The following is a 126,263-nucleotide window of genomic DNA, read 5'->3' as shown; positions in this document are numbered from 1 at the left end:
TTCACCCCAGCCTTGAAGACCATTGGACCACGTGGCCATCTGCCCCCCAGCCCCAGCTGCTGTTCCCCTAGGTAGGGCAGTAAACCAGACCCTGACCACCAGGAAGGACAGACAGGGCAGGGCCCAGAGCTGAGGCCAAGGTCATGGCCTGGGCCGCGGTGGAAGAAAGGCTGGGAGGCCTGAGAGTGGCCTGTTGGAAGCCGGACAGAGCAGGACGGGGGCTGCAGGGGTTGGGAGGGGATAGGCTGGGGCCCAGGTTACCCGCAGAGCACTACTACATGGAGCTCAGCCCCAACAGCCTGCAGAATGTGCCGGTGCTGCCACCTGGTGGATGCCTGCCTGAACCGCTCCCTGAGCCAGGAGAGGAGTCCGCTGCCAAGCAACTGACACAGCAGGTTGGCCACCAGGCTCCGGGCAGTCGAGTGACCCGCAGAAGGGGTGGGAGCCAGAGGCCCTGGAGCCTCAGCTTCCTCATCTGTCAGATGGACTCCCCGTAGGTGTGGACAGTTGCAGAGTCAGGCCCCTAGCGATGGCAGTTGGCCCCTCTCTAAGGCATTCCCAGGGGTGCGTGGCCGCCCTCACTTCCACTGGAGGGGGTGCCCCTCAGGGAGCACAGGCTGGGGAGGATGTTATGCTGGGTCTGTGGGAGCCAAGAACAGCCACATCTGGAGCAGCCCAAAGCTCTCCTCTGGGTGATCCCTTATTGCTTCAGTTCTAACAGGCTGCAAAACTGACACTGCTTTTCAGGAAATACACAAAACATGACACAGCAAATGATGCTCCGGGGGTAAGAGGCATCTGGATTTCAGATCTATCAATAATGTGACTCTTAGAAACCAAAAAATACAGCAATGCCTTTCCAATATCCTCAAATTTTGAGCAAAGCATTACTGAAAGTAACCAAGGGATGGAAATTGTCAGGCAGAGGCAGCATCTCCCAGACAGCCAGGCTGAGGCGCATGAGCTGCTTCTCCCAGCAGGGCCCCCTCTGACAATGTAGGCCTGCCTCAGGGCCAGTTCTTACCTTTTTTGTGGTAGAGATAGGGTCTTGCTATGTTGCTCAGGCCAGTCTTGAACTCCTGGCCTCAAGTGATCTACCTGCCTTGGCCTCCCAAAGCACTGGGATTACAAGGTGTGAGCCACCACACCTGGCCCCTTAGGGATAGTTCTACAGGCCAGAGAGAGAGAGGCTTCAAAGTCATTGGCATTAGTACAGACATGACCCTGTGTTATGTCCCCGTTACAAGTGGCTGAGGACCTAACAAAATGAATGCAGAAATGGAGACCCTCTGAGAATTTCCTGACCCTCCTAGCTGCCCCAGACAGAACCATCTACAGCAGGAGGCAGCATCCCAGGGGTGGGTGTCAATGAGGGGTGAGATGTGCACGGAGATGCACATCTCAGAGAGGAAACTCCAGGAGGTGCAGGTGCCCCTGCAAGGGGCAGTCCAGTCCTGGCCAGCAAGGCCAGAGCAGGTGGAGATGGGCAGGACCCTGAAGCCTCACCAGGGCCTGCCGAACAGCGAGGGCTGTCTGAAGAGGTTATAACAGGAATATGCCAACCAAGAGGAAGCTCTCCTTCCTGTGTCGGAGGTACCCCGAAGGAAATAATGCATAAAGTGTCCATTTCCAAGACAAAGTGCCTTAAATCAGCTTAGGTCCGCAAACTACAGCAGCAACAGGATATACTAGGCCCCTGCTTGGATAGCCAATGCCTGTTTGTCACCCCCATCCCCCGCCCCTTAGTTGCCCTCACCTGAACCAAAGTTTAGTCTAAAATGAAAGCTTACTAGCCTTCAAAATAGCTCGCTTGGTCTGTTCTTACCAGCCCACCCAGCTACTTAGGTCATAAGTCAAATATCTGAAGAGCCCCTGAGTTAACTAGAATTGCAATGCATTGTGGGCTGCAACAAAATGCAACAAGACAACCCTAAAGAAAACACCTAAAGCCCCTACCCAACAACCAATAGGTGACGTCCAGGAAGGGTTGTGACCTCATAGTACTCAGCCTATGAGGAACCGGGGGCGGGACCTGCGCACAGGGGATAAATTGCTTGTTGAAACTGTGCTGGGTGTGCCAGCCCATTAGACACCCAATCTTGCAAGACCATCATTGAAAGTCTCACTTTGGCTGTTCCCCGGGTCTCTGAGTACATTCTTTGGGTGTGGATGGGTGAGTTTGTTTCTCACATACGCACATCATGCTCTTTCCAGCACAAGGCTGGCCTGGAAGGGAGGAAGATAATAAAAGTGACTTTAGCACTTAGACCTCCCACGTTTCAGCAGGTGTGGGTAACTGAAGGCTCTGCAGGTCCCTGGGTCTGGGGGCCTCAGTGTTGTAGATGAGGTCCCAGGAGCTGAGAGCGCTACTGCGGCATGTCAGGATAAGGCCTAAGCCTGCCTTCCCAGAAGATGTCACTTCCAGTGAATGTCCGCTCAAAGGCTGAATTTATCACACAACAGATAATTATTTCATCCTTTTGCTTCTAGCAAGTCTGGGACAGAGCCACAGAAGGGGCTGACAGCATGTAGGTTTTTTTTGTTGTTATTTAAAAAAAAATCTAACAATCGTTGCCCTTTAATTAAGGTGTCTAGACCATTTACATTTAATGCAACTATTGATATGGTTGAGCTTAAATATACTATCTTGCTCTTTTTCTATACGTCCCATTTGTTCTTTGTTCACTCTTTATTGTCTTTTTTGGATTAAATAAGTATTGTCGGTTGTCTCATTTTATCTCCTTTATTGGCTTATTTTTTGGATTTTACCAGTTTTCCCACTGATGTTCTTTTTCTATTCTAGTATACACATACAATCCAGGATACTGCGTTGCATTTAGAATAAATATATTTTGAATAAACGAATGAATGTGGCTCCCCAGCCCTCTGGGGATTTCATGTAAGTGAGATTATGCAGTGTTTGTCTTTTTGTGTCTGGCTTATTTCACTCAGCCATAGTATCTTTAAGGTTCGTTTGTGATGTAGCATGTCAGAATTTTATTTCTTTTTAAGGCTGAATACTTTTACTGCATGTATAGACCACATTTTGTTTATCCATTTGTCCCATAATGAACATTTGGGTTGTTTCCATCTTTTAGCTATTGGGGATAATGCTGCTATAAACTTGTGTACAAATACCTGTTCACATCCCTGCTGTCAATTCTTTTGCGTCTATACCCAGAAGTGGAATTGCTGGATCAAACAGTAATTCTATGTTTAGTTTTTATTTTCCTTTTATTTTATTTTTTTGAGACAGAGTCTCACTATGTTGCCCAGGCTGGTCTCGAACTCCTGGGCTCAAGTGATCCTCCCGTCTCAGCCTTCCAAACCACTAGGATTGCAGGCATTAGCCACTGTGCCAGGCTTATGTTTAGTGTTTTGAGGAACTGCCTGCTGTTTTCTGCACTGGCTGCACCATTTCACATTCCCACCAGCAGTGCACAAATGTTCCAATTTCTCCATATCCTCCCCAACACTTGTTTTGTTTTCAAATAATAGCTATCCTGATGGGTGTGAGGTGGTATCTCATTGTGGTTTTGATTTGCATTTCCCTCATAATCAGTGACGTTGAGCATCTTTTCATGTGCGTGCTGTTTTTACATATTCTTTGGACAAATGTTTACTCAAGTCCTTTGCCCATTTTTGAATTTTTTTTAATTGTTCCGTGTTAGGAGTTCTCTATGTACAGATGGTCCCTGACTTACAATGGTTCAACTTACAATTTTTCAACTTTATGATGTTACAAAAGTGATACACATTCAGTATGTTCCTTAACAATATTTCCAACTTGTGATGGGTTTATCTGGATTGTAAGCTGAGGAGCATCTGTAGACACCATTTTAATTTTTTTTTTTCTTTGAGACAGTCTCGTTCTGTCACCCAGGCAGGAGTGCAATGGCGTGATCTAGGCTCACTGCAACCTCTGCCTCCTAGGTTCAAGCGATTCTCCTGCCTCAGCCTCCTGAGTCGCTGGGATTACAGGCGCCCACCACCACGCCCAGCTAATTTTTTTTTTTTAATATATTTTTAGTAGAGACAGGGTTTTCCATGTTGGTCAGGCTGGTCTCAAACTCCTGACCTCAGGTGAGCTGCCAGCATCAGCCTCCCAAAGTGTTGGGATTACAGGCATGAGCCATCATGCCTGGCCTTTTTTTAAATTGACACAGTCTTGCTCTGTTGCCCAGGCTAGAGTGCAATGGCGAGATCTCGGCTCACTGCAACCTCCGCCTCCTGGGTTCAAGTGATTCTCCTGCCTCAGCCTCCTCAGTAGCTGGGATTATAAGTGTGCGCCACCACGCCTGGTTAATTTTTGTATTTTTAGTAGAGATGGGGTTTTTGCCATATTGGCCAGGCTGGTCTTGAACTCCTGACCTTAGGTGATTCGCCTGCCTCAGTCTCCCAAAGTGTTGGGATTACAGGTGTGAGTCACTGCAGCTGGCCTAGGCAATTGTCTTTTAAATAGATTATATATATACATATTTAAAGACAGGGTCTTGCCATGTTGCCCAGGCTGGCCTTGAACCCCTATCAAGTGATTCTCCCAGCTTAATCTCCTGAGTAACTGGGACTACAGGCACTTTTAAAAATCAGAAAAAACCCTGCCTTTTGTGTCCTCCCACACAGTGACCATTTCAGGTGCTTGTCATATCTTTGTGTATATGCACTTTCCATCTGGTGTCATTTTCCTTCTGCCAGAAAAGCTTCTTTTGATAATTTTTGTAATTCTTTCAGCTTTGTATATCTGAAAAGTCTTTATTTCACCTTCACTTTTGAAAGATATTTTCACTGGGTATAGAATTCCAGGTTGACATTCTTTTCTTACAAAACTAAATTTGGATAACTGTTTATTCAAGCCAGGCACGGTGGCTCATGCCTGTAATCTCAGCACTTGTGGGAGGCTGAGGCAGGCAGATCACCTGAGGTCGGGAGTTTGAGACCAGCCTGACCAACATAGAGAAACCCCGTCTCCACTAAAAATACAAAATTAGCTAGGTGTGGTGGCGCACGCCTGAAATCCCAGCTATTCGGGAGGCTGAGGCAGAAGAATTGCTTGAACCCGGGAGGTGGAAGTTGTGGTGAGGCAAGATCGCGCCACCGCACTCCAGCCTGGGCAACAAGAGGGAAACTCTGTCTCAATAAGTAAGTAAGTAAATAAATAAATAAATAAGTTTACTCAAGTTATTTGCCCAACCCACAGGTGTTGTTCACTGTCTGCTTGCAGTTTCTAGTGAGAAGTCTCGCTGCCATTCTTTGTTCCTGTAAACACAAAGTGCCTTTTTTCTCTGGCTGCTTTTAAGATTTTTATTTTTCACTGGTTTGGAGGAATTTCATGATGTGCTTCATGTAATTTTCTCCATGTTTCTATTGGGGTTTATTGAGCTTCCTGGATCTGTGGCTTTATGTTTCCACCAAATTAGAAAATTTTACAGTCATTATTTTAATTATATTTATCTAGAGATGGAGTTTCGCTCTTATTGACCAGGCTGGAGTGCAGTGGCGCGATCTCAGCTCACTGCAACCTCTGCCTCCCAGGTTCAAGTGATTCTCCTGTCTTAGCCTCCCAAGTAGCTGGGATTATAGGCAACTGCCACCACACCTGGCTAATTTTTGTATTTTTAGTAGAGACGGCATTTCACCATGTTGGCCAGGCTGGTCTCCAACTCCTGACCTCAGGTGATCCGCCAGCATCAGCCTCCCACAGTGCTAAGATTACACGCCCAGCCTACCGTTATTTTTTCCAAAAGTTGTCTCCACCCTGCTATGCCCCTCGTCCAGGGTCTCCAGTTACAGGCACAGTGGGCTGCCTGAACTTGTCCCACAACTCAGAGGTGCTCTGCCATTTTCCCCATGTTTTTTCTGTTCCCTTTTGGATCGTTCTTACTGCTATGGCTTCAAGTCCACTAATCTTTTGTTCTGCAATGTCTATTTTGGTTTTAATCTCATCAGTGTATTTTCCATCTCAGACGTTGTATTTTTGTCTCTGGAAATTGTTTGGGCCATTTTTATGTCTTTCATTCCTTTTCTTAACATGCTCCTGTTTTCCTCTATCCTTCTTAATAATGGCCATTCTGATGTCCTTGTCTACCTAGTAGACAGAATTATTCTACCACCCAGTGTCATTTCTGGGTCTGTTTCTACAGACTAACTTTTCTTCTCATTGTGTGGTGTAGTTCCTGCTTCTTTGCAGGTTTATTTTTTTTTTCTTTTTTTTGAGACGGAGTCTCGCTCTGTTGCCCAGGCTAGAGTGCAGTGGTGAGATCTTGGCTTACTGTAACCTCCACCTCCTGGGTTCAAGTGATCCTCCTGCCTCAGCCTCCCGAGTAGCTGGGATTACAGGCACATGCCACCATGCCTGGCTTATTTTTGTATTTTTAGAGATGGGGTTTTGCCATGTTGGCCAGGCTGTTCTCAAACTCCTAGCCTCAAGTGATCCACCCGCCTCAGCCTCCCACAGTGCTTGGATTACAGGCATGAGTTATTGACACCCGGCCTCATGTTTGTTCTAAAAAAAAACAAAATGTTTCCCCCTTACTTTTGAGTTTTGTTGTGGATTCTATTAAAGTACTTGCAACCGTTTGGTCTTTTTGAGGCTTGACTTAAAGTTGTTAGGAAGGCACAGAGCAGTCTCTAGTCTAGGGCTAATCTAGCCTGAATATGGCATCAATATCCTTTTGAGTCCTCTACCCTGTTCTCCATGAATGATGTTTCTCCACACTTAGTGCTGGGAATGTGACTTGCTTCCTGCTTTCTTCCAATGGCTCTTTCCCCAGCCTCAGGCAGTTTCCCAACACACAGGAGCCATCAGTCCTCAGCAGGAGCCTTGTGGGGAACAACACTGAGGCAATTTCTACTCCAGTGTTCCAGCTGCCCTGGGCTCCTGGCATTTGTTCCCTCTCTCAGGCACTGCTATCCTGCACTGGCTGCTGTCTGCTGTCTACAGATCTGTATCTGTATCTACATCTGGTCGTCTATGGGCCAGTTTTATTGCTCCACCACAGCTGGAAGACCAAGATATATTTATAAACATATATGCCAGGTACTGCTCTAGGCAAAATCCCATCCCTCATGGAAGCGACACCTCAGTTAGTAGAGAGAATAAGTACATTTGCATATTTGCTTAAATATGCATTACATCCAGTAGTAAAGTTAGGTAGGGTGGGACGGAGAGTGATGGAGGGGTTGTCCTACACATTAGGGCACTGGGATGCTTCTCTGAGCTGAATCCGGGGGAGCCCTATGGCGGTCCAGAGGAAGAGCTCCCCAGGCAGAGGGAGTGAAGGGGGTGCAGGAGAAACATGCTGAGCATTCTCAGAACAGCAGGAAGGCCGGGCTGGGGCAGAGCAAGCCTTGGGACGGGGGAGAAGGGGTGAAGCCAGAGGCTGTGGGGCCACAGGCTTTTACTTTTAAAGACATGTTTAGCCACTGGAGTGTTGGGACAGGGGAGTGACAGATCTGGCTGCTGTATAAGGACAGACTGCCACGTGCAGGGCAGAAGCAGGGAGCCTGGAGGGCGCTATGTAGTGACCCCACAGGGGAGGGAGGCAGGCTGGCTGGAGCAGTGTGGTCCTGTGGGGCAGGGATGCAGTCAGAGGATATGAAGGGAAAAGCCGACAGGCCTGAGGGGGCAGCGACAGGAGTAACAGAAATGAGGGCTTGGGTGGCAGTCTGTTGTGGACACCTGGAAGGAGTCAGCACATGGCTGACTGTGGCCACTTGCTGCTGGTGCTCGCGGCAGACGGTCAAGGCCGTCGTCCTCAGTGCAGGAAGCCCCCAGCCAGTCCTCTGCAATCTCCTTCTAAGTTGCCCCCTGGAATTTTACCATGCTGACCACCTCTCTGAGGGTCCCCTCTACCCGTGACATGGGAGTGGTATATCCTTGGCCCCAGGGCAGCAAATCCCACTCTGGGCCTGGCTCCAACCCACCACCTGGGCACCACTGACTTTTCTCTAAGAATCAGCATCATCTGCTCCTCCAACAGCTTCCCAGGAACAGCGAAGGCTCTTCTTAACTATCCCCGGCACACGCTCCCACCCACCCTTTGCCCCAACCAACCTTTACTCTAGTCCAGAGCTTCTCCGAGGGGCTGTGGCTCCACTGCTCATTCATCCCTGGAGGGGCTGGGACCCGCCTCAGTGGACCTGTGTGGGGACCAGCACTCAAGCCCTCTTCTGTCCTCCAGGGCACCCCGCCTCCTCTCCTGTCAACTCCTCTTCCTTCAAGGCCCCACACAAGCTACACTGACTGCAGGGGGAGCACTGCTACGGCCATCTCCCTGCTAGAGCAAAGCTCCCAGAGGGCAGGGGCCTATCAATCACACAGGGTCTGACCACACAGGCACCAAAAAAGTAAACTAGACACCAAGATGTGATGGATCAGGTGTGAATGACAGTGGCATCTGGGGATGGTGTGCGAGTATCACCTCTCTCCACGAGGGTCTAGTACACTGGTTGTGTACCCTGGAGCCAGACCTGGGTCCTTTCTCCCCATTACCAGTTGGGCAAGCTGGGGAGGAGCGTGCTCTGGGCTGAGATTTCCCATCTGTAGCAGGAGGCGAGTGAGGGGCCTCACACAATGCACAGTGGGGTCTCTCGGAGCTGGTGGGTAGACAACAGGTGCAGCAGGCCCCGCCCACTGTCTGTTTCTTTGGCCATCCCAGGTGGAGGGTCACAAACTCCACCCTCAGAAGTGCTGACAGACAAGAGTCCTCTTGTGCAAATATAAAGAGGTTTATTCATTCTGTCATTAGGATACAAAATAGAACATGTAAAAGGCCTTCCCACTGACCCCACAGTTCAGTGTGAACACCGAGCGCTCGTCCAGGGAAGGCTGCCATGCATGGTGTGGCTCTCCGTGAAGGCAGCCGGCTTGAGCCAGCCTCAGGTCTCGAACATGGCGCAGCTGGTGCACAGCACTTTCTCGTACATGTCACTGCAGCTGCGACAGCGTCAGGGAGGGGAGAGAAAAGCTGCTGTCAGGGGCTGAATTGTGTCCACCAGTCCCCACCATTCAAACACGTCAAAGTCCTAACCCAGAACACTTCAGGACAAGACCTTATCTGGAGACAGGATGACTGCCGGCAGAATCAGTCTAGATGATGGCACTGATGTAGGGGCCCTAAGGCAACACGACCAGCATCCTAAAAAGACTACCACGTGAAGAGAAGGACACAGAGAAGGAAGACATGAAGCTACAGGGAGCGGGCAGCTGTCTACAGGGAACACCAAAGATAACAGTAGACGCCAGGAGAGGTCAGGACAGGTTTCCCATCACAGCCCCAGAAGGAACCAGCCCTGCCAGCACCTTCCTCTCAGACTTCCGGTCTCCAAAGCCGTGTGGCAGTACCTCCCTGCTGTCTAAGCCACCTGGTCTGCGAACTCAGGTACAGCAGCCCTAGCTGATTCCCACTGCCAACCAATTTACATGGAGCCCAACCTGGGTTTCCAGTAGGATAGAAGCTCTCCAAAGAAACCTCCAGATGACCTGCCAGAATTCACCGAACCACAGTGGTCTACACTGAAGCACATCAAACAGTGCTTTCTTCTGATGTATCAAGACTAAGGGTAGGGCCGGGCATGGTGGCTCACGCCTGTAACCTCAGCACCTTGGGAGGCCAAGGCCGGAGGATCACCTAAGGTCAGGAGTTTGAGACCAGCCTGGCCAACATGGTGAAACCCCATCTCTACTAAGAATACAAAAATTAGCCGGGCGTGCTGGTGCACACCTGTAATCCTAGCTACTTGGGAGGCTGAGACAGGAAAATTGCTTGAACACAGGAGGCAGAGGTTGCAGTGAATCAAGATCACGCCACTGCACTCCAGCCTAGATGACAGAGTGAGACTCTGTCTCAGAAAAAAAAAAAAAAGCTCTAAGGGTAAAGGTGAGAGAAACCAGCAAAACACAGGGAGAAAGTGATGAAGAGAGACGTTGCGAGGAAACAAGACCGGCAATGGCTATCCCAAACACGATAGGACCATGGAGTCAACAAGGCAGCCAGAACTGCTTGCCACCCGGTGTTGCAGAGTTTGCCAATAGTACTGTGGGTGAGCCGGGAAGACAGCCCCTTCCCTGCCACCAGAAGCCAGCTGGAGAGCCCTGCAGAGGATGGGCAGGATGCCCTGCAGATGATTCCTAACCTGGATGGGGTGCGTTACCCCACTCCTGCCCATGTTGAAGCCATGGGAGCCAACCACAGGCACGCGGCGCTTCTCCCTGGTGCTGCCCACCCTCTGCCCAGGCCTCGCCATCTCCAATGAGTCAGGCCTCTGCCCTGACTGAAGAAAGGCTCGAGACAAAGGACTCGAGATGTAACATGTGGTTTCTATTTTAGATGGACAATTTCAGACACTGTTTGGACTAAGCTTGCTTTGGGTCTACAGAGCCAGTTCCACATGTGTCCGGATGAAGTCATCTTTCTCAAGGGGCAGGGCAAACAGGCTCCACACTGTCCACTCCCACCCACCAGCTCAGTGGCCCCTGTGGTGAGAACGCCCCTCCCCACCTTAGGAGTAAGGACAGGATCCAGCCAGCTGCAGCAAACCCACCCACAAATGGGAGACTATGCAAACATTCCACTTCCTGCCTGAGAGGGTCTACAACCAAACAGCACGCATGACTGTGGCGAAGCTGCAGTGTGCACCTGTGTCACCAACCAGGGGCTTCTCAGACAGTGAGGAGGACCGGGAGGGGGGTGCTCAAAGGCCAGAGGAGGAGGAGGTGGGGGCGCTCAAAGACCAGAACAGGAAGCGGCTGAAGACAGGGACCGGAGCTGGATACACAGCAGGTCATCTGTGAGGTTGAGCTTTCCCTTAGAGAGGATTACTACCACTAAAGTTGGGCCAAGCATCTATTGCCACCATGTCCCGTTAGGCAATGCCAGATGGCACTGCATCAGGTGCCACACATGTGGGAGCTCTGGGCCCTTCCCAACATGGGTGACCCACCTGTCCCCCGTCACAGCTTTCTGGGGTTACGGGACCTCAGCAGCTCCAGGGACTGAAGTACTTACTCCACGAGGCCACACAGGGTACAGGCCACAGAGCCACAGCCCCAGCAGGTGCGCACACACCGCCCGCACAGGGCTCGCTCACACTGGCTGCAGACGGCCTTCCCATCTACGGCTCGCACACATGAGGAGCAGGCGATGGACACTATCCCGGATGGGTCTGTGAGGAAGAAACGCCATGCTGTCAGCCTGCAAGGAGACGGGAGTTTCCGGGACTGCTGGGCTACCTGCCTCCATGCACACCTGAGGGCAGAGGGCTCCGACCTGCTTACCCCATCCTCACCCACACTGGGTCCTTCTGACAACCCAGAAGCCTGGCACAGTGCACAGGACCCCGTTTCACTAGCGAGATCCAACGTGAGACATGCCTGCAGGTGACTCCAAGTTCAGTGCTCCTTCCCTCACCAGGTCCCTCTGCTACCTGCTGGAAGGATCATTCTTCCCCTGCTGCTTGTCGAACTCCATGTGTCCCATCTGGGTCTCAAAGTGTGGCCCACTGCCTTACTGGTTAACCAAGAGGTGCCTGAGCTCCTCCCAGACACACCAACCAGCCTTGAGGTAGGGTCGGGGACTGCATTTCTGACCAGCAACACAGGTGATGCTCTGAGACCCACACTCCACACTGCACAGGGATGGGAGCGGCGTGTTTCCAGCCATGTGGGACCATTCCAGGGGGCTGCACGCGGAAAGCAGATGGGATACCCAGGGAGTCTCTGCTGCTTTTCTGGCCCAGTAGTTAGAAACTGTTTAATCACTTCCAGTCTTGAATGTGAGACCTCCTGATAACAGGAGCCTTCTGAGCCAGAAGGCCAAGCTCTAGGTCAGACTCCTGCTTCCCCAGGGAGGAAAAGCCTGAGCTTGCAAATGAAGAAAAGTGCCTGTGCCACCACCTGCTCTCAGTGCCACAGCCACGAAGGGCTGCTGGTGCCACTCACCAGCTTCGGAGGCCTGCCCAAGGCTCCTGATCAGGCGGCCGTCTGGTCCAATCAGCATCTGCCCACGTGCAGCCCTCGGCGCCCCTGTAGGGCCAGGCTTTGGGGACTCTGGCAGGTGAACGACGGCACAGCCTTCATCCCACACATGGTCCAGGTAGGCCTGGGCCCCGAGGAAGAGGAGTCGCTTGGTCTTCTCTGGGGGAAGACAAATCATTCTCACATCCTTCACTGTGTACCAACGAAGCCCCTGCATGGCCACTTAGTCTTTCCAGCCTCACATGAACCCCATCGTCCTCCTGTGTGCCCTCTGTCACCCAGTGACCCCAGCCTGTGTTGTGCCCTGGCGAGCTGGGTCCTGCTCTGCCTCTGAGAATGCTCGTGCCTCCCTTCCTTACCTGGCTTAGTTGTCATCTCCTCCAGGAAGGCTCAGGCCCTGCAGCCCCACCTGTGCCTGATGCAAGGGTTCCCTCTCCTATCACTCTGCTCACTTTCGGCAACTCACGGCCGGCCTTGCCTCACTGAGCTTGTTCCCCTTTCTCCCTTTTCTGCTTCCCCAGCACTCCTCACCTGGAAAGCAGGCTCTGTGGAATGCACAGAGGGAGCTCTGCACTGTGGAGCACTAATTCACAAAGCTTGTCACTGCCAAGGAAGCAGCCAGAAGCTTGGAGCTGGGCCTGCAGCCTCTGGCCAGCGCACACCCCCTTCGCCTGCTACAGAGTTGCTGGCAAGACAAGCATCCCAGAACCTTCCAGATCTCGTTCTAGAATACCCACCCATCCCTGGGAGCAGTGATTTTCCATCAGGCCACAGTTCAGTCACTGGGGGAGGTTCCAAAAATCAGATGCCCAGGACCAGACCCAGAAATGCTTTGTTTTTGCTTTTTTTTTCCCACCTCATTATAACACAGTAAAGGCAGAGATCCCAGAAACTCTATGTGGCTTTACATGAAATGGGCAGCAATAATAGTGGGTAACTCAAATGGAGTAGCTGATGCCAGCCCACAACACCCTGCACCTCTTCCTTCTGGCCCCCCATACCTTCCCCCATCTATAATGGGAAAGGAATGGGACAGACATGTGGTGAGGCTAATCCTTGTCCTTAAGGCCTTGTGGACAATTCGAGGTTAAGAGATCAGGGTGACAGCTGTGGCCTGGAATTTGGAAACTGTCACACAGTTCAAAGTAGGTGTCCTGCATTTACCTACTTTGTAAAGAGTAAAGAGCCAGACTGAGCCAGGCCCCGTTTCCATCTTCCTTTCTTGCCTGCACAGTGTTTGAATTTTTCAACTGTCCTGAGAGGGCAGGCGCCTGCAGTCCAGCCACAGTTCCCATGGCATCATTCCTCTTAACTCCGCATGGCCCGGGATAGCACTCGCTTGCACAGCCCTAGCACACTGGAGACACGGCACACAGGAACCTCGGGAGGAAGCGTCTTTCCTTCATCCCCAAGGCACAAGCGGCACCAGACAAATCACACCCCCCGGGTCATCCTCTAACGGCTCTACAGGTGCAGACCTTGTGCCCCAACCACTAGGCAAGGTAAGCTCCACTTTGCACCTGCCCCAGGGTATTAATCATCCCAGTCAGAGTGATGATCAATAAGACCAACACGCCTGAAATCCAAGGGAGAAAGCCAGAGAAGGCCTGGGAGCTCACTGCCCTCACATCCCACCCAGAACTGGACATTCCAGCCACACGGAGTCCTACTTCGCTCTCCTGCTGCCTGGCTTCTGCCTCGGCCTCTTCCGTCCCTGCCTCTGCCTGATTAACTCGCACTCTCCCCACAGCATTCGGCTCAGACTCTGTTCTTCCGAGAAGCCTTCCATGCCGTCCCTGCAGGTGCGACTGCACAAACCTGTGCCTGCCCGGATCACCTGTGGCGATTCCTTCTCCTGCTGGTCTCCCCAACTAGGTTGCGGAGCTCCCGGGAGACGGGACACATCTGTCTTGCCCGCCTTTGGTCTCCCAGGACAGCCGCAGTGCCTGGCAGGGGCGGCGCGCTCCATGAATACCTCTTGGGTCAGGAGGGGCACTCTTCAGGTTAACTCCATGCAGGACGCCCCGCTCCCCGACCTCTCCCAGGGCATCCTGCACGGGACAGTCCTGAAGAAGCACCAGGCAGCTGCCGCTCACTGAGGGGCGGCGACTAACTGGGATCGTGGAAGAGGGCACGGGGACTAAGGGCAGCGACCCTCTTCTTTCAGGTTGTTGGACAAGGTGGGTGAACGCTGGGGTCCTCACATCCCCCTCACTGACTCCAGCCCTGGGCGTGGCCAGCTTGTGTAACCGCGGCCAGAAAGCAGGGCCCTCGAGCCCCCCGCTCAGGCCTCAGAGGAGACACTGAGGTCCGGCCCGTTCCAGGCCCCGACGCAGTGGACCCTCGGCAGCCCTTCCGGCACTCACCGAAGACCTCCTGCGAGTAGCGCTCGGCACACACGCCGCGGCTCACCTCCCTCTGGCCCACGCGGACCTTGAGCTGTAGCGGGGCCGCGTCCGCGAAAGGGCAGCCCCGCTTGGGCATTGCCTCGGGGCCGGGAGCTACGCAGCCCCCCGGCCGCCAGCCCCTTACCAACGACGCAGTGACGTCACAGCCGCGCGCCCATCCGCGGGCGTGAGCGGGTTTGAGGCAGAGGAAGCGACGCGGCGCGTGATAGGCTGCGGGTGAAGTGGGGGGCGGGGCTCCTGCGCGGAGCGGCGCGGGATAGGCGGAGGACGAGATCGGGGGTGGGACTCATATGCCGGTGTACTGGATTCGACCGCGCGGGAAAGGCCAGGGGCCAGGTTGAGGATCAGGGTGGGCGGGTCTGTGGGAGGGATTTGTGCGCACGCGGCTCAGGATAGGCGGGAGGACAGTCTAGGGGCGGGGTTCCTATGCAGTGCGAAGCGAGGTAGGCTGGGAATCAGGTCAGGGGCGGCATTCGGCTGCGCGGGAAGAGCCAGCGGGTGAAGCCGAGGGTCAGGACGGTGCAGCAAGGGCGGTGCGTTTAAGGGGCGGAGCTTGTGCATCGGGGGCGGGCCTCGTTTGAGGATCGGCGTGGGAAACGCCAGGGCGACGTCGGAGCGGGTCTAGTTTGAGGAACGGCGCGGGATTGGCCAGGGGACGGCCGGGTCGGTGGCGGGATTCCTGTCAGCTTTTGTTTGATGCCTAAACAGTGGACACTGGTTATAGTTCCTCATTTACTTCTCCGAAGTTAAGGGGCAGTCCGCTTTTTCCTAGCTCTTTTTTCCTTTTAGAGACAGGGTCTCGCTCTGTCACCCAGACTGGAGTGCTGTGGTAGTCTCGGCTCACTGCAGCCTCCGCCTTCCGGGCTCAGGCGATCCTCCCTCCTCTGCCTCCCGGGTAGCTGGGACCGCAGGCGCGCGCCTCCGCGCTCCGCTTTTTGGTTTTGGGTAGGAACGGGGTTTCGCTCTGTTGCCTCGGCTGGTCTAGCTCCTCGCTGTGGCGGTCCCCGCCTTCCGGAAGTAAAGGCGTGTGGGGGCTGCGCTCGGAGGGCCGCGTGCGGCTGCCGAGCGCCCCCGGGCGGGGGTGTGTGGAAAATGTTCTTGCACAGCGGGGTCGTCTGACTTGGGGTCCCCAGGCCGCGCGGTGCACCCGCGTCGTCCCTTCTCCGGGGTTCTGCTCACCAGAGGCGGCTCTCCCCTGCCCGGCGGGTGCAGAACCGACGCGTCCTGTGGCGTGGGCTTCACCTTGGACTATGTTCTCCTCGCGGCTCGGTCGGCGCCGCCTCCCGTGTGAGGAGCTGACGCCTGGAACCCTGCAAACCCATCCCGCGTGACACCCGCGTCGCAGCTGCCCGCACCCCCTCGGAGGCAGCGCACTCCTCCCTGGCCACGGGTGGCCGAAGCCCCACCAGCCTCCAGGTCAGATGTCCTTGGTGGGGGGCGGGATCCAGCATTCTCGGCTCTTCCTTGCCACTTCGCCGGCATAATGGAGAATTCCTTCCGCTTTAGGGAAATGACTTGAAAGTTGCTCAGTTGGAGTCACGTGTGACTAAACACACATTTGGTTTATCCCAGAAATAGATGAAATTCTCAGAGAGGAGGATTCTTTTCAATCTCATAGATCGTGGGGATTTCTAAAGATTTCCCTGTGTTCAGACTTCAAACTACCCTAGGGTCGCATCACCATCGTGGACAGATACAGAACCTCGGGCAGGTTGTGGAGCGGGGCTGTCCCCCGGGCCGTATGCCGGTTCCTCAGAGGCTGCTGGGCAGGACTCTGCTGCTTCAACAAACTTGCCTGGCTAACACCACCCGCTCGCCCTTGAATGCCTTCCTGGGCGAAGCCATGAACCCTCCAGGGTTAAGCCCCAATTTGGGGCTCACCTGCCCTGCGTCAGATGGATACTTAACTTGTAAAGAAACTGGTAGCTGTCCAAAGTGCTAGGAAAAAGGAAAATTCATTAAACAAAATCATTGTCATAATTTTCCTCTAATCGGTCTTGAGGTTTCTTCTGGAGAGTGGCTGTAAACTTTGGCCCTGCCCTGACGGGGCTCTGGGGCCGGTGGGCGTGGGGTTAGTGTGCCCTCGTGGGATGCCTCCTGACCCTGGCTGATGGCCTCAGGCCTGCGTATCCAGCCGTGCTGGCATTCCTCTCACCAGCAGCTTGCTTCTAGGCCTTGGCAGGCAGCCTGTGGCTTTTGTCTGAGCCGTGATCAGTTCATTGCTATCATGATGGCCTCTCTGGGAGATCCCTGACCAGGAGGAGAGTGAGGTTTGGGTGCGAGGGTCAGGTGAGAGCTGGAGGAGGCAGCGCAGCAGAACACATGAAACCGCAGAGCGGGTGTGTGACTCACGGGGCTGGAGGGAGGAGGCAGCGTTCCTCACAGGCCAGCGGGAAGGGGGAGCCTTGGGGAACAGGCAGGCCCAGCCAGAGGATGGGTAGCGAGCCAGTGGCCTGTGCACCAAATCTGTATTGGGGTCCAGGGTGTTACCCAAGCGCATTTCCTGTGGGGTGTGGTTTCGAGCCAGCAGGCGTCAGCTTCATGGTATCTTGCTGTGACTGGGTGGTGGTCACTGTGGCATGTCTGCACAGTCCGTGAGGGGTGTGGGGGTCAGGGGCCGAGTCCAGTAGGTTGTATCCAGGTGTCCTATAGGGAGCTGGTCACCAGCAAGCAGGTGTATAAAGCAGAGATCTGGGTGGACCACCCTGGGGAACTGGGAGGAGGTGAGGAGCTAGAAACTGTCAAGAATGACTGAGCTAGGCCGGGCGCGGTGGCTCAAGCCTGTAATCCCAGCTTTGGGAGGTCGAGATGGGCGGATCACGAGGTCAGGAGATCGAGACCATCCTGGCTAACACGGTGAAACCCCATCTCTACTAAAAAAATATAAAAAACTAGCCAGGCGAGGTGGCGGGCGCCTATAGTCCCAGCTACTCAGGAGGCTGAGGCAGGAAAATGGTGTAAACCCGGGAGGCGGAACTTGCAGTGAGCTGAGATCCGGCCACTGCACTCCAGCCTGGGTGACAGAGCGAGACTCCGGCTCAAAAAAAAAAAAAAAAAAAAAAAAAAAAAAAAAAAAAAAAGAATGACTGAGCCCTGCTTCTGTACCAGAAAGTCCAACTTTTCTTCCTAATGGATGCCATTCTGAATAAATCTTATCATAAAACGATAATAATTCACTACAATTATCACTAATTTGTCTTTTACCCATGTATTCAACAGAGACCACTCTGACCCCATCTACACTGGGGCTGTGTTATTGATACAAAGTGGAGAGAGCCCCTTACCATAAGCACTCAGACCCTCCAAACATCTGCTACTGAAAAGAAGGGAGTGGAGACCCGAATGATTGGCCTGGCTGTCTGCACTAACCCACCACTCAGTCGCCAGAGCCTCTTGGCTCTGGTCCACGTGGAAGTGAGTGAGTTGGTGCTGGGGGAGAAGTATTTCCCCTCTGCGTTGGTGTCTTTTTACCCTGTGAAACGCCTGCCGGGATTCCATCCCGAGAGGGAGGAAAACGATGACAATTAGTGTTCTGGTGGAAGATTTAGCACCTACTACAAAACAGAGGTTTGAACACCTATTTTGCAGCTCTCAAATTTCTATTTAAATGACTTGACTTTGACGGCCCGGTGCAGATACCAGGGCCCAGTGGAGAAAGCCCTCAGCCCCCTCTCCCCAGGAGCTTACCCCTGCCTCGAGGCTCCCTTTTTGTCTCTCTTGCTATGTTATGAAAGGAGAGCATCTGGGAACACTCAAAGGCTGACTTATGCCTGTGTGTCCCACCCTATCCCAAGGTGGCTGTGCTGCTGAGGGACTCAGGCCTGAGGAAGCAAGTGCCCGTGGCCTGGGGCAGGGCCATGCAGTTGCATGGCTTTCCTGTCGCTCAGGTCACTGAGGGCTGTTCTTGGCACTGTCTAGAAAAGTTGCTTGAATCCCTGGAGTCACAGTAATCTCATAACCCAGCCTATGCCCCCGGGCCCCTGCCGTGTGAGTAGAGCCTGCTGAACTTCCCGTGCTAGTGAGACCGGCTGACAGCCACAGTGCTCAAAAGTCAGGGTCTAACCCCACCAGCCTGGCCTTTCTGTAGGATTCCCTGTCTTTGAAAGGATACTGGAACGGCAGTTGTTTTTCTAAACTTACTCCGAATTCTGAGCCACCGCACCTGGCCTAAATATGTTTTTTTAAAACTAAACACACTGGTGTGGTGGCTCCCGCCTGTAATCCCAGCACTTTGGGAGGCTGAGGCGGGCGGATCATGAGGTCAGGCGTTCGAGACCAGCCTGGCTAACATGGTGAAACCCCGTCCCTATTAAAAATACAAAAATTAGCTGGGCGTGGTGGCAGGCGCCTATAATCCCAGCTACTCGGGAGGCTGAGGGAGGATAATCGTTTGAACCTGGGAGGCAGAGGTTGTGGTGAGCTGAGATTGTGCCACTGCACTCCAGCCTGGGTGACAGAGCAAGACTGCATCTCAAAACAAAACAAAACAAATAAACAAAAAAACCATATTTAATTCACTTGGTCTCTTATATGGGCTTGTTCTATTTAATTTTCTGAGTAAACACAAGGCTTGGCTTTGTGACCCAAAAAAGATGGGCAGCTCTTAGGAAGCTGCATCGTCCAGACTCCTGTCACAGTGAATTGTTGTCTTTCAGTGTTTAAAAGCAATAAAGACAAAGTCAAATCAAACATGTAATGACTGCTCCCATTCAGTGGCCATTGGAGATGTTTATTATGACACTGCTTCAGCTGGACACGCAACCATGTGACACTAATGTGTCATAGAAGGTCTCTGCTTTGAGCACTTTGGCTCATTTTAAATAGCAGAATTTTTAAAAATATACACAAGGCTGGCTTTCCAATGTTTAAAATCATTGTAGAAACCAACAGGTTGAACAGAAATAGAAAAATACAGAAAACGGCTTTCCTGCTTTGGTGTTGGTTGTGGCTGCCGAGGAACGTGATTGCTGCTGTTTCGCTGCCAGGTCTGTTGGGATCAGCTCAGTCTGTGACTAAAACAGCTGGATCATCGACTCTCTTGACTTGCCAACACCAACCCATTTGACTGAAAAAGCAGAAAAGACTGTTATGATATACACTGGAGGCAGAAAATTCAGAAAAAGTTTTCTTTAGCCTCGTATCTTTCTGTGTGGTTCATCTGGTAAAAAGGGCTATTTTCTCTCCAAATGGAGACAGTTTTAATTTTTAAGTTATAAAGGTAGTGCAAGCCGGGCGCAGTGGCTCACACCTGTAATCCCAGCACTTTGGGAGGCTGAGGCGGGTGGATCATGAGGTCAGGAGATCGAGACCAGCCTGGCTAATATGGTGAAACTCCGTCTCTACTAAAAAAAAAAAAAAAATTAGCTGGGCATGTGACGGGCACCTGTAGTCCCAGCTACTCGAGAGACAGGCATGAGAATCGCTTGAACCTGGGAAGCGGAGGTTGCAGTGAGCCAAGACCGTGCCACTGCACTACAGCCTGGGTGATAGAGCCAGACTCCGTCTCAAAAAGCAAAAAAAAAAGAAAAAATCTATCTATCTATCTATAATTAAAAAAAAATAAAAATAAATAAAAAAAAAGAAGGTTGCGCATGTTGGGGGACTGATCCTCCCGCAGCAGAAAACAGGAGTCTCTTCCCTTCTCCCTTGGAAATGGCAACCTTAGTTACTTAGTGACTCTCCCTGCAGGCCCTTTCTCTGTGGGTGCAAACACCCCTGGGCTATGAGAGTAAACATACGACACAATCATATGGCTGGCATGGGACCCATCTGTTGTTCTGGATGCGGAGAGGCAGGGGCTCCTGGCAAGGTCACACCCACACCCTGGCCACAGGAGCCGCGCTGCCCCAGCTCTGAGTCCTCCTCCCCTCCTGCCCTCCAATATATTCACTTGGTGACCACACTTGGTTTTCTTATTGCTCACCAAGCCCTGCGCTGGGATGTGGGCCCCTTGGGGCATCCAGGGTGCAGGGAGGGTGGCTGGGGATGCAGGGCACCCACCTGCGACTCCCACGTGATTCTCCACAAAACGGATGTAGTTCTGGGCCTGCGGGGGCAGGTCCTCCCACCTCCTGGCGCCTGTGGTGTCTGCTTTCCAGCCAGGCAGCGTTTCATATTCGACTTCGACCTTCTGAAGCATCTCCTGGTTAGCTGGGGGAAGCACACAGGAGATGAGTGGGGCCCACAGACCTCTCTCCTATCACCAAGGAAGCAAATATTTGGTGACACGGCCACCCCCATCCAGGGCCTCCTTGTTCAGGGACTCAGCAATGAGGAAGGCAGCAAGTGGGCATGTGGCCCAGTTTGATTTTCTCAGTGTTGGGTGGTGAGCAGGGGACAGCAGTGGGGCTCAGACACTGACTACATGCCTTCCAGACCAGAGGGACATGACACATATGTGCTACCCACTCTGCTAGAACCTCCACTGTGACATCAGCTGAGGCACTCCAAGCCTTGGCTTGGAAATTCTGAGACTCTAGAATCCTGAAGCACTAAGGGATCCTGAAGCATCTATGTCCTCCCACCCCAAGAACATCAGCTCCCAGAGGGCAGGGACCTCCACTCTGTGCAGGACTCTGTGGCTCATGGTAGAAGACGACCACCCTTACAGATGGAAGATGCTGGAACACAGGTTCTCGCTGCAAATGTGTTTGAGCCTTGGAGCCAGGCAGTGTTTGCATGTCCTCCTGGGACCCTGGACCACCATGAGGAGACCTTGCAGGCCTCAGCAGTGCATCCTCTCAAAGGTCAAGGGTCAGGAGGGTCAGGGACACTGCCTGCAAGGACACACACGGCTCCTGTGGCCAGGTGGCCCTCTGTGGTCTACACAGATCTGCTGAATGGAGACCAGCCAGGGGCAGCTCACCCAGGGCCGCTGGGGAGGAAGCCATTGTGGGGGTCAGAACATGACCCTGGACTGAGGTTGAGGGGGCACGTCCAGAGGCACACGAAACTGTGAAACCCAGGAAAATGGCATCTCCTTCATGCTTTCCAGAAGAAGGGGTACACAGGAGCAGGGATCCCAGTTAGGTCTTCAAAATCTCACCACAAAGCATATTTTCTCAGATGAAATAGTCATCCTGTACATCTGCATAGAGCTTTAGGTTTTCCAGAACCGACTGCATCCACTAACTCCTGTGTGCCTCCCGTGGCTCCCTGCAGGTGGGCCTTTTCCCCAAGGCAGCTGAAGGACCCCCAGGGTCCCAGGCGCGTAGTCTGTCCCCCTTGCCATTCCCATAGCACTGGAAGGCGCCTGCAGCCACCCCTGCCCGGCCAGGCCTCCCGGGGAACATTGTGGGGAGAAACCCATGAGAGGCGAAAGCCATGATGGAGGCTGGTCCCTGGAGACAAGCTGCTTGCCCTGTGTCCTGTGAATGTGGGAACTCTCCCCTCTCTGAGAAGTCACAGGTCCCATCTATTCCAATACCCATGAAACGGCCCAACGGGCAGAACGGCTGCCCCACTTCACATACCTGGGAAATAGGGAATCCTCTTTCCGTTCAGCTTGTACGAGATGCCGACTTTAATCTCACCCAGTACGTCCAGGATGTCCAGCTTCGTCAGGGCCAGCCTGTGGAAAGCCAAGGGGCCAGGCAAACCCACGAAGTGGTCAGCAATGCTGAGGTTTCTTCCATTTGCTTTTCACCTCTCACTTCTGTTATTTATAGCAGGGGTCCCCAGTCCCTGGGCTGCGGACCAGTACTTGGTGGTGGCCTGTTAGGAACTGGGCTGCAGAGCAGATGAGTGGCAGGCAAGCTAGCACCACAGCCTGAGCCCTAGCACACGGTGAGGCTGGCGCCATGAACCCTGCGTTGCACATTAGGAAAGTGAGGGTCAGGGACCCCAGATGCCACACCGTCAGCTACTAGGTTCCTCTGCTTCCTGTTGCCGGGTTGGCTCTACCCACCCAGGAGGGGTCTGGTTAATTCTCGAGGAATTTTGGCTGATGCTGTTAACCCTGGTGGAAGATGTGCGACTCACAGCCTTGGCCTGTCTGACTGAGCTGGAGAGGAAGCCGTGAGCCCAGCCATCACGCAAAGCCTCTTTCTGATCCCTGGGAGACAGCCTGAACAGCCGGGGAGACAGCCTGAACAGCTGGGCAGCCTGGGCCAGTCTGTGAGGAGCAGAGGGGCCTGCAGAGTGGACGCCTCGACAGGCCGGCACCAGTGCTTCTGTCCTCCTAGCAGGATGACGGTGCATCCTTTCGTCCTGGGGACTTCCGGTCTCCACATGAAGCATTTTAACCTTTTACAAGTGCTGGAACGCCCTCATCCTTCACGGCATCAGCCCTGGGGTGGGAGTTTGTGCTCCCAGGGTGGCTGCAACACACCCTGCACAGGCCTCCATACCGCTAACCCCTGGGCCGTGTTTGTGGAAGGGTCGAGATCAGTGGGAAACCTTGTCCAAGGAGACTTGGTGGCCCTCAGCCCCTGCGTTAAGTGCTGCTTGCCTCTGCACGTGTCGGGAGTCAGGGACGGTCCCAGTGGGGATGGCAGCAGCATGGGTTGCTTACGCAGTGAATCCATTGACCATGTGAGCATATCTCAGAATCATCAGGTCGAGCCAGCCACAGCGCCTCTTCCTGCCTGTGGTCACCCCCCACTCGTGGCCGCGGGTCTGCAGCAGGTCTCCAATCTCCTACATGAGAACAGGGCAGATGTCACGTGGACTGTGGTGGGGGCCTTGTGTGGCCTGGCCCTGCTGCTCCCCCCACCTCTCCCTCCCCACACGCAGATCTCAGAATCCCTGAGGCTGCCTCACCTCCGCTGACAGTCCTTACATCCGGCTCCCCTACATCCCCATGTCCATGGTAAGCCTGTCCGGCAGCTGAGGCTCACAACGGGCAGGGCCTGGCGCACAGTGCCGTGTGAGCCGGTGAGCACTCTTCCTGAACACACCAGACCACTAGGATTTGTGAGCTGGGGAAGGCACCGGCAGCCTTGCCGTCTTCCCCTCCTGCCTTGGGCAGCTGGTGGAGGTGGGCCTGGCCCTGCAGCTTGGCTTTGGGGGTCAGGGGTGTGTGTATCTCCTGACACCTATCCCTGCACCCTCTCAAGCCTCTCTGGAGAGCGTCCGCCCCTCCCTGTGTTGGCTCTCCCAGCACCTGCCCTTCTTCCTGCTCAGGTACAAGGGCCATGTCCTTGCCCTACCAAGGGTCACAGGTTGAGGCTGAGAGAGGAAGGCTGGGGCCTCCTGAGGATTCTGGGGCCACAGCAGCTTCCAGAAACCTTCCTGAGGCTGGAGAGCTGGGTGGGGTTGTGGGGGCTGGCTTTCAGCCCCAAGTCTAGCTTGGTTGTGACAGAGGACCGCCCCCAACCTGGGGACAAGGCCGAGGGAAGGTGCTTAGTGTCCTCCCTGAGCCAAGGTGAGTCCACCAGCTACCCCAAATGAGGGTGTCCTGAGGAGCTGCAAGGCGCCCCCACTTGCCTGTGGGCCTCACACTCCAAGGGGAGTGAGGTCATGTGTACATGTGTCCATGTGCACACCCTGTGTGAGCTCATGTGCTGCGGCTGTGGGAATAGGCCCACCCCAGTGCCTCTTACTAAGCCCCACCCTGGCCTGCACAGCAGGAAGGGCCCTGGTGGGAGATGGGGAAATGGTACAGGCAGGGTCCCCACAGCCCCCACCCTGGCACTGCTCACCCCACCCCTGGCACCGCTGCCGGGCCTCCCTGACCTCCCATGGGGTCCTGAGGGCCTGGGGACTCACGTTGATCTGTTCGGTGGGGAAGGCCCCGATGCCCACGCGTGTGGTATAGGCCTTCACCACACCATACACGTCACCTATGTTCTGCGGGGGAATGCCCAGGCCCGTGCACACGCCGCCCACGGTGCAGTTGGATGAAGTCACAAAGGGGTAGGTCCCTGCAAGACAGAGCAGGTTAGGGGGCTACCTGTCATCCCCTGTAGATTACTCCACCCAGCCCAAGAGGCCTTCTCAGTAAAGGGCAGCGGGCAGTTCAGACCATGGGGGGTCCCCTCCGTGGGGGTCGCTAGCCTGGCCTGTCCTGGGGGAGTGGCCGAATGGGTGCTGTGTGCTGGGCTATATGGCTCACATAAGAGTCTGGGGTGAGGGGAGGGAGGAAGTTGCCCACAGCATGGCCTGAGGTGGCCAGGCCGCCTTGGGGGTGAGGGTAAGCTGGTGGGCCTGTGGGGGTGAGGACAGGATATGGCTGTACAGACCGTCAGAAGGGCTGGCTCTGACCCACCTTGCCAGGCTCCCTGGCCCCACCCCTGACCTTGTCACCTTGTCACCCTGTTCTTTCATCTCTAGCCCAGCCCTTTCTCCTCTCCCCTCCCTTGCTGACAATAGGAACACTAAGGACATGAGGATCATTTCCATGGGCATGGATGGCACTGTGGCCTTGGAAAGCGGGTCTGCCCCTCCCTCCCCCATCTGTTCCCACAGCTCTCCGCAGCTGGGTCTTCCCTGGCAGGCACGAAAGGTCGCTGGCACGCACATCCTCCCGGACATACCGAAGTCAATGTCGAGGAGGGCGGCGTTGGCACCCTCCACCAGGATCTTCTTGGGGGGGCCGTGGAGTGCCTCATACATAAAGTAAACACCATCTCGGACCATGGGTCTGATCCGCTCAGCAAAGCCCTGCAAGGAAGGACCAAGCAGCAGCGTGAGCCTGTGACCTGGGGCAGAGGAGTCCTGCGTCCCCAAGAAGGTTGGCCAGCCCATAACAATGCCTAATAACGGGTGTGCCCCAAGGGTGTTCAACGAGCACCAGGTAGGACAGCCAGCCTCCCTGGAGGGGCACTTCACAGCCCCCACACTGCGGCCCCGGCTTCACCTTGAGCCTTTTGAGTTGGCCTTCAATGTCTATTTCCAGGGTGGGGAACATCGACTGGTGCTGGTGGGCCAGGTTCTTGAATCTGCACAAGGGACAGTCATTGTCACCCCGTCACAGTCCACGCTGGTCCTCAGGGCCCTCCCCACTAGCCACAGACCCTTCTGGCAACCTCTCCCCATCCTCTCCCGGGACTGCAGATGGCTCAAGTACCTGGAGGAAAACTCATCGAAATCTGACAGGAGGTCGCAGATGCGGAGGCCCGTCCGGGCAGCTTTGGAAGAGTAGGTGGGTCCGATTCCCTTCTTGGTGGTGCCTATACTGAAAGATGAGGAGGGGGTGCCCATGAGAACCCAGGAGCCCCAAGGAGCTCAGGCATCCCACTGAGGCCATGACCCCCGCCGGCTCATGACTCCAGTGCTCACTATTGCCGCCTGTGTCTGGCTGAGCTGTGAGTGTGTGCAGTGTGGGTGTACGCACTCGCATGGATGTATGTACTGGTACGGTGTGTGCCTGTGTGTGGATGTGTGCACACGGAGTGTGTGCACGTGTGTGAGTGTATGTAGGTGTGGCTGTGTGTACTTTTGTGCATTTGCGTGGGTGTGTGGGCTTGTGCGGTGCGTGCACATGTGCATACCTGTGCGAGCATGCGTGGGCGTGTGGTGTGTATGTGAGAGCACGAGCGTGTGCCCTTGCCTGTGGAGAGTGTGAGTGGGTGTGTGATCACCTCTCTGGGGCAGGACACTCATCTGCTTCACTCCTGTGTCCTTGGCACATCTGAGGTTCTACTAAACTTTTTTAGTGTTCCTCATGTCCTCGCTGGGGCCTGTGTGGAGTCAGGAAAGGTGGTGGGTGTGACAAGCTACGGTAGGGCTTATGCACTCCTGTGGGGGGCTGCGTGGCAGTGACAGCCAGCAAGGACAGTGTGCAACCCCAGAGAGAGACGGGCTGGCTCGTCCGGGGGTTGGGTGATGCACTGTGGAATTCTGACAGGTGCCATTCTCCAGGGGCTTTGAGTGGGTTGAGGTACCCTCCTCGTGCCCAGGACCAGACACACCCCACAGTCTGCCAGCTTGCGGGCCCAGAAGACTCCCTGAGGCTGAGGGTGTCCCGGCAGACTCACTTCTTCCCCTCTTGTGCCTGGCGCTGCACTTCCTGAAGTCCGTCGACAGCCTGGTGAAAATCGAACACTGGCGGGTGGGCCAGGTGAGGGCACCAGGGAACGGGAGAGAAGCAGAGGACAGATGTTTACACATGGAACTCACCTCCTGCCGGCCTGAGTCTCCTGGGAAGGGGGTGGTCGAGATTTCAAAGAGGACAAACTGGGGTGTGACCATGAGTGTCTGGGGCTCAGTTTCCCCATCTGCAAATGGGCTAGGGATCCCTGACCCAGCTCCCACCTTGAAGCTCTTTAAAAAGGATAACGTACAAGCTAACGGAGCCATGTGGAACAAGAAGGCCTTGGGGACTTCCCTGATCTTGGTGGCTGTGGAGGAGCAGGGCCGGCTGGCAATGGTGGGGGCAGGAGGGGCTGTTCCCTGTACCCCAGTGGGAAACGTACCAAGGTGGGCTCTGTCAGAGATGATGAGCCTCTTCTCCCAGTCCTTCAGGCCTGCGGGGACACGGCACGCAGGTGGGTCAGTGTTCACTGCAGCTCACACGTGAGAGGCCAAGGCTGGGCTAGCTCGCCCGGCTCCCATCCGGGTAAGGCATGTGGGGGCCGACAGGGCCACCTCTGTTGCACAGCAAGCAGCAGGCCTGCCCCTCGTTGCCTGCTCCCCAGCTGAGGCTCCCGGACCCTCACTCCACCCCCCGCCGGGATGCCCACTCTCATGCCTGCAGGCTTCACCCCTCCGGGCTGGGGAGCCGGAGCTGGTGTGAGTGCCTGGCCTTCCTCCCTACCTGCAGCCACTCTGAAGGTGACCTGCCCCCTCAGGGCCTCAGTCTGGGTACCCCCTGGTGCCCATGTCCCCAGAATCACATTCTCCTTGCTCTTTTCACACCCATCCTGCCCTTGAGCGTGAGGCTGGAGCTCAGCGTCCTCCCAGACCCACTCAGGCTGCTGTCTGTCCCTACCCACACTAGGTCTGCCTTGCCCACACCCCCAGCTGGTGGGTCTCGCTCACTGCCTGCAGGCCTCTGTGTGCCTGGCCAGATGCTCCTCAGAGCCCCCAGGAGCCACATCCTTCCCTGCAGGCATAATTAGCCCAGCAGTCCCCACTTCCCCCTGGGTGTCTGGTCCAGGTCCCTGGCTCCTTCCCAGACTTCCTGACCTGAGTCTGCAGGTGCTACTTGGCCCTGTGATGCCGAGGCCGCCAGCGTCTGAGGCCTCGGGGTTGCCTGGCTCACTCGTTTTCTGCACAGGTAGAGCCAGTGATGAGCTGAGCCAATTGTGTTGGGAACCCACCCCCGCCAGTCCCCTCTGCGGGAGAAACCCTCAGAGAGGCTCCAGCCAACACAACCTCTCAGGGCACCGTGTCTGGGACAGGGCAAGTCTGCAGGAGCTTGGACTTACCTTTCTTTTCATTCTTCTCTGCTTCCTCAAACAAGCCCGGCAAGTGGATGACCACCCCGTTGCCTGCATGAGAGACAGAGGCATGAGACAAGAGTTGTGTCCCAGACATTGGAAAACGTACATTAAGAACAGCATGAAGTGAATGGGTACAGTGGCTCATGCCTGTAATCCTGGCACTTTGGGAGGCTGAGGCAGGAGGATCCCTTGAGGTCAGGAGTTCAAAACCAGCCTGGCCCACATGGTGAAACCCCGTCTCTACTAAAAATACAAAAAAAAAAAAAAAAAATCTGGGAATGGTAGTGCATGCCTGTAATCCCAGCTACTGGGGAGGCTGAGGCAGGAGAATCACTTGAACCTGGGAGGCAGAGGTTGCAGTGAGCTGAGATCCTGCCACTGAACTCTGGGTGACAGAGTGAGACTGTCTCAAAAAACAAACAAACAAACAAACAAACAAAAACAACCCAGCATGAAATGGGCACACCTATGTTCACAGCAGCATTATTCACAGTAGCCAAGAGCTATCCATTGACAGATGAATGGATAAGCAGAACATCGTCTATCCATATGATGGAAAAGTATTCAGCCTTAAAGTAGGAAGGAAATACTGACACAGGCTGCAACGTGGAGGGGCCTCGAAGACATGATGCTGAGTGAAATAAGGCAGTTACAAACGGACACAAACAGGATGATTCCGCTTATATGAGGCCCCTGGAAGAGTCAAATTCATAGAGATAGAAAGTAGAATGGGAGGCACCAGGGGCTGGGAGAGGGAGACTGGGGAGTTGTTTGATGTTTCAGCATTTCAGTGTGTGAAGATAAGAAAGTTCTGGAGGTGGATGGTGGTGATGGTTGCAAAACAATCACATTCCTTGGTATTTAAGGAGCTGAAAATTGATGTCCCCGCAGAAACCTGCACGTGGATGTTTAGAAGCTCTATTCATAATCGCCGGAACTCGGCAGCAGTCAAGAGGCCCGTCAGTAAACAAAAGGAGAAGTCAGCGGTGGTCCCTCCAGACAGTGGAGTATTATTCAACACTGAAAACAAATGAGCTATCAAGCCGTGAAAAGACGTAGATGAAAGTTAAATGCATATTACTGAGTGGAAGAAGCCAATCTGAAAAGACAACATACTGTACAATTCCAACTCCAAGATTCTGAAAAAGGCAAAACTACAGAGACCGCGTGAGTGGCTGCCGAGGGTTGAGGAGGGAGAGATGAACGGGTTGAGCTCGGAGGTTTTTAGGACAGTGAAAAAAGTCTGTATGATACTCTGGTGGCAGATACACAGCATACATTTGTCCAAACTGGCAGAATGTACAGCACCAAGTGTGAACCCTAAGGTGACTATGGACGCTGGGTGATGGTGATGTGTCAGTGCAGGTCCATTGATTGTAACAAATGCACCACTCTGGTGGGGCATGGCAGCTCTTGCCTATAATCCTAACATTTTGCGATGCTGAGGCAGGAGGATCACTTGAGGCCAGGAGTTGGAGACCAGCCTGGGCAACATAGCAAGACTCCCATTTCTTAAAAAAAAAAAAATGCATATATGTACTAGCTGAGTGTGGTGGCACAAGCCTGTAGTCCTGGCTACTTGGGAGACTGAGGCAGGAGGATCCCTTGGGCCCAGTAGGTTGAGGCTGCAGTGAGCTAGGACTGTGCCATTGCACTCCAGCCTGAGTGACACAGCAAGACCCTGTCTCAAAACAAAAAACAAAACACAAATATACCCCTGAGCTCTAAACCCTTTGCTTGAAGACGAAGCCCTTCAGGACCCCCTGCTGCCTCTCCAAGGAGCCCCTTTCCCTTTGCCAGTTCCCGCTGAGGCTGGCCATGGCACAGGCTCAGCTGAAGGAGACAGGACTTCAGTCCAGACAAGAGTGACCTGGAGTCTACGTAAGCCACGGTGAGCACAAAAGGTCACCCAAATGCCACGGCATCCTAAAATAAACACGTGGCAGAGGCCCGGAGTGTCGCAAGCTGAGGGTGTCTGTGTGAGCCCTGGCACGTCCTGCCACTTGCTAAGCGGTGCCTCCTTGGCCTTGTTTCCCGCCATGTGGGGCCCAGGGCTGGGCAGGACGGGGCTGGCGGCTGGAGAAGGCTTCCTGCAGCACAACCGGGAGCGGCCAGCCAGCGCTACTGCCCAGTCTGCCAGGGCCAGGGGCTCCCGCGACATGGCGGGCAGGCCACCTCACTGCTTAGGGCCTTCCTGCTGTGAACTAGGGACCGTCCCCACACTGTCCTAACTCTACCGCTGGGAGGGCCAGGGACTGGGTCTGCACCCAAGGGGACGGTCTTGGGTGAGTCACTCCAGCTCAGCCCCTGATCACACATGGCCCCTGCGGCAGCCACTTCTGCTCTATCTTCCTCCCGCTGCTCACATTCGACGGGCTCAGGCCTATGCCATCTGCTGGGCACACACCTGAGGCGCCCGAGCCCCCACTTCCTGACAGGCTGAGAAGGGGTCAGATACGTCAGAAGGATGGCCTTGCTGTAGTCTGGAAAGAGCTGGAAGGGAAAGTACAAGAAGGGGCCTGGCTGGCTTGGCCACTGGGATCAGGAAAAGCTTCTCTGAGCAAGGGGGTCTTGGGCTGAGAGCTGAGGCCAGGGTGCACAGTGCAGGCTTCTGACCGAGAGAGGGAGGGAAAGAGAGCCACGGAACCCTGGGGGCAGAGGTGGCTCGCCTCTCGGAGCACTGAGTGGTCACCCGTGGCTGCAGTGAAGTCCACAGGGAGGGGCTGTGTCCGGACCCAAGAGGGGGCAGGCGATGTAGAAGGAGGTCCCTCTGCAGCATGGACTGGGAAGGGGCTGGAACCAGGCCTGCCAGGTGGCCACAGCAGCCCAGGCAAGAGGACGGCCATAAGGCCAGGAAGGGCACGGCCTTGTCCACATAGCCTGGTCGCCGCGCAGCGAGAAGCCAGGCCTGTCGCAAGCACATGCTCACTCACAGGTATGCACATGCAGTCACAGGCACGTGGGCGTGTGGTCTCGCAGAGTGTGTGCACGCGAGGGATCAGGGATCAGGCACTCCCGCTCCTGCGGGTGGATGTGACTCTGCCCTCCTCCCATCAGCCCGGTGTCCTCTCAGCTGTGTTCCCAGACCAGGCCTGGGCTATGCAAGTTTCTATGCACCAGTGCCTGGTGGGGCAGGTGGAGGCCGGGGTCCAGCCTCCTGCTAGAGCCGTCATCACCAGGCTCTGGTACCCTGTACCCCTGCGAGTGGGGATCCTGGGCTGGCTGACACCCCCTTTCCTGCTCACATACAGGTGGGGGCAGGGTACTCACCAATGAAGGACACAGCCTTGGTGTTGATGATGCCGCTGGGCAGTAGGTGGAAGTCATACTCCTTCCCATCCACCACCACCGTGTGGCCAGCGTTGTTGCCCCCCTGGAACAGAAACCTGGCTGAGCTGAAGGCACTTGGGTACTGAGGACCCCCCGGACATGGACTGAGCCACAGGGGCTTCCCCTGTCTCTGCAGGGCACTGCTCTTGGATTTTGGGGTGCCTGGCTCGGTGGCCAGCTCTGCTGCGTCTGTGCAGGACTGGGATGTGAGCATCCTGCACCATGCAAGGAGTGCAGCCGTTTGGTCAGGGTCCTATGTTAGAAGGGTCTGGCCCAGGCTGGTGCCAACACCTCCAGGTGGCTTGGTACAGGTCTCTGCAGCTGCAGGGCCCGCTCTGGAGCTCGCTCCTTTCATGCAGGAGTGAGGGTCCAACCCTTCCGCAGAGCATGAATTCAGCCCCTGCCACAGCCCAACCTGCCCTCACCCTCTTTAGCAGGGACCCTTCCCTTTGAGCAGGCACCTCCCATCTAAAATGAAAAGGCAAAAGCTGTTCTGAGCCAGCCCTGTTCTGGGGAACACCCAGCCACAGGCTCCCCTCTCTGGGGGACTCCTGCTGCCGGTGGGGAGAGGGCCTGGGACTAGGATGTGCAGACTCAATCCCCTCCTGCCAGGAGATAGCCACATGACACAAGCAGACTGTGCCACCGCCCTGGACGCCACTGCCTTAGGCTCCCAAAGGGCCTCTTGTGCCAGTGGAAGCTGGAGATAAAGTAGGGACCCTCTCCAGGTGGGGCAACAACCAAAGCCCTCCTGCCTTTTGCTTGGCTCTGCTTAGCAGGGCACAGGTCCAGTGGGTGTCCGCTGCTGCCCCCACCCTCTGCTCCTGCAGGCCAGGTGGGCTGGTGGCATGACGATTGCAGGGACACTCCAGCCCCAAGGCACAGCTCATAGGGCTCCCCTACATGTAGGCAGGAGTCCCCGCTTCACAGCTGAGGAAGGGGCAGCATCTGTGATGCCCCACGATGGCCCATTGCCCCTGAAGCCAGGCCCCCACCAATGGCAAGGGGTGTCCCTCCAGCACCTTTTGGTCTTCATGCCACCATAAGACACCCGTGTAGGCCAGGTGTGGCAGAGCCTGGAGGGAGCCCCAGAAGCTCTCTGCCCCACGAGAGAAGGCCAGGTCTCCAGCCCCACTTCCGGCCAGCCACGGAATGGCATGGGGGACCCTCCCTGTTGCCCTCTCTCCTTGAGCTCCACCTGGAAGGTGAGCAGGGTTCCGGTGGGGTGCTGGAGGACACACACAGATACCCTGCCCCACAGACTGGTCTGGCCTTTCCTTCACTACTGCCCTTTTGGGGCCCACTCTGTCCCCAGGACTCCAGAGCCCAGATCCAGCCCCACCTTCCTGCCTCACCTCCCAGCAGAAAAGCCCTCAACTTGTCTACCCATGAGGGATCCTCCCAGCCACACTGTACTGCTCTCTGCCCAGCAGAGGGGTCTCAGCTCCCCTCCCACCCTCACATGCCTGGCAGTGGGGTGTCCCGGCAGGCAGGACCCTCAGTGACGGCGGCCCCCTCCCTCTGCACTAGCTCCTCATGATGCACCTGGACAAGATTTACATGGAAAGAGCCCTGGCGGCTGGTGCCAGGGCAACCCTGGGGACAGAGGGAGGGCAGATCCGGAGATGCCAGGCAGGGCGCTCGCCCTCCTGGGACCTAACGTCACACATCGGGAGATTAGGCAGCACTCAGAGCCCTGAGGCCCCTTCCCAGGGCAGGAGTCCTCACCCCCACGCCCCGACTTCTGCCTGCCCTGCCTGGCTGGGCCCAGTCCTTGCAGGAAACCAGTTCAGGACAGTGGCTCTGGGCAGGGCGGTGCTGGGTGAACTGGGTGGGGATCCTGGGAGGTGGAGAGATGCAGGAAGCCTGGTGGCAGGAGGGAGGGTGATCTGAGGGCACCTGGAGGCCCTGGGGGAGCTAATGCTGCCAGGCGCCGAGGCAGGGTGGAGGTGGAAGGTCAGGGCACTTCCACAGCCTGGGCGGATGGGCAGGGCTCTCAGCCTGTGCCGCTCAGCAGACCCTGAGTCAGCCCTGGGCGTGCAGGTTCAGTCCATCGGGACGGGGCAGGCCCTGGCGTGACTGGAACAGACTCTGGGTTTGGGGGTCACCGCACCCTCCTGGAGACCCCCACCCTTACTCTGTCCTTGCCTTGGCACATACGTGGTGTGGTAATTCCTCTCCGCGGGGGTCACAGAGTAGGTTCACGCCCACGATTGCATCTGCTGCCTTTTGGGGGCAGTCAGGGGTGAGGTCTCTGAGGACAGGTAGGGAAACGGAGATAAGGGAAGCCTATCCCTTGTACAAAGCCCCGCCTGGGGTGGGCAGGCCTCGAGGGATGACCTGGCAGTCAGGGCAAGTGCTGCCTGCCACGGCAGAGTGCCCAGAGCCCATGTCAGCAGGCCCAGGGACACCCCGCTGGGCACACCCTGGCTCTGTTTGGGGCAAACACAGGCTCCTAGGAACAGGCGTGGCTTGTCGTGGGCCAATGGGTGTCCGATGACCCCCGGGCCAGTGCCAGGCCACTCCTGGAAGCAGGAGCCAGCTCAGGACACTGAGCCTGAGGCCTGCTGACCCGCAGGCCCTCCCAGTTCTGGGGAGCCCAGGACGATGGCCCCGGAGAGACCCCAGTCTGTCCTCCCCATCACAGTTGAGGTCTCAGGATGTCAGGCTGCACAGGCACGTGGTGAGAGGTTGGGGACAAGAAGTCCTCCTGCCCTTCCTCCAGCTTCAGCCTGGGATTCCCACAGCAAAGGCGTCCGAGGAGGGCTGGACAAAGGGGGACAAAGGGAAGCTGGTACAGTCAGGCCGGGGCTCTGCACAAAGGCAGAGCCTTCAGGTCCAGGCCAGGGTCTGCCTTGCCATGGGAGCCACCAGCCAAGGCTGACCATGAGGCTGGCTGCTGAGGAGGGACCAAACATCAGGGCCAGCCCCGCCCTTCCTGGAGAGGCACTGGGACCTTCCCTTGGGGCTGCCTCGGGCTGCAGGTGGATGCCAGGCCCCTCAGCATGGTGTGCAGGGCAGTCGGGAGACTGCTGCCCTCTCACAGGGCTTCCTCCTCTTGCACAGACGCACCGGTGCCTCCAGCCCCACCGGTCTCCTCCTCTCCTTTCCTGGCCCCTGCTGGCCCAGTAGATGGGTCTATGGATCCTGCCACAGGGGGCCTCTCAGGGTCTGCTTGTCCCAGGCAGCCCGGCCCTGAGCCCTAAGTCCTGTCACCATCCCCCCAGTGCTGAGCCCCCAGGGCAGCCGCGCTCACTCTGTCTTTCCTACCTCATGGAGATAAGTGATGGGCAGAAGAGCCAGGGTTGAGTGTGTGCCACAGGACAGCTCTGCTTAGGCATGGCTCCCACCACAGCCCCTCAGGCCAAGCTCCAGGGTCCTCATGTCCAGCTGGCAGGCCTCTCTCTGCCAGGCACCCCTCGGCTGCCCTGCTCCTCTAAAAGCAGAGCTGAGGCACCTGAGCTCAGGGAAGGCCATGGGCACATCCATCCTTCAGCCACCACTCAGGGTCCTCTAGGGGCTGCAGAGTCCTGCATTTACCTAAGATGCCCACTGCTGCCCCTACAGGTGGAGAGGAAGCCCAGGCCTGTTGCTCCTAGGAAAGGAGCCCCCTGCATGGCCAATGGGCTGAGCCACATGCTGTGAGCTGCCATGGGCGGTCACCCATGTTGCACACTGCACAACTCTGGGGGGTGCTGTCACAGAGCCATGGCATGAATGATGGCCCCTAGAGGTATAGCAGCTGCAGGGACACATCATGCCACCTTTCCACTGTTTGCCAGGTAAGGGACGGTAGATTAAGGTACGCCCCCAACTCTCAGAAGCACAGTGAGGCAAGGGTGCAAGTGAGAGAGAAGATACAAAGATGGACGGTGCAGAACACCTGCCTTGAGTGACCTGTACCCACAGGCTCAGATCAGGCTGGGGGCCCAGAGTTAGGGGTACCCAGGGAGCCTGGTGGCCCCCTGGCACTTTCTACCTGCCTCCAGGTTTCTCCTGGGGTCTTCCCCTCTGTGGTGGAGCCTTGGGTCAGGACACTGGAGTCTCCTCTACCACTCTCTGCCTAGTCTGGCTGGTCACTCAAAGTCCCTAGGGGACATCCCTGCCAGCTGCCTCCCTGGTGGCAGGGAGTTCAGGAAAAGAGGCTGTCTCCATACTGGACGAGGGAAGAGGGGACAAGACCCACTCAGGAACCAGACACAGCTCTGACCCCTGCTTTGTCCCTGTGGGTCTAGCCAACTCACCCCTCTGGGGGCCAGGGAAGGCACGGCCCTGTGACCAGCCCTGTCCCCACTGCCCCACTCAGGACCCTCCCCTCCAGGAGGCTGTGCGCACCCTCAGACCACCCACAGCACATCTCGGGGCCGCTCCTCAGTCCTCCCACCATTGCTGCTCCCTCCAGGCATTTTATATATGTACCTATATTTATAAGTAAATATCTCTCTACATCTTTCTCCATATCATCTGACTATCTATAGTCTGCCAGGGCTGCCAAAACAAAATACACAGCCTGGACAGCTTCAACAATGGATTTTTTTTTTTTTTTGGAGACATGGTCTCACTCTGTCACCCAGGTTGGTGTGCAATGGCGTGATCTTGGCTCATGGCAACCTCTGCCTCCTGGGTTCAAGCTGTTCTCCTACCTCACCCTCCCCAGTAGCTGGGATTACAGGCACCTGCCACCATGCCCAGCTAATTTTTGTATTTTTAGTAGAGACTGGGTTTCACTTGGCCAGGCTGGTCTTGAACTCCTGACCTCAAGTGATCCACCCGCCTCAGCCTCCCAAAGTGCTGGAATTACAGATGTGAGCCACCGCACCCACCCGCTCCCCTCCAGATGTTAAGGACCCGGCTCCTGCAGTCCTCCTGGGTAGGCAGGTGTGGCCTCCTGCATTTGACCTGTGGCTCCTCCAAGCCCTCTCCTCTCCCAGCGTCACCCTGGTTGGGCCTCCACAGGCACTGGGAAGGTGAGGTGTGGGCTGAGCTGGCGTGGAGTGGCCACTCAGTAGCTGGGGACTCCTTGGAGGCAGCCAGGGGAGGGCTGTGCTGTGACCTGGGGCTGGGCTGAGGGGCAGGGCCAGTTCCGGGGGCCTCTGCCCACCTCCTTGCCTCTGGGTTGCCACCCCGCAGCTCCTCCCCACCATGCCGGCGCCACGCTCCTCCCCACCACGCCGGCGCCACGCTCCTCCCCACCATGCCGGCGCCATGCTCCTCCCCACCATGCCGACGCCACGCTGCTGACACCTGCAAGGCCTCTCCACACACAGGCTTTGTCCTTGCTCCTCACCTCCACACTGCCCAGATGGCGCATGCCCTGCCCCTGCACTAAGCTTGTCACCTGCACGTGTCCCAGCCTTGCCCTCCAGCCATCGTCCTGCTCCTGTCCACCCCGTCCCTAAACCCTTGGGATGCCACCTGCCATCTGCCTGGCTTGGGGGCTGTCCATTGACCTTTGACCTGCCAGGGCCCCCTCCACTCCCGGCCCACTTGGCCACTGCCCTGCAGTTCACAGGCCCCTTAATGCCATGGATGACTCCTCTGGCCACAGCGTCTGCTTGGCCCAGTGTTCCCAAGGAGGCCCCTTTCTCTCCTGCGATGCAGCTCCCATCGTCAGCCCTACCTGCAACAGCACCTGGGACGAGGCTTGCTACCTCCCATGCTCCAGAGCCTTCTCCCCACAGCATTAGCGGACTACATCTCTGACGGTGCCATGCCCCAACGCCACTGCACTCTACCCGCTTCCCCCTCAGCCCTAGCTGTGCCAGGCCCATGCTATACCACCTCCTGGTTAAGCTCTCATGCAGGCTTGGGGAGGAGGGGACAGTGGAGTGGTTGTTTGCACCTCTGCCCCTGGAATGGGAGCAACCAGCTCTCCTGCCTCTGTGTCCATCGCCAGCCCTGGCCCAGGGCCTGGCTGTCAGCGAGCTCACGCCAGACAGTGAAGCGAGCAGAGTGGCGAGCGCCGGGGGAGGCCGACGGTGCTTCTCAGAGGCTGTGAGGCTCCTGGGGCCCAACCTCTTGGCACTGGCACCCAATGGCAGTTTGTATGACAACTATGCCCGGCACAGAGCAAGGGGCCCTGGCGCCCAGTGTGCACGCACCTGTGACTACCAGTGTGGTGCGGTGGGTTCAGCCACTTACACTGTTTCACTCCCTTCTGGGCTGTGCTTGCAGGCTCCCACCGTTCACTCATTTCTTCAGCCCAAAGGAATTGTTCTCTGCCCCTTTTGGTAGTGGGGTGAGGCCTGGGACAGAACCGACAGAACCTGGGACAGGCCTGGGACAGAAATGCAGGTCTCGGCTGCCTGGGACTGGTGTTCCCGCAATGAGGCAGGGCTGTGTTTAACTGCAGGGACCCTCTGTCCTGGAGCCATGGCCCAGTGACCAGCACCATCACCAGTGCAGAGGTGGGGTAGGGGAAGACCCCTTTCTAGAAGCAGCCCCAGGCACTCCCCGGCCAAGGCAGCTGCCCCTCCGACTCCCAGAAGGTCTCTGGTGCACCCTGGAGCCTGAGGCAAAGCGTTACCTGATGGCCCCTTGGAGACAGCGCCCAGAGCCACGACAGCCACAGCACAGGGGCCCTCAATGCACAGGATGCCAGCTCCCACCTGGCGCTGCCACACCACAGAAGACACCGTGGGAACAGCCTGTGGTCTCACACCCCTGCATACATGGCCACAGCTTTCCGCCCCTGTCCGCCAGCTGGACACGGGCTCCAGCTAGAGCTGGAGGGCATGGGAGGCTGGGAGTGCACTATGGAGACCCAGGGCAGGCCCCTTCAGCCCATGTATTGGGCATGGCCAGACATAAACAGCCCAGTGCCCTGAGGTCTGCACTGCGACAGAAGGACGGGGATTCTAAACCAGGCCAGGGCTCACCAGAGCCTTGTGGTCCTGGGCAGGGAGCCCAGTTATCCAGAGGAAGTAGCTTGGAGATGGAAGGAGGAACTAGGGGGTAAAGGCCAGGCACTGCCAGCCTGGGAACGGGGGTAGGGGAGGCCCAGCTGTGCCTGTCCTCAGCTGTCCATCTGAGGGGTACGAGCCGGACGTGCAGGCGGGGCACACAGGGGACGGAAACGCCATGGACATGAGGGAGGAAGCACAGGCGGAGGTGCCTGGGGACCCCTCGGAAGTAGGATGGGGTGTCCATGCCCAGAGAGGAGAGAGGGAACACAGGACCCCAGCACAGAGAGGCAGGCGACGTGATGTGGCCGCAGAGCAGGGAGGGCAGACCTGGCTCAGAGGAGACTCAGCCTGGAGGGGAGAGAGGCTCGGGAGCAGCCAGGGTAGCAGGCAAGGAGGAAGATGGCACAGTGGGGCCAGGGGGCATAGTGCAGCCTAACAGAGCCACCCTGGAGTGGAGGAAGGACGGCCCAGGTGTGAAGGTGGGGGTGTGGGCACGAGGTGGCGGATGCACAATATAGGCTCAGCCTGGAGAAGGGAGGCTGTCCAGGAAACAGGTCCTAAAGGTGGACTCAAGGCGAGAGACTGTGGGAGGCGAGGACACTCTCAGGGGCCCCCAGGTGCACTCTGACCACAGGCCCCAAACGACCAGGATGGGAAAAGAATGAGGCGAGCCGTGCAGGGCTTTGGGCAGCCCCAGATCACCTCTGGGCAGGGTGGAAAGTCCATGTCCAGGGTGAGCAAAGCAGCGACTCTTGCCAAGTGCCAGGAACCACCAGGGGGTTTGGGAGCTGGGCTCGAAGTGATGGCTCTGCTGGTGCAGGCGTCAGCAGAGGGCAGAGCCAGAGCCTGGGTGTGCAGAGGCTTGGGCAGCCAGGGAAGGAGCATAGCCAACACTCAGGGTGGCCCCAGGCCCAGGCGACCCTTCGGGGACTGGGGAGCAGAGCAGGCTGGTTGCCAGGGCTGGTAGCTTCAGCCCTCCTGGCAGCCAGCCTGTCTCCCAGATGCGGCCCAGCCCGCTCTGCCTACTGCATGTACTTTTACCACCTGGACCACTCTGCCCTTGCTCTGTCCTCTGCTCAGCCCCTCGAGGGAGAGGGCAAGGTTTGGCCTCCGTGCGCCTGGAAACCCCCATGTCGGGTACCTTCATCTGGCTTCAGGCATCCACACTCCAAGTAAGAAAAGAGGCAGTCTTCCCTGGGGAGATCCAGCCAGATCCTCACTCTGCCAGCCTCTGACGACATGGGGTGGTCAGACATGGTATGCATAAGAACAGGGGAGATGCTGGGAGCCTGGTGGCAGGGGAAAGCCCCCACCGCTAAGAGGAGAGATGGCACTGTGAGGTCGTGGATCACTGAGCATTCGCAGAGAGCCTGGGGCTGGGTCCCCAAAGAAGACAGGTCCCTGACCTTCCCTTTGCAGAGCAGCACCCCGCTGAGATCCAGCTCGGTCCCGCACTCACGGGTGGGGACAAAGGGCCAGGCCCTTGGCTATCATGGTGGGCACGTGGCACCCGTGGGGGCTCCAAGCATGGCAGTGACTCTCATTCCTCCGCACTTGAGCCTCCGTTCCCCTGTGAAGGAGCTCTTCAGGATGCTCCTGCCTCACTGGCTTTTGAGGAGGCTGGAGGGGGACAGCTGTGGGCTCCAGGGACAAACCTCTTTTATTCCCACCGGCTTGGAGAGCCAGGCGCTCTCTCAGGCTGTGGGGTGGCCTGGCGGGGGCGGCCTGGTGGCCCGAGTGTGGGATGGGCTCCAGCCTGCTGCGCCCTCCGTGCTCCTGTCTGCAGCTGCGAGTGAGCAGGGCTGTGGGGGGACAGGGCGGGGGCACAGCAGGGAGGGCCCGGATCCAGAACCACCTCCACAGCTGTGTGGAGCGGGCTGAACGCTTGTAGAGCAGCTGTGGCGGCCCCAGACCGCCCTGCAGAAGTGCACGGCGTCCACCAGAGCCGGCAGCTCATAGGGAGGGGCCTGGGCCTCACGGGAGCAGAGGTCTGAGGAGGGTGGGGAGCCGCGGCTGCCCCACGCTGAGGGTGCCCGGGAGGGTGAAGAGCGGTAGAGCGCTGGACACGCCCCCTGGCGGCCGGGGACGAGGTGGCGGGCAGAGGCAGCGTGGAGGGAGCATGGGAGGCGGACCACCTCTAGGACCTGGGGGATCTCCGGAGCGAGAGACGAGCTTGCCTGCTGCTTAGGACGGAGAGCGAGTCGGGGAGGTCCCCCACCGTTCCAGGAAGAACTTTCTAGGAAGCCACAGTCCCTTCCGGCAGGATGGGCTCAGACACCCCTGAGCCACGCAGGGTGCTGGGCTGACTCCCTTCTCTGACAGGGATCGTCGCAAGCCCCAGCCCTCCTCTCCGGAGCTCAGGAAGGAGGCCACAGAACCCGGAGAAGGGGCTGTGCAGGGGCCCTTGTTCCATTATTGGCAACAGCCCCAGGCGGACTCCAAACCCCAGACGCATGCGTCCCAAAGTAGACCCCTTTGTGCCTGGAGCTGTAAGTCAGCCCATGGGCAGCAGACTTGGCTGCCCTGGCATGGGGCAGGCAGCTCCAGGGTGGCAGCCGAGAGAGTGCCCAGTGTCCAGCTCAGTCAGAACAGACGGGGGCGCTGAGAGCAGCCGCGGGCTGTCAGAGGCCCCGCCCTCGGCCCTGGGGGACAAAGCGGGTCTGGCCTCGGTGGCACTGCCAGCCACCAGGTCACCCTGGCCAGAAGTCTGTGGCCCTCCTTCTCCCATGTCTGGCTAGGATCATCCCAAGCACCCTCCCTCAGGCCCGGCCCCAGCTGCCCCCCAGGACGGCCTGGCCCCCTTCCACCTCTGCCTCTCCTTGGCTGACTCACCGGGGTCAACCCCACCCAGCAGGCAGCTTTCACCCCCTCCACCACCTGCCGACCATGCGGGGAGCCAGCTAAGCCCTGTCCCAGACCCAGACAGGCCCCAGGTGATCACTGCAAATGAGGAAGGGGGGTGTCTCGAGGGTCCTCAAACCACCCTGGGGCTGGGTCCTCCGGTTCCCCCATGGAGGGTCCAGCGTCACGCCGATGGCATGCGCCACCCCCTGAGGATCGGGTGTCCCCAACTCAGCGACTTGTATTTATAGCTGTGCCCTGGCCCGCTGCCCAGATGGTGGAGGAGGGGTGGGTGGAGGGGAAGGCGGTGTGTGTGGGTCGGGGGTTGTGTGAGTGGTGCGTGTGCGTGCATGGGTGGGGTGGCCCTGGGAAAGGTGCTCCCGGAGGGAAGGCATCCAAGCGGGTGAGTGACCGGCCAGGGCATGGGAGGACAGGGGCCGTCTGGGTCCGGGGAGGGGGGCTCGCTGGGCGGTGGGGGAGGGACCCGGCGCCCCAGCCCGCACCTGGCAGCGGCTGATGATGTCGGCGTCCGTGGCCAGCAGGTCCACCACCTTGCCTTTGCCCTCGTCCCCCCACTGCGCGCCCAGCACCACCGTCACGCGGGAGCCGGTCGCCGCCGCCTCCTGCTGCAGCCGCCCCCGCTTGACGCCGCCCGCGCCGGGGGGCCGGTCGTTGGAGGCTCGGGTCCCGGACATGCTGGCTCGGCTCTTCCGCTGCGCTGGCCCGGCCCGGAGCCCGCCGCCGCCGGCGTCCGCGCCATTAAATGGAGCGGGGCCCGGGCAGGGGGCGGGCCGGGGGCGGGCCAGGGCGGGCGCAGTGACGCCCCGTTGACCTCCGGCCGCCAAATCCCCGCCCCTTCGCAGCCGCCCGGGAAGCCCAGTTGAGTCTCGAGCACTTTAGAGGTGAGGGGGCGCGTAGACCGACGGCCAGGCAGGCAGAGGGCCTGGGGCGCCCCACGACTTTGCCAACGGAGGCAGTTTCTCGCTAGGCCGTCGGGGACCAGGGCTTGTGCACCGCGACCTCACCCCGCCAGGCCCCTGCCGGGCCCAGGACTTCGGGGTTCCAGCAACTGCGGAGGTGGTCGTCCCCTCCAGGGAAGGAGTGCGGTTTGCAAAAGGGGATCTGCGTTCTGCGCCCCACCTGGAGGGTCCGCACTCTCGGGGAGCGCACCTGCCCCGCGCGGAACCCCGAGTCCCCTGGGCGCGCGCGCGCGCGCGCCCTCTGGCGGCCGCGAAGAGCCGCGCAGCGCGTGTGTCCCAGCAACTGCCCGCACCTCGGCCCCACGGCAGGGGCCCCGCATCCCGCCCGGGAGCGCTGTGGCTCGGGCCTGGCTGTAGCGAGCAGGCGGGCTCCAGCATGGAGCTCCGGCCCTCAGCACCCAAGTCTGGGGTAAAGGGACCCATGCTGTCAGCGTCACCTGGCTGGCATGGGAGCAACCCCCAGGGATGCACACCAACGTGGGGCCCAGGTTTCCAAGAGGCCCCACCCCAGACCTTCCCGTCCCAGCCTGTGGAGGGACCAGGCCACAGAGGGAGGCGATGGTCTGCGAGGCTCCCGTGTTCCCGGCTGGTTGTCCTGTCTCGCCTATCCCGCCCCACCCCTCCCAAGTGGATGAGGCTTGGAGGAAGCCAGCCCTGGTGGCCAGGAGAAGGGTCCTGGGGCCCCGGGGGAAGAAAGGAGAATCAGGCTCTTGCTTCGGAGCAGGGAGGCGGGGCCCTTGGTTCCCTCCCTGAGGGCTCTCAGTTGCCAAAGAGCCTAGAGCCACGAGGCTCCTTGGGCTCAGGGCAATTCCAAGGCTAGTGACAGGGAGTCCATGGAGACACTCCCTATGAGGAAGGAGTGGAGCTTGGGCCTGTCACAGCAAAGGTCGCTCACAATGAGTTAGTGATTCAGGTGCAGCCAAGGACACCACTGCCCACCCTTGCCTTCAGTCTCCCCACCCCTCCTCTCTGGGCGCCTAACCCTGCCCCAGCCTGGGGGAGAGGGGCTGTTCAAAACCTGGCCTCCCACCCCCTGCACCCATGTCCCCAGTCCCCTCTTCTTCCACTGGGCACACTGATGCTTCCTCTCCCTCAGCATCCTCGCGGGGAAAATGCCACTGTGTGGGTTCCAAGCAGTCAGTGCGGCCTCGGTGGAAAGGCAGAGTCTTCATGCATGAACTTCCCAGTGCCACCCTGGCGGTGACAGTGCCACCTTGGGGGTGACAGCTGGTGTCACTAAGCAGACTACCGACCCCAGCTTGGGAAGGGGCTGGAGCAGGGCTGGAGGGCTCCGAGGTTTGGCAGAACCTGGAGCCTTCTGAGAAGGGGCTGCACCCAAGGGTGGGACAGTGGGTCTGGGCGTGTCAAGGAGGGAATTTGGGGCACAGCAGATAGCTGTGCAGGTAGGGAAGAGGCAGACTGCAGCAGGAGAAACCAAGAGGGTCACGGGAGGTTTGTTTCCAGATGAGAGAAACTGACAGTTTTAAATGCCCACCAGGAACCACAAAGTCCCATCAGACAAGGGGGTGCTCCCAAGGCCTGGCAGGGGCCACCAGCTCTGAGCCCTTCCTGGGGACACTTGGGGCTCTGGGCTAGCAGATGTCAGACAGAGGCTTGGGGGACTGGGGGACATGCTAGACCACCTCACTAAGGGGGCTTGGACTGACCCTGCAGAGGCGAACGCTAGTGACTCACTGACTTCTCCAGGCCTGGACTATAAATAGCCACCGGCCCGGGTGGGGGCAGGGAGCTGGGGCTTTTCTAAAAACAGCCCTGCCCAGGCCCAACAGCTGGGGCCCCTGCCAGTCACACAGCCCAGCCCGAATTATAACACCCCCACCCCCCAATCCCCACAGTGGGCCTGTCCCCAGGTGGTGGGCAGCACAGGAGCCACTGAGCTTGGGGCCATCCATCTGGGCCCTGCTGTCTCGACGTGTGACCTTGGGCAGGAACGAGGGTGCATGGGCGTGTCCACCTGTGGGTTCACTCTTTGGGGGCCACACCTCCCTGTGGGAACATCGTACACGGTGGCCCAGGACACACAGACACCCACAGCTGCCTGCATACACACCTGCAGCCACGGAGCCTCACCATGCAACGCACACCCAGAGCTCCTGTCCGTTTTGGTTCCTTTGCTGGCTGTAGCCCACTAAACTGACTTCTCACGGAGCAGAGAGGAAAAAGAAAAACTCAGGCTCTGGAGAGGCAGCTCCTCCTCCTGTCACAGGGTCCCCAGTCCCACCTCTCCAGGCAGGCGGGGCGATGGCCTCAGTTGCTGCAGGTCACCCTGTAGGTGACCCCGCCCAATACTCCATAGTCCAGTTTTACTGGCAGATTGTGAGGGGTGGGGAGGGGGAGGCGTTGAGCTATTTAACTTAAAAACAATAGCACAGATGGGAATGAAAAATGGTGCAGCTGCTTTGGGAAACAGTTTGGCAGTTTCTTAAAAAGTTAAACATAAACTTAGCATGTTGCCCAGTTGTTCCTCCACTAGGAAACTACCCCAGAGAAATGAAAACTCGCATCCACACGAGGACTATGCAAGTGTTCACAGCAGCAGGATTCGCAGAAGCCCCAAGCTGGAAGCAACCCAGATGCCCATGGACAGAAAAGCAAACAAAATGTGGTCCATGCATGCAATGGAATGTGCTTCAGCCATGAAATGCAATGACGTCCTCATACAGCCTGCAGTGAGGATGGAGCCTGAAAACAGTCGAAGGAAGCCAGGGGACATGCATGACGAGCGCAGGTGAGTGACTGCCAGGGCTGGGGAGGAGCGCAGGCAAGGGGTCAGACTGATGGGTGCCAGAGGACTTCTTGGGGTGATGGAGAGATTCTCAAAGTGCATCATTGCACAACCTTGATCTGCTGGAAAGCAAATACCACCACAGCACACACATAACCAGCAAGTCTGGTGGTTTGTAAATTACGCCCCTGTAGAGCTGCACCCATCTCACCACTGTTGGGTGCTGTTCATCACGGGGTCTGCCCTCTTCTAGACGTTTCTCACTACTTCCTGAGGGCTTCAGGGACAGCCCCTGACCTGGGGGACTGGGGGCCCCTCAACAGTGAATGCTCACACGGGGCCTGGGGAACTGGGGGCCCTTCAACAGTGAGTGTTCACACGGGGCCTGGGGAACTGGGGGCCCCTCAACAGTGAATGTTCACACGGGGCCTGTCCGGCGCTCACCACATTTGTGGGAGCCCCCATCCACCCACTCCCGCAGCCTCTGAACGCAACAGTCACACACCGGGCTAGGTCTGCTTTTTATTGGCCACACGTCCAGCTGCCAGCCTCAGGGCACACACCTGGCAGGCGGCAGGCTCGGGTAGGCTGCCCTCGCTGGGTGGGCAGTGAGGGGGCAGAGGCTGCTGGGTGTCACCCTGCAGCCCCTCAGGTGGACTGTATTGTCCCCAGGGCCCGCCCATCCTGGGCAGCTGGCACTGGGAGGGGTTTTCTGTTGATGTGATGGCCAAGTTTCAGCTGCAGGGCAGAGGCCTGGCAGTGGCAGCAAATGCAGACCGCTCCCCACTCCAACTTCAGGGGCTGGACATGCTGGGATGGGGGCCAGACCCCACGGGAGGGGACCCTGGCCTGCCATGGCACTGCCTGCCAGCCTACCCCTGCCCAGGGCCCCCAACTCAGCCACCTCCGAGCAGTAAAGACTCGCAAAGCATTGCGTTTTGATTAAACCCTGCTGGGCTGAAGGGCAGGCAGAGCTGTGGTGGACACTGGCAGGACACAGCCCCCCCGACTGGCCCTTGGCAGGCTGCACCGGGTGCATGCGGGTGTGGGCCAGGGTCGCCTTTAGGAAGCAGGTAGGAGGCTGGCGCGTGCAGGCAGTCCAGGAGGGCACTAGGCCTGGCAGGGTACTGGTGCCTGTTGGGGTCCCAGCCACAACACCCAAAGAAGGCTCCGGGAGGGCCCCAGCTGGGTAAGGCACGGACTTTTGGTTTCCGGGGCCCAGTCCCAGCCTGGCCCCCAGAAGAGCCTCTCTTGGCAGAATGGCAGCATGTCCTGTGGCCTGGGCTCTCTCACTTGGCCTTGGGCCTGGGCCTGAGGCCTGTAAGGAGAGAGAAGAAATGACATTATTAGGAGCAGCTTTGCTGGGTACAATACCAGGTGCCCGCTTCTGGGTCCCCAGGTCCCTGAACCCCTCATCAACACTGTCCAGCGGGTTGTGCCAGGCATCTCAGGTCCACTCTGACCCCAGGCTCTTTCTCTGGAGCAGCACAACTTATCTAGGTGGAAGATGCCGGGATGGCCTGGCCAGGCTGGGTTTTGGCAAGGTGTGGCAGCCTGAGCCTGTGTCCTCTCTGCTGAGATGGGGAGTCTCTGTGGCCTGTCTCCCACCCCATGTCTCAGACCCAGGCTGTACTCTGTCGTTACTCATTAATCCCCACTGCCACCACCTGCAGCCCTCCATCGCTTCCACATCGGGCCCCAAGCCCCACATGAGGACCCCAGCAGCCCTTTCTCCAGCGGGCTGCTGAGGGAGCTCAGCCCTGGCCCAACAGCTCCTGCCACCCAGATGGCCCCAGAGATGATCCCACAGGCCTCCTGCCCCCAACACCCTCTTCGCTCTCTGGTCCAGGGGCCCTCGGTGGCCCTTGTCTGAGTGCTACCCCCATTGCCACCACAGTGCCAGGTGGTGTCCCAGCTCCCTAGTGGGACAGCCCAGGCGGGGTTTGAGAACCACTACTCTGAAGAGACAGAGGAAGAAAACAAAAACTGCCCAAAATGATCACTCAGGGGGGGATCTCAGCACCATTCCCCACTCAGGGAACCCAGAGAAATGGCCAAGACCAAGGCCTGGGCAGGGATGGGGGGGGATCAGCAAGTCTGGGGTGAGCTGGGAACAGAGGCTTGTGACAAAGATGGGAAGCGCTCAGGGGCTGTGGGTCAAGGGCCCCCGCTGGTCCCCATCAAATGCACGACAGTGGCAGTGATGGATTACTGCACATTCAAAACTCACGTGATGGAAAAAGGGAGGGGAGAAGGGAACACTCGGAGGAGGGGCAGCAAACACAGAACCGCGCTGCAGCCATTTGTTCCACACGTCACCACAGGTGCTTATTAACTAGAGAGCATGGTGTTCGTGCAGTGGAGGTTCAGAGACCACCCCCGTAGCCGTGGTCAGTGCTGCTGCCACGAACATCCCCACCCAACTGGGGAGGACATGGCGTCCCTTGTGGTAGAACTCCTGCCCCAAAACTCAACCTGGACCTACTTGGGGGGAGCAATCAGGCAAACCCAAAGTGAAGGTGTCTTCCAGAACGTCAATGTCATACAAGACAAAAAGGGGCAGGAATGTTCTCGAACAAGAGACTGAAGCTATATGACAACCAAACACAGTGTGTGATTCTGGATACAATCTTGTTTGCGAAAACAACAAAGCAACAGCTATTAAAAGAATTATTGGGACAAGTGGCACATCCGCACTGGCACCGAGTGTTAGAAGCACATGGACAGGAGGCGCCCCTGCATCACGCCCTGCCTGCGGGGGACTGGGGAAGACAGCTATGCTCTCAGGTGTCTATGGGCGAGTTTAGGGGTCCAGTGCCATGATGTTTATAAGAAACTCTCCAATGGCTCAGTTGGAGGGGGGCAATGTAGCAAAATGGTCACAATTTTGGTATTTTTGGCAAATGGTTGTAATTTCGGGGAGAAGGTATTGTTTATTCTGATCTCTATGCAATTTCCTGTGGTGCTGAAGATTTTCTAAATAAAAAGTTGGGGGCTAGACATGGTGGCTCACGCCTGTAATCCCAGCACTTTGGGAGGCCGAGGCGGGTGGATCACCTGATGTCAGGAGTTTGAGACCAGTCTGGCCAACATGCTGAAACCCCGTCTCTGCTAAAAATATAAAAAATTAGCCAGCCATGGTGGCGTGTGCCTGTGGTCCCAGTTACTCAGGGGGCTGAGGCAGGAGAATCACTTGAACCTGGAAGGTGCAGGGTGCAGTGAGCCGAGATCACATCACTACACTCCAGTCTGGGCAACAGAATGAGACTGTCTTGAAAAATAAATAAATAAAAATAAATAAAAAATAAAAAGTTGAGGAGAGAAGAGGAGGATTCCTTCCTCCTGCCCTCAGCCGCCTGTGTGGCAGGAGCTGGGGTGGGTGGAGGCTAAGCACGTGCAGAAGGTTCAGGAGGGAACCAGGTGGAGCGTGGAACTGGCACTGGGCATGTCCATCTTTCACTGGACCACTGTCAGACTTGGCCGCCCCCCCCAAGCCTGCATGCTCCACTGTTCCTCACACTCAGGGACAGCAAGTCCGAGTTCCAGCCTCTAAGGGAGATGCCAGCACCTTTCTAAAAAATACATGTGGGTGCTTCACACCAGAGCCACACTCGGAAGATGACCCTGGAAGCAAAAGCTGGACCCCAGGGTGAAGGCCGTGCCCCCACAGTGAGGACAAACTGTCTGGAGAAACTTCTCTGGGCTCACGACCGCTCTTGCCTCTGACGGGCACCAGCAGACCTCACATGTCTTAAGCCTAAGCCCCAGGCCCAGCGGTCAGCATATCTGCGATGCACGGACACTGGGCTCGCTCTGAGCAAGGCTGGAGGTGCTGGAAGACGCCACCACCTGGGCTCACAGAGCTCACGAGCGGCCAGGCTGGACCTTCTGGTTCTCTGCTCTAGCTCCTCCTCCACCCAGCGCAGGCTGGTCTGTCTAGCTGGATGCATCAGCCTCTCCAGCCCTGTGGACGGACCTGGCTGACTGACCCTTGGCTGGGGGCCCCCCAGAAGACGCTGTGTGCTGGGGGTAATCTGCAACTCCACAGACCCACCCATGGCCTCGGGGTAGAAGGATACTGTCCAACAGGAGGGGGGCTGCGGTGTGCTTGTCCCTGGCAGCATCTGCCCTTGGGACTGTCCCTGTCTCCTCACAGACTTCCTGGGGACATGCCCAGGAGGCCCCACTCCACTGACACACTCAGAGTGAAGATATCCCTCCACTGACTGACAGAGCAGGAAAGCCACAGGGTTACTGGAACTGCAGTTAGGGCCAGGACACCAGACAGGAGCAACCTCAGCCTGTCTTGCCAGCCAGGAGGTCCCGCCCACGCCCCGGATCCTGCTCACTAAGGGAGCCCGGCTAGCCCTGCCACCTGCCCTCCCGAGGCCTGCATGCCCGGAGCCAGTGCCGAGGTTGTGTCTTGCCTGCGGAAGGCACCAGGTGAGCAGGTAACCTGCGGAGAGGGAGGGGACAAAGGGGAGGAGCCCACCACCAGGGCTGCAGGAGAGGCGAGGCCACACTGATGCACCACGCGGGCTGGAGAGAAGCCAGGTTAGTGTCCCGGAGGGGTGTGGGCAGCAAGCTCTGTCCCCGCTGCCCTTTAGCTGCTGTTAGCCCCCACGGAGCACCGGCTGCGTACATACCTTACTGGATCACACACAGTTTCTTTGTTTTATTATCATCAGAATCAGGGGGAACCTCTGCTTTCAAATAAAAGAAATGCACTCAACGGCTTATCACACAGGAGCAACCCTGACTCAGAGCGGGTGGGGCTGGGGGGCCCGGGACAGCCATGCCAACACCCTCGGAGGGCTGCCCGGTTCTCTGGCCACTGAGCTGCATGGCAACCACTAGCCTGCGACCTGGTGCCCAGTGTCCGCCCCTTACTCCCTAACGGAGGTGGCGTGAAAGTGGGAATTAGCGGGTTGGAGAAACAGTTGCGTGGGCCACGGCAGCCCAGAAAGCCACCCCCGGTGGATGCGCTGCTGCCTCCTCTCCCGCTCCGCGCCCAAGTCACCTGTCCTGGGTGCTGCTGGAACTTGCAGTGCCCAGCGGGGAAGGGGAGGGACCGGCTGGGTGCCAGCGCCCTGGCATGGGACGGTACCCAGGGCCCCTCCCTGACTTACCTTCCTGGCTCCTGGAGGGACGCTTCTTCCGTCGCTTGCCAGTCCCCTTTGAGGCCCGGCCCCGGGCCCTGGGGAGTGTGCCCGACCCCGAGGAGTCGGTCACTGCATCCTCGGAGAAGGACTTGTCCAGGGATGTGTCCAGCGCGGACTCTGGGGCTGTATCCTCCTCGTCCTCGTCCCCATCCTCACCCGGGCCTGCCGCAGGGGGTCTGGCACCACGGCTGTGGACTGCGTCCTCCAGCCCCTCGCTTGTGCTGTCGGCCTCGGCCTGCAGGACGCCCAGCAAGGACGCGTGATCCTTGGCATCTTGGCTTGAACTTCCAGCTGCAGGGGGCTTGTTGCTGGAAAACTTGAGGGGCTTCAGGGCCTGAGCATCTCCCAGAGTCACTGGCCAGGCCCCCTCCAAGGGTTGGGGGCACTGGGGATCCTCGGTGGTTAGGACGTCGCTGGCATCCTCATACCAGGAAGAACGCCTCTCCAGGGGCGGGGGACCACCCTCCTCCGACTGCTCCAGCGTGGGCTGAGGGCAGGGGGTCACGGCGTCTACAAGGTCCCAGCCCCGGGACTCGCTGGCCATTGTAGCATCAAGGTTGGGCTTAGAGGCGGGACAGTGTGTGCTGCCCACGGGGTCTCCTGCAGAGTTACTGGTGGCCACTGCATGGAGGGACATGCCAGTGAAGGGCAGGCACCCTGCCCCCGAGCCAGCCCAAGCGCAGCCTCCTCCATCCCGCTGTCTACCTGAACGCCCTGCAAAGCCTCCTCCCCAGGAAGCCTCCTCTGATGTCTCAGAACAGGACCTGGCCTCAGCGTCCTTGGTCGGTCTACACTGTGGCAGGGCGGGGGACACTAGGCCACACCATCCCCAGCACCCTGAGGCAGCCACCCCAGGAATGGGGTCCTCCCACCAGGGCCTTGCCGCCTGCCTTTCCTGCCACCTCTAGCACCCTCAGCCCAGGGGCATCTGTCAGTGGGCCTGGCCTCATGTGTTAGGAGCCCAGCAGGCTGGGCCACTGCTTCAGCACTCGGGGCAGGGCCTGTTGTTACGGTGGAGGAGTTGGAGTGAGTGGAGGGAGGGATGAGGGATGAGAGCTGAGCGGCCACCACCTGCCCCCTCGGCTGTCCCTAGTCTTAGGGGCCTCCAGGGCGGTCCAGGGAGATGAGAGGACTTTCCAGTAAAGTCAGGAGGGCTTCCTGGAGGCACAGGGTAGGGACAGTGGCAAGGGGACCATGAGGAGGCCATGGGAGAGGGTCTTACCGGGCTCTGTGGCTCTTGGGGGGTCCATGGAGGCCACCTTGCCGCCCCCGTCGGTGTCCCCGCGGCCCCGGGCCGTCTTCCGCAGCTGGAAGCCCTTCCTGATGTCGGCCAGGAGGGCGTCGATGACACACACCTCCTCCTGCTTCCCGGGCCCCTTCCTGACTGAGGAGTGTGGGACACTCAGAGAGCCGCACGGGGACCCTGGAGCCCACCTAGAGGGCTGGGGGTCGTGGGGAGGCTGGAGCACAGGCAAGGATCCCGGAGCTGCCCCGTCCCCGCCCAGCCGGCCGGCCCAGCCTCACCAGGCTTCCCGTCCTCTCCCCGAGGCCGCCGCGCCTCCTCCTCCGCCAGCTGCTGCTTCCTCCTCTCTGCCTTCGCTGCCTGCTCCTTCCGGTCCTTGTTCTCCTGCACTGGCAGATGTGGCCCCGTCACCCCAGCGTGGCACCCCTCAGGGGCTCCGTGGGCCTGGGCGTCACCCTCCCTGAGCCTCAGCAGCGCAAGGCCCACATGGCTGTGTCCACCCGACGAAGGGTGCCTCTGCCCTTCCTGCTGGAGGAAGGTCAGAGGCCTCAGGACCCCACTCTAGCCGGACAGCCTGTGCCCTGCCAGGCTGCCCCCACCTTCAGGGCGCGGAGGAAGAGGTCCCGGAAGGCCTTCATGGTGCCGAACGTGTCCTCCAGGGACAGCTGCCGGGCGTCCTCACACAGGTAGTCGGCCAGCTCCCGCTGCTTCTGCTCAATGGCCTCAAACAGCTCGTCTAGTGCCCGGAAGGCCGAGATGCTGGCCTGAGGGTAAGGACACGAGATGGTCCTGTGAGAGCCCCGCGTGGGCACCACCTAGGGTTAGGCCCTGGGTTGCAGGAGGGTGGTGGCCACAGGGACAGGCCCTGAGGACAGTGGTCTCTGAGAAGGAGCAGGGGCCTGTACCCTGACTGTGCACACCTGGGGAACCTCGGTCCCCAGGATCTGGAGCCAGGAGACAGCACAGCCACTCGCCCGGCTCGCTTGATCAGGGCAGCCTCTCCTGCCAGCCCCAGGCCCAGGTGCCCACTTGCCTGGAGGCGCTCAGTGTACTGCTCCTGGACCTCGGCCACCGAGGCAGACACCTTCCGCTCAGTCTCCAGAAGCTTCTTCAGGTTGGAGCTGGCCTCTGAGCGGATGATCTCCAGGTTGATCCTGAAAGGTGAGGAGGGCCAGGCAGAGACAGCAACAGCTGACGTCAGCCTTGCTGGGACAGGGGAGCCCCTCCCCTGCACACACCCTGGTGCCCCACTGTGCACACTGCAGGCTGCACTCTGAGGCCCTACGTGCAGTGTTGGGGTTGAGTGCCTGTTCCAGCCGGCCCTCAGCCCCCTGTGGGCATCTGAGCGGGGACCCTAATGGTCAGCCTGTCCTACTTGCCTAGCTCTCCCCAAGGCTGAGCAGCTCCTGGGCCAGAGAACCTTCCAGGGCAGGTGGAGCCCGGGAAGGACCCTGTGCTAGGGGCCCGGACTGTGTAGTGCAGTGGCCCAGGCTGCCCTCCTGCCTGGGTTGTGTGACCCAGGAGGTGACACTGCTTTCCTGGGCCTCTTTTTCCTCATCTACACGATGAGGGAGGCCAGAGCCTGCTCGCGGCTGTGGTGAAGGTTCAACTTGTGAAGGGGCTGTACTAGACCTGCCCCTGGTGTGACCCTGACCTGGCCAGCCCTTGCCCCCTCTAGGCCTGTTTCCTCGCTGAAGTCAGAAGGGGATAGGCCATGGCAGACACGGTCCTGTCCCAGAAGGAAAGCGTTCTATTGGGCAGGGCTCCTAAGGGCACTGGGGCTGTGCTGCCGCTGTGAGACTCAGTCCTGGCGGGCAGCCACCTCACTGGCTGGGACGGAAGTCAGGCCCCCGCCTGGCTGAGGGGTGTGGGCTGGCAGGCGCTGCCTACCCTGCCGCTTGTGAGGGCTGCTCCAGGTCCTGGGGCAGCTGCAGGAGGTCCGGATGGCTCTTTTCCGCTTCCTGCAATGGGACACGTCCAGTGAGATCCACCGTGGCCACACGCTCCGCCTGGGGACGCCCCTGTTCCCACCCCCCCAGCTCTAACCCTTAGCAATTAAGGTCCAGAAAACCCCCGGCACTCCAGACCCTCAAATCTTTCCCTTGGGCCTGGCGATGACTTTGTGATGTTTCTGCTTTTCCTAGGGACTGTCCCCCCAGACCAGGGGTAGGTATCCTGGGGAGGGACAAGGCTCATTCAGGGGAGCCAGTGCTGCAGGAAGGAAGGGGTGCTGGGAGGGATGGGGGCACGGCTCTGACTGAGGCTGCTGGCTCTAGATGGGGTCCTGAGACAGGGAGACCGGCGGCCTGAGTGGTGGGCACAGGGGGGTATGGCCTCTACACCTCTACACTGCAGGTCCGGGGGGACTTGAAGCCCTGCCATCGTGCCCCCGCTGGTGCCTGCCGCCTCGGCCCACCTCCAGCACGTGGTGCAGCAGCGTCACACGGTTCTGCTGGGACTTGGTCTCCGTGAGCTTCAGCAACGTGCTGATCTTGAAGCCGTCAGCATCGCCGGTGTGGCTGCCCTGGGAGAGCCCGGGAGTGAGTCTTGCAAGCCCCAGGCAGGCCAGGTGGGATGGGGAGCTGCCCCTGACTTACGTAGTTGAGGAAGTTCCCAATTCTCAGGATCAGCTGGCAGAAGATGGGCAGCTGGCGGCTGGTGAGCAGGCCTGCAGGGGCAGCCAGGGCTGGAGAAGGGCTCTTGGTTCGGAGCCCCCAGATGCCCTGGCGGTGGGGTGTGGTCCTGCTTGCCAGTGCCCCTGCACTCCCTGGCTCCTCCCCAGGCTCAGCCCAGCACCATAAGGGAGGGACACATGACAGGGCCTGGGGACTGCAAACCCTCCACCGATGGGAATGGACACCTACAGTGTGCCTGACAGATGTGAACTGGTCCGTACCTGTCCCTCTCCCTGCCCAGTGGCTGTGGCAGGTCTCCAAGGATCCCCTTTCAGAGATGGTATCCGTGTGTGTGCACTTGTGTCTGTACATGTATGTGAGAGTGTGTGTGTGGGGGCATGTACGTGTGTCTGTCCTGTGTGCATATGTGTGACTGTGCTCGTGAGCTTGTGTGTGTGCACGTGCCCGAGAGTGGCGGTGTGCTTGTGGGCACGTGCCCGAGAGTGGCGGTGTGCGTGTGTGTGCACGTGCCCGAGTGGTGGTGGGCATGCGTGTGTCTGTGCGTCCAGCAGGTGTGTGCACCAAGGTGGTGGCAGCAGGGTGGTTTCTGGAGTGGTGAAGGCTGGCACCCTTGGGTGCTCTTAGCAGCCATTATGATACTGCCACTAGCAGGGGCCCCGAGCAGCCCTCCGGCTCTAGTTCGGAGGCCTGTCCCTCCTGCACACGTGCCCCACTTGGCCCCACTCACTTTCGCAGGCGGCCAGCACCAGCTGGGCCTTGGGCCGCACCATGTCCAGCACGGCGGCCGCGCCCTCACACAGCAGCATGCACTCGATTCGCAGCTGGTAGCTGGGGATGGTACAGACAGGGATCAATGGCCTGAATCTCGCCCCCGTCCCTGCCAGAGGGGCACTCAGCACAGGGCTCTGGCTTGGGTGGTGGGCAAAGGGAGGGCGTTTCCACTGCCTGCCCCGTCCAACAGGCACCCTCCTGGGCCTGCGCAGAGCGGGATCCAGTTGCTCCAGAGGCCTCGAGCCTCACACTTTGAGGGGAAGGACTGGGGGCGGGGCTCGAGTGATGTGTAGAAGCCCGACAGCTGCAACGCTGCTCCTGGAGCCCGGGGCAGCCATTGGCACAGCCCCTTCTCCACCCTGGTTGGGCCCTGCTCCCTATTCCTGCTCTCCTCCCACCTAGGGCCCAGGCCCTGGGGTCTGAGTGCGGCTGTGCTCACCAGGGAATGGCCAGCAGGAGGAGGTAGAAGTGGTCGGCGTTGGCCAGCTTGGCTCGCTCCTCTGTGAATGCCCGCAGGTTTTCAATCTGCCAGGAGGAGGACGGCGTGTGGGATCCCCCCACACCAGCTTCCCACCCTCCTGGACTGCCCACTGGGCTCAGCCCCTCCAGTCCCATCACAGCTCCCTGTGGCTCACGGTTCACAGCAGAGGTGGGGCTGGGATGCCTCCCTTCTCTGTCTCCCTCCTGGGAGGAGCCCTGGGGACAGCCTCTCCCTTGGTTGGTGGCACTAACTGGGGGCAGGGGGTGGGGGTGATCCTCTCACCTCGTGCTTCTCCGGAAGGAGCTTAAGGAGCTGTTTGAGAACCTCCACATCGAACTTGGTGGTATCGCCAGCCCGGATCATAGCAGCGACCTCCTCGTTGGAGCTGGAGCAGGGAGAGGACCGGGCAGGGGCGGGTGAACCATGAGTCAACCCCACCCAGCCTCTTTGGGACCCCGCCTGGCAGGGTCTCCCCACGCAGTCATGGGGTGGCCAGGGCAGGTGGGACACAGGGCGGTCGAGTTGTCTGCCCATGGTCATGCGGTGAAGGGGACCCAGACTGACTCCTACCCTCACTATCCCCCCATGGGCCCTGCTCAGGAGATGTAGGGTGGGTCAGTCCAGCCAGCTCCCTCGGGCCAGTGCTGGACACCCGCAGCAGGGAAGGACTAGGGGGCTGAGAGTCAGGGCCCAGGTCCTCGCCCTGGTTTAGCCACTGCTTGTCTGTGGCCTTGTGGGGAGGTCCCAGCGCTCTCTCCCCAGGAGGCTGGACAGCCCCTAGCTGGGGCAGCATGGGGCTATTACCCGCCCACTATCCTGCCCAGGGGATGCAGTATGCACTTCCCATGGTGGCCTGCAGAGGGCACTGCTGGGCCCAAGTCGGGAGGCTCAGGTGGAGGTGAGGCTCCGTGGCCTGGGATGGGGGCCACCTCTGTCACTCACCACTTAAATTGCTTCAGGAAGATGTTGAGGTTCAGGCTCTTCTTGGCATCAAGGAAAGTGATCTGGAAAACCCCCCACCCAACAGGCTGGCACCGGAGGGTGACCTGGCAGGTGGCCCCGGTCTGAGCCCCTCCCCGTCCCCACCTCCTTGGGCTCCTTCCTGGCCGGTGCGGCTGCTGTGGTGGGCTCCTTGGGCTTGGCCGCAGGGAAGGAGAAGAGCTGCTCGATGCTGGAGAAGTCAGGCTCCACCGTCTCGGCATCGGGGCTGCTCAGGGACGCCCACATAGAGTTGTGCTCTGTTGGGCGGGCACATGGCCAGTGAGGCTCTTGCAGCCTGGTGATCTAGCAGGCAGGGATTGGAGCCTCCCAGAGGGTCTGAAGGATGACCTGCCTGGGGCCCAGCAGGTCCAGCATACAGCAGGCACCCTACCTCCCTACCTGAGGACCTGTAGCTGGGCCCCAGGGCACCATGGCACCCCAGAGGCACTGGCTCACGGGAGCAAGTGGAAGGGGGTCCTCAGAGGTAGCCCTCGCCCTGCTCCTCCCCCATCCCCACCTCAACCACAGGCGCCGAGCCCAGAGCAAGGGCCAGGCTGCCCTGGCCACGCACGGGCAGGACACGCACACAAGTTCCATGTGCCACCTGCCCCTCTCCCCAGCAGAGACCAGCCCCTGTCCTAGGGGAAGCTTCTCTTGGGGGTCTGGGGACCCTCACCACGTGCCACGTTGGATGGCAGCTTCTGCCAGTTCAGTTTCTTCATGCGCAGTGTGGGTGGGTTCACCCGCCGATGTCTGGGGACCCAGGCGGAGCCCAAGCTGTGGTCCACCTGGGACACGATGACCTCCTCCACGCCTCCCGCCACAGGGGGGCGGCAGGTGCAGGGCAGCAGTGGAGGTGGGGGTGGAGGAGGGCCCCAGCCCATACCAGGCAGCAGGGGTGGGGGTGGGGGTGGGCATCCCATGCCCGGGAGTGGTGGAGGTGGTGGGGGCGGGAACTCACAGGAGCTTGTCAGGGGTGGTGATAGAGGAGGTGTGGCCCCCAGGTCTGGCAGGGGGGGAGGTGGGGGTGGGGGAGGAGGGGGAGGGGGCTCAGCACTGGAACCAGGGAGCAGGGGGGTGGATGGGGGAAGAGGGGACGCCTGCTGCTCCAGGGTTCTCGGCTTCGAAACTTTCAGGACGCTGTCACTCTGGGTGTGGTCTACGGGCTCACAGGCAGCACCTGCTGCTGGCTGCTGGCCCTCCACGCTGGGCTTGGGGGTTGTAGTGTTTTGCGGGGAGCTGCCCCTCTGGTTCTGGCCTAGGTTGGCCTGGACGCTTTTATGGGCCTTGACCAGGGGGCTCGGTCTGGGTCGCCCCTTGACAGACAGAAGCCGCTCAACCACTTCCTCCAGGGTGCATTCCTGGGCTGCAGTAGGGGATGTCCAGGGTCAAGGGAGAAGGGAGCAGGGGAGGGAGGGATGGGGGCTTGAGGAGGAGGCAGGAAAAAGTGGCCACCTCCGCTAGGCAGAGGATGGGTTGGGGCCAAGGACAGGCCCCCTCCCCCGTGGTCTAAGACCCCAGTGTCTGCCCACCAGGCTGTGCCTATACCCCTGCCTCACCCCCTCACCATCGCTGGCCAGGAGCACGGCCCGGTTCACCAGGCTCTCCAGGGCCTCCCAGAGCAGCTGGCTGGAGCGGAGGCTGGGCTCCAGGTGCAGGAGGCCCTGCAGCACTGACAGGAGCTGGGCGGACACCGGGGAGCAGCTCACCTGGACGGGCGAGTGTGGGGTGCGGGTCAGCAGCCGGCCCCTCCCCGGTGGACTGAGAACTGTTGGCCCATCTGCCAGGGCATCCAGCCCCATCACCCCCTCTATTCCCACGGATCCCTAGAGATGACAGCCTCAGCGACTGTGGTACTGGTGACATGTGGGACTGTCCTGTGCATTATGGGATGTTAAACAGAACCCCTGGTCTCAACCTACTCAATGCAATAGTACCCCCTGCCTAGTCATGGCAGCCAGAAATGTCTTCAGATGTTGCCAGATGCCACCTGGGGACACAACTGCCCCCCAGATGAGAGCTGCCAGGTTCAGGGAACGAAGGGAGGGCCTGAGTTTGACGGGAATTCAGCCTCTTAGCCCCTCACCAGGCCCTGAGGCCTCTGAATCCCACCTGATGGGGACTGGGTAGCTGGGGCCCAGGACAGTACAGCCGGCTGTGGGCCGCCCTGGTCTTTGGAGCCCCGTCCTTCTGGGTCCTGAGGCCCTGGCTTTGCCCCCAGGCTGCCCACTCTAGGCACCAGCTCCCTTTCCAACCCCTGGCCCCTTGCTGCTCCCTGGAGTCTCACCCCAGAGCTGGCGCCATGGCCAGGTCACAGCAGGGTCTGACCAGGGCAGGGAGGACCGTTCCAGGCCCAGCCTCTGGACCTCAGGGCCACAGCCTGCAATGGAGGGTTGCCCTCCGATCCTCCAGCCCCCAGCCCACCTTGTGGAACAGGGAGGCAAAGACCTCCTGGTGGCTGCTCATGTCGACCCCACCAGAGACTCGCAGCAGCTCCTCCTCGTCCTCAGCCTTAGCCTCCTCGAAGGCCTCCAGCTGGATCAGCAGGTCGGCATCCTCCAGGTCTCTGTGTGGGAGATGCCAGGTGGGCTGAGCCTGCTGCTGCTGCCACCAACACGTAGCTGGGGCAGCCCGGGTCGGCGCCAGTGTACCAGCCCTGCTCAGCCCACCCAGGACTCTGAGCCAGCTCGTGGCCAGCTGTGGCTGACATGTGGCCCACATAGCCAGGGATGGTGGGCTAAGAGTGGCAGCTCCCAGGTCAGTGCCCTGCGCCCTGACAGGCTGCCCCCAGGTCACTGGGCAGCCGCATGCCCCGGGGAAGGGGAAGGGCGAGTATTCCCACTCCCCTCGAGTAACATGCACTAAGGCCTGGGGAGGTGGCACACAATGGAACCGGGCCGTGACCTTGGGGGAGGGAAGGCCCTCCTCTGGGAGCTGTGTGGCCACAGTGAGGACCACACCTGAGGTGGGTTCACAGGGCTGCATGGATACAGGAGGGGCGGGGCTCTGGCCTGAGCAGGAGGGACCTTAGTGTTCACTGGGCCTAGGACTTGCCAGTCATCTCAGTCTGGTCAATGAGCAGAGCCCTCTGCAGGCAGAGCCGGCCCCCTTCAGCCCACACTGGCGGGGCACAGGCACTCATGCGGGCAAACTTTCCCTGAGGCCATTTCTTTTTTTTTTTGAGATGGAGTCTCACTCTGTCACCCATGCTGGAGTGCAGTGGTATGATCTCGGCTCACTGCAACCTCCTGGTATCCACCGATTCTGCCACAGCCTCTTAAGTAGCTGGGATTGTAGGCACATGCCACCATGCCTGGCTAATTTTTGTACTTTTAGTAGAGATGGGGTTTCACCACGTTGGCCAGGCTGGTCTCGAACCCCTGACCTCAGGTGATCTGCCCATCTTGGCCTCCCAAAGTGCTGGGAATACAGGTGTGAGCCACTGCGCCTGGCTCCTGAGGCCATTTCAACACAAGGCGTTCTAGCCCTGGGCTCCTCCAAGCTGACTCCCCTGAGTCCAGTCCTGACTGAGGCCTGGGATAGAGCTTCCCAGCTATGTGGGTTCTCAGCAGGGCTGCAAGATTTAGCAAATGAAACTACAGAGTACCTGTTCAATTTGAATTTCAGACAAACAACAAATAACTTTTGGCATAAGTATATCCCATGCAACATCTGGGATATATTTACACGAAAACATTGTCTGTTGTGTATTGAAACCTGAATGAACTTCATGCCCCATACAGTACCTGGCAACCCTAGTTTCTTTTTTTAAAAAAATTTATTTTAGACTCAGGGGGTACATGTACATGTTTGCCACATGGTACACTGTGTAACGTAGGGGATTAGCCTTCTAGGGCAGTGGTCCCCAGCCTTTCCGGCACCAGGGACTGGTTTTGTGGAAGACAATTTTTCCACAGACTGGGGTGACGGGAATGGTTTAGGGATAAACCTGTTCCACCCCCGATCATCAGGCATTAGATTGTCATGAGGAGCCTGGATCCCTCGTGTGCGTGCGCAGTGAGAATCTAATGCAGTGCTGATCTGACGGGAGGCGGAGCTCAGGCGGGAATGCCTGCCCACCACTCACTTTCTGCTGCATGGCCCGGTTCCAACAAGCCATCTACCGGTCCACAGCCAGGGGGTTGGGGACCCTTGTTCTAGTGGGCCTGACACCAAGTAGCAATGAACACTGTGCCTGTAGGTAGTTTTTCAACTCTCGCTCCTGAAGCCCGTGTCCCTGTCTCCATCTTGCATCCACGTGAATCACCCTGTAGTTCCCTCTTACTGGCATTTCATTTTCTGTTTCTGGGTTGGTTCACTTAGGATCACGGCCTCTAGCTCCATCCACGGTGTGCAAAGGATATGAGCTCATTCTGTCCTTTCTATGGCTGCTGCAACCCTAGTTTCTGTGGGCAGCTGCCAGGGACAGTGAGCTGGACTCTAGCCTGAGACCTGGCTTCTGGCTGGACCCCCTGGGGTTACTCCGGGGGAGCCACCTCCCTGCCATCTGGAGATGCTGCTCAGGTGAGGTGGCTGGGATCCAAAGGGCAGGTGGGCCTGGCCCTGGGAGCAGTAGGGGCAGCCGGCAGGACCGCCACAGTGGGGACTCACCGCAGGCGAGCTAGGACATCCAGCAGCTGCAGCCCTGCGAAGGGATGGACAGGGTCAGAGGGTTTGGAGGCCAAACCCCACCGTCCCCAGTTCACTTCTGCCACCCAGAGCACCCGGCCTGCTCTGCTGCAGTCACGGGACACCAGAGACCTGAGGCTCCAGAGGGGAGCCATGAGGGGAGACGTCACGCTGGACACACAGTGATGCTTACTCAGGGCTCAGAACAGGCAGGGTGGGAACCAGGTCTCAAGCCCCCTGTCCCACTCCACTGCCTGGCCAGCCTCGTAACTGAGAACAGTCCAGGGTTGACCCCCAGGCGTTCTGAGGCCCACGTCCATCGAAGGGGCAGGTGGTGGCAGGCCCGAGATGGTGCCTTCCTCTGGGGCCCTGGGCCGGGGGCAGGTTTTGTGGCGCTCCCACCTCCCCAGGTGGATGCAGCATGGGACGCGCTGGCCAAGAGGCGGGCAGGAGCGGGCACGCAGCCCAGGGCAGGCGCTCACCGATAAACTCATTCCGCAGCTGGGTGCGCGTGCGCAGGTCCTCGGGGCCCAGGATGACGGCGTTGATCACGCTGAGCAGGGTGACTACATAAGGCACGTTGTCGCTGCCGGAGAGCTCGTTCATGACAATGCTGAAGCGGTACTGCTGGCTGCACACCGTCTGCGGGGAGGGCGGGGTCAGGGCACACCCGGGCAGGGAGCCCCACGTGCCCAGGCCCAGGCCCTGCCGCCCACCTTGTAGTGGTCCAGGGCGTCCAGGGTCAGTGCGTGGCCCTCGGGAGAGTAGATGCACAGGGCGGCCAGCAGCTCAAACACCTGCTTCTTCACCATCACGTTGGATGTGTCCAGGGCTGCCAGGGTGGAGTGGGCAGGCTCAGCAGGGCCAATGCACCCTTTCCTATGCCTGTGCAGCTGGGCTCAGGGCTGGGGCTCTGGGCCTGGCAGGCAGACGCCAGGGGGTGCCGGGCACTTGTCCGTGGCCCACCGCAGGGCTGAACAAAGGGCTGGGACCCAACGAGCTGCCCACTCCTCGGTGTCCTGACTCTGCTCCTGGACCACAGGGCCAGACCCTGCAGGGAAGGGCTTGGAGGCAGCCGCCCCATCCTGTCACTGGCTCTGGGCCCAGGTTTTCTCCCAATGCAGCACTTACTGTGTTTACGGCAGACATAACCTCATTCCTATGAACCCCTGCCTCCCACCCCATCCCTGGAGCTGTGAAAGTTCTGGGGGTGTCTCTCATCTGACCCTACTGAGAACAATTCACAAAAGACTCCATAGAGGGGCCCTGCCAGGCCCAGGCTGGGGAGACAGGCTGAGAGCGGCTGGCCCCTGCACCTGCCTCTGTCCCCTGGGTCCAACAGAAACGAGGTGCCTCTGGCTTGCTTGCCCGCACAGGTACCTGCTGCCCCCATGGGTCCCGCCCTGCCCATCACTGCCCAGCCTAGCTCATCCCCAAGCATCGGTGGGACCTGGCAGCAGCCATGGAGCGGCACAGCAAGGGGTTCTCTCAAGGGGCCAGGACTAACTTTGGGCACAGGCTGGGGAGACTTCCTGGAGGAGGGGAAAGGGAGCTGGGGCTTAAGGGCTTAGTTCAGGACCTTGGAGGACACAAAGGCAGAAAACATGAGCAGAGGCAGAGACAAGAGGCCTGCCTGCCAGGGATGAGGTTCCTGGGTGCTGGAGTAGGGGACAGGGCAGGGAGGGAGACGCTGGGGAAGGCGCTGGGAGGTGGAGGGTGACACCATCAGTAGATGTGGGCCAGACCTGAAGGGCTTTGTCTAGGCTGAGGCTGAAGGGCTTGGAGCCAGGCAGGTGTATGTAGGAGCCACTCGGGTGGATTTGCATCTCTAACTCAGGTGACTCCTGCCGCCGAGGTGTGGACAAGGGCAGAGAGGCCAGAGGGTGGGAGCCAGCACAGGATGGGGAGGAAGGATGGAGCAGAGACATAGAACACAGGGGGGCACAGGGGGACCGCTGGTGCAGCAGTGCGGGGACTGGGGTGACCTGGAAGCCTCAGACTAGGAGTGAATGTGGATGTTTTTCCTGAGCCCAGGAAGCCAGTCCTCCTCCAGGAAGCCCTCCTTGCCTGTCTGGCTGCCTTCCTCCTGGTGGGTCCCCAGGCTGAAGCCTCATACCAGGTCCCTAGTGTCTGCCTGGGAGGCCCTCCCGCACTGCGGCTCACCCTGGGAGAGCTGGCGCACGTAGCCCTGGTTGCTGAGGATGTACTCGATGCCCTGCCGCGAGTTCATGACGGCGCGCACGCAGCTCACGCAGGTGAGCTGCAGCAGGGCATCCGAGATGCGTGCCACGCCGCGGCCCGACAGCCGCGCCAGCGCCTCGAGCAGCAGGTCCAGGCCGCTCTGCTCCAGGAATTGCACCATCCAGCTGCCGTCGCTGCCCTCCAGGCGCTTGCGCAGGCCGGAGTAGTTGACCACAGAGGGCATCTGGAGCAGCCGGATGCACAGCTCAGGGTCTGCGCTCTCCAGGTTGGCCTCTGTGGGGTCCGAGTCCTGTGGCCCCAGCTTCTCCTTCAGCGCTGCCCACTTGCGCTGTGCGCCCTCCTTCACCGACATCTTGCCGAGCTGCGGGCAGAGGGCAGGGAGCCGTCAGCGGGGAGGGGATGGGGGCTGTCCTCCTGGCCACATCCTTCAGCCTCAGTTTCTCTGCTGCAATTCCTGCTTACGTGCCATGCTGAGGGTTAGGAGTAGCTCTGTGTCCCCCACTATATCTTAGGCTTCCCTGTACCCATCCCTGACCGAATTTCGGCAACTGAGGCGGCAGGCAGGAAGGGCCCCACTGCACGCATGTGGACCCCCAGGCTCAGGGCTAGGAGGGGAGGAGCCGGCTCAGAAACCTGCACCGCAATTCCGAGGCCAGCACGGCCCCTGCGACTTGACAGGACCGGATGAGCTTGGGAAGGACTGGGGGGAGCGGGAGGCTCCACTGGCTGGAACACTACCCGTGGTCATGATGCAACAAAACGGCGCATCTGAGGCTCCCTTATCTCACCCCAGGGCACTTCCCCCGCCCCAGTGGACAATATGGACAGGGAGATTCCAAACCTCAGGCACTGCCTGGGCTGCCCACAGCGTCAAGAGCATGGCTGGGGAGGAGAGGCGGCTCCCGGGTCTCCCCTGGGCCTCAGTCTGCCCATCTGCATGTGGGTGGGGGGCTCACACCAACAGGAAGACGGAGACCCTTGGCACTCAGGGTTTAACCAGAATTCAGTCGCAACAGGTCTGACTTCAGCCCTGGGAACACCCTGGTAACAGGCCCAGCCCAGAAGAGCCCCAACACGTTCCTTTCCCCAAAACAGAACAGCAGGACAGGCGGTTGCACCTCTGACATCAGCTCCACGCCGCCACATCTCCCCAGCCGCTGTCCCCAGCCACAGACCCTGGGAACTGGCCTCGAAGGTCAGGGGCATCCCAGGCCCTCCTGCAACCATGTATGGCTCAGATCTTATATTTAGCGTCTGAGAACGGCTGCGTGGAGCCTCGGGGAGGGAGCTCGGGGGCCGGGCCTGGCAGGGACACGCTCTGAGCCTCCACCCTGGCCCAGCACTCTCCACCCTGGCCCTTGGCTTCCCACCACCTCCAAGGCAGGCACTTTATACCTCCTGCAACAGGTGGGGAACTAGAGGCGGCTGGGTCCCAGAGAAGCTGGGTCTGTGCCCACAGTCCCTCACCTGGGCACGGCTGGGCTGTGACTGGAGGTCCCGCATGGCTTTGCTTCAAGTGCTGCGCGGCCTGGTAAGTCAGGGGACCCCCGGCTGAGGGGCATTTGAGGTCACAGAAGCCAAGCGGGGTTGAGAACCCAAGCGCCTGCCTCCCCAGGCGGCTCTGGCCCCAGCCCCGCTGCTGTCCTCACCGCTGGAGGCCCCATTCCTCCCCTCCTGCCTTGGGAGAGTGTCCTGGAGCACCTGCCCTTGAGGTCTCAGGCCCACTCCCCAGCCTGGCCCACAACCAAGCCTGGTGTTTCCGGCAGTCCAGCCCCTACTCCCCGCACCAACCCTCAGCCCTCCACCTGTTCAACTGCCCCGGGAGGCCAGCGGGTTCCTTCCAGGAGGCAGCCTCACAGGTGTAAGCCAGAGCTCTGATCTGCGTGTCCCCAGCTCGGGCCCTCACCAGCAGACCTGGGCCCAGTCACTCATCCTGCCTAGGCCTCAGTGTCCTCCTCCGCACCTCCAGCATCAGGCTGCCAGGAGCATCCTGAGAGGCTGTCCTTGGGATGCCCCTCCTCCCGGCAGGGGGTCCTGGTCTGGGCACTGTACAGCAGAGAGCCCGGAGCCCCCGGCCCACTGTGGTTTTAAGCTGCCCTCCCAGGCCCGGCCCTCTTGGTCACCCAGTGGCTATCCACTCACCCAGATGCGCAGGACCTTCCGGCCGCCTCTGCCCACCCACTCTGGGCCCTGCCCTGGGCTGCTCCTCACGCTCCCCTGGCTTCTCATTGCTGCGGACCGCTGAGCTGCCAGAGCCACCCGGGTCCCCAACGCCCCTCCTGGTAGCAGTAGCGGTTGCTCCCACCACCATGAAGAGCCAGGCAGCCGAGCCTCTGCACGTATTCCCACCCACCTTGGCTGCCGCTGCCTAAAGAGGCCCCAGAACTGGCCCTCCTTTCCTCCCCCGCTTCCATTGGCCGGAGTCTCCTTGGCACAGGCTGAGCGGACGGAGTTATGAACTCTCCCAGGCCCGGCCCCTGGCATCCAGAGTGTCCTCTCCAGCCAAGAGCCCCAGGGGTCCCTCCACGCAAAAAATCCTGACCTTTTAGAGACAAGCAGTGCCTCCGCGAGCCACCTGTGCCCCAGGCCCCAGGGTGTCCCTGGACTCGAAGGTGCTCCCTGACCTGAGTACTGCCCCTCTTGGCACTGCCCAGTGCTCCTTGCCCTGTGCAAGTCCCTGAAAGACCCCAGTCAAGAGGAGCCCCCTTGGTCAGTGGGGTGGAGCCACGGTGGGAGGAAACTGGCCCTCCTGCCCATCAGCTTTCCATACCCCTGTGCCTGGGTGCCCAGCTCTGTGTCTGAGCTGCCCCGGTTGACCGTGCCCCACCAGGTGCTGTCTGGGGGCAGTGAGTGTAGCAGGGCCTTGCTGGGCTACGGCCCAGCACAGACAGGGTTCCAGCTGAGGACCCGGAGGATGAGACCAGAGCTGCCTTCCTCCTTCTGCGATGCCACCAAGGCTGCCCGATCTCATCTGCGCCCCCCGGTCTCTACGATGGGGAATGTTCCAACTGCTTTTCAGCATGAGGCTGAACCTGCAAACACACCACGGCCATACCATATATGCAGCACTCTGACCCGCAATCTGGCCACTGGCCCCAAACGGCCGGGACCTCGTTAATAACTGACAGCTTCCGTGATTTTTGTCCCATCATAGGAGCCCGACTTCCAGCCAGCAGCCTCTCTCAGGGCATCCCCGAGCCTTCCCTTTGTCTATAAAAAGCTTTCTATGTATAGAGTGAAATATCCATGAGAAAACCATGAGGCTTCCCACTGCCCCGCCCGCCTGAGTATCTGCTAAACGCGGGTGGCAGTGGCCGACTCCCTGCTACAGCCAGCTCTGCACAAACAGCCTTGCCTGTTTTTACTGGGGGGTGGTGTCCACTTCTGCAAGGATTCCAGAAGGAACCCACAGTGTACTGATCTCAGGGGCACGGGGCTACGGGGAACAATACCCTGGAAGGTGCCAGTGCCAACTGAGAAGGGCAGGGGGCGGGAGTCTCATTGCTGAGCTGTGTGCCCCGGGGCAGGCTGCCCTTCTCTGTTGTCCATCTGGAAAGTGGGTTGGCGGGGCCACCAGCACAGGAATGTGTCCTCAGAGCTCCCCAGCCCCGGCTGTAGGGCGTGGCCACCTCCCCACAGGCACAGGAATTTGCGTTCTTCGCAATCTTTTTTACAGCCGACACCAACTCTGGCTGAGGCAGGGCAGGACCATCCAGGCTCTGCAGGGCCCAGTACCCATGGCTCAGGCCAGACCCCACGCCTCAGACAGCAAAAGGGTCAGGACGCCAAGAAGGGGCGTCCCATCCACCCCACCCCCAGCAGTCCACCGGCACCAATGGAACCGCACACGGCAGGTCTTCTGCAGACGAAGACTCTGAGGTCTGAGGGGCTCGCCCCACCCACGCTAGTGGGACGTCACCGTGGTTCTTCAGCACTAGCGTGGGGCTTCCAGAGGACAGGGCCACGCCTTTCCCCTCAGACTCCAGCTCCTACAGGCAGGGCCCCCCTCTGGGCCTGGGCCTGGCCAGCCTGGTGTGGTGCTGCCAGCACCTCCATCCGAATGACACGCTAGGGCAGCTGCACTGACGCTCGGGCAGCCGCTGGGCCTCTGCCCCGCCTGGCAGTCAGCAGTCAAGCTGAGTGTGTGGTGTGGGTGGGGACAAGGACATCGCTGGCCCTCACTAGACCTGAGGCCATGTGCCCAGCCCCTGCGGTGCAGACAGAAAACCAGAGCCGGGGAGTGTGGGCTCTTGAGGCAGGCCCAGCCCCGAGCTGTGGAGAGTAGCTGGGGGCTCCTGCATGGGCCCATGACCCTGAGTGGCACACGGGCTGGGGTTAGGGTACCCAGGCCTGAATCCTGGGTACCTGAGGGACCTGAGCCAGCCCCTGAAGCCCCAGGAACCAGGCGAGGAGGGCCTTCCACAGCACCGTGTGGCGGGTCCTACGCCCTCAGCCAGCACCAATGGGCCTGGAGGCCCCACTGTGACATGTTCTGAGTCTGCCTGGAACAGCCCCCTCCCGTGTGAAGGCCCCACTGGTAGGGAAGGGAGAGGTCTGCCTGAGTCCAGGCTCCCCACGAGGAACAGGCCAAGCCCTGAGCCGGACAGCCCTGGGGAGGCAGGTACTGCCTTGTGTGCCTGGGACCAAGGGGCTCTGGGGATCCTGAAGCAGAGGCGGGGGTAGGGCAGGCACCGGCTGGGCACATGAGCGCCTGTGGGGGCCACTGCCTGGGAGTGGGCAGGCAGCCGCAGTGTGGCCCTTCTGGCACTGGCACAGGGATGGATGCTTCTGGGCCCTGAGCCAGCGTTGGTGGTGAGGGTACAGGGAGGGAACTTGTCTTCCACGGGGTGGGCGGGCAGAACGGCAGGAGAGGATTCCGGAACTAGGAGGCAGGGGCTGCCACACTGTATTTTTAGCTCCTCCAAGAGCCCAAATTTTTCCACTGCTTGGCAACCCATGGATCTCCAGAACTGCACGCGTTCCTGGCAGCACCCCGGGGTTCTAGGCAGCCCAGGCCCTGCAGGGCGGTGGAGGCACCTGGAGCTGAGCCTGTCCTACCATGACCCCCATTCCCCTCCCTCCCACTCAGACTACCAGCTCCTTTGAGCCTCCGGCATGTGTCACCTTCCCCACCCGGCCAACGGCCCCTTGAGGGACCTCCACTGACCTGGTGGCTCACCGACTGCCGGCAAGGCCCAGGGAGGGCCTGTATACAGGGGGCCTCAAGGCAGGCGAGGATGGGGGTCCACCCGTTGCCACCTGTCCAGGGTCATGGGGCGCACTGGGCCTCAGTGAGGGCTGGTTGTGTCCTCACTGTCCCCTGGCCCATCTCACACCCAAGAAGCACTCTAGCCCTCATGCTGCCTGCAGTCCCTAAGATCTGGATGCAGTGTGAGACTCCTGCCTCCAAAGCCCTCCAAGATCTTGAACTCTGCTTGTTGTGCAAAGAGGGCCCCCTGGGCCACTGTGGGGACCCACAGCAGGACAGAAGGGCCCCCTGGGAGTGGGTAGGTAGAAAGACGCTCTCAGCAGCATCATGATCAAAAGACAAAGATGGGAAGCAGCCACATGGTGACGGAGTTCAATCACATGGTGTGTGCGATGCCACCAGGACACCTGCCCAATCACTAACCAAAGCTGCATCTAGGATGAATACCGTTGTTTGCTACTGAGGAAGAAAGCAAGCAAAATGATCAAAAGACAGCAGCAACATCTCCCAGAGGGAAGCTGGGCTCAGAGCGGTGGCAGCCCCTGCTTGGGTCACCCAGGGAGAGAGCTGGGAGCCAGGGGTCCTTCATGGCACTCTGGCAAGTGTTGGTGGAGGTGGCTGGGGGTCCGGGCTGGCCAGCACTGAATGCCAGGGGACACCACTGGTCCGGGAGCCAGGCTACAGCTGGGCTCTCTGTGTCCCCAGGATCTGGGGCAGACAATAGGCCTGGGGGAGGTACGTCTTCCTGGGTTAGGAACAGAGCCCTGTGGAAGCCACAGGGAGGAGGGTGGCTCTGTCTGTGGGGCGGGGGGGGGGGGGGATGCAGCAAACAGGAAATGCCCCAGCTCACTGGAAGGAGGGCTCACTGGGAGTAGGGTCGGCAAGCATAGCCCAGGCAAGGGAGGACAGGAAGGGCGGTGGCCCCACACCAGGAAGCCAGGCTCTCGCTTCCACCTGCACTGAGGGTGTGCAGGGCTGGGGTGGGCAGGCAGCTCGCCAGTCACCTTCTCCAGGCCACAGTGTCTCCACTGCACAAAGAGCAGGGCCAACGGGGTGCTCCCTGAGGGCCTGGTCACCTCTGGCATTCTCGGGGGTCTGGGCTGGAGTCTGGGGGCCCAGGGAGAGGCGTGGGTGCACTGGAAGTACTTCCTGAGTCTGTCTGAGGGCCTGTCAGCACCTACTATGGCTGTGGCTGGGAGTGACGTGTGCAGATCTGTGGTTAGGGACTGGGGAGGGCACAGGGCCTGATCAGGCCCTGCAGGTGGCATGAGCCCAGCGGTGGCTTATCGCAGACCCCAGACGTACCCTGCAGGGGGTCTGCTGGGCAATGGGGGCAGGTGGCCAGGAGCATGAAGACCAGGAGGTCATCACCAGAAATGTCCCACCTGGGTTTCCTCCCTCGAGACCAGACACACTCAGAGATGCCTCCCTCTGAGGCCCCCAGGTCCCTCCTCTGTCCTCAGAAAAGGCCTCTCTCAACCTGGGAGGGGAAGGGCAGCAGCTGGTTGGAGCCAGGCCCCAGCTTCAGGGTTCAGGTCCTGATTGCTGTGTGCCTCGCTAGGCCCCAGGGTGTCCAGCCCCCACCCTGCCTGTGCCAGGACAGGACGGCTGCCCGCTGCCTGCCCATAAGCCAGGCTCCATGGTCCCTGCCCCCAGCCCACATCCCCACTAGCAGCTGCCTTCCCAGGAGCAGGGAGAACAAAGACAGATTGAGAGTGGGGGAGACGCTGAGGCTGCGCACCCAGCACGGCCAGGGGCTGCTGCCAGGGCCCAGGGTGGGGGCGGCTCTGATTCTGGGTGAGACTGGGCTCTGCCGCTGACCGGCCTGTGACCCATAGGATCTCCTGGTTCCTGTCCTCAAATGCGGATGAGCGTGTCAATGCCAACCCCACAGCTTACTGACAGATCAACGAGATGCCGCCTGTAACGCCAGTGCATAACCACGCACAGCACATGCCCTGACCACCCGCCTTCCCGCTCAGCCCACACCTCCTGTTTGGCGGCTGGGACAGAGCTGGGATGGTGCTGGGACGTTGCATGAGTCTTTGCAGCCCCTGCTCAGCGTCTCTTGACCTCTGCTCCAGGCAGCCAGTGCCAGGCAGCCTGTCAGGCCCAACAGGGCAAACAAGATCCTCAGCGTGGGTACAACATGCTGCTTGGCAATGCTTGCTGGGACACGAAGGTGCCAGGGGCCTGAGAGCCAGGTCCATTCTAGATTCAGTTTTCTCATCTGTAAAATGGCCAGGATGTTCTCCAGGGCCCTGTAGCTCTGACCTGGGTTGGCTAAGCCAGCACCACCTGTGAGGCCCCTCCTGGGCCCGGCCCATGGCTCTGCCAGCTCCTGCAGGCAGCCCCTCACTGCTCTGTCTGTACCTCCACAGCCTGGCCTGGCCCAGGAAAGGGGCAGCCAGGGGGGCCCTCTGCACATGGAAGCATAGGCAGGGGTCCTGGGTGTCCCCAAGGCGCTCCTGTTCTCAGGCCACTCACGTCTGTGCACAAGGTGGAAGCAAAGGCAGGTGGGGACAGGTGGCTACTCCCTCACCCCCACCCTGTGTCCTCCTCCCGGCCTAGGCTGGGTGCAGGTGACAGTCTGAGCTGTGCCTGGAGCAGGAACACGGACCCAGCAGCACAAAGGGTGGGGCAGGCAGGCTGCACACCGAGGCCATGTCCCAGGGCTTGCAAGGACCCAGGTACAGATGGGGAGATGGAGGCCAGTGGGATGCTGGCCCTCCTTGCACAGCTGGCCATGTCTACCCCCGACCCGGCGAGGGCCAGGACAGCTCAGGCACGAACAAACGCCAGCACCACTGGCCATGCCCACTGGGACTCCATGTGTGTTGGGCAGCCGGCCACTGGCTGGGCAGAGCGAGGGGCTGGGGCTGGCCTCTGCCTACAGCAGCTGAATGGGGGCTTGGAGATGATACAGAGAAGCCGTTACCCAGGGCTGTGTGTTCGGTGGGCCACTGGTTCCCTCCCCCTCCCTCCTCAACTGTGCCCTGGGTTAGCCTCAAAGCTAGGCTTTGACATTAGCCCTCCTCTGCAAAATGGGAAGCAGACAGCCTGCCCTCTGCCCCAGGTATGGCTCCTGGTTGAGTTCTGGCCCACGAAGGGCTGCCTGGGGGGCCTCAGTCGTCACTGTGAGGTGGGCCTGGGGCAGAGCCCTGTAACAGTAGGGCAGCCCTCCAATCCGCCCCACCCCACCTCTCCCACTTTGGACCTTGGGGTGCTCAGATTGAGTCCAGGTCACAGGAAGAGGGTGGGGTGGTAGAGAGCTGTCATAGCACGGGAGCAGGGGGTCCCTGCCCAGGGCACCAGGGCCGGGGGCCTTGGCAGCATCTTCCCATGTCCCTCTGACCCTGCAAAGGCCTTGATCGGCCGCCAGGAGCCCGGCCAGGCCTCCAGTGGTGCCCATCTGCTCCTTCTGGGTCTCCATGCCATTTCCAACAGACAGAGGTTGGGGCTGAGGGAGACAGAGGGTACCCCAGCCATGGCCAATCACCCTTCTGAAGTGAGGACAGGAGTGAACTGAGGGCACAGAGGCTCGGGGTGGCCCAGCCTGGCCCTTCTCTCCTGGCCCCTCTCCCTCCCACCTCTGCTGCCTCTGGGAAAAGCTGCAGGCGAAAGAGGAAGGCAGCCTTGGCCCTTGCCCTTGGCCATTCTGTCCTCAGGGCCGTCACGCTAGTCATCCCATCTGGGCTGTGACCATGCTGGTCGTACCACCCAGGCTGTGACCCAGGCCCTGACTGGCCAGGAGGGCTCTGGGGTCCAGGCTGGCCCTTGGGCAGTTCTCTGTCTGCATGCGCTGCTCTGGATTGACACAGGTGGCTGCCTGGAGGGCGGGCCTATTCCTGCCCTACCAATCCCCGAGTTTGGAGGCCTGGTAACGGCTACTTGACCAGGACAGGCCTGTCCTATTCCCAGAGTGGCAGTGCCAGGACCCTGAGCCTACCCCAGTGGTAGCAACAAGGGGTGGGGGGCCTCGGCCTCCAGCTACTCTGTGGGGCCAGCCCATATGCACCCTGACATCCAGTAAGTGCCATGTGCCTACCTGGCACAGTGCCAGCGGGGCTGGGCTCCAGGCTCTGGGCACAAAGGCAGATGCACACAGTAGGGGCTTTATCAGCCCCTCCTGGCAGAATGGATGGCACGGAGTGTAAAATGGCACTGACTGTCCCTTGCCTCATCTGTGAAATGAATGTTCCTGCAGGACCCACGCCTCATCGGGAGGGATGAGGGTGGGAGACCGTGCGGTGGGACCCGGCAGGCTAGCTCATTCCTTCCCTCCTCACCCACTCACTAAGCACACAGACACGGCCCAGGCAGGTGTGAATGGTGAGGGAACAGGCCCGGCTTGGGGCTGGCTCTCGGGGACTGACATGAGCCCTCAGAGGGGTGACCCTGAGCAGCCCCTGTGGTTCCTTATTTAATTACAGCTTAGAAAAGGCTGTGAGAGAGGACAAACCCTCAGGAGAGGACAGGCACCACCAGTCTGCCCTGCTCTCCTGGCCTGGCGGTCGCCAGGGTATACCAGTGCTGGGCAGGGGGGCAGCTGTCTGAACAGACCCCACCCCAGCTCGGGACTCAGGCTGTCTGGGTGCTCAGAGGCAGACCAGGCAGGACTCCCTCCTAGGGTGAGGCTGGCAGGAGTGGAAGTCTCTCTAATAGGGGGCCAGGTGGTTGGACCCTGCTCACCCCTCCAGCGACGGGGAGTCCGCGCCCATGCCCTCTCTCCTTCCCACAGTTGGTAGCAGCCTCCTTGTCTTTGACTTCAGTTGTCCACTAGGCCTGGCTCTGCTGTGGCCCCTGGGGACTGCCCTCCAGAGAGTGGCTCCTGTGTGGTCTCCACCTCCTGGCCTTCCCATCCACCATCCTGAAAACAGAGGTGGGTGTGCCTTCTCCAACGTCTTGTGTCCACTGGGCCATGAACCACACACCTACCAGACACCTGCTGTTTGCAAGATGGAGGCTGGCAGCAGGGAGTCAGGTCTCATTCCTGACTATGGGGAAATTTGACCTCCAGGCACCAGCAAAAAGCCAGAGGCTTGAGCTTACTTCACTGTCCCCAGAGCTGGGCCAGCTGCGTCCTGCCCCACACCCACAGGCAGCACCGAATTACTTTCCAGTCACCACCCACCCCTCCCGCAGCCTGCACGAACCCCATAACTTTTCCAACCCGGGAAGTAACTGCACTTTGATGGAAGGCGCACAGAGTCTATTTCAGGTAGGAGCCTCCACGTCCCCACAAGTGCGGTGTGTCATTAGCTTGACAGCCGTCAGCTCCTCCACAAAGTGGGCGCTCACCTGAAGGTTAACTCTTCGCTGTTCAGGAGCCCTGGCTGTGGAGGCTACAGGCGCACCTGGCCACTTGGTCTGTCCCCACTAGTGACACCCCCTTTGCTGGGTTGTAGGGCCCATGACAGTCCAGGGATGGGAGGGCGGGGCCTGGGCAGGGGTCAGCTCCCTCAGGTTGCAGGAGGGTTCACTGCACCAACCGGGCTTTTAGAACAGAAAATTGCTGCTGCCCTGGTAGGCATGGGAGCCGTGTGAGGTCTCAGACCCCAGGCCTGGAACCCAGTGCTGCTATTTGCTGCACTGGGGGCTGAGCACCCACACACCAAAAGTCCCTGGCTGGGTGGCATCCTTGGGGTCTGGAGCACTGCTCTGGGACCCCACCTTCCCCTGTGCAGGGCAGCAGGGAGCAGGTCCCAGCCTGAACTGCTGTCCCACCCTTCAGAGTGCAAATGTGGAAACTGAGGCCCGAAGAGGGCAAGTATCCTGCTCCATTCCAGTGCCAGAGGGAGGGGCAGGGCTGGCGGTAAAGGAATTTCCTACATCCAGCGCCTTCTGGGCGTGCCTGACCTCTGGTCCGGTTCCTGGTTCCCTGCCCCCGGCAGGGTCTCAGACTCTCTGCCTCCTGGTGTGTCCAGCTGGAGTGGCCAATAACGCTGTGGTCACAGCTGAGCTGCGGGAGCCCTGGGTGGGGAGCTTGAGCCCCAGAAAGCCCAGACAGGCAGTCCACCCCCAGGCCTGTGCTCCCCAGGGGGGACTGGGGACGGTCAGGGACACAGCTGGTCACCCCGCTTCCCCTCCTTAGTCAAGGTCACTCCTGGGGCGACTCCCCAGTTAGAGGGTTGACGGGTGGGTCTGGGGCTGCACAGGGATTGGCTCCTACCCCACCCAAAAGGAACAGAGAACTGTGATGGAGGCTGACTCCCCTAAGCCTGCCAGCGGTGGGGATGGGGGGGAGAGCCCCCTGTGCGCCCACCTGCGCGTGGGCAGCTGGAAGCCAAGCAGTCAGGGTGGGGCCGCAGGCCAGCGCGCACCTCGGGGTGCCACCCGGGCTGCGGACCCGAAGTTGAAGTTTATTTTCCCAACTGTGGCTGATTCATGGTCAGGATGTGGCAGCCGCGAGGCGCAGAAATCCCGCCTGCCCCTGGAGTAGGCCCGGCCGACCCTGGGCCCACCACTTTGCGGGCAGTGCGCGCTCGGGCGGTGCCGCGCCGCGGAGGACCACAGTCCCGAGCGGGGCGCGCGGTGCCGGGGGGCCAGGGGTGCCCTGGGGTCCCCGCCCGGGAACTGTGCCCTGCGCCGCGGAACCGCCCGCCGCCACCTGGGGCACACACGCCGCAGCCCGGAGCCTCACTCCTGGACGCAAGCACGCACCCGCCTCCTCCCGGACTCAGTTTCCCCTGAGGCTCCTAGCGGACCCCGAGGCCAACGGCTTACCCGGTGAGGCAGCGGCCAGAGGGCGGTGGTGCTGCCGGCACTCCGTCCGGGGCCGGGTCAGGGGCTGCGGGCAGCCGGATCCCACTGCGACGCTCCGCAAGGCTCGGACCGTGGCTCCAAGCGGGCGAGGGGCGGGCGAGGGGCGGGCGGGGCGGGGCGGGCGGGAGGAAGAGGAGGTGCCGCCCCGCCCGTCAGCGGCCACGTGGGGAGCGAGCGCAGGCCGGGGGCGGAGCCTGAGGGGGTGGTCGCTGGGGTGGCCCCGCCCACTGTGGCCGGCCCCTGAGAGCTCTTTAAGGGGTCTCCCCACACCCGTGAATACCCTGGCCGCCCTCTCGCGGTCGCCGCTGGCTTGGCTCCTGATGGGCGGAGATGGGGGTGGGACGCGAAGAGCTGCCGTCCCCCGCCTCAGCCCCCACTGTCCGCCCAGTCCCTGTCCTCTGCCTCCTCCCGTCCACCTACACCCCCATCCTCCCGGTGGGACTGGCTTCCCAGGCGCCGCTCACCTCCCTCTGCCCCGGCCCGGGACTCCTGTTTCAGCCAGCCGGATCCGGAGTCCCCGCGTCCGGGGATCCCTCGGCAGAGATGGCTCTTCCCAGGCTTCAGGGACAGAGAGCCTCCTCATCAACCAGGCCACCCATGTGGCCTCCTCTCCGCAGCCCTGCCTGAGCCCCTCCACCCTTGTTGGGGTCTCGGCGGTCTTGGGCAGCCGCTCTTCGCCGGTTGGTGGAGGCAGCTGCATGAGGGCCGCGGAGGTGTCGCAATGGGGTGGGTTTTCTCTGCCACCCCTCTGCTGTCCAGCCTCATCTGTCTCCTAGATTGGGGGGCACCCATCCCCCCACCGCCGACATTGACCAGCGTGGGGCGTGCCCATAGTCCGCTCTGAAAGCCAGCCTGGTTGGATGAGAGCCAGGCCCCAGCTCTGGAAGTCCCTTCTGATGTCTCACGCCTCAGAGCTGCAGGAAACAGTGCACCAGGCCTGGGGTTTGGGGGTCACTGGCAGCTAGAGGGAGGGCAGAGGAAGGCAGGCCTGGGGGAGCCCTCGTGTGACGTGTGACAGAGCAGACACAACCCCTGCCCTGAGAACCGGGGCTAGCACTCCCTGTGCTGCCTCAGGCTCTGATATGACCCTGTGGAGCCTCAGTTTCCCCATCTGTAAAATAGAGTAAGTACCCATAAGGGCTGTATGAGGGTCAAGAACATGCGGATAAAGTGTCTCCACTCGGAATCCTGACATCTCTCTCCAGAGGGCCTGCTGTGTGGGCCATGGCGGCCAGGGCTCAGGGTGAGGGCAAGGGGAGAGAGAAGGGCTCCTGAATGGCTTCCCAGCCCCGAAGCAGTTTCTGCTTTGAGGCCAACTGCGTGTCCTTTGACCCTGGTGTGCCTCCCCTCTGGTGGGGATAAGTCCGTTTGCTCCCTGTGCAGACCCTGCCCTGCGCAGCAGCCCCAGCCCTGGAAGTTTGCTGGCTCAGCTCCAGTGCAGGAGCAGCTGCTGGCAACAGCCCCATATGAGCGCTCCTGAGTGCCGGGTGTGCCTGAGGAGCCAGCCAAGGCAGGCGCTCACTGGACACCCTCCAACCTGGGCGGCGGCTGCTCCTAGACAGGCACTCTGCAGTTCTTGGAATGCACCTGGAAGCCTTGCCGCCAGCCCTCCACACGGGGCTCCAGGGCCCCTTCCAGAGCAGGAGGCCTTCCTGCCCTCCCTCAAGCTGGGTTTTGGGTCTCCTGGTGCACTCCTGGACCCGAGCATTGGTGCCTGCGCTGGCACCACCTGAGGGTGGGGAGAGGGCACGGGTGGGGCTGACTCATCTGCATTGGGAGCTGGCGCCTGGCAGCGGTGCTTGCCAGTGGGTGTGTTTGTTGATCCAGTGAATGGAGGAATGTGGGAATGTCGGTGGGGAGTGAGCTTTGATCTGCAGCCCCCTCCCCTGTCCATCTGCCTGGGGGAAAGGCAGAGTCCTGAGCCTCACTCAGAGGCTGGAGCAGGAGGCCGGGTGTGGGTGAGGGGTCCACCTTTCCTGCCTTGATGGGGGAGGGGGGCCCAGCACCCCCAGGGCCACTTCTGCCTGGGGCTGTCTCCCTTGCACCCAGTCATGCTTCCGAGCTGCACACCTGGTCCAGAGAGGCCAGCACAGGCCGGAGCAGGGTGAAGAAGGTGGGGTGGGCTGGGCGCGGTGGCTCACGCCTGTAATCCCAGCACTTTGGGAGGCCGAGGCGGGCGGATCATGAGGTCAGGAGATCGAGACCATCCTGGCTAACATGGTGAAACCCCGTCTCTACTAAAAATACAAAAAATTAGCCGGGCGAGGTGGTGGGCGGAGGCTGAGGCAGGAGAATGGCATGAACCTGGGAGGTGGAGCTTGCAGTGAGCCGAGATGGTGCCACTGCACTCCAGCCTGGGCGACAGAGCAAGACTCCGTCTCAAAAAAAAAAAAAAAAAAAAAAAAGGTGGGGTGTATGTGATTTAGTTGGAGAGAGTTTGGAGAAGTCCCTGGATCAGCAGGGAGTGCAGAGGAGGGCTTTGGGCCCTGATTAAGAGTGTGTGTGTGTGGAGTGGAGGCCGAGGCCAGAGGTCTGGGACGGTGGAACTGTGGACACTGAGAGGGGACTTTCCGTCAGGCTTGAACCCACTGTGCCCAGGACAGCAGGGTTCATCCCGCCTTGAGCACCGATTTTCTGAGACATACAGAGGCCCCATCCTCTTTTCCTTCAGTGGCTCACTCTCAACGCTCTGCACCTCCAGCGCTCCCAGACTCCATCCTGGCCCTATTCTGAGCTTGCTTCCTGGCCCTGGCGTTGAAGGGAGGACCAATTTGGCCTCAGAAACACACCACCTGCAGCCACTGCCTACGGCTTCCGGAGCTGCTTCCTGGAAGCCATGGCCTGCCTGGAGCCTCCCTGCCTGGAGTCTCCCCTCCTGGGCGTTGGTCCTTCCTCGGAGCCCGTACGCACGTGCTGGCCCACAGCTGTGGGTGCCCAGATGCCTGAGAACAGGGTCGTGCAGGTACAGGCTGGCACTGTGACACACCCAGGCAGAGCCGCACATGCCTGGTTACTGGCACAGAGTGCAAGAGTGGCCCTGCCACTGCAGGCCTGTGGAGAGCTTGCCTCTACCTCTTTCTGGGGAATTGGGATGCGGGGAGAACAGACCTTGGCACCGGCAGCTTGAGTTCTGCTAGAAACAGGCAGGCAGGCGTGGGCGTTCTGAGAGAAATCCTCCCAGCCTGATGTTGGCGCCGCCGTGCAGTCAAGACAGCCTTGTATGTAGCAGGCGGCCACTTGCAGGCCCAGAAGGGCCGCCTGGGGTCCACCTGAGTAGCAGGCTGGCCATGGGTTCATTTCCTTCATCAGTTCAGCACCCAGAATGCTTTTTATCTTTTTTTCTCTTTTGATATTTTATTTTGCATCCTACTGGGGTGCCCTGAGATGATCTCTGACATTGTTACAGAATGAAGTGAAAGCATGCCTGCCCACTCATGTCCACCCACCTTGCCCACCTATGTACCCATTCGCCCATTCATCCATCCATTCCCACACACACCTACACTTCATCCGTCCATTCACCCACCTACCCACCCGTCCACCCACCCACCCTTATCCATCCATCTGCCTGTCCATTCATCCGTCCACCCACCCTCCCATCCATCCACTCATCCATCCACCCATCATCCACCTATCTACCAGCCCACCCATCATTCAGTCATCTACCCATTCACCTACCTACCCACCCACCTATTCATCCACCCACCCACCTATTCATCCACCCACCCTTATCCATCCACTGCCCATCCATTCATCCATCCACCCACCCATCTGTCTATCCAGTCATTCATCCCCCTACCCATCCACCTACCCACCCATTCATCCACCCATCCACCCACTCTTTTTTTTTTTTTTTTTTTTTGAGACAGAGTCTCGCTCTGTCGCCCAGGCTGGAGTGCAGTGGCACGATCTCGGCTCACTGCAAGCTCCGCCTCCCAGGTTCACGCCATTCTCCTGCCTCAGCCTCCTGAGTAGCTGGGACTACAGGCGCCCGCCACCACGCCCAGCTAACTTTTTGTATTTTTAGTAGAGATGGAGTTTCACCATGTTAGCTAGGATGGGCTTGATTTCCTGACCTCGTGATCCGCCCGCCTCAGCCTCCCAAAGTGCTGGGATTACAGGCGTGAGCCACCGCGCCTGGCCCATCCACCCACTCTTATCCATCCATCTGCTCATCCATTCATCCATCCACCCACCATCCATTTACCCATCCACCCATCCACCTACCCACCCATCATCCACTCATCTACCCATTCACCTACGTACCCACCCATCCATCCACCCATCCACCCACCTCATCCATCCGTCTTTGCATCCATTCATCCTTCCACCCACCCATCTCTCCATCCACTCATCTGTCCACCTACCCATCCACCTACTCACCCTTAATCCACTCATCCATCCACCTACTCATCCACCTACTCACCCTTAATCCACTCATCCACCCATCCACCCACCTACCCACCCATTCGTCTACCCACCTATATCCATCCATCTGCCCATCCATTCATCTATCCACCCACCCACCCACCTATCCACTCACACATCCATCCACCTACCCATCCACCCATCCACCTACCCACCCATCCTCCATTCATCCATCCATCTGCCCATCCCTTCATCCATCTACCAACCCAACCATCCATCCACCTACCCATCATCCATTCATCCACCCATCTATCCACATAGCTATCCACCTACCCACTGATTCATCCACCCATCCACCCACCCTAATCCATCTGCCCATCCATTCATCTATCCACCCACCCACCTACCCACCCACCCATCCATCCACCTACCCATCCATCCATCCACTTACCCACCCATCATGCACTCATCCACCTACCCTCATCCATCCATCTGCCCATCCATTCATCCATCCACCCACCCACCTACCCACCCCCCCATCTACCCACCCCCCATCCATCCACCTACCCATCCATCCACCCACCTACCCACCCATTCATCTACTTATCCACCCACCCTCATCCATCCATCTGCCCATTCATTCATCCATCCACCCACCCACCCATCCATCCACCCATCATCCACTTACCCATCCATCTACCCACCCATCATCTACTCATCCACCCATTCACCTACCTGCTGACCCATTCATCCACCCATCCGCCCACCCTTATCCATCCATCTGCCCATCCATTCATCCATCTACCCACCCACCTATCCACCCACACATCCATCCACCTACCCATCCACCCATCCACCTACCCACCCATCATCCACTCATCCACCCATCCCCCCACCTACCCACCCATTCATCCAACCATCCACCCACCACCCACCCTTTCATCCACCCATCCACCCACCCACCTGTCCAGCTGTGGCACCTTGGGCAGCTGTTCTGCTCTGTGCTTGCTGACAAGGACACGACCATCCCCAGTCACCTCCAGCCAGGTCCTTCCTCCCCTACCCCTCCCTCAGCTTTTTGCTCTGTAGCTGGCAGCTTTGCCTGCTGGGGCTTCAGCAGCCCTCTGTGGAGGCTCTCAGTATTTTGCAAGCTTCTCCTGCATTTCTCAGTTCAAACTCCAAGAGCACCAGAGTCAGCCTGTCTGTGTCTGGCTGCAGGATGTAGACATTGGTCAGGGCTTATCCCTGGTCTGAGGAGGGGAGGCAGGAGGTAGGACCAGGCTGCTGCTCTTAGATGGGATGGTGGGTGGGGTGGTCAGTCAGGGGCTTGTGTCAGGCAGGAAGCTCTGTCCTCTTCATTTGAATATTGCACACACATACAATAGAATCTCATTATTTGCAGATTCTGTACTTGGAAATTTGCCTACTCGCTAAAATGTATTTGTAAACCTAAAATCAGTACTTGCTTAAGAACAGTCTGCATCTCTTGAAAATGAAATAAAATAAGATCAATACTTGCTTTTGAGGTGATGCGTCCTATGGAGAAAATATGTGTGTTGGACAGGCTCTGAACAGGCACGAGTTGTAGTGCTCTTGGCTGGGAGTTTAGTGACGTATATTAAGAGAAACACATAAATAACTCTATCGTGTACTGATTGGTTGCTGAAAAGGCTGGAGCAGAGGCTCATAGGAACCTGGCCCTCTATTTCCCTTAGGAGCAGAGGTTCGGCATTCACTGAGTCAGTGCTTGCAGCCACACCCTGGAACACAGGACTGGCTGTCACAGATCGAGCTGCTGCATGGCATGCATGAGGTGCCCAGAGCTTGGGTCTACCACACCAAGAGTTTTTACATTCATAGAAACCCATGTAACTACCACCACCCATATCTAACTATGCAACACCTCCAGGACCCAGAAAGTTCCACTGCATAGCCTCCTCCGTGGGCACCTGCCAAAGCTAACTGCTTTTCTCATCTCTGCCATCATAGATTCATCGTTCTAGCATTGCATGTAAATGTCAACCTTTGCGTCTGGCTTCTTTTGCTCCACACTCTCCGAGACTCATCCGTGCGGTGGTGTCCATTGTTCACTCATGTTTCTTGATTTCTGTGAAGTATTTCATTGCACAAACCCATCCGCTGAAAACTGAGGTGCAGAGGCAGGGTGCTGGCAGAGCTGGTGGGCCTCCTTCGGGCACCTCACTGAGCAGGCTGAGCCAGTGCTGGCCATTGGGTGATGCAGTCCACCTCCCTGCTGACCTCCAGTGAGCCCTCAAGCTGTCCCTCCCCTCCCCAGCCTCCTTCTCGGTTGCCTCAGTTGTCCGGTGGGAGTCCAGGTAGGATGTGTGCTGTTCCCCGTGGCGGCACGCAGGTTACTTGCATGATGGGGAGAGCTGCTCAGCTTTGAACTGTCTTATGTTGGGGGTCCGTGCCATCTTTTGCTTAAAGAAGCGGTTCTCCAGCTAATGAGGTGAAAAGATACTGGGCCTTGCAACCCTGGTGTTGGGAATTTGAGGGGCTGGAGAGAGCACCAGATGGGCTCCCTGGAGGTGCTCCTTCGAGAGCAGGGAAGTGCCTGAGACCCACCCACACCCCAACCCATAGTCTGCGCGCCTGCGTGTAGCTGTGTTCTGACCTGCTCTGCTCCTGGCCTTGAACCCTGTAGACTCAGAAGAGGCAGGGATGGGGCAGCAGAGAAGGGGAGAGGGGGAGAGGGCTCAGGACAAGGCCTGTAGCCTGATGAACTGGATCCTGCCTGATGATCTTGGAAGGAAGGAAATAAAGTCTAGAATAACTTGCAGGTGATTTTTGGCTACTGGACTGTGTTTGGAAGAGACATAGTGCCAAGACTTTGTAGGTCTCCAAAGTCTCCAGAGGTAATGCGTATGTGTGTGTGTGTGTGTGTGCGCGCACGCACGTGTGCGTGTGTGTGCGTGTGCGTGTGTGTGCGCACGCTTGTGTGTGTGTGCGCATGTGTGTATGTGCGTGTGTGTGTGCGTGTGTGTGCATGCATGTGTGTGTGCGTAGGTGTATGTGTGTGTGTGCACGCACGTGTGTGCGCGCGTGTGCGTGCGTGTGTGAGCGCATGCGTGTGCATGTGTGTGCATGTGTGTGCGTGTGTGCGTGCACGTGTGTGTGCGTGTGCGCGCGTGTATGTGCTTGTGCGTGTGCGCGTGTGTGTGCATGCGTGTGTGTGTGCGTAGGTGTATGTGTGTGTGTGCGCGCACGTGTGTGTGCGTGTGTGTGTGTGCGTATGCGTGTGCATGTGTGTGTGCGTGTGCATGTGTGTGCGCGCGTGTGTGCGTGCGCGCGTGTGTTTGCGTGTGCGTGTGTGTGTGTGTGCGTGTATGTGCGTGTGCGTGCGTGTGTGTCTGCATGTGTGTGCGTGTGTGTGCGCGTGTGTGCATGTGTGCGTGTGTGCGCACGTGTGTGTGTATGTGCGTGTGTGTGTGTGTGTGTGGGGTGGGGAGTGGGGGCAGGTTTCAGAAGTATTTATGAATGGAATGATGACTGGAATGAAGACACAGCTGTGGGCTGTGACTCTCTGTCCTCCCCTGCGGGCCTTCTCCCTCCTCCTTCACTCTCCCCTCCACCCTCCCATCTCTCCCTGAACACCTCCCTCCCTGTCCCAAGGCTCCAGGGCCTTCAGGTGTGCTGGTCACTGATGCCAGCCTTCTGCTTTGACACCCCCGGTGGGGGCCCCAGGCACCAAGGGAAGCCAGGTTCTTGGAGTGGACGGTGGGAGGCAGGGAGTGGCAGCCCCGGGCTGGGGCACGTAGGAGGATGCATGCTTGGGATTTATTTTGGATGGGTCACTGAGAAGCCACGGAGGGTCAGTCTGTAAACCAGTTTGTACTGCCTCCCCAGGGCCTCTCCTCCCCTCCGCCTCTCCCCTCCCCCATTGCAGCCACCTGCAGACCCCTCCCCCAGGTCTCTGTGTCTTTGTCTTTGAGGACCTTTGCTGCTCCTTGGGTTTTCAACATTTTTTTTTTTTTTTTTTTTTTTTGAGACGGAGTCTCGCTCTGTCACCCAGGCTGGAGTGCAGTGGCCGGATCTCAGCTCACTGCAAGCTCCGCCTCCCGGGTTCACGCCATTCTCCTGCCTCAGCCTCCCGAGTAGCTGGGACTACAGGCGCCCACCACCTCGCCCGGCTAGTTTTTTTGTATTTTTAGTAGAGATGGGGTTTCACCATATTAGCCAGGATGGTCTCGATCTCCTGACCTCGTGATCCGCCCGTCTCGGCCTCCCAAAGTGCTGGGATTACAGGCTTGAGCCACCGCGCCCAGCCTGGGTTTTCAACATTAATACTCAGTTTATTAAAGTAGCACATTTAAAATCTCATTTTTGCCAGGCACGGTGGCTCGCGCCTGTAATCCCAGCACTTTGGGAGGCCGAGGAGGGTGGACTGCTTGAGCCCAGGGGTTCAAGACCAGCCTGGCCAACATGGGGAAACCCTGTCTCTATAAAAAGTATGAAAATTAGCCAGGCTTCATGGCGTGTGTCTGTAGTCCTAGCTACTTGGGAGGCTGAGGCACGAAGATCGCTTGAACCTGGGAAGCCGGGGCTGCAGTGAGCCAAGATCATGCCACTGCACTCCAGCCTGGGTGACAGAGCGATACCTTGTCTCACAAAATAAAATAAAGTAAAATAAAAAATAATAAAATCACCTTTTCCCCCCCAAATGTTTGGGTTTATTTTACCAATCTTATTCATCTACCAGTCCCTTTCGAGGGGCCTCTCTGGCTTTTTAAAGGAGCTTATGAATGACGTGTCTTCCATTGTCCTTGTCAGCACTTGGGATGCACACATGCTTCACAAGCAGCGACTTCACAGCACAAACCTTTCAGTATACTGATTCTTGAGTTCTTCTAAAATTCCAGTGTTGTCTGAAAAGGCAGCTCAACCATTTCCTTTATTTTCCCTTAATGTCACAGCTCTGAGTCAGCCACACGTGGACGGATCTGTAACAGCAACGATAATAACCACGGAAGCACGTTCCCTACATGTCCAGGTGCCAGCTGCAAGTGCCAGGGCTCAGCACGCCGGGCCTCCTTCCATCCTCACTGCCGTGTGGGTGGGCACGGGGACCCCCACTTTACAGAGGACGCTGAGGCCCAGGGAAGGGCAGCACCCTTCCAGCCCGGCCCTGAGTGCCGTCTGACCGCGTTACTCTGAGTTATCCCAGGCACACCCAACATTGTGGAGGCCCCAGCCATTAGCACAGGTTGAACGCACAGATGACTCCTCAGTTCAACCCAGACACGATAATCCTAGGGTTGGCTGACTTTCTTCCATCCTGGAGGCTAGACTTGTCCAGGAGGGAGGTGAGGATTTCAGGAGTGGCCACTGCTGGGGTGGCCCTTCCCCTAGGTGAGGGCTTGGTTTCACAGTCAGCATTCCTGAGTTAGGGTAAATAATTCCCCAGTTCTTACAGAACCTCCTAGTTTCACTGCTAGCTTGGGAGTAGATCAGACTTTCTTCTCACCTTGATGGGACCTGCTGCTAGGTTATGGCTGGATTCTGGCCTGCGTTCTCCCCTCACCTGGCCTGCAGGCCAGGCATCCCGCTCTGGCTTCCCCGTTCCTCCAGGGGTGCTGCCCATCCCGAAGGCCGGATGACTGTCCCTGCTCCCTGCTGCGCTCCTGCCTCCTGGGCCTGCTGCACGCCCCACTGCTCATCTGGGGCACCTTATCTGCCAGTCTCAGCTTTGCTTAGCCCCAGGCACCATGCTTTTTTAATGGAACGGAATCTATTTGCTCCTGAGCTCTTCCAGGATGACGGGATAGATTCCAGAGGGGAGGTGGGAAAGCCAGCGCTTCCCTCCTAAAGCCCCTGGGCAAGGCTGTGACCCAGCCCCCAGGCCCTCCCTGTCCCTCCCCACACTGCTGCCTCCTGTCCGCATCTTCCTGAGCACCCAGCACGCATTCCCTTTCTCCTGTAGAATAATGGGGAGACTTACGGGTTAAAAATAACCCCAAACCCCAAACCCCATCTAACTCCACATACACAGGCTGTGCCAATTCCTCTCCAGGCACTGGGATCTTTCCCATGCCACTGCACAGGCTGCTGGCTCTTCTGGGACCCCCACCCCAGGGAACTCCTCCAGGCCCTCCTCCCCTCCCTGGAAACTCCCAGCCCCTCCCACTTTCCGCCTTGGGAGAGTGACAGCTTCCCTCCTTCCCACAGCGCCTCAGCCTGGAATCTCCACTTGCATGCATCTGGTTTCCTGTCTGGCTCCCTGCCTGGCTCCCCAGTTAGACTTTGAGTTCCAGGCCCAGTGTGGCCAGGCGTCAGCCATGCTGAGCAACCGAGGGGATGTCATGGGCTCCAACCCCCATCCTCACCTGCCCCACCCACCCTGCCTCTCCAGGGGTGCCTTAGAGTGAACCCCAGGTTGTCCCTGCTCCGCACCAGCATGCTGCCCTCCGGTGTCCGGGGCCTTCGGTGTCTGTGCCTCCTGCACTTAGACGCTTGCAGCCACTCCTCCGCCCCCGTGTCTCCTCCGCTTTCTTGGCTACCCCAGCTTGGCCTTGTCGTTCCTGACCTCTTACCTTGGCCATATTTTCAAAATAAAGTGGAAATCTAGTCCTAATTTCATGAGACATGGAGTTTGCTGAGAGGGGGCGCAGGTGCCCGAGTGCCAGTAACTAGGGCTTAGCCGAGTGCCTTCTACATCAGGCCTCCAGATGTGACACAACCAGCTCTGTGTCCAAGGTCCCCAAGGTGAGGGCCAAGCCTGCACACGGCTTTCTGTGGGTGGCGTCCAGGAGAATGTTCTTGTTCCTCTTTCACCTTTCATTGGCAGTGCTATATTCAGTGAGCACAGGACATTGATGAGGCCCCGTTACAGTGGGGCGCTGGGAGGGCCCTTCCCTGCTCCTGCTTGTTGGGGGCCTTACCCCTCCCCCGTCCCATTTCCTCCTGCATGTGCCAGTCTGTGGATCCTTCGCAGCCTGGTGCCACCCCCCAGATGGTAGCTCGTGATGTCGACTTCTCTTCCAGGGCCTGGCTCGGGGAGGAGCTGGTGTTTGCCGGGAGAGTGAGTCAGCTGGTAGCTCTGTTTCCTTGGCCTGTGTGGAGTTTCTGTTTAGGAGGCACATGGGTGCTCCACAGTCTGAGTGAGCCCCTCCAGCTGAGACCCCACCTCACTGCCCACTGCGCCCCACCATCTCTGGTTTCTCTTCTCTGGGTTGGTGTTAGTCAGCCCCACCCACCCTGATGTCAGGCCTCCTCTGTGTGCACGCGTGTGCGTGTGCGTGTGTGCGTGTGCGTGTGCGCGTGAATTTTCCCTGGGAGGTGGCTCCTGGGCGCTGATGAACCTGATTCGTTTCCAGCCAGGGGTCCCCGCGAGCCCAGCTAGCAGAGCTCGGGGCTTTCTGGAGCTCCCTTATGCTGGCAGAGGGCTGGCTGCGTCCTCATCTGATGCTGCTGACTCAAGGCCTGAGTCATTGCCAACCTCCTAGTGGTGGTTCCTGGACCTGGGGGTTCTGGGCAGGTTGGGCATTGCGGGTGCATAGGCCCTGGGGGGTGGGAGCTGTTGGACCACCGCCCTGCCCTGAGCAGCAGGGAGCCCTGCGTGGGCTGCATTCCAAAGCACAGGCCTGGCCTGGCCTACCTGGAGGGACTCCTCAGAGGCCAGGAGTGGCCCTGTGAACAGCGCAGTCCCGTGGTACAGCGGGAGGGTACTGTGGCTGGGCCGGTCTGGGCCCTGGCTCTGCTGCTTGTGCTAAGGGAGGAGGCCATCCCTCGTATCACCTTATGCCCAATTTCTGCCTCCAAAGAAAGAAGAAGTAAAAACTAAAAGGCAGAAGTGAAATCCACAGGCAGACAGCCCGGCGCTGCACCCTGGGCCTGGTAGTTAAAGATCGACCCCTGGCCTAATTGGTTCTGTTGTCTATAGATTACAGACATTGTATAGGAATGCACTGTGAACATCCCGATCTTGTTTTGTTCCGATCTAATTACCGGTGCATGCAGCCCCCAGTCACGTACCCCCTACTTGCTCAATCAATCACAACCCCCTCACAGGCACCCCCTTAGAGTTGTGAGCCCTTAAAAGGGACAGGAATTGCTCACTCGGGGAGCTCGGCTCTTGAGACAGAAGTCTTGCCGATGCCCCCGGCCAAATAAACCCCTTCCTTCTTTAACTCGGTGTCTGAGGAGTTTGGTCTGTGGCTCGTTCTGCTACAGTGCTGTCTGCTGAGATGGGGTGGTGATAACAGTCCCACCTCCTAGGGCTGCTGGATGGGAGGTGTGTGTGAAGCCCACAAGCCAGGCCAAACTACCAACAATAAAAATGACCCAGATGCCAAGGCATGGGTGAGAGGCAGCAGCCTGGTCAATGGCCTGGCCAAAGTCCAGGGTAGGGGCCACAGGGCCGCTTCAACTGTGTGCAGGGAAGGCTCCTCTGCACACACTGAGGTGGGAGGAGTGAGAGTCAGAAGAAGGAGGGTGGGTTTGTTCCACAAGCAAGGAAAGGTGACAGAGGCCTCGAGTGCAGCTTGGGGACCCTGATTCACGGGAGTGGATTGGAGGGTCCCCCGTGGTGAGCGGCAGAGGATGGTACGGCCAGGCGGAGGGAGTGAGCTGGGGCAGAGCCGGTGGGATCTGCCGAATGGTAAGGGGATGCGTAAGCGTGAACCTGAGAGAGTGCATATATTTGGGTAGAGGCTGGGGAATCAGCATTCACTCTTTGCAGAGGGCAGAGGTAATTTACAAATGATTGGGGACCCTCAGGAGCCTGTCTTGACCCTGTGTTGCCTTCCTCTGGGGCCTCAGTCCTCTGTTCAGCCCGAGATCCCCTAGAGAAGAGCCAGGACATCTGGGATCTCCCAGGAGCAGCCTGGTCCCCTGCAGTCCTTTTTGGGGCCTGGAGTTGATACTATGGGAGCCACAGAGCTGTGCTGGCCCTGGAATCCTGGGAGCCCTGTTTGCCTCCATCCCTGTCGGGGCAGCCCAGCTGGAGGTTTTTCCCCATTCATGTGGTTTGGGCCGGGTGCCCTGCCCCAGTGCTGGGCCTGATGGGCACCTAGGGAGGGCAGCTGGGCTGGGCCCACCCTCAGCCACTTCGCCCAGCAGTGCCATCACCCTGCTTACAGATGGACAAGCCCAGGGCCCGGGGCTGGCTTGGGCCCACAGAGTGGCTGCTGGGGCTAGGGCTGGGCCCATGCCTCCCTGACCTGGCTCCACCCAGCTCCTGGCATTTCCTTCCCCTTCTCCCCCAGGATGCCCAGCCCTCCCAGCGGGCCGGCTGGGGAATCTCATTACTCCCAACCTGTAGATGCAGAAACTGAAGCTGCAAGAGGGGAGTGGCTGGAGACTGGGAAGGAACCCAGTGGCAAGGTCGGAGTCTGCCCAGCTGGGTGGGGATGAGGCCTCTGTGCAGAGCTGTTGGGAGTCCTGGGGGAGAGGAGAGGGGCCACTGCTAGCAAACAGAGGGTGAACTGGGGCTGGGACCAACCGGACCTGTGAGCACTGGTGTCCCTGGCTAGGTCACCCTTAGGGCCTCCTGGCAGGAAGCCTCCCACCTGGGCTGGCCCGTCTGGTCCTGGGCACCTGCTCAGGCTCCACAGGAAGGGCTTCCCATGTCAGGGCAGGAGCCTTCAACTGGGGTCTGGGGTCTCTGACCACCCAAGCTCTACCATGTAGAGTGAAGGGACTTGACCCCTTTGAGCCTCAGTTTCTGCAGCTGTACCTAGGGCTGTGGGGAGGGGGATAGAAGGGAGAAGAAGGGGTGGGGGCACTGGCAGGTCTTGTTTTGGGGGTTGGGAAGGGGACTGTCAGGAGACCCCAGTTGCCGAGATGATGTGCGTGTGCACAATTGTGTGCCCACATCCCGAGGCACAGCTCCGGGATTACGGCCAGGCAAGAGTGGGGAGCCGACCCCCGTCGGCCACCCCCAGGGGCTTACAGAGCAGCTGGGGGTGCCAGGACTCTCCTGGGCCAAGCCTACCGCAAAGGGAGCGAGGCAGAGAGAGGGAGCCGAGTGGGGGGAGTGGGAGGAGCCACCAGGGGCTCCCAGCCCGGAGGGTTCGTTTGTCCGAGAGAAGGAGCTGAAAGGATCTCTGGGCCTCCCAGGGGAGGCTCTGATACAGGGAGGAGGAGGGCCGACCGGAGCTCAGAGCAGGACCTGGGGCCATGTTGGTGGGCTGCTGTCAGTGTCCTCAGAGATTCCCTGGTGGGTTGAGGCCTGGCTCTGTGGCATTCCGCATGGGCCAAGCCTCTTGCTTCTGGAAATTTCTCTTATTTTCCTACCTCCTTGTGTTTTCTGATGGGTCCTTTCTTGGGGTCCCACCTAGGCCTTCCCCTCCCCTTCGCTCAGCCCAGTCTCCTGGGCAGGGTGGCCACCCAGAAGCTAAGAAGCCCTGTGGTTGCCTCTGTGTGTCCCTGAGATTTGGAACTGCAGCCCCGCCCACCTGCCTGCACTCCGCCCTCTGCCGTCGCGCGGGAAATTAGCTGCCTATGAGGGGTCCGCTGGGCTGGGGGCCGGGGAAGGTGGCTCGGCAGCCCGCAGCCCTGCGTTGTCCAGATGGATTGCAGGAGGGGTGCTCTGGGGAGCCCCCGGGCTCCACTGTAGGGGAGGGCAGGCTTCGTGCTGCTGTGTGGGGGCTGAGGCGGCAGCTGCGGTGCTGAGTCACGCTCCGGAAAATGAAGGAAGCAGAGTTTCCACCACCATCTGCCTCCTCCTTGGGAGGAGGAGGAAGGGGAGGAGGTGGAAAGAAGTGGAGTAAGGGAGCCGGGCGAAGAGCAGGGCTGCAGGCACAGGGGTGGGGGCATCCGGCAGGCCAGTGCCCTGCCTGTCCCAGACCGAATGGGGTGAGGGCAAATGGTTCTTCCCGAAGCAGCTCTCGCCTCTTCATCAGGGAAGGGGGTGTTCAGTGATCCGCCTAGCAGAACCAGGCCACACCAGGGACTCCCTCCTCCCTGCCCCACCTCGGGGAACCAAGAACCTCCAGGGCTCTCCGGAGCTCAGCAGGCTCAGGTGCTAAGTCCCACTGCCCCCGTGTGTGGCCTGGCTGTCCCCAGTCCCCAGAGGCAGTGGGAACTTGACACAAAGTCCTCAGCCAGCCACAGCCTTCTGTCCCCCATAGCGTTAGGAACCTCCAGCCTGCTGGCTGCAGAGTCCAGGGCAGTGGTGGGGGGAGGGGGCTACTCTGAAGGGGGTATGGTAAGGCCCCGCCAGCTCTCCCTCTGGAAGGTGGCTGCTGCCTGTCAAACCCAGGGGTGTAGCCCCTTCTCTTGCCTCCAAAGGACAGGGGTGGATACCCGGGATGCCCCTATGTCTGGGCAGCCCCCCTTAGCTGCTCTGCCCTCCTGTCCTCCTGGAATGACATGTTTCTCCCGTCACGTGCAGATGTGGCAACCAACACCCAAGGCTGACGGTCCCCCCAGGTCCTCCCCGTGGGTCTCCCCAGTGGCAAAAACGGGAGCTGGGTAGGTCCATAGGTTTCAGCTCTAGTAACAGCAGACCCCAGCCTCAGCCCTCTCACCCCGCAGGCGGCCCTGGGCCAGGGATCCCTCTTTGCTTCCTAGGCATGTGATTTGCCCCTCTGGGCTTTCTGCTCTTCTACTAGAATGGGTGGTCCTGACACACGGAATCCAGCAGGAATCCTGGGCTGGTTCTGGCAGGGCAGTCCCCCGGCTGCTGTGTGTGGCTCTTCATAAGGACACAGGAGTCAGGAACCTTGTGGCTGCAAGGGCCAGAGACACAACCTAGTGAGGGCAAAAGAGGGAGGGAATTGATGGGCTGATGTCACAGGAGGCAGGGAAGGTGGCCAGGCCAGGCCAGCTGTCCCCGCACCCCCCCCACAACACCCGCCTCTGACTCCACTTCACCCTGATTGTGCTGTCCCCTCCCCCGGGCTGGGGCCACAATGGCTGCAGGTCCAGGCTGGCTGCTCCTTGCCCTGGGGCCCTGGGAGGAGGGACAACATTGTTTATGAGACGTCTACCCCTAGGAATAACCCTGGGAACACTGGGGCTCCCAGGCCCACCCTTAAACAGTCTCTGGGAGGAGGACTGGGGAGAGGGAGATGCTACGAATGGAAGACCCTTTCTAAAACACAAGGTTCAAAAAACGGGGTGGTAGCTTCTAAGTGCGGGGTCTGCAGGTGCTTCGGACCTGCCTACCTGAGGCTCTTGCCCACAGGCCCTTGCCCACTGAGGCCCTTGCCCACAGTGGCCTTGCTGGAAGGGCACGGTGCTCATGACCACCTGCCACACTTGTGTCAGACTGGACACAGGGCTGTGGAGGCCTCCGAAGGGCTGCTGGGGAGGTGCTGGCCAGCCTGGCCTGGCCATCAGGATGGTCAGGGTCCAAAGGCAACTCCTTGGTGCTGGGAGTGGAGAGGTCACTTTTGCGTGATGTCTGATTGGTGCTGGGAAGTCAAGGATCCTGGCAGGCAGGCAGGGCTTTGAAGTCTGCAGGCAAGTCACCCCCCACCACCCCAGCAAGGCACCCAGGTCAGGGACATATAACTTGTGTGGCAGCACATGGGGCTTCCTCTTGCTGGACATTCCCATTTTACAGATTCAGAATCTGAGCAGGAGAGTCCCAGAGGAGATAAGAGGTGTCAGAGCCGGGAGTTTTCCCATCAGCAGGCACTTCACTTACTCCCATCCTGGCCCCGTCATGGGGCACGTAAGGCTGCTTAGTGTTAAAACCTCTTACATAGTCCAAATCCCATTCATTCACCTACCCATCCAGGCATCCACCCATCTATCCACCAATCTGTCTACTCTTCCACCCACCCAGCCAACCTGCTACATCCATCCATCCATCCATCCATCCATCCATCCATCCATCCACTCATCCATCTGCTCACCCATCCACCGATCCACCCATCCATCACCTATTCACCCACCAACCCACCCACCCCCATTATCCATCTGTCCATCCATCCATCTATTCATCCATTCACCCACCACTATCCGTCCATCTAACCACCTACCCACACATCCACCCATCCAATCCATCCATCTATTCATCCATCCACCCATCCAGCCACCGTCAATTCATCCACCCATTCACCCACCATCCATCTATCCCCCATCCACCCACCCCACATCTATTCAACATTAATTGAAAGCCTGCTATGTGCTGGGCACAGGATTGGCAGTGCTGGTACCAGGTAAGCAAGGGCACAGCATCACCCAAGTGGGTTGTAGCTTTAGTAAATAAAGATACAGGGCATGGAGGTAAATTTGAATTTCAGATAAACAATGAATACAGATTTAGGATAAGTATGTCTGATAAGGTTTGGATTTGTGTCCTTACTCAAATTTCATGTCAAATTGTAATCTGCAGCCTTGGAGGAGCGGCCTGGTGGGAGGTGACTGGATGATGGATGCGATTTCCCCTTTGCTGTTCTCCTGATAGTGAGTTCTCAGGAGATCTGGTTGTTTAAAAGTGGGTAGCACCTCCCCTTTGCTCTCTTCCGCCTGCTCCAACATGACTGTAAGTTTCCTGAGTCCTCCCCAGCTGTGCTTCTTGTATAGCCTGCAGAACCACGAGTCAATTAAACCTCTCTTCTTTATAAATTACTCAGTCTTGGCCGGGTGAGGTGGCTCAAGCCTGTAATCCCAGCACTTTGGGAGGCTGAGATGGGCAGATCACGAGGTCAAGAGATGGAGACCATCCTGGCTAACACGGTGAAACTCCGTCTCTACTAAAAAAAATACAAAAAACTAGCTGGGTGTGGTGGCGGGCGCCTGTAGTCCCAGCTACTCAGGAGGCTGAGGCAGGAGAATGGCGTAAATCCGGGAGGCGGAGCTTGCAGTGAGCTGAGATCCAGCCACTGCACTCCAGCCTGGGCAACGGAGTGAGACTCGGTCTCAAAAAAAAAAAAAAATAAATAAATAAAAAATAAAAAATAAATAAATTACCCAGTCTCAGGTAGTTGTTTTTTTTTTTTTTTTTTTGAGATGGAGTTTAGCTCTTGTTGATCAGGCTGGAATGCAATGGTACAATCTTCTCTCACTGCAACCTCCGCCTCTCGGGTTTAAGCGATTCTTCTGTCTCAGCCTCTCCAGTAGCTGGGATTACAGGTATCTGCCACCATGCCTGGCTAATTTTTGTATTTTTAGTAGAGATGGGGTTTCATTATATTGGTCAGGCTGGTCTCGAAATCCTGACCTCAGGTGGTCTGCCCACCTTGGCCTCCCAAAGTGCTGGGATTACAGGTGCGAGCCACTGCACCCGGCCTCAGGTAGTTCTTTATAGCAATGTGAGAACGGGCTAATATAATGTCCTATGCAATATTTGGCACCAGCATGTCCCAAATATTGTATGAGACACTCTTGTACTGAAATTTATTTGTTGTTTATCTGAAATTCAGATTGACCTGGGAGTTCTGTATTTTATCTGACAACCCCACCCCAAGGTGCTTGCTGTCAGGGGGTGAAATGATGCAGGTGGGAGATGCCTGGACGCATGCAGAGGGCTATAGGACAGGGCAGCTCTTCCTGCCTGCAGGAGTTGAGCAAACCTCTCTGGAGAGAGCTCCACCTGTGTGCTGGGCACCTTTTGTCTTCTCAAGAGCCTCCACACCTTGGCTGTGCCTTCAATGTATTCCATCCATCAGAGTCTTCCAATAGCACTGGATGAACTCAAGCCTCTGCTGATACTGTCCGTATTAGTCTGTCTTCATACTGCTATAAAGAACTGCCTGAGACTGGGTAATTTATAAAGGAAAGAGGCTTCATTGTCTCACAGTTCCGCATGGCTGGGGAGGCCTCAGGAAACTTACAATCATCGGGGAAGGTGAAGGGGAAGCAAGTACCTTCTTTACAAGGTGGCGAGAGAGAGAGAGTGTAGGGGAAACTGCTACTTTTAAACCATCAGATCTCATGAGAATTCACTATCAGGAGAACAGCCTGGGGGAAACCACTCCCTGATCCAGTCACCTTCCACCAGGTCCCTCCCTACACACATGGGGATTACCATTCGAGAGGGGATTTGGGTGGGGACACAGAGCCAAACCATGTCACTGTCTGCAGCACCAGGTCCAAGGCACCCATTCCTCATATTGGAGTCTCTGCGGACAGCAGGGCTTTCCAACCCATCACCTTCCTGCAGACAGCCCCCGTAGGGAGTCCTCCGCTGGCACAGCAGGCCAGGGTCTCCCCTGCTCCCCAGCCTGGCAACACCCTCAGGACAGGACGCTGACTCAGACCCTCTGAGTCTGCAGGGCGGGTGCAGCGGTCCCCCACTTCTGGCCCACTCCTCAGTTCCTCCAAGGCTTCAGCCCTCTGGCTCCTGCTTACCCTCCCATCATGCCTGTGGCAGCCCAGGGCAGTAGGCTCCTCATGAGGCTCCATCTGGGCATTTGCTCTCGCCTCTTTCTGCCAGACTATCACCTCCTGAAGGGAGGGCTGAGTCTCTTTGTTGTTTTCTCCCCTATTTATGTTTGGCAATAATAATAGCAGCTACTGTGTATTAAGGGCCTCGTGTGCTGTATAGCCACTTAGAAAAATAATCTAATTTAATCTTTCTAAAAAAAACCTATGCATTTGGTAATATTAGCATCTGCATTTTACAGTTGCCAAAACCAAGGCTCAGCAAGGGTGAGAAACTTGCTCCAGGTCACCCAGCTAGTGATGGAGCACAACAAAACAGCTTTATTAATTTGAAAAATGCTTGTTATTAAAACGCGAATGAATGCAAACATGTACAAAAAAGAGTCTCTAAAAGTCACTTTAAATCCAACCACTAAGAAATAACCCTCATTAAATTGCTAAACCTTGTTCCAGATGTCTTGCTTGGTACTTACGTAGAGAGACAGAGAAGAGGGCTGAAGAAGGGAAGAGTAGCTGAGAAGCGGAGTGCGATAAGATGATAGGCTTTATTTCAAAATAAAATATCAAATTGTATTTCATTTGGATTTAAATGGAAAGAGTTGCTGCATTTCAGATAAATATTTTACCACAACAAAAGATACTGGTTCCTTAATGATCTCCTTAGATTTAAAAAAATGACTATGGAAAACATTAAGTGGCTGGGTCATTATGTTTATGTAACCACATATTTTACAATTATCAAGGTCTACTGATTCTGTAGGGGAATGAGAAGCACCACTCAGGCTTCCTCCCACGTTCCCTCCTTCCTCTGCTTCCCAAATGTGCTGGTTAAATAAATGATTGTGTTTAGCTGACTTTTCACTGACATATAGTGGAGATATGGAAAGATACAGCCAGCCCAGCCTGGGCTGTCTTCACAAACTGAACACACTTCTCTAACTGACATCCAGACAGAATTAGACCATCCCCTCTACCCCCAGATCTCCCCATCAGCACCCCCAGGATAAGTGTATCTTTTTTTTTTTTTTCAGACGGAGTTTCACTCTTGTTGCCCAGGCTGGAGTGCAATGGCACAATCTTGGCTCACTGCAACCTCCGCCTCCCAGGCTCAAGTGATTCTCCTGCCTCAGCCTCTTGAGTAGCTGGGATTACAGGCATGTGCCACCATGCCCGGTTAATTTTTGTATTTTGTGTTTATTAATTAATTAATTTATTTATTTATTTATTGAGATCAGAGTCTTGCTCTGTCACCCAGGCTGGAGTGCAGTGGCATGAAACCTCCACCTTCTGGGTTCCCGCCATTCTCCTGCCTCAGCCTCCTGAGTAGCTGGGACTACAGAAGCCCGCCAACACACCCAGCTAATTTTTTGTGTTTTTAGTAGAGATGGAGTTTCACTGTGTTAGCCAGGATGGTCTCGATCTCCTGACCTTGTGATCCACCCGCCTCGGCCTCCCAAAGTGCTGGGATTACAGGTGTGAGCCACCGCACCAGGCCTAATTTTTGTATTTTTAGTAGAGACGGGGTTTCACTATGTTGGCCAGACTGCTCTGCAACTCCTGACCTCAGGTGATCCACCCGCTTCGGCCTCCTAAAGTGCTGGGATTACAGGTGTGAGCCACTGTGCCCGGCCAGATAACTACATCTTATTTGCCTCCTTCCTAAAAGGGGATTCCACAGTGTCTGTTTTCCTCCACTCAGCATACAGTCTGCAAGGTCGCCCTTGTTGCACGAGATTATACCTCAGTCATTGTCACCGCTGAGCGCCATTCCATGGGGTGAGCAGCCCCCGCTCATCTATCCCTTCTACAACGAATGGGCGTTTGAGTGGCTTCTGGCTCTTGGCTTTTATGTGGCCATGAACGTGCTCACACAGTACATGTCTTTGGTGAACAGGTGCAAGCATTTCTGTAGGGTGAAACTTGGCAGTGGGTCCACCTGTGTTCATCTTTAATAGTTACTATCCAGCACTTCTCTGTAGTGGTTCTATCGGCTTTCACGTGACGAGCAATGTGTGAGGGTTCTGGTTACTCCACAGCCTTGCTGATAACTGGAAGTGTTCACCTTGTTCGTATTGGCCAGTCTGTGGGTTGTGATATTACTTCGTGATTTAATTTGCATTTTCATGAGAGCCAAGGAAATTGGGGTATCTTCTTACATGCTTACTGACCGCTGGACTATCCTCTTTGGTGAAGTGTCTTCAAATCCTTTTGCTCACTTCCTGGGGAGTCGTCTATCCTTTTCTTATTGATTTGTAGGAGTTCTTTACATATGTTCTGGACATAAGTCTTTTGTACTTGGCTGTACACTTGTATTGCAGATATCCCCCACCTCCTTTGTTGTGGTTGTTATATGTGTGGTTTTACTTGTATTAAATTAAATTAAATTAAATTAAATTATTTAATTAATTTATTTTTTGAGACAGGGTCTCACTCTTTTGTCCAGGCTGCAGTGTAATGGCACAATCTCAGCTCACTGCAACCTCTGCCTCCTGGGTTCAAGTGATTCTTCTGCCTCAGCCTCCCCAGTAGCTGAGACCTAAGATTATAGGCGTGCGCCACCATGCCCAACTAATTTTTTGTATTTTTAGTAGAGATGGGGTTTCGCCACGTTGCCCAGGCTGGTCTCGAACTCCTGAGCTCAGGCGATCTGCCCACTTTGTCCTCCCAAAGTGCTAGGATTACAGGCATGAGCCGCCGCGTCCGGCCTACTTGTATTTTAAACTCTATAACGTACTACAAGTATTGTTCTGAGCAGTCTATATTCAATTAAATTTACCCACGTATTTTACTTTTTCTGGTATTCTTCATTTTTTTCTACACGTTCATGTTTACATCTGCGATCATCTTCCTCTTGCCTTGATATATTTCCTTTAATATTCCGTTTACTGCAGATCTGTCAAAGATGAATTCTCCTGGCTTTTGTTTGTCTGAAAAGTCTTTATTTCACTTTCATCTCAGAAGGATATTTTTTCTGGGTGTAGAATTTTAGGTTGGCCATGTGTTTTCTTTCAGCACTTTAAGGATATATTCCCTTGTCTCCTGGCTCCCATCCGTTCTCGTTCTTGATTCTCGGTCACATTTGCCTGCTTCTTGATGTGTCTGTTGATTTAGGGTTGACCCTGTGCATTGTGAACACGACATAGTAGGGACGTGAGATTCTGTTATCTTCCTCTCCAGATTATTAACTGTTTTGGTTTCGTTTCATCAAGCAGTTAACCTGACTGAACTCAAACGGTAAACACTGCCTCCTCTGTGTGGCTGGCAGGTAAATCTCTCTTCGGTTATGTGAGTTGCTTGGGATCTGTCCTGTGTGCACATAGCTCAAGTTCTGCCAGAGATCTGAGCTGTTTTTGATGCAGTCTTTGGGGAATCCCTGTCTATGGCTCTCTCCTTTCTGGGATTTCCTCCTCACATTCCAGCTGCCATGGTCACCCCAAACTCTGTCCTCTGGTTCTTCGGATCATTCCGTTTTCCTGATTGTCAACACCCTACAGCCTCTGTCTGGTTTTGGTCACTCAGAATGCAGTGCGTTTATATATATACACACATATATGTATATTTTATATATATGTATATATACACATACATATATATAGAGAGATGGAGTCTTGTTCTTGTCACCCAAGCTGGAGTGTAGTGGCACGATCTCGGCTCACTACAACCTCTGCCTCCCGGTTCAAGCGATTCTCCCGCCTCAGCCTCCCGAGTAGCTGAGATTACAGGTGCCCACCACCACGTCCGGCTAATTTTTGTATTTTTAATAGAGATGGGGTTTCACCATGTTGGCCAGGCTGGTCTCGAACTCCTGACCTCAGGTGATCCAACTGCCTTGGCTTCCCAAAGTGCTGGGATTACAGGCATGAGCCACTGCGCCCAGACTAGTGAGTTTATATTATGGCGTTTATGTTTTGTCTGGCAATTACAGTTGTTATTTGCACAGGAGTTGTTCTAATTGGAGTCACCTGGCCTGTATTGGGAGAAAATCCTCAGGCAGTTAGGATGGACAGAGGGGCAGGTCCCTCAACCCAGCGGGGGATGGACCCAGGTGGACTGGTGTGTAGTTTGATGGGGTTCAGGCTTCCTCTGGTTTGCCCCGGTTTAGGGGATTGGTCTCTTCAGATTTCAGCTTGGGAGCCTGGCAGGTCTTGATCTCCCCGCTTTGAAAGGCTGTGGGAAGTGCAGGCCTGCCTCGCAGAGCTGCTCAGCTTGCTCCTGAGCCGCCTCCTGCAGCAGCATTGAGATCCTACAAGTGTCTTGGAGTGGTGCTGAGGGCCCCGCCGCGTGGTTGAGGCCCTGGACACTCCAATTTTGCCACTTTCCTCCCTGTGACCGTGAGAATCTTTGCTGGTTTCTTTTACCCCAGCTGCAGCTCTCTGCCTGGGCCAAGCTCAATCCTTAGCCCAGTGCCCGAGATCAGTAAATGTCCCCAGGTAAAAAGATGGCTGTGGGTCACCGGCTTATCTGACGATTCTCCATACTTTGGAATTTTAGTCTGCTAAGTCCTCGCAGCCTCCGCAGCTCCCTGATGCCTTCGAAGTGAGGTTTTCACCGTGTGTCCGGCCTCCTCAGCTGTTGTCAGCAGTTGTGGTGGCCTTGCCTGTGGCACCCGTCTTTCCTATTTGAAAGCAGAAGTCCAGGTATTATTATTATTATTATTATTATTACTATTTTTGAGACAAAGTCTTGCTCTGTTGCCAGGCTGGAGTGCAGTGGCGTGATCCTGGCTCACTACAACCTCCACCTCCCAGGTTCAAGCAATTCTCCTGCCTCAGCCTCCCAGGTAGCTGGGACTACAGGCATGTGCCACCAAGCCCAGCTAATTTTTTTTTTTTTTTGTATTTCAGTAGAGACGAGGTTTCTCCGTGTTGGCCAGGCTGGTCTCGAACTCCTGACCTCAAGCAATCCACCCACCTCGGCCTCCCAAAGTGCTGGAATTACAGATGTGAGCTACAGCGCCTGGCCAGAAGTCCAGGTATTAGTTTTTTTTTCTTTTTTTTTTTTGAGATGGAGTCTTGCTCTGTCGCCCAGGCTGGAGTGCAGTGGTGCGATCTCGGCTCACTGCAACCTCCACCTCCCGGGTTCACGCCATTCTCCTTCCTCAGCCTCCTGAGTAGCTGGGATTACAGGCACCTGCCACCATGCCCGGTTAATTTTTGTATTTTCAGTAGAGACAGGTTTCACGATTTTGGCCAGGCTGGTCTTGAACTCCTGACCTCAAATGATCCACCCACCTTGGCCTCCCAAAGTGATGGGATTACAGGCATAAACCACCACCAGTGGCCTGAGATACAGTCTACCCAGAGTAAAATGCATAGACCTAAAGTATATGAGTTTTGACAAATAAAGAGGTCAGTGGAACCCACACCCAGCACAAGCCTGGGGACACTGCCCCACCTCAGAGGGTCCTGGCCTTCTCTAGTCTACAGTGTATTGTGGGTAACGCAAGTTAATCAGAGAAACGTGCTTTCTCAGCTGGCAGAGAGAAGTTGTGTATAGGCCTGGGCTCTCCGATTAGATCGTTCTCACCAGGGTACTCTGCAGCCAGGGGGTGCTGGGGAAGATGCCACATAGGTGCCCTCTGCCCGGGCCTGGGGGAGGAGGGAGGCCCTGCTGCAGGGGAGCTGGGAGCCACTGTGGCCACCATGGAGGCTGCCACTCTCCCGGCTCCAGAGCCATCTCGTCGGGCGTGCTGATTGTGGGGACAAAAGGCCTTTGTACCCGGGACAACCTCAGCCCTGCTGTAGGGGTGGGAGGAGAGAACGGCCACATTCCGGGGTGGAGGGTGCGTCACCCGACACAAAGCCTTTCTTTCTGAGCTGCTAGTGCACGTTGGCCTGGCTGGGGACCCTACTGGGGCCTCTGTGGCCGCTGAGGGCAATTCCAACCAGCTTCATGGGCAGTGGCCGATGGGCCTGGGGACAACTCCTGCTCTGGGGCTAGAGAGAGGTGCTCAGTCTCAGGAAGAGGGGTAGGGGCGGTGCGTGGGACTCAGCCACCCTCTGCGGCTGAGGCCTGCCACCAGCCCAGTGCCAGCCCTCGGGGACGGTGCCACACCAGGGCCTGTGGAGTGGTGGTGGAGCTCTCTGGTGGTGGAGCGTTGTCCACATCCTTCTCCTCTTCCTTCCCTGGTCTACACCTGCCTTTCCCTGGTCTACACCTGCCCAAGGTGTGGAAAAGCCCAGGCCCTCTCTACAGCCTGCAGACAGCGCCAGGCCGGGGGAGGGTGCAGTTTGAGGACAGGAGGGTCAGCCTCGGGATGTTTCCACTTGGAACTGGGACCTGTGGGCCACCAGAGAACCTAAAAGCAAACATGTCTGGCCAGCGATGGGATTAACTCAGAGTGCAGAATCAAAACACTTCCTGTTAGTGTGAGCTCACTCAGTGATTTAGGCGAATGAACACGGTCTTCCCGAGCTGGGAGAGTTTGTCCCTCCCCACCCTGGGGTCCCTCCTGGATCTTCCTGCCTTGATAGCTCCGCAAAAAATGATAACAGCCCAGGAAGGTTGTGAAGGGTGTGTGTGTGTGTGTCTGTGTGTGTTTGTGTGTCTGTGTGTTTTTGTGTGTGTCTGTGTGTCTGTGTGTGTGTGTGTCTGTGTGTTTGTGTGTTTGCATCTGTGTTTGTGTGTCCATGCGTTTGTGTTTGTGTGTGTCTATGTGTGTCTGTGTGTGTTTGTGTGTCTGTGTGTGTGTTTATGTGTGTTTGCATCTGTGTGTGTGTGTGTGTGTGTGTGTCTGTGTGTTTGTGTGTGTTTGCATCTGTGTGTATGTGTGTGTCTGTATGTGTGTCTGTGTGTGTGTTTGTGTGTGTTTGCATCTGTGTATGTGTGTGTTTGTGTGTGTGTTTGCATCTGTGTGTATGTGTGTCTGTGTCTGTGTGTGTGTCTGTGTTTGTGTTTGTGTACATCTGTGTATATTTGTGTCTGTGTGTGTTTGTGTTTGTGTCAGTGTGTGTGTGTGTATATGTGTATTGGGAGGGCAGTGGTCCCAGCTCCTCGGGGACATCAGGCTCTGTAGCAGGGCCCACCATCTCAGTGGGAGGGTGCAATGGCCTCACCCACACTGTCCAGGCAGGTCTCTTGGGACCCCTTTTAGCCAGCACAGGTGGCTTCTCCCTAGGCTAAGACATTATCCGTCATGGTGGTGTTTCAGATGGCAGCACGGGGAGTGGAGATTTTGGGGCCACAGTCTTTCCCGGCCCAAGGTGCCCCAGGGCCTGCCCTGGGATGCGGGTTCCTGCCAGAAGTGCCTTTTGCTGCCTGGAATCAATCACGCGGAATGTGGGCTCTTCCCCGGTCAACCTGGGGAGCCCCAGTCGGGAGGTGAAGATGGGTTTAGGGGATCATAAAAAGGAAAAACCAAACCAGATCCCAATAGAAATCCCCTGGGGAGTTGGGGTCATCTTGAACCAAGGGGAGGGAGGAGGGGGCTGCAGCTGGGGTGGGGAGTAGTGAGAGGGAAAGAGGGTGAAGCCTGCTCACAGGAGTTGCCCGTGGCCCAGGCTTTGGGTGGTGGGCACACAGATGCCTGCAGGTGGAGGCCCAGGCTTTGGGTGGTGGGCACACAGATGCCTGCAGGTGGAGGCCCAGGCTTTGGGTGATGGGCACACAGGTGCCAGCAGGTGGAGGCCCAGGCTTTGGGTGGTGGGCACACAGATGCCTGCAGGTGGAGGCCCAGGCTTTGGGTGATGGGCACACAGATGCCTGCAGGTGGAGGCCCAGGCTTTGGGTGATGGGCACACAGGTGCCAGCAGGTGGAGGCCCAGGCTTTGGGTGGTAGGCACACAGGTGCCAGTAGGTGGAGGCCCAGGCTTTGGGTGATGGGCACACAGATGCCTGCAGGTGGAGGCCCAGGCTTTGGGTGATGGGCACACAGATGCCTGCAGGTGGAGGCCCAGGCTTTGGGTGATGGGCACACAGGTGCCAGCAGGTGGAGGCCCAGGCTTTGGGTGGTAGGCACACAGGTGCCAGTAGGTGGAGGCCCAGGTTTTGGGTGGTAGGCACACAGGTGCCAGTAGGTGGAGGCCCAGGTTTTGGGTGGTGGGCACATAGATGCCTGCAGGTGGAAGCCGAGCAGGGAGGAGGTTCTCATCAGCTCACCCGCCCTCCTCCAAGCCCCAGGCTGGCCTGGACTATGTAGGGAGCCTTTGGGGTCAAAAGCACACCCACCCCCGATTACCTTCTCCAAGGGCATGGACACCTGTAGGAAGGGAGGGAGATCAAATACCTTGGTTCAGATTACAGTTTTTTGTTTTGTTTTTGTTTTTTTGTTTTTTCTAAAAATCAGAAAATGGTGAAGATGTAATCACCACACTCAGGTGTAAACTCTGTAGCTGGGTTTCTAAACTAGAACCACTGGTCACGGGATTCAGGTGTCCCTGAACTTAGATGGAAAAACGTTGCATCTTTATTTTCACCAACCTTTAGCCGAAAGTGAGTGTTCCTCAATAGAGAATGTGGCCAAAGGACCTGGCAGTCTCCACAGAACCTGGGACTCCACTGTCAGCAAAGTCCTGTGTATTTTCCCATCGTGTTTCAGTTGCTTTGGCGTCTTGAAGCCTCATTTTTGTTCCTTCTTCAATGCTGTTGGTCATGAGAGCTGCAGCTAGATCTGAATCAGTAGGGTTTTTTATCTGTTGCCCAGGCTGGAGTGCAGTGGCACAATCTCGGCTCACTGCAACCTCCACCTCCCTGGTTCAAGCGATTCTCCTGCCTCAACCTCCCGAGTAGCTGGGATTATAGGCGAGTGCCACCACACCCAGCTGATTTCTGTAGTTTTAGTAGAGATGGGGGTCTTACCATGTTGGCCAGCCTGGTCTTGAACCCCTGACCTCAGGTGATCCACCCACCTCGGCCTCCCAAAGTACTGGAATTACAGTCGTGAGCCACCGTGCCCGGCCTGAATCAGTAGATTAACAAGAAATCCAATAACAATTACTTTATTATTTTGGTGGCCGCATTTCAATATAGTTGGTGTATTAGTTGGTTCTCACGCTACTATAAAGATACTACCAGAGACTGGCTAATTTATAAACAAAGGACGTTTTATTTATTTATTGAGACATAGTCTTGTTTTGTCACTCAGGCTGGAGTGCAGTGGTGCAATCTCGTCTCACTGCAACCTCCACCTCCTGGTTTCAAGTGATTCTCCTGCCTCAGCCTCCCAAGTAACTGGGATCACAGGTGCGTGCCACCATGCCTGGCTAATTTTTGTATTTTTAGTAGAGACAGGGTTTCACCATGTTGGCCAGGCTGGTCTTGAACTCCTGACCTCAAGTGATCCACCCACTTCAGTCTCCCAAAGTGCTGGTATTACAGGTGTGAGCCAACTCGCCCAGCCCACAAAGAAGCTTTAATTGACTCACAGTTATGCATGGCTGGGGAGGCCTCGGGAAACTTACAATCATGGTGGAAGGGAAGTAGGCACCTTCTTCACAAGGTGGCAGGAGAAAGAAGTGCAAGCAGGGGAAATGCCAGCTGAAGCCTGGGTCCAGGTGATTCCTGAGGCCAAGAGGTCCCATGCCTGCCGCCTACTCGCTGGGACTCAGGGAAGTTGGTGGTGCAGTGTGGTCTGAGTCTGAAGGCCTGAGAGCTGGAGGGCTGATGGCATTAGTCTCAGTGTCAGGGCCAGAGAAGGTGAGATGAGTGTCCCAGCTCAAGCAGCATGGCAGGAAGAGTGGGGCAAATTCACCTTTCTCTGCTTTCTGCACTATTCAGGTCCTCAGCAGATTGGGTGACGCCACTGTAAAGCAGGTGGGCCTGCTTTACAGCGCCCACTGATTCAAATACTAATCTCATCCGGAACACCCTCGGACATCCCCAGAAGTAACCAACCAGCACCCCACGGCCAGGGGAGCTGACACATAAAGTCAACCATCACACTGCCTACATGGAGAGGGAGCCCACAGGAGCTGGTGCTGCTGTCTCGACTCTGACCCTCGGCAGTGGGTCGTTCTAGCCCCTGCCCCTATTTGTCTGTAGCTCCCACCCAACAGTAAGGAACCTGCCCCACCACCCACCATCCACTGACCTAATCACTAAGCTCCAGTGTGCAGGGGCGGCGGTGTAGGAATTGCTCACCTGTACCCCTCGGCAGAAGCATTTGTCTACCAGGGTACAGGGCTCATGTGCGGGTCCATTTGCTTTTGGTTTCACAGACTTCATCATTTGTGAGGGTACCCAGGTCAGCCCCTTCCCCCAGCGCCTCCAGTGAGGCTGCTCCCTACATCTGTAATACAGCCAGAGGCTCTCGCCACACATGGCCTGCCTTCCGTCCTAGACATCCAGCCTCTTGACTGAACTTTAAAATTTGCATACATTAAGGCTCACTCTTGCTGTAAAGTTCTGTGGGTTTTGACAGATGCGTAGTGTCATGTCTCTGCCATTACAGTGTCTTTCACATTAGTTTCACAGCCCTAAAACCCCCCTGTGTTCCACCCATCCAACCACTTCCTCTTTCCCAAACTCCTGGCAACAACTATTTCCATAAATGTATTTTTGTGGTGGGTTTTTGGTGAACAATTTTATCAAATTAGAAATATTTCATTTGTTTCAATTTCTAATTTGCTCAGAAATTTTTAAAAAGTCACCAGTGGCATCACTTGAGACATTGGGACCCTTTTTGCCCTGTCATCTATTCAGATGGTATTTGCATGGATTGAATTCTGATATTAAACCTTCCTTGAATTCCTGGGAGAAACCCTTAGACCTATCAGGGTCCCAGTAGGAGACAGACCCACATTTAGAGCAGGTTACTTGTGGCAGTGTTTAACAAAGGGGCTCTTTATAAAGGTGGGACAGAGTATTGGAAACCTCAAGGGGCAGTACATGTCCCAGGACTGGCCAAAGGCATGCCTGGTGGAGAGAAGTTTCTGGAATGTGAAGGAGAGTGCTGTGGGGACGGAGATGCCTGGAGAGGAGCCATGACATTCCCAAGGTCACCTTACACAGTCATCTGCTATCATTTGCAGATCACATGTCAGCTTACTTAGCAAACCCAACAGAATGGACAGGAAAACTTAATGTTATAAATAACACATAGTTCTCCCCAGATGGACATAATAAATTCAATGTGATTCTAATCAGAGTCTCATTTGGGCTTCATTTTTTTTTTTTTTTTTAAGAAATCAATAAATGTACTCTACATTTTACATGGAAGAATACCAATCAAAAGCAGCTAAGATGGTTTGAGAAAGAGGAAAACGGACACGCTCGCTGCTTGCTCCTACAAAGCTGGGTAACTGAAAGCGGCAGTGGAAGAGGCTGGGACGGTGGAGGGAGACCCAGGCTGCACGGGGTGGGAGACGGCTCCGCCAGACGTTTCCTCCCAGCGCCCCCGGGGAGCTGAGGTTTTTGTAATTAATACTTAGTGTTAATACTTGTGCTTGGTGGAGAGGAAGTGAGAGCAGAGGGCGCTGGGCCATTGCTTCTCACTTTCTGGGACTCCAGCATCCCCAGGCAGGAGTGTCTCTGTCCTGGCAGGCAGGTCTTGGGCCTCAGGTCTGAACATCTGAATGTCTGTGCACCCCTGCCAGGGCCTCTCTTGGTCCTGCAGGCTCCTGGTGCTGACTGGGGCACAGGGAGCCCTGAAGATGTCTGGGGGTCTGTGGGTGCTGCAGGCACTGCTGGCTGGTTATAGTCACAACAGTCCCCCGTTGTGGGCACTTTTCCTTCCACTTCACAGTGGAGGAAACGGGTTCTGAGAGGCAGCAGCTTTCCCAAGTGCAACTGGGGCCAGGACTTGAACCCAGATCCCTGAGAACCTGAACCCAGGCATCTGCTCTTGCTCTCCAAGCTTCCAGACAGAGGAGAGGGGGTGGCGACCGTCATCGGGAGGGGCTCCAGATGGAGGACAGGGCAAGGGAGAGCCCATTGGGCGGCCTGGGGTGGACGCATCCGGGGAACCTAAATCAGGGCACCTGGGAGGAGGAAGTTCCCAGAGGACTGCAGACCCTGCAGCTGTGCCTCCGAGGTCAGAACCGCCCACGCCCACCAGGCAAGACGTGTGGCTCCTGGCTGCAGCCGTCAGGGTGGAAATTCACGTCTCAGCTGAGGTTTAAGGCACACCTGAACCTCTGCTAAAAATACTCGGGCAGCGTGGGTCTGGTGGAGTCGGCTGCAGGGTGCATCTGGGTGGGGGTCCCAGTGAAGCCAGAATAGGTGCCAGCGACCTGCAGAGTGGTGCAGTGCGGTGGGGGGTGTGGATGCCGGGCCTGCAGACCAGCTCCACGGGGGAAACTGAGGTGGGGTGGGGAGGGCACAGTGAGTCGCTGGCCCGCGGAGCCCCCGTTTGTGGCTTTGCTGGCAAACCGTGAAGCCTGTGCAAGGTAGGAGAGGCCACGGGCTGGCGGCAACCTGGGCGTCCTGGGCTGCTCAGAATGTGCTGCCTCAGTTTACCCAGCTGTACCATGCAGAAACCAACCTTGCCCCTCCCTTTCTCACCAGTGGTCAGTAAGATGTGGAGGTGGAGGGGGGTTGAGGTGTAGGCGGGGGCTGTAAAAAACCCTGCAGTAATGGGGGGCAGGTGTTGGACACTGGGGTGCTGGAATCAGGCCCTGCGACCTCAGGGAGGCTAACCCTACTTCTGGTTCCCAATCCCCTTCTGGGTGAGTGGGCGTGCTCCCCTCCTTCAGTAAAGAGGGTTGTTGGGGTACTCTGCAGGTCTTTTCTCCCGACAAGGATGGGGTAGGAGCAGGGAAGCTTTGGAGGGAGGGGCTCGGGGCTGGGAAGGAGGGAGGGTCCCAAGGAGGAGGGAGCCCTGTGACTAGTCGGGGCAGGTCACTGTGACACCGGTCTCACTGTGGAGGGGGTGGTGTTGCTGAGACCTGCATGGGCTTGTGTTTCCAGTGGCCCCACCAGAATCCAGGACCACCAAGGTAGGGGGTGCTGGTGGTTTCTGAGTACCTTCCCACACTGCCCCCATGGCAGACCCCTCCCAGGAGATCCCAAACATTCCCCACTATGCAGGGGAAGGGTGGAGCGCCCTTCCCCTGGGACTGCCTGCCTGGAGTCACCTCCTCTGGGCCTGTGTGTCCCTCCTGGGGAGGGACAGAAAGGAAGGTGGCAGCTGGAGGGCTTCCAGAGATCACTGACCAGCACCAGGCAGACAGGAAGACTCTGGAAGTCAAGCTATGACTTTTTTGAGACAGGGTCTCGCTCTGTCACCCAGGCTGGAGTGCAGTGGTGCGATCTCAGCTCACTGCAACCTCCATCTCCTGGGCTCAAGTGATTCTCCTGCCTGGGCCTCCCAAAGTGCTGGGATTATCCGCATGAGCCACTGCTCCCAGCCTAACGGGGACATTTTCATTGTCAATTCCTTAATTTCCACTTTAGAGGGCAGGAAACTAAATCAGCCAGCTCGGTCCAATGGCAGGGGTTTAAGCCCCTTCTGAGGGCAGCCAGCCCTTCAATTGTGGGGGCTGCCTCAGGGGCCCTTTGATTTTGCATGGATGTGATGGTAGTACCACTCATCTTCCAAACCAGGACACCTTTGAGAGAGAAACAGGTGCTCCTACCAGTGACGCCAGGACACCAGGGATGGTGCAGCCCACCTGCAGAGCTGAGGCCAGGCTCTGTCGTGGGCTGATGCACTGTAGCAGGACCAGCCGCAGACAAAACTCCTCAGACACCGAGTTAAAGAAGGAAGGGGTTTATTTGGCCGGGGGCATCGTCAAGACTCCTGTCTCAAGAGCCGAGCTCCTTGAGTGGGCAATTCCTGTCTTTTTTAAGGGCTCACAACTCTAAGGGGGTGCGCATGAGAGGGTCGTGATCGATTGAGCAAGCAGCAGGTACGTGACTGGGGGCTGCATGCACCGGTAATTAGATCGGAGCAAAACAGGACAGGGATGTTCACAGTGCTTTTCTATACAATGTCTGTAATCTATAGATAACATAACTGATTAGGTCAGGGGTCGATCTTTAACTACCAGGCCCAGGGTGTGGCGCTGGGCTGTCTGCTTGTGGATTTCATTTCTGTCTTTTAGTTTTTACTTTTTCTTTCTTTGGAGGCAGAAATTGGGCATAAGACAATATGAGGGGTTGTCTCTTAGCGCCACAGGCAAAATGCATCTGTTTGTTGCTGTGTAACAAATGACCCTCAAATGTAAATCCCAGAGATCATATATTTGCACGGGGCTCAGCAGGGCTGCCTCATCTCTGTCCACATGGCATCAGCTGAGGTGCCTGAGTGGGGGGTGGAGGGCCAGCTCCGTGATGGCTCACTCAGCATGGTGGCTGGGGGCCCAAGAGTCAGCCTCCCAGGGGAACACGATGGAGGTGCGTGGACTCCAGAGCTGTGAAAAGAAATTCCGTAATGGAGATGGTTATGTCAGGGCTATCTAAAAAGGAGCTGGGAGGTCAGGAGGAGCTGGACCCAGTCCAACTCGCCAGATGGAACTGACCCCTTGACCTGGGCCAAATCATGAACCAGCTGACTTTGATTTGAACTGTTCGCACCAGGCCTGATCACTGGTCTGCTGGGGACAGGCACACCTGACTAGACTGATTATCAGCCAGAGCTGTCCTACGCTATTAAGCCCCCACCGTTGGTCATGGACCATGCCAACACCTTCTGGATGTGTAGACTCACTGCAAACCTTTGTAAGCCCCTGCCGGGCCTCCCTGGCACAGACACGATTGAGCTCCTGGCTAGATCTGTGTCTCCTGAATTGCAGTTCCTGAGACCCCCCACTTTTCTTTTGTTTCCTGATCTGCAGTGTTGGTCTATTTCTTGTTCGTTGACAGAATATAGCTTGCACGTCACCCAGTCACTTTTTTTTTTTTGAGATAGGGTCTTGCTCTCTTGCCCAGGTTGGAGTGCAGTGGTGCAATCATGGCTCACTACAGAATTGACCTCCTAGGCTCAAGCGATCCTACTGCTTCAGCCTTGTGAGTAGCTGGGACTACAGGTGTGTGTCACCATGCCTGGCTCATTAAAACAAAAAAAAATTTTTTTTTTTGAGACGCAGTCTCGCTCTGTCACCCAGGCTGGAGTGCAGTGGCACAATCTCGGCTCACTGCAAGCTCCGCCTCCCGGGTTCACGCCATTCTCCTGCCTCAGCCTCCCGAGTAGCTGGGACTACAGGTGCCCGCCACCATGCCTGGCTAATTTAAAATTAATTTTTTTTTTTTTTTTTTTTGTAGAGAGGTGGGAGTTTCACTATGTTGCCCAGGCTGGTCTTGAACTCCTAGGCTCAAGTGATCGTCTTGCCTTGGCTTCCCAAAGTGCTGGGATTACAGGCGTGAGCATTTGTAATGCACCAGGCCAACACAGTTCACTTCTGTTGTCCTCTGTCAGCAGAGACCCAAAGGCCTGGCCAGGCTCAAGGGGAGGGGACACAGCCCCTGCATCTTGATGGGGGAGAGGCAGGGTTAGGAGGGCTTGTGGGATAGGAGATGGCGCGGTGGCCATTGTGGGACCCAGGCAGCCTCAGGAGGCATGGGGGATGGCGCTGCTCTCACAGGGAACTTCTGAGCTCTGCGGGGGCAGCTGCATCTCAGCAGTGCGGGTGTGCACCTGGAGAGATGCTTCTCTGCTCACATGGGTTTGTGCCCGTGCCCTGTCTGCACAGTTTTCTGCGTGCTCTGAAGGAGCAGCCATGCACGCGGTTTCTGCTTCCTCTTTCTTGACACACGCTCGCTTGTGGGTGCCAGGACCCCATATGCTTTTGGTTCCCCTCTATATGAGTGAGCCCAGGTTACCGTAACAGAAGACCTCAGCCTGGGCAGCTTAGACAGCAGACATTTATTTTCTCACAGCTCTGGAGCCTGGAAGTCCGAGATCAAGGTGCCGTCAGTGTCAGTGTTGGTTTCTGATGAAACCTTTCTGCCGGCCTTGCTGTGTCCACCTCTGGTGTCTCCTCCTCCTCTTGGAAGGCCACGGTCCTGTTGGATTAGGGTCCATCCTTATGACTTCGTAAAGGTCGTAGTTACCTTCTAAAGACCCTATTTCCAAATCGGTCACACTGGGGGTTGTGGCTTGACATAAGGATTTGGGGGGGGGTCACACTTCAGTCCATAGCACCCTCCTACCTCCCTGGCTGCCCCAGCTCTGCCTCTGCTACCCCCTCCTCTTCCCTCTCCAGAGGGGCCGTGCCCCATCTCATCTATGAAGACTGCCCGAGTGCTACTGAGCCTGGCAGGTCCTGCTCCCGGCCCCGCTCCCACTCCTGCGCTCTCTCTGCACTGTCAGCCTCCCACCGCCCTCCATGTCCTCAGAAACACACTTGATGAGGCTGAAAGAACCGTGACTCTCTCGCCCGCCCCACCATCTGCTTTTGCCTCCCATGGGACACCCCACCACTCTGTCAAGCCCCGAGCCAGCCTCTCTCCATGTTCTTTCCTCGCCTCACTGCCCCCACACCGAGGAGCTGGGCACTGCTTCCTAAATCTCCCTTCCTCCATTGCTCACCACCTCCCCTGCCACCACCATATCCAGGGGCCAAAATTTTTCTGCCTGCTCTCCCCCGCTCCGCTGGGGCCTGAGGGCAGTCTGCTCCCGTGGGAGCCTGCGGGATGCTGGCAAGCCACAGACGCAATCCTGTCCGTGGCTCCTGCCTCACTGCAGGTTACAAACATGCCTCCCTTTTTCTGCTGTTGGAATGAAGTTCAGAACCACAGCCCTGAGGCCCCATCCCGTCTGGTCCTGCTGCCTCCAGCCGCGTCTCAGACCCCTCTCTGCACTCATCTGCCTCCAGCCGCGCTGACGTCAGTGCCAGGCGTGTGCCTCTTCCCTCCTTCCCCAGGGCCTTTGCACGTGTAGCTCCCGCTGCCTGAGTGCTCTTCCGTGGCTCTGGCTCAATCTGACATTCTATTTTTTTCCTTGAAGAGTTAAGTGGAAGTTATATGCTCTATTTCTATTTTAAAATAGTCACTCTTAGAATTTTAACAAGTATATTTAGAATACAAAGATAGCCAGCATTTCCATCCTCCTCCTGACAGATCACACCCCTCCTGGCTCACAGATCATTGCGACTGCCCAATACTCAGGTCTATCCTGCCGTTATTATTACCCTTCGCTTTCAACAGGGCTTTGTTGCACACAGCCAGCACCCATTGAGGTTTGCACACATTTGCACCCCACTCTTTCTGGCAGCCCAGGCATCCCCTCTTTCTGAGCTGCATTCTGTGGAGGTTCCTCTGCTGAGGAACTGGGTGGTGGTGGAGTCATTTTGCTCATCCGATGCTTCTCCCATACCCGTAAGTGGGAGTGGAGCGGGGCGTGTGGGTCTGGCTGCTGCCTCTGCCTCTGCCTCTGCCTCTGCCTCAGCACTTCGGAGACGTTCATCTGCTTCTGTTCTTGCCATTCGTGGGGTCTGCCTCTAGCAAGTTCTCCTTCAGCATTCTGAGTGTACCAAGGGAGATCTAGGGATGGGCTGCTTTTATTCTTCCTGCTTGAGAGTGCTGCACTCTTGAGGCTGAAGTTTCCATATTTTATCAGTTCTGGAAAATTCTCAGCCATATTGTCAGGGAGGTGGTGGGCTCTCCCGTTTTATCTCGTTCCACCTCTTGGAATTCCTTCCTTCCTTCCTTCCTCCCTCCCTCCCTCCCTCCCTCCCTCCCTCCCTCCCTCCCTCCCTCCCTCCCTTCCTTCCTTCCTTCCTTCCTTCACTCCCCTCCTCTCCCCTCCTCTCCCCTCCTCTTCCCTTCCTTTCTCTCTTCTTTTCTTTTTGAGATGGAGTCTCGCTCTGTTGCCCAGGCTGGAGTGCAGTGGCGCGATCTCGGCTCACTGCAAGCTCCGCCTCCCAGGTTCACACCATTCTCCTGCCTCAGCCTCCTGAGTAGCTGGGACTACAGGCGCCCACCACCACGCCCGGCTAATTTTTTGTATTTTTAGTAGAGACAGGGTTTCACCGTGTTAGCCAGGATGGTCTCGATCTCCTGACCTTGTGATCCGCCCGCCTCGGCCTCCCAAAGTGCTGGGATTACAGGCGTGAGCCACCGCGCCTGGCTTCTTTTGTTTTCTTCTCTTCTTTCCTTTTCTCTCCTCTCCTCTCCTCTCCTCTCCTCTCCTCTCCTCTCTTTTCTTTTCTTTCTTCAGAGTCTTGCTCTCTCGCCCAGGCTGGAGTGCATTGGCACGATCTTGGCTCACTGCAACCTCCACCTCCTGGGTTCTCCGGGATTCTCCTGCCTCAGCCTCCCGAGTAGCTGGGATTACAGGCACCTGTCGTCATGCCTGGCTAATTTTTGTATTTTTAGTAGAGACAGGTTTTCACCATGTTGGCCAGGCTGGTCTCGAACTCCTGTCCTCAAGTGATCCACCTGCCATGGCTTCCCAGAGTGCTGGGATTACAGGCATGAGCCACTGTGCCCAGCCCCTCTGGAATTTTGATCAGAAGTACGGAAAACCTTCTTATCCATCTCTCCTATGTCTTAACCTCTTCTGAACCCCCTTAACAGCTCCTTATCTATCTGTGCCAATCAGGGGTGATCACAGTCTTCCCTACTGATTCCTCACTTCCCTCTTCATCTGCATCAAATCTGCTGCCAGACCAACTGACTGAGGGTTTGTTCCCACACCATCTTCCCATGTTTAAATGTACAGTTCAAGTTCAGTGGCCGTCAGTACATTCACATTGTTGTGCAACCAATCTCCAGAACTTCTTCACCTTCCCAAACGGAAACTCTGAAACAGCAAACACGAACTCCCCACACTCTCCCTCCCCCAGCCTGGCACCCTCCATTCTGTTTGCTTCTCTGGGGTTGTGACCGCTCTCTTAGTCAAACAGCATATGCCCTTTTGTGTCTGGTTCTTTCACTCAGCATAATGTCTTCAAGGCTGACCTGTGTGGCAGCCTGTGTCAGGACCTCTTGTTTTTTTTTTTTTTTTTTTTTGAGGCTGGATAATATTCCCTTTGATGGATACGCTGCTTTTTTCTTTTTGAGACAGGGTCTCGCTCTGGTGCCCAGGATGGAGTGCAGTGGTACCATTATGGCTCACTGCAGCCTTGACCTCCCTGGGCTCAAGCAATCCTCCCAATTCAGCCTCCTGAGTAGCTGGGACTACAGGCGCACACCACCACGTTTAGCTAATTTTTGTATTTTTTGTATTGCTGGATTTTCACCTGTTGGCCAGGTTGGTCTTGAACTCCTGAGTTCGAGCGGTCCACCCGCCTTGGCCTTCCATGAGCTGGGATGACAAGCGTGAGCCACCTCTCCCGGCCTGGATACACCACGTTCATCCATCTGTGAGCACCGGGGCTGCTTCCACCCTCGGGTGTTGCTGAGTGATGCTGCTGTGGACACGGGTGTGCAGATATCTGTTCAAGTCCTTGCACTCAGTTCTTGGGAGAATACCCAGAAGTGAAATGGCTGGACGATGTGGCAATTCTATTTTAAGTTTTTGAAATACTGTTTGAAATATCGCCATTCTGGTCTCCATAGTGGCTGCACTGGTTTACCCTCCCTACCCTAAACACCCTCCGTGCTCTGCTGACTCATCCCTCCCTCCCCACTAACCCTGGCAACCACGGGTCCTTTTCCTGTCTCCGTAATTTCCCCTTCTCTGGGATGTCCTAGAGTTGGAATCATATAGTATATGGCCTCTTCCGACTGACTTCTTTCACTCAGGAATATGCATTTAGGGTTCTTCCATGGATTTTCATGACTTCACAGCCGTCTTTGAAGTTTATCAACTTTATATATACACGCTGCCCTGCTTTGTCCCTGGGTTCTGTGAGTTTCGAAGAGGTCGTTTAAGGAGTCAACTGGGTTGGCCTACAAGTTTTTCTTCTTTTTCTGTTTGGAAAAGCAACAGTGCATACCACCAGCACGGGATTCCTGGCTCAATATCACCAGCTCGGGATTCCTGGCCCACAGGCCTTGAGCATGAGACGACTGTGGTTCTGAGGTTAAATATCGTAACCTCTCGATTTGGAGAAGGATGCGGGAGAAGTGATCACGGCCTTGGCTCTCCCCAACCTTCTTGTAAAACACGAGCCACCGAGATTGCACAACCAGAGACACAGAGGACACAGTCCACAGTAAAGCCTGGTGGCAGCATGTTCCCCTGGAACACAGAGTAAGAGTGGGAAGGAAGAGACCACCAACCTGGTGGTTGGCGAACAGGAGGAAGCTGAAACCAGTGGTGGGCATCGGTGGGCTTGGGACCCCGTGGACCTCCTCAGGGGCTCCCTGAACCAATGTGGGGAGCAGCCATGGTGGGAGGGGGTGGACACAACCTGGTGGGGAGCCAGGACCACCCGGTTGGAAATGTTCACAGCCGCCAGCCCAAGCCTCCTGAGGGGAGAGTGCTGGGACACAGCGACCAGGAGAAAGGTGCCCAGGCTGAGCTGGGAGGGGGGCGGGCGGGAGCACCCAGAGCCACATAAGAGAGCGCTGTAGAGTCACTGCTGCACCGTGTGGCGCCAGGTCTCCAGGCCCAGCTGGAAGACGCACCTGCTGGGAACAAGCCCTGCAGGAGGGGAGCAGGGGGGCAACCCTGGACAGCGGGAGCCACAGGGAGATGACCCTGCGCGCGCCAGCAGCTTGGTGCCTTTCACTGCACGGCCAGCCACTCCGATGCGTAAACAGCGGCCAATTATTTCATGGTTTCTGGAGTTGGCATTTAGGAGGGGCTAATTTGGGAAGCTTGGGTGCAGGGTCTCGCACATGGTCAGATGCTTGCGGGGATGGCTGTCATCTGAAGTCCTGGCTGTGCTCAAGCACCCGTCCAGGTGCCCCGTGTCAGAGGGAGAACAGGCCCGGCCGTGCCCAGTGTGTCCGGTGCCTTTTGGCTGGGCCATGGGTCTGCTCCTGTACCTGGTGCTGGTCCCTGGGCCCCTCCTGTGGCCACCCCTCAATGACAAGACGCTGCCCTGCTTTGTCCCCAGGTTCTGTGAGTTTCGAAGAGAGGTTCAGAACATCCCCTCCACCATGTGATGGGATGCTGACTGCGGAGCACGGACCGTGTGCTGCCACCACGTGGACTCTGCAAAGACAGACCGGCTTAGCCTTCCCATCTAGAGCCGTCAGCACCTCTGCTCTATGGAGGGGGAAATGGAGGCCCAGGGAGGTGAGGTGGCTCCAGGAGGAGCTAGGCTGTGATGGACGGGGCCAGGGAGGTGAGGGCTGTGGGGACCCAGCTCTGTACCCCAGCCTCGCTGCACCCCATGGAGGCCAGCCTGAGGGCCCTCTAGATCAGAGAGTCCTGTCCTGCTCTGAGCGGCCCACAGGCCCGATGGCTTCATGGGTGGCGGAGGCCTCTGGTACAGACCCCCGTCCACGTCCTCCTCTTTCTGGACTTCCTGAGACCCCCATCCACGCCCTCCTCTTTCTGGACTTCCTGGCTGAGGCCTTACATGTCAAGGGTGGGTGGGGTGGGGCTAGGTGTGCCCCATTGTGCCCGGCCGATGCTGGGGGTGGGGTAGTGCTGGCAGGTGGGCTGGGGTTGCCCTTGGCCCCACCTTTCCAGTGTGGAGTTTGTGCAGCTTCTGCCTGGCCCAGTCGGGCTGTGACTGGCCTCAGGTGTGAGCTGTGAAACCTCAGGCCCACCCTCCCACTCCCAGCCATTCCTTGAGGGGGCCCAGGCCCCCCTGCACTGGAGTGAGAGGCAGATGTCTGCAGCGTTCCAAAAAGATGGCAGGTGTCCACGACACCCCAGCCACGCCCGGGGCCTTCTGGACAGGCTCCTGTGGGGGTGGGGGTCCTAATTACAGGGATCCTGAAAACTAGGCCAAGACTTCGAGGCATCTTGATGCTACCAGTCCCCAGACCCAGTGGCTCTGCCCCAGGGTGGGCCCCAGCCCGCCAGAGGAGCCCCCAGGCTGGGAGATGGGGAGACTGAGGCAGGGTGGGCAAGCACTGGGTGGTGGGGGGGCAACCAAACCAGGACCCAGGCAGGAGGCTCGAAGCTCCCTGGGCCCCTCTGCCCCTGCGCCTCCTCTCCCACTCCACCCCATCTCCTCCTGCGCCTCCTCTCCCCCTGCACCTCTCTGGGCCAGGCGGCGCCCAGCTTCAGTGTCCGTTTGGCGGTGGGCGGGGTGGGGGGGGGTGTGTGCGGCGCGCCCTCTGGCGGTAAGCGGTGGCATTGCCTTCCTTTGTCTCGGTCGACGACGGGGGAGGAGGAGGGCCAGGGAGAGGGAAGCGGGGATGGAAGGAGAGTGTGGGGAGTGGAGGGTCCCCAGTCAGGAGGGGGCTGCAAAAGCGAGAGCGCCCGGGGGGGACGTTCCAGGGCGGGGCGGGCTCACGCGGCTCTAGGGCAGCAAATGTTCAGACCCTCGACTTCCTCGGCCCCTTGGCCTCCCCATTCGGAGCATGGACTTGCCCGGACGCCCAGAGAGCCGCTCTCCATCCTGGGGCTGGTGGCGACGCAGCCCCCGTCCGCAGCAGCGATCCCCGGTGGCACGTCTCAGATTTGCGGAACTGCTGCCCCAATCCTACTTTGTCCGGTAGACTTGTTCGTGTGAACACAGTCGCTCAGTGCTAGCCCCTAAAACCCATAAAGCATGCGGAATAGTGTCTTTTAAACAAGTCATCGTCACCCACGGAAACAGGGGCTACGAGGACAAAAGCCCCGTCCCCTTCATCAGGAGATGCATCCCCAATGAAAACTTCCTTTTTCTGTGTAACAATTTTTAATCGAAATGTATAATATAGATTATTTATATCCAAATCAGTGGTTTTGAGAAACTGTGAGCTAATAATGGAAAAATAATGAATCTAGCAGAAACAAAGATAAGAGACTTATGAAGTAAAGAATGAAAAGTGGCATTTCAACTTATACACATATTTCCATTACAGAAAAGCACAGTGAGGCCAGTGGAGGACTTCGAGCAGAAGATATGTCATGTTGGCATAAAATTCTATGGACAAAGTGGTGTGAAAATACAAGGTAAAGGAGAAAACATTTAAGCCTGTTAAAAAAATGTCTCTTAAAAATTGTTGATGATTAAATGACCATTATTTTTAGATTTCGCTGGATTCATTTAAAAGACTGGCCAGCCTGGCCAACATGGTGAAACCCCGTCTCTACTAAAAATACAAAAATTAGCTGAGTGTGGTTGTGTGTGACTGTAATCCCAGCTACTTGGGAGGCCGAGGCAGGAGAATAGCTTGAACCTGGGAAGCGGAGGTTGCAGTGAGCCGAGATCATGCCATTGCACTCCCGCCTGGGCCACAGAGCGAGACTCCATCTCAAGAAAGAAAAAGAAAGACAGAGAGAGAGAGAGAGAGATATGGGGGGAGGGAGGGCGGTAGGACTGGTCCAACCGTTGTTTAATGAATGTCAGTATGAACGAGCGATCCGATCCGTGCCGCAATATGGATGACTTTATCAACATGACACTGAGCAACAGAGAGACCTTCCACAGAACAGGAACTGCTGTGTAATTCCTTTTATGTGGTGTTCTAGAACAGGCAAGAAATTGTACTGGGGGTGTCTTTTGGGGTAGGGTGGGGGTAGGGCTTTGCTGGGAGAGGGCATGAGGGAACATTCTGGATTGGTGGCGGTGTTCTCCCTCTTGATAGGTGTATGCGTTTGTTAGAAGTCATCTAGGCAACCACTAATCTACCCTTTTTTTTTTTTTTTTGAGATGGAGTCTTGCTGTGTCGCCCAGGCTGGAGTGCAGTGGCGCGATCTCGGCTCACTCCAACCTCCACCTCCCAGGTTCAAGCAGTTCTCCTGCCTCAGCCGCCAAGTAGCTGAGATTACAGGCGTACACCCCCACACCCAACTAATTTTTGTAGTTTTGGTAGCTATTGGGTTTCACTATGTTGGCCAGGATGGTCCTGACCTCAGGCGGATCCTGACCTCAGGGGATCCGCCGCCTTGGCCTCCCAAAATGCTGGGATTACAGGCATGAGTCACCGCGCCCGGCCTTTATTTTCTGTCTCTATGGATTTCTGTGTTCTGGACTTTCATGTGAATGGAGTCATGTAGTGGGTGGCCCTTTATGTCTACCTCTTTTCCCTCAGCTTAATGGTTTCAAAGTTCATCCACATTGTAGCATGTATCAGTAATTCATTCCCTTTATAGCCAAATAATATTTACTACATGTAAATTTTACTTCAAAGAAAAAAGGAGCCCAGGTGTGGTGACTCACACCTGTAATCCCACTTTGGGAGGCCAAGGTGGACGGATCGCTTGAGGTCAGGAGTTCAAGACCAGCCTGGCCACCATAGCAAACTCCATCTCTACTAAAAAAAAAAATAAAAAAAAACTTAGCCTGGCATGATTGTGGGTGCCTGTAGTCCCAGCTACTTGGGAGGCTGAGGCAGGAGAATTGCTTGAACCCAGGAGGCGGAGGTTGCAGTGAGCTGAGATTGTGCCATTGCACTCCAGCCTGGGCGACAGAGTGAGACTCCATCTCAAAGGAAAAAAAAAAAAAAAAAAAAAAAGAAAAGGGGCCAGGTGCTGTGGCTCACGCCTGTAATCCCAGCCCTTTGGGAGGCTGAAGCAGGAAGATCACTTGAGCCCAGGAGTTCAAGACCAGCCTGGGCAACATAGGGAGACACCATCTCTAAAAAAAATATAAAAAATTAGCTGAGTTGTGGTGGCGCATGCCTGTAGTCTCAGCTACTTGGGAGGTTGAGGTGGGAGGATCACTTGAGCCTGGGAGGTCGAGGCTGCAGTGGCCCACGATTGTACCACACTGCCCTCCATCCAGCCTGGGTAACATGGTGAGACCCTGTCTCAAAAAAAGAAAAAAAAAAAAAAGGAAAAAGGAAAAGTGAATCATAAACAAATATTGAACTTTAGTTCCCTGTGTGGGAAGTCCAAGTTCCTCTACACAGTTTCCCTTCTTGTTAAAGAATAAATCATAAGTGTTAAGAAAATAGTTTATTTTAAAGACTAATTTCCTTCAAGCCTCCTTGCTTTGTGCTAATAACTCTTCGTTAAGCCCTATCCTATGGAGCTGTTAAACATGCTCACAGGCACGTGATACATTCTATGTCTTTGTGCTTTAACCAAAATATCTGTACTGGACGTGCTCGCAGGCATATCCCAGCTTGCAGCCTATGCTTCTTCCCTATTTGGCATAAGCAACTTCCTCTTTTCCTTTGTCTTCCCATTACTTTCACCTATTTAGAAAAGTTTTAAACTGTTCGCCAATAGGCTTTTAGTTTAGATTGTGAGGTCTGGCTCCAGCCAATGGAGACAGGACACAGTAGCAGGGACAAATTGCGTATGGAATAAAAATTGCTTCCCTCCTTTGTTCAGATGTGCTCTCGCCATTGTTCCGTCTGTAATGAGTGCCCTTTCTGCAAAAAGTAGAAACGGCCTTACTGAGATAATTAAATTTATGTTAGAGTGCTATTTCTTTGCAGCACCGGGGAGCAAGCATTCTATTTCTAAATAAACATTTTTACATATAACACCCTATAATCTGCCTCCTGAAGGGCTCAGAGGGAGTGGACTGCAATTTACCTTAAAATGTGTTAAGGGCCGGTCACAGTGACTGACGACTGTAATCCCAGCACTCTGGGAGGCCGAGATGGGTGGACCACCTGAGGTCAGGAGTTCAAGACCAGCCTGGCCAACATGGGGAAACCCTGTCTCCACCAAAAATAAAAAAAAATAGCTGGGCATGGCGGCAGGCGCCTGTAATCCCAGCTGCTAGGGAGGTTGAGACATGAGAATTGCTTGAACTCAGGAAGCAGAGGTTCCAGTGAACTGAGATTATACCACTGCACTCCAGCCTGGGTGACAGAGCGGGTGTCAAAAAAAAAAAAAAAAAAAAAAAAGTGTTGGGAGGCCAGGCACAGTGGCTTATGCCTGTAATCCCAGCACTTTGGGAGGCTGAGGTAGGCAGATCACTTGAGCTCAGGAGTTTGAGACCAGCCTGGACAATATGGCAAAACCCCGTCTTTACAAAAAATACAAAAATTAGCTGTTGTGTTGGTGTTAGCACCTGTAAACACAAACTCACCTACTTGGGAGGCTGAGGCTGGGGGCGATCACTTGAGCCCAGGAGTGAGCTGAGATCACGCCACTGTGCTCCAGCCTGGGTGACAGAGTGAGACCCTGTCTCAAGAAATAAAACAAAATAAAAATAAATTACAATGAAACGTATTTAAAAAATAAGATGGCTGAGGGACACATAGCTGGTGGGGAGAGGGAGAAACCAGGGCAGAGCTCGGACCACGTATGTGTTGATGGGAGACTCTAGAAGGAGGTAGATGGTGTCTGCTGTACAATTCTTTCAACTTGGCTGTGTGTTTACAAAGGTTCAGAATAAAATGATAGGGAAGATGTTTGAAGAGCCCTGAGGAAGAAGGCTTGGGTTTCGGAGCTGGCGTGGTGATACCTCTGCCTGGTCCACGCTGGCTGCCCCTGCGATGTTCCTGACCGTGAGAAGTTGCTGGCTGAGTTCCTGGGGCCCTGCATGTGAGTGGGCAGTGAAGAGTGTGAATACGTGCACTGTGGAGGCCTGGAGTTGACTCCTGGTGTGTGAAGCCTGTTTCTGTTCGAGTTGGGAAGTAACATGTGTTCCCTGTTTGCGAGGAACAATACAATACGGCCCCACAGCACAATAACAAACGGCATCACTACAGCTCGGGGGAGACAGAGAGGGAGGGATCAGGGTGTGGACCAGGCTCCCCTAAATTTCTTCTGAGTCATATTTTCTTTCTTCTTCTAGTTTCTTAAACGAAAGCATACTTTAATTCTTTCTTACCTTCTGTTAGAACTACTTAAGGCTAGGCCGGGCGCGGTGGCTCAAGCCTGTAATCCCAGCACTTTGAGAGGCCGAGGCGGGCGGATCGTGAGGTCAAGAGATCGAGACCATCCTGGCTAACACGGTGAAACCCCGCCTCTACTAAAAATACAAAAAAAATTAGCCGAGCGTGGTGGTGGGCGCCTGTAGTCCCAGCTACTCGGGAGGCTGAGGCAGGAGAATGGCGTGAATCCGGGAGGTGGAGCTTGCAGTGAGCCGAGATCGAACCACCGCACTCCAGCCTGGGCAACAGAACGAGACTCGGTCTCAAAAAAAAAAAAAAAAAAAAAAAATTACTTCAGGCTATACTTTATCCTTTGAGAGCCACTTCAGCTGCATACAGAGTTTTTGATATGTAGTGCTCTTGTTATCAAATTAGTTGAACCTCTAATTTGATGCTTCATTTCCTCTAACTCGGAGTCTTTCAGAAGTGTGTGTCGCGTCTTCCGCTAGTGGTGGCAGCTAACACTCACTGAGTGCTGTCTGTGTGTGTCACGTGCTGTGTGCTAGGGATATTAACTGTTTCACCACCTTTAACTTGCAAAACACAGAGATGTGTAGGTAACAGCCTGGTCCTCATTCGGCCCACTAGGAAGCAGAGTCATCTAGCCTGTAAGGAGAAAACGTGTCAGATGTGGTCTCTGTCCCACATCTAAGCTGACAAGAGGTGAGGACTCTAAAGAAGATGCTCTGTTGTTAGTTTCCTGTTTTATTGCACTGTGATCAGAATTTCACAATTTCCCCTTTAGGGATCTACTGGGATTTCCTTAGGGTTCTTGAACATGCTCTTTTTTTCACTTGTTTGTTATTTGAAAGGAATGCACTTTCTTTCTTTGTTGAGTGCAAAGTCTTGTAGATCTAGTAATTTATGGTGGTTAATTGTTCTATTAATATTCTTTTTTCCTGTACTCATTCTTTGATCTGGCAATTACCCAGCGAGGTGTGTTGAAGTCTCCCGCTGTGACTGTGGTTTAGGAAAATTCTGCCCGTGTTTCTAGCAGCTTTTCTCCATATGTTTTGGAGCAAAAGGTTAATAACTGTGATGTGGTCTCAGTGGATGTGTCAGTCTGGCCCTGTGGGGGGCCCCGTCAAGGTCTCGGCCAAGCCTAGCATCTAATTTTCTAAGTTTAATTTCCTCTAAGATTGTATGGGATTTTGCTCCGTGAGGATTTTAGAAAACAAAAGCCACCATCCCAGCCTCTTAAACGCCAGTAAAATGAACCCTGAAGACCAGGAAGCAAGAGAGCACCGTGATGCCCGCCTGTGTCACGCTCGAGCTGGGCACTCTCTAGCTCCAAGATTTGCTGTCCTCTGGGCCTGCCTGGGAACTGCTTGGCTGGTAGGGAGAGAAGGGCACAGGCCTCATGAAATAATTAGGGCTCGGCTCCTAATCCGTGTGCTGAGACTTTTGAGTCGATGGCTCCAATGCTGACTGCCGCCAAGTCCAGGTTGCAGGTGCCCAGTTGCGTGGCGTGGCTGTGGGGGCAGCCCGGGGAGAGGTCTGCTTTCATCTGGGCCTCGGGGAGCCTCATACACTGGGCAGTATTTGCCGTCTGAGCAAAGCAGATTGCCCTCCCCAGTGTGGGCGCCACATCCGATCAATTGAAGACCCAAGTAGAACAAAGAGGCTGTGTAAGAGTGCGCTTTTCTGGCTTGACTGAGCCGGGACATGGGTCTTCTCCTGGCCTTGGATTCCAGCTGGTACCACTGGCCCTCCCGTCTCCTGCAGGCTGACTGCAGATCTAGGGGCTTCTCAGTGCCGTCATCACATGAGCCAATCCTTGCGATCAAGCTCTGTCACACGCATACGAAGATAGGTGTCCACACATCCGATTGGCTCTCTTTCTCTGGAGAACCCTGGTACACATTCTGGACCACTGGCCTCTCCCACATTAACTTCTGAGATGCCCGGGCTGCTTTCCCGCAGGCACAGGGGGAACGAACGAGTGTTGCAGTCAGCTCAGGCAGACGTGTGCATGTAGCATTTGCATATGTGCAATTAGAAGGATGGCAGAGGGTTTCCTTCCTTGGAGGCCAATGTCTGGGTGAAACACACATCCCTGGCCTTGCCAGTAGGGTGAATTGCACTTTCAACCTAAACAGAATATTCTCTTCATTCCATTTAATACTTTTGCCCTGAAATTTACTTTCAGGGCAAAGTGGGATGGTAATATTCCCACGATTCCACCTCCTTCTCTTTCTTTTCGAGCTCCCCAGGTAGAGCCCCCTGGGTTGGGGCCCTGGCTGTCTCCTCAGGTCTGTGATCCCTCCAGAGCACGAGGAGCTGGTGGAGGGGAAGGGATGGGGCCTGACTCTCTAGGGAGGCTGTAGAGGGGAATATGTTCTGGGCCGTGTCACCCTGACAGCATCAGGACGCCGGTCCCACCCATTTGTTTGTCACCCTTCCCTGTCCTGGGGAGGGGCAACTGCACCCAGAGCAACCTGACACAAGACCCTTCCCTGACTCTCCAGGCCAGCTCGTCAGAGCGCGAGGCTGGGGGGCAGGTGGGTAGCGGGTTGGGGAGGGGCATGGGGCCTTTCCACCTCTCTCCACGACGCAAGATCCCAGAAGGGGGCTCTGGGGTGGGCTTCCGGACTGACGGCCTCCTGTGCTTCCTTTAGGCTTTTCTTTTTCTTTTTTTTTGAGATGGAATTTCACTCTTGTCTCCCAGGCTGCAGTGCAATGGCGTTATCTTGGCTCACTGCAACCCCAGCCTCCTGGGTTCAAGTGATTCTCCTGCCTGAGCCTCCTGAGTAGCTGGGATTACAGGCGCACACCACCATGCCCAGCTAATTTTTTTGCATTTTTAGTAGAGATGGGGTTTCACTATGCTGGCCAGGCTGGTCTCGAACTCCTGAACTTGTGATCCCCTCGCCTTGGCCTCCCAAAGTGCTGGAATTACAGGCGTGAGCTACTGCGCCCAGCCCCCTTTACACTTTTCAACAAACAGCCGAGGACTTTCTCCAAAGCAGAGAAGTTCTCTTCTAGTTCATAACACGTTCCCCTTAAGCCTGCGGGAAGCACCGGCGGTCGGTCGCCAGAATTGGGTTTGGAGGAGTGAACGCTGTGGGGAGGAAGCTGAGCCCGTGGGTCCCCTGTGGTAGGTGTAACTGCCTGGGGCCATGGTGACTGCCCAGGGGCGGCAGTGGATGGCGTCCTCCATGCAGCCCAGTCCTGCCTCTCCCACCGGTTCCAGCACCCAAGTGCCTGAGCCCTTCTGGGATCAGGTCCAGGTGCTTCCATGTGCCCCTCTGTGGGGCTGTCACTACCTGGCAACTCTCCTCCTCTGGGACCACCGTGGGCTGCCCAACCCTAGGCTAGGCGGTAGCTCCACTGACTTGACCAGGTTGGGTGGGGGGAAGGGTGCCATTCCCCTTGGGGCCTCTCTGGCCTCTGAGCATGGCTGTCTCTGGCTCGGGGGCTGTCCTGTGTGTGGGTGACCAGCACAGCCCCCAGGCCTCCCTGCTCCCGTGGCCTTGGTCCCAGAGAGTGCTCAGAGCTGGTCAGAAAAGGCCCTGAGAACAACCTCCTCCCCCCAGCACCAGGCAAGCTGTCCCCTCCCACCACCGAGAGGGCTCTCAGTTCCACCTTGGCGGAAATGTCTGCACAAGGCCCTTCCGTGGGCCCGGGGCATTCCGACCTTGAGGGATCCCCAGTGGAGCCCCGTGCTGAGACTTTCTGGGAGGAAGGAAGTGGAGCTTCAGCCGTGGAACCCGCAGTGGTGGCTGACACAGGGGCGCAGTCACAGGGAGTCGGGTTCACCTCCCAGCAGCCCTGGGCTGAGCATGGACCCTTCCCCTGGGTCAAGGAGAGAGGGGGTCCCAGGGCCAGTGCAGACGGAGGGGACTCGGCTCAGACTCTGCTGGACAAAGACCAGGCCGCATGAGTTGGGGGCTTGTGAGACTCACCAGGTCCGGGCAGGCTGCAGAGCCACCTTCACTCCTCACTCACCCTGTGGGGCCTTCACTCATTCATTCACCCCGTGGGGCCTTCACTCATTCATTCACCTGATGGGCCTTCACTCATTCATTCACCTGATGGGGCCTTCACTCATTCATTCACCCTGATGGGGCTTTCACTCATTCATTCACCTGATGGGGCCTTCACTCCTTCATTCATGCTGTGGGGCCTTCACTCATTCATTCACCTGATGGGGCCTTCACTCATTCATTCACCCTGATGGGGCTTTCACTCATTCATTCACCTGATGGAGCCTTCACTCCTTCACTCATGCTGTGGGGCCTTCACTCATTCATTCACCTGATGGGGCCTTCACTCATTCATTCACCCTGATGGGGCTTTCACTCATTCATTCACCCTGTGGGGCCTTCACTCATTCCTTCACCCTGATGGGGCTTTCACTCATTCCTTCACCCCATGGGGCCTTCACTGCCTCATTCACCCCATGGGACCTTCACTCACTCCTTCACCCTGATGGGGCCTTCACTCATTCATTCACCCCATGGGACCTTCACTCATTCCTTCACCCTGTGGGGCCTTCATTCCCTCATTTACCCTACGGGGCCTTCATGCCCTCACCCCTCTGTGAGGGTAAGCAGAGGGGTGCTTGCAGGTGAGACCGGAGAGGGCCACCGGGAAGGTCCTTATGACCAAGAGGAGGGTTTGGCTGCTCTGAGTGCTGTGGTGAGTTCTCTGCGGTGTCCTAGCTGTGGTCACAGCTGTGGGATGCCAGGGAGGGGCGGCGGGAGTGGGTGGGCTGGGTGTGGAGGGGGCAGGCTGGAGAGAGGCAGGGGCTTAAGGGATGGAGTGAGAGTGGCCCAGCCCCAGCACAGTCCTGGTCCCCTTTGCCCTAACTGTCCTCTCCCTGTCTCCCCAGCCTGCCTTCTCAGGGGATGCCTGGGCTGGGGGTGGGTGGGGGCAGTGGGGATGGTGAGGGCTGGGAAGGATGGGGATCTGGCCTCCTCACTCACTGGGGTCTTTCCAGCCTGAGGTCCTTCACCCCCATGACCCTCACAGGTCTGTGCCCCTATCACCCTCTGCTCCTGCCCCCTGGCCCAGGCCCTTGTCTGTCTGGCCAGGCTGGGTGGGATGAGGGTGGTGCTGAGTGAGTGCAGGGGGCATCTTGAAATCCCTGGGGACAGCTGGCCTTTCAGGACCCCCCGCTCCTGCCTCTGTGCGGGTGCTCTGCTGGGGCCAACTCAGGAGCCAATGGGGGCTGTTTCCCCTGCCTCCCCTCCTCCTGGCTTTGGTGGGGCTCCAGGGGAGGAGGAACAGATGGAGGGGTGGGGTGGGCAGAGGGTCCTGCCCCTCGGAGGGTGGAGCAGGCACTGGGGGATGGGTCTTGAACTTCCCATGGAGATTCATGGAGGGTCCTGTTAAGTCCACAAGGCCATTCATGCT

At 57.4% G+C, this 126,263-nt stretch overlaps 4 protein-coding genes and 3 long non-coding RNA genes across 19 annotated transcripts; 3 read left to right on the top strand and 4 right to left on the bottom strand.

Moving 5' to 3' along the window:
- Window positions 1-8,711: 8,711 nt before the first annotated feature.
- SIVA1 (SIVA1 apoptosis inducing factor) lies at window positions 8,712-14,530 on the bottom strand. 3 transcript variants are annotated; one of them, XM_005562346.5, is made up of 4 exons: window positions 14,341-14,530; window positions 11,939-12,133; window positions 11,007-11,163; window positions 8,712-8,935 (listed from the first exon to the last, which is right to left on the bottom strand). In XM_005562346.5, exons 1-4 carry the CDS (start codon window positions 14,456-14,458, stop codon window positions 8,878-8,880), a joined length of 528 nt encoding a protein of 175 aa, XP_005562403.1. In that variant the 5' UTR covers window positions 14,459-14,530; the 3' UTR covers window positions 8,712-8,877. The 3 variants fall into 3 exon arrangements, with proteins under 3 accessions (XP_005562403.1, XP_045253030.1, XP_005562404.1); XM_045397095.3 differs by lacking the exon at window positions 14,341-14,530 and adding an exon at window positions 13,143-13,415; XM_005562347.5 differs by lacking the exon at window positions 11,939-12,133.
- A 323-nt stretch (window positions 14,531-14,853) lies between these two features.
- LOC141407342 (uncharacterized) lies at window positions 14,854-18,892 on the top strand. Its single transcript, XR_012416186.1, has 2 exons — window positions 14,854-15,798; window positions 17,602-18,892. It is a non-coding gene; the product is annotated as an uncharacterized lncRNA (long non-coding RNA).
- A 198-nt stretch (window positions 18,893-19,090) lies between these two features.
- On the bottom strand, window positions 19,091-41,520 carry ADSS1 (adenylosuccinate synthase 1). The gene is made up of 13 exons (XM_045397093.2): window positions 41,287-41,520; window positions 30,978-31,080; window positions 27,693-27,755; window positions 26,739-26,789; window positions 26,301-26,367; window positions 25,391-25,498; window positions 25,181-25,262; window positions 24,858-24,984; window positions 24,091-24,245; window positions 22,895-23,019; window positions 21,855-21,952; window positions 20,383-20,532; window positions 19,091-19,447 (listed from the first exon to the last, which is right to left on the bottom strand). The coding sequence occupies exons 1-13, from the start codon at window positions 41,476-41,478 to the stop codon at window positions 19,395-19,397; spliced, it is 1,374 nt and encodes a 457-aa protein (XP_045253028.1). The 5' UTR covers window positions 41,479-41,520; the 3' UTR covers window positions 19,091-19,394.
- A 3,498-nt stretch (window positions 41,521-45,018) lies between these two features.
- LOC141407341 (uncharacterized) lies at window positions 45,019-45,548 on the bottom strand. Its single transcript, XM_073998384.1, has one exon. It carries the CDS (start codon window positions 45,546-45,548, stop codon window positions 45,060-45,062), a length of 489 nt encoding a protein of 162 aa, XP_073854485.1. The 3' UTR covers window positions 45,019-45,059.
- Window positions 45,019-74,693, bottom strand: INF2 (inverted formin 2). 7 transcript variants are annotated; one of them, XM_045397092.3, is made up of 23 exons: window positions 74,550-74,693; window positions 62,576-62,975; window positions 61,129-61,244; window positions 60,895-61,054; window positions 60,395-60,428; window positions 58,208-58,349; window positions 57,351-57,492; window positions 56,460-57,149; window positions 55,889-56,040; window positions 55,745-55,806; window positions 55,085-55,187; window positions 54,761-54,846; window positions 54,278-54,378; window positions 53,512-53,582; window positions 53,331-53,438; window positions 52,805-52,875; window positions 51,948-52,068; window positions 51,514-51,678; window positions 51,196-51,298; window positions 50,894-51,055; window positions 49,639-50,292; window positions 49,156-49,212; window positions 45,019-45,827 (listed from the first exon to the last, which is right to left on the bottom strand). In XM_045397092.3, the coding sequence occupies exons 2-22, from the start codon at window positions 62,964-62,966 to the stop codon at window positions 49,157-49,159; spliced, it is 3,690 nt and encodes a 1,229-aa protein (XP_045253027.2). In that variant the 5' UTR covers window positions 62,967-62,975; window positions 74,550-74,693; the 3' UTR covers window positions 45,019-45,827; window position 49,156. The 7 variants fall into 7 exon arrangements, with proteins under 7 accessions (XP_045253027.2, XP_045253025.2, XP_065374622.1 ...); XM_045397090.3 differs by lacking the exon at window positions 74,550-74,693 and adding an exon at window positions 64,757-64,961; XM_065518550.2 differs by lacking the exon at window positions 74,550-74,693 and adding an exon at window positions 64,757-64,961 and having other exon boundaries at window positions 51,514-51,684; window positions 51,954-52,068.
- Window positions 74,694-87,367: 12,674 nt separating this feature from the next.
- Window positions 87,368-117,157, top strand: LOC102140310 (uncharacterized). Of its 5 annotated transcripts, none has more exons than XR_010576968.1 (4): window positions 87,368-87,573; window positions 99,098-99,225; window positions 115,079-115,260; window positions 116,988-117,157. It is a non-coding gene; the product is annotated as an uncharacterized lncRNA (long non-coding RNA). The 5 variants fall into 5 exon arrangements; XR_010576967.1 differs by lacking the exon at window positions 87,368-87,573 and adding an exon at window positions 88,179-88,298; XR_279580.4 differs by lacking the exon at window positions 99,098-99,225.
- On the top strand, window positions 102,190-105,331 carry LOC141407340 (uncharacterized). Its single transcript, XR_012416184.1, has 2 exons — window positions 102,190-103,433; window positions 103,968-105,331. It is a non-coding gene; the product is annotated as an uncharacterized lncRNA (long non-coding RNA).
- Window positions 117,158-126,263: the final 9,106 nt, after the last annotated feature.

Source organism: Macaca fascicularis, chromosome 7, assembly GCF_037993035.2.
Source record: "Macaca fascicularis isolate 582-1 chromosome 7, T2T-MFA8v1.1".
In the NCBI taxonomy this organism is placed as follows: domain Eukaryota; kingdom Metazoa; phylum Chordata; class Mammalia; order Primates; family Cercopithecidae; genus Macaca; species Macaca fascicularis.
This window is presented reverse-complemented; position numbering and strand designations above follow the sequence as displayed.

What these genes read in the sequence shown, in the direction of transcription:
- SIVA1 (XM_045397095.3), bottom strand. Translation starts at nt 13,269, where the DNA reads ATGGGAACTGTGGCTGGACTGCAGGCGCCTGCCCTCTCAGGACAGTTG. An exon ending in TGGGCAGGCCTCCGAAGCTG is followed by an intron (nt 11,164 to 11,938) that starts GTGAGTGGCACC and finishes TCTTCCTCACAG; the next exon opens with ACCCATCCGGGATAGTGTCC. An exon ending in ACCCTGTGTGGCCTCGTGGA is followed by an intron (nt 8,936 to 11,006) that starts GTAAGTACTTCA and finishes ACGCTGTCGCAG; the next exon opens with CTGCAGTGACATGTACGAGA.
- ADSS1 (XM_045397093.2), bottom strand. Translation starts at nt 41,478, where the DNA reads ATGTCCGGGACCCGAGCCTCCAACGACCGGCCCCCCGGCGCGGGCGGC. An exon ending in CCTCCTCGACATTGACTTCG is followed by an intron (nt 24,246 to 24,857) that starts GTATGTCCGGGA and finishes TCTGTCTTGCAG; the next exon opens with GGACCTACCCCTTTGTGACT. An exon ending in TCCCCACCGAACAGATCAAC is followed by an intron (nt 23,020 to 24,090) that starts GTGAGTCCCCAG and finishes GTTCTCATGTAG; the next exon opens with GAGATTGGAGACCTGCTGCA.
- LOC141407341 (XM_073998384.1), bottom strand. Translation starts at nt 45,548, where the DNA reads ATGCACCCGGTGCAGCCTGCCAAGGGCCAGTCGGGGGGGCTGTGTCCT.
- INF2 (XM_045397090.3), bottom strand. Translation starts at nt 64,843, where the DNA reads ATGAGAAGCCAGGGGAGCGTGAGGAGCAGCCCAGGGCAGGGCCCAGAG. An exon ending in TGCTGCACCACGTGCTGGAG is followed by an intron (nt 52,876 to 53,330) that starts GTGGGCCGAGGC and finishes GTCCCATTGCAG; the next exon opens with GAAGCGGAAAAGAGCCATCC. An exon ending in CAGCCCTCACAAGCGGCAGG is followed by an intron (nt 52,069 to 52,804) that starts GTAGGCAGCGCC and finishes CTCACCTTTCAG; the next exon opens with GATCAACCTGGAGATCATCC.